This window comes from Balearica regulorum, chromosome 6 (assembly GCF_011004875.1).
Source record: "Balearica regulorum gibbericeps isolate bBalReg1 chromosome 6, bBalReg1.pri, whole genome shotgun sequence".
Lineage (NCBI taxonomy): Eukaryota > Metazoa > Chordata > Aves > Gruiformes > Gruidae > Balearica > Balearica regulorum.
The window spans coordinates 23,071,532-23,215,710 of NC_046189.1; the positions used below are offsets into that span (position 1 = coordinate 23,071,532).

At 37.7% G+C, this 144,179-nt stretch overlaps 1 protein-coding gene across 2 annotated transcripts; it reads left to right on the forward strand.

Annotated features, from left to right (window-relative positions):
* The first annotated feature begins 5,004 nt into the window (after positions 1 to 5,004).
* On the forward strand, positions 5,005 to 72,605 carry GRB14 (growth factor receptor bound protein 14). Of its 2 annotated transcripts, none has more exons than XM_075756807.1 (14): positions 5,005 to 5,624; positions 7,278 to 7,410; positions 43,638 to 43,794; positions 50,035 to 50,156; positions 52,702 to 52,776; positions 59,310 to 59,447; positions 60,511 to 60,621; positions 60,812 to 60,907; positions 61,497 to 61,577; positions 63,583 to 63,699; positions 63,795 to 63,852; positions 63,939 to 64,026; positions 67,756 to 67,849; positions 70,051 to 71,897. In XM_075756807.1, exons 1-14 carry the CDS (start codon positions 5,482 to 5,484, stop codon positions 70,132 to 70,134), a joined length of 1,497 nt encoding a protein of 498 aa, XP_075612922.1. In that variant the 5' UTR covers positions 5,005 to 5,481; the 3' UTR covers positions 70,135 to 71,897. The 2 variants fall into 2 exon arrangements, with proteins under 2 accessions (XP_075612922.1, XP_075612921.1); XM_075756806.1 differs by lacking the exon at positions 70,051 to 71,897 and adding an exon at positions 71,911 to 72,605 and having other exon boundaries at positions 5,011 to 5,624.
* Positions 72,606 to 144,179: the final 71,574 nt, after the last annotated feature.

The following is a 144,179-nucleotide window of genomic DNA, read 5'->3' on the forward strand; positions in this document are numbered from 1 at the left end:
GGGCTGTCATACGTGACATAGGATGAACAGGAAACCCATGACTTCTTAGGACATGGTAAAATAGTATCTAAATTGGTATTGGATACCTGCATTTAGGCAAACAAATTTCTATACATCAATTTTTCAAAATACAGAATTAATTTTGTCTTTAAATTTCATGTATCAGCCTTGTACTCTGATAACAAAAGTAGAATGCTGCCTGCCTTGAGTCTGACCAGGTATATTGTTTCTTTTTGCCCAAAATAACTCTACATCTCCCTTCCTCTTTGCAAATATACCTAGAGACTCTTATCAGTGTCCTTGGCAGCAGCTCAGAAAAGGCTGAGACTTATGAGTAGTGCGGCTGTTCGTAAAAAGTCATTTTAGCTCAACATTTCTTGTTGGTTTTGTTGTTGTTGTTGTTGTTGGGGTTTTTTTAAATGCTTATATTTTGTTTCCCACTCCACAAAATGACTAGTGTTAAAGGATTTTGAATCTGATTTCCCAACAACTCACATTACGGAAACTGAACTTCTATGTGCTGAATAAACACAAGGAGTACCAGATACCATAGTCACCTGCACCCTTCCCTCCATAACAATGGCAGTATTCTGAAGGTATATAAGGTCAGAAATTAAGTTCTTCGTGTAAAGTGGAGAAAAAGGTCCAGAAAAAGGGCTGTAAAAAGTATCAGCAGTACTCTGCTGTTGTGAAACATTGCCTGTTTGATTTATCTAAATATTTTATCACTTAAGTGATGTTTAAAGTTGTCCACTCTTCACAGTAGTTATTTCAGAGGAATTAATAAAGGATTATTTATCACATATTTACAAGGGATTAATAAGAACAGAGAAACGTATTACAAGAAAAATGTTTTTTCCATTACAATATTATCATTACAAATGCTTGGCACTGCTAAATCAGCTCCCTGAGACTTGCCAATTCACTTCCGCAAATAACTGCAGCAGTATATTATGCAGTTCATTCATCCATAACTACTCAGAAGATTACATCTAGTCCTGTAGATTTAGACCCATTAGATGAAGACCTGGCACTGTAATCCATACATATGTAATATTCAGCCTGGACTATCACAGTTCTCTCTAGGAAGCAACTTTATGCCTTATAGAAGTTCAAGCTTGGTCAGTGCAGAGCACATCACCTAATGCACAGTTTATTATAGACACTGCTGAATGATTGATTTCATGCAGCCTTAGTGCAAGGGAGCAGAAGCCAGTATGTCACGTTGTCTGACCTGTACCTCACAAGCCCTACATGCCACTCAGTCAACTGTATGCTGAACCTAATTATTTGGTTTTTGCTACAAAGACCTTTCAGAAATCATAAGCTCTTGATTTGATTTGATTGATTTGAAGGGTATCATTCCTATTCTCAAAACCCTGCACAGAATTTAATTCTGTTCTTGTGTAACAGTTCAAGGCAAAATTCCAGCACAGGGGGATATTCTGGGCTGAGGACAAAGCTGTTACAGGGAAGGTATTGAAATAGCAAACACTTGTCAAAGCTAGCAATAAAATCCATTCCTCTGCTCAGGTTGCTTATGAAACTTATTTTTCAATAAGTAAAAAATCCCAAGCCCAAACCAAACTACAACAGAAAACACAGTGCAAATCTGCCTCTTGATAGTAAGTGCAGAAAAGGAAAATTAAGTGAGGGGGAACACCAGAGTGTTACCATGCTGTGATTTGTGTAAGTGCACACAGGGAGTTTCGGATTAGGTTGAAAAGCAGCTTCTGGAAATGACTGAGACTGGCAGTACTGATTTAATCTCTTGGAACATTTTCCTTATCTGCAATAAAAGATACACATTTTAAGAGTAATTCTAAACTTAACATTCAATGTGAGCTATAATAACAGGCAAGGCTCCTCACAAAACATTCAGCCACAGATAATTTTCAGAGTTATGTACTACTGCCAAGAAGTCAGCTAGTGATATCTCTACTTGTGCTCATTGGATAAATTTGGCTCTCATGAAGTACTGCCCAAACAGATGGGCCAGTTTTCAAAGTTAAAAACGGGCTTTTGAAATGCTCAGTAAGGAGCAAGGATGCACAGCTCATTGTATCAGGACGGTAACATGCATTCACCATATTCCAACTACATTGAGTTAATAAACACACATAAATTACAAATTCAGGCTTGTCTCTTGATGCGTGCCTATTTTACTGGACAAATCACTTTTTTTTTTTTCCTTAAGGTGATCCTCTGTATCATTACATTGGATGCAATTTACTTTGGGATGCTTTTAGAGAAAACATTGTATTGGGAGACAAGACTTAGGCCTGGTTATAGCTTTGCACTGGAAAAACGAGCTACTTCTGTGGTTTCAATCTAGTACTTCAAAAGAGATAATTATTTTCTCTTATTGCGGCTATGACAGAAGATGGTGTAAAGGTATGGTACTAGTTCTCTTAGTGTAACCATCTTTATGGAATTATAATGAAGCTCTTTACGGTGAAGCCATTATACATATAAACCCACATTGAAAATATCTTGATAAAAGCAAGGAGGGGGTGTGTGGAAGGGTGAAATAAAATAATAATAAAAAAATCCAACAAAAGCCCTCTACAGTTTTCAGAGATAATCACAGATAGTTTGGATTTTTTAAACCTTCACTTTGTCAGTAATAATGGTGAAAGTTTACTCTAATTAAAGGCATAATTTTGTCACATTAATCAAGTGCCATGGTTCTAAATAGCACACAGGCTTTTGAGAACTGGAGAGCTTGATTTTCTGGAAGTGGGGTGCATACTGAATAGCTTGAATCCGTTGGGATTTTTCTCAATATATATTTTTAATTTTACTTGATAAACACCTGGACCTGATTAGTGCTATCAAAGATTAAATTAAAAGAGAAAACAAAACTACTGAGTTAAGGATTGAATAATGCCCAGAAATTTAGCTTTAGGGAAATGCAAGTCTTAGAACAAGGACAATTGTGCTGCAGAAGCACAGCAAGTATAAAAAAAAAGACTAGGCAGCTTAGGTATACTTATGACAAAAAGGAAGCCAAGTCACATAGCTCAACAAATATTTTGGTGTCAGGATTTAGCAGAAATCTGCTAGCCTTTTAATATCAACACTATTAATTGTCCAGAGATTACTGGGTTTCTACTTGTTCAAAGAAATAGTTAAAAAAGGTTACACTTGACCAGACTCCAGGTCAAATGCTCTCAGATATCTTTAGCCAAGCTCAGGCAATCTTTTTTATCCTTACAGTTGTTTGCAAGGAGTGACAGTAAGCCAGGAGAAACCTTAGTTTCACATTCTCACCTACGGAACGTTTCCAAAGCTACACCGGAACCATCATGTAGGCCTTTCTGTGCCTCAGTTTTCCAATTACTGTATTTTCCTCATACAGTGCTATTCCCATAGAAAGCAATGAAAGCAGGAAGCATCAGGACAGACTATGAGATGCAGAAAAAAAAATTTAAGTCAATTTGTTTCTTAAACTACTACATTCAAGTGAAATTATAATAGCATTAGATTTTTTTATTGATCTTTCCTACAAGTGGCATTTTTGCTGTTATGACTCATTAGAATCCTAGCAAAGGTATTTTGAAACACAGAAGTATTTAATTTATTTGCTAATATTCCCTCTAATTGTGTTTTTTATTTGCCTGCTATTTTAAAGCAATTACATGACTAAGCCAAAGGCACAAAACCGTACCATGTACGTCAGGCTGCAGCTACGTAACAAGCTGCACAGACTGTGTGAAAAGTCAAAACGTATTTTCTTTTCATGGCCGAACTTTTAAAACACTGATTAATATCCACATACAAATGCCACTGGAAGGTTTTTATTTCTTCCCAACTTCAGTTTTCCACCTAGAGCACCTATACCAGTTGTCCTTCCTTCTATAATTTTGAAGACAGTAAGGTTTAACACACCGCATTTATCCCAGTGAATCAATTAGGCAAAAAACAGTGGTCTGGTCTGTGCAACTGGGTAAAAAGATAGCTGTTCGCAAACAACGAGAAATCCAGTCAATCATCTGATGCCGTAAAATCCCAGATATGTTTGCCAGTCCCTCTATATAAGAATTGCTAATCAACTCGGACTTGCACTTCTGCTGTCAGCATAACAGAGAGTAAGCTGTTCAGAGGGCAAGGAATCCTTCATTTCATTGAAAATAAATGTCCTGCAAAGTCATCTGTGACTCAGCCAAAATGAAAACTGTATTGCCTCTATGTCAGAAAAATCTTTCTCCGGAATTGAAATTTTGGCTTGTGTGCAGTGATTTCTTCGGTGGCTTCAGGAAAACAGCAAATCATATGTCCAAAACCATTGTCACCAGTCTGACATCTCAGTTACTGCCCCTGAGCATGCCAGGTACCTTCAGGTTTCTACATACAGCTGTTTTTACCAGGGGCTGGGCTTTAATTACTTGACTTTCTATCAAACTGATTCACACAATTTTTCCCACTCTGCTTGGTGCCGTGACAGCAAGGGGATATTTTTATTTTGCAGTGGGATGAACGCTGATAAGGACGGCCACGGAACTGCCACACAGGACTTTGCGTACATAAAGCAGGGCAGAAGCCAGCTTCCTCAGTGGCTCAGGCTGCTGTGGCGGAGCCCAGGGCACGAAGAAAAACCTGTCCTCTGCCCGCTCTGGGAGGACCTGTGGCTGAACACTGGTCCTGGGCCCAGCTGGGAACCCAGCTTCCCCCCGAAGCGGCTTGTTTGGCGCAAAGATAATGTGTCTATCCCTCGGCCTTGTTCATTTCTTATTTCTCCAAGGCATAACCATAAATTCCCGAACTCACGGAGGGATGGGGCAGCTTAGTTAATGATTTTCAGGCGCTTAGACAAGCGCCAGGCCGTCCAGCGGTGCGCGGCCTGGCCCTGCTGCGCACCGCTGCGCGGAGGGCCTGCCCTGCCCGGGGGAGGAGGTTAGCTGCCAGGCCTGGGGCACGGCAGCTTTACCCCTCCGCTCAGGCCAAGGGCTGCAGCAAACAGCGGGCAGCGCGGGGGGCGCTCGGCGGGACGCCCGCCGCCGCCTCCTGACGAGACAAACAGCGGCGACCCCTCCCCTCAGCCGCCCCGACCGCCCTGTCAGGCCCGGCCCGACGCCCCGAGCGGGTCGGGTGACACCGCGGCCTCGGGTCCGGGGGCCGCGCACCTGCCGGGGACCGCCTCGCCCTGCCGCCGAGGAGTGAACAGGTCCCCCCGCCCCGGCGTGGCGGAGGCAGACGGGAGGGCACGGCCCGGCCCCCGCCCGCCCCGCGCTGCCTCCCCCTCGCAGCGCGGAGCCGGCGGCCGCCCGCCTCCGCCGCCGCCCGCGCACGTGTGCCGGGGAAGGCGCTCGGTGCCGCTCGCTGCCCGGGCGGCGCTTCCCCCCCCCCCCGCCGCCTACCCCCCTCCTCCGCAGCGGGAGCGGAGAGCAGCCTCCGCCCGACACGCCCGCCAGCGCCGGGGCCGCTCGCCGACGTGCCTCCCGCGCGGGCGGCCGCCCAGCTAGGACGTCGCCGCCGCCGATGGCCGCCCCGCTGCCCGGTGTGCCGCGCGGCGCAGGGCGGGCGGCGGAGCCCGCTGGCGGCACCCCCCGCGACGCACTGGGCTCCCCCTGCCCGCCTCCCCGGACCCTTGGGGGGGACCCGCCGCCCTCGCCCCCCGACAGGTAAGGCCGGAGCCCGGACGAGCGCCGCCAGCCCTGCCCGCTCCCTCGCGGGCCCGCCTGCTGCCGTCTAGGGGCTGGCCGGCGTCCTGCGGGCGGGAGCGCGGGGTCGGCGGGGCCTGAGGGTGCGACTGCCCTGCGGCTTGGTAGCGGCGGTTCGGGGAGGGGGCGAAGCCCAGGACGGGGACGGCCTGGCTCCTCCCTGGAACTCAAAAGTTGTTTCCCGGCCCTGCAGACACTTCCCTCAGCTGCGGATGCGTCTCCCCCGCCGCCTTTTTTTTTTTTTTTTTGGTGTGGTTTTTTTTTTTTTAAAAAAGAGGTTTCCCAGGCTGAGTTGAAGAGACGACGCTGCCGAGCCTGCCTTGTCAAACTGAACCGAGCCACTACTTTCTCATTGCAGTGTCTCTTACCATGTTCGTGAGATAAAGTGCTTCATCCTTAGCGATGCTGCTGTAATTGCTGTCAGTGATGTGCACCGTGTTTGTTACTGCCAGGCTGTTCTTAAAGGCATTGGTCTCTAGTCTTGGTAAAGGAAGCTGTGAGCTAGGTTTTTCATGAAGTGTCTGATCAGTTTTGGTATGCTGAAGTTTACAAAATCTTAAAATGCAGCATACAGGATTTTTCACTCTTTCTTAGTGCTAAATATCACTTTAAATAAATGTTCAGTGAGGATTTCCAGAAAGTAAAGCACCATTCTGCATCATTACCTTACTCTGATGGCTTTCCCCACTTTGTATCCATTAGTATGTGAAATCTAGAATGATAATAATGAAGATAATAAAGTTAAATATTAAGCTTGGGGCCATCAACTCACACGTGTAGAAAAATCTGATTATGTGTTGGCAGACTCAGATACTTGAGGTGCTTTGGGTGCCGCTCTTCGAATGAAATCAAGTAGACAAAATGCTGTTCAATATTTTATGTGAGAAAACCATGCACTCTAATGTACACAGCAGTCTAAACAGCCACATTATTAATGTGATACTTTAAACCAGTGCATGACTGAGCTCTTCAGCAAGTACAGTAGTGATTATCTTCACTACTCTTGCAAATGCTGCTTGGTGATACTTCCGACACAATCAGATTTGAGTAGCCAGCAACTACTGAGACATTTATTTTATGATGGAGCTATGGAAATTCAAATACAAAAGCAATTGAAAAGAGAAACAAGTGTACTGCTTTACACTGTTTTGTCTTGTCAGTCACTTTGACTCCTGATTCTGGTGAAAAAAAGTTTCCATTTGTTTCAAATACAGTTGTGATGTACTCAGGAAATATTACTGAGAAGTTACATGCATCCCCTGTTGTAATATGTGTACACAGGGAATGGCATGAACACAGGGACAACAAAATATTTACTAATGTCCTTAGGAGCCAATATAAATATATCTGTGCTCTTACTCTGCAAAGACACATATTCAAACAACTTTATATTCAGAGCTGAATACTTGGATTGCTTTCAAGTAGTTAAGCACTGTATGTTAATAGATTCAGCCTACTGATTAAAAAAAATAACTGCACAAAAAAGCTAATTGCTGCAACCAGGAAGTATCATGGTATTACTGCCTTTGTATATCATGCATTGTGGTTGGCTCGTGCAATTTTAATGGCAGTTGTTACAGTTATAGCTTGATATTATGTATTTTGTTGAAACAGGAGAAAAAAGAAAGATGACAATATTTTGGAGATCCCATCAATTCCAAATCCTTTTCCTGAGTTGTGTTGCTCTCCATTTGCATCAGTTTTGTCAGCCAGTCTGTTGCCCAAGGCAACTTCAAGAAAAAAACAGGTAAGATTTATAAATTATTATTTGACGAATTCTAAATTAGTTTCATGAAAGCTTGAGGAAAAGCACAGTTACCTATTAAGTTATTTTTCTAATCAAGGTGTTCCATATTTCTGTAATTTGGTGAAATTTTCTCTGTAGGTCATCGATGATTGTAGAAAATGAGGTTTTGGAATCTGTGACTTAAGACGTGACTGTTCTTTCACAGATTCTACATGTGACTGCACAATTTTTTTTGGGTAAAGTGGAACCGGGGGCAGGCAGTACTTCATGTCCTTAAATGAGAAGTTAATTTCTTGCTTCCTTTCCTCCCTACCTCCAGTTACTGTCATCAGTGCTATAGGATGGAGGGTTTTAACAGTCACTGAGTAGCTTCTTTATCTGAAGGTCTAATTTTGCTAGGATAATTGAATAAAACCAAAATTAATGGGGAAGGAGCAAATGTCGTGTGCATGGCTATATTTTATGTGCATGTGTGTTTAGCTGTGTATGGTCGATGTTACTATATTTTTATAAATACTTTAAACTGTAAACCAAGGGAGGTTCTGAGTGGGTAGACAGACCTGGCAGTGCTCTTAGTGCTGTTCATACACAGTGTATTAGTTATCCTGAGCAGAGGTAGAGGTTAAAGAGGAAGAGTTTCCAATTAATGGAGATTACTGATGTCGTAGATCTGTTTCACTCTTTGAAAGCTTACCTGTCTCATTTCTCTTTTCTTGAGACTGGAAAGAGTTCTGACAAGGAACACCTGTGGGATTAAGGGTGCTACCTCCTTCACATTCTCTTTTTTGGTGGTCTGTGAGATCCCGGTCTTAACAGTTTTAGGGGTGATATTGGAGGGGTAACAACTGCTGCTTATTCAGTTTTTAGATTTGCATTAAGAAATTGTTTGGAAGTTGAAGTTTCTTGTACTTGTATTAACTTTTCTGAAGCTGACCAGCCATGGCTGTTTCTGTGTACCTGCCAGAGAACTTCACTAGAACTTGGCTAACACCTTAAGGAAGAACTTTCTCTCCCCTTCTCCAGTGAAAAACATATATGTGTCTGGGAAACTGCATTGATTCTATCTTGCCATATTTTGCATGTTCTCTAAAAATAGCTATGCTGACTTTCTGGACTACTTCTATTGCTTTTAGTTCTTTCCTACAACAGCAATACTAATCTGAAGCATTTCTGGTCAGTGTGTATCTAAACGTTGCTAATGCAGTGTGGTAAAATGGTGTTAGTTTCATTCTTGGGCAAGGTGGAAGCATTGACTGTCTTTGCAGAGGCAGGAAAAACACTGAGTTAGTAACATTATCTTTCAAAACATAAGGACTAGAAGTCACATTTTTAAAAAATTAGCCTAAATTACTCATGTTGCTGGCTTAAATTGCACTCATTGTGGTAATCTTTGTGCTTGGAACTGGAAAGTAGATCTCCCAAGCATGATTTAACACACAAAGGTCAACTATCTGCTTTTGTGGCCTGTCATGTTTAAAATTACTGACTGGGTTGATCAGTTAAGCTGGCTAAATGTTAGCTTCTGTCTCTCAGAAGCTGAAGTTCATAGCTTCACTGATTTCACTTCTGTTAATTCATAAAGGCTCTTGTCATACCTTTTGTGACAATTTCTGCTCATAGTCCTTCCATTTCTCCTGGCTTTCCATTGAAGAATGTAGTGCTCTCTTTGGTAAAAGTAGGATCAAGAACAATTGGTTTACTGACAGAAGTGAGCTAAAATAATTATAGTGTCTATGGAGGGCCCGAGCCATTTTCCAGAGCCAGAAAAATTGAGAGGAGTCTTCCTGGTATTTTCTGGAGGCACTTTAACAAGACCATAGTTTCTGTCAAAAAGTCCGTCACCTAGGTATCTGTTTATGGCCACTGCTGGAGGAACGGTACTGGGCTAAGTAGACCGTCGGTCAGATTCAGCATGACCGTTCTTATGTTCTTCAACTAAAGTTGTTAAAGGTTAAGGCCAAATGGCAGCTGTTGAGTTAAACTGTTATCTTTGAAATTCAGTTTGAAGTCTTCTAATATGTTTATAAAATTACTTAGATTTAAAAAGTAGAGAGAGGGAATGCTAAGAGGGTGTGCAAAGAGGAGAAGCAAACTGGCTGTGACTTTGACTTCCCACAGTTGGCTGTGGAGGCTGCGCTTGGAAATGTGTGTTTCCACCCCATGTTCTTGCTTTGCCAACTTAGTAACAGCTCTGTCTGCAAATACCTAATCCATATACAAATATTTCATTGAATATAGCCCCCAAGGTAATGGATACTATTGCTACAGTTTGATAGTTTCCTAACTCTTACGAGAAACCACCTATAGATAAACATTTTTTATAGTGTTGACAGCTGCCAGAATTTTTTCTCTGATGATCTACATGTGTTTTCAATGATTCTTTTAGATTGTTTTCTTTCTGATTTAGTTTCTTTGTCTGCAGTGTTTTTAATTTCAAGCATAATAAAGAAAAATTAAAGATTGGATTTCTCCTTATGTCTAGTAAATAACTATTATGAAAATAGGTGTTTCTAAAAGAAAAAAAAGAAGTTATGCCTCTTCTGTCTTGTTTTTCTCTCCAGAAAAGATTTTCTACTTCCAGGGAAAAAAAAAAGTCAGAAATATCTACTCTCTTATTCATAGCACCTGTGACATCTGAAATCTTTCCTCTTCTGAATAGATTATTAACATTATTTTGAATTCTTGTTTTTCTAAGCTGAAGTTCTTACTGTCTTCTGATGATCTCTTATCATAAGCCTCTCAAAACATTGAACATGCTGCTTGAATAGCATGTCTTTTTCTGGGGTTGACTTACTGGAAATAAGTTTATAAAAGCAAATTGGTAAAAGCCATGTAGCAGAGTAGTGAGTTGCCTCTGTGCTTAGGAGGTCGAACAGCAGTGTGTCTGAACAGTATTCAGTCTGTCTCATCAACACAACTGGCCATCTCCTTCTCCCCCTGCAGTTTGAAGAGGTTTTGTGCTATATCCTCACAAACTCATAATCCTGACATGTTAACAGTAATTAGAACAAACTTTCTTTAAGAGGCACCCTTGACTATTTTTTTCTCTTTTCATTTAAAAAATGAAGGGAGAGGGAATGATGGGGAACAAAATAAGGAGTAAAAGTATAGTCAGTATAGTGACAAATTTTATTATCCTAGAGGGAGGACTAGGAGCTGGGAGAATGGAAAGAGCAGGTCTGCACTGAGCTGCTGAGAACATGCGGACTTGTGCCTCAGATGCCCTGTTCTCAGTGGAGCATGTCATGGAGGTGACCCTGTGGAGCTGGTGTTACCATATCACACCTGTGTTTGGGAAGGTGGAACTCTGAGACGTATCACAAGTGGGAGTGGGATTATGTATTTATTGTCCTCATCTTCAAGGGAATAATATGGAGATGAAATCAACAGTTGAACATATGGATGGCAAGACTACTTTGTGGATTGTGTAATCCATTCTGTAAGAAATTATTAAGTTCGATATCCTTGAAAGAAATGTAGGAGGGGGTTGGGTGCTTTTGGTATGAATAATGTTATATTTATATATGTTCAGGTAGACTAAATTTTATTCTTCAGGGTGGAAGACTTTTATCTGAAAAGGCCAAAAAACCCCAGCTTTCTGCTGGTGTCCAACACAGCACAGTCAGCTAGGTGCATGGTGGGGAATGTTGCCTTCCTCTGAGGAATCGATTATTTGCTGTTATTAGGTGGAGATTTGAACTTGTCTGGAAAATTAACTGTGTTTCAGAGTCTGTGTTATCTAAGAAGGGACAAGGAGCTGAAAATAGAAAACACTTCGTGCTTTTTTCTCTAATTATGATCAAAATGCATATTAGTAGGCAACAATGTTAACTGTAAGGCAAAATGTTCTGTTCTTTAATATACTTTTGATTTTCTTTGGTCAAATGAACTAAAAAGAGGTTACTATAGTTTTATGAAAGGTTAGTTTTTAAGTCTTTCTAAAAAAAAAACCCAAACTTGAATCATTTGCACTGGAGTGACAGTTCTTGCCCTGCTCAAGGATAAGCCAAAAAGTGTTTCATCACAAAAGTAGTTCAAGGTAATTAGTGCCTTGTTTCTTTAAATTAAATTAGAAGTGCAAAAATAAAACTCAAGTAAATCTCAAGGTGAAGAACACTCAAATCTTTGGAATTTTATCTTGCCTCTTTTGTCTTACTCGATGTTCTAAACAAGTAGATATTTTTATCATTTAGAATCCAAACATACTCCCACAATGTTCTTTCCAGGAAATCGATTGTATAAAGAGACCTCCAATACACATTTGGTTGTAGTGGAACGTCACTTCTCTTTTTGCATTAACAAAGATTTTAATGTAAAGCTCTTTGGCAAAGAAGAGCTGAGAGGAACTTTATGACAAAGAGCAGATGTTTCTTTAAATGTGTGCTATTCTAAGTTTATGAATAATATTGAGCATTGCCTGTTGTAATTGGAGTACCTTTTTTTTTTTTTTTTTTACAGCTATAGTTCAGGGTCTTCTAATGTACTTGCTTGAAAGCTCATTCTTCAAAATTTCACATGTAATTCTATTAGCAGACATAAATGGCTAAGTGGTACTTAGACTTTTTCATGACAGATTTTTTTGGCTGAAATACCTGTTTTCTCTTGACTTTTAAACAATGCAAAAATGAATGGATTTTTAATTGAAATGCAGTAATAATTCATGAATTTCCAAGCAATTTCCAAGGTCTGAAGAATCTTTTCCAACCAAAAGATGCATTAGTTAAATTTACTCTGTAATTTCGTTCTGTCTGTTTCTTGCTAGATTTCTTTCCAGGTTGGAGAGCATTACACATATCCTCCTTTATCAGTTCTTAATCTTTTTTCCTTCCAGCTCCTATACATATATCTGTTTTTCCCATGTCTTCCCCTTAAATTACACAAAAAAGACTTAGAGTTTGAACGGCAGAAGGGAAGGGAAAAAGGTTTTCCAACCAGTTTACAGATTAACAGAAAAAACATCCTGTATGGAACCAATTTAAAGAGCTCAAGTTTTTTACGTGAAGTCTCTAATATAAGACTTGATTCAGTTGGACTCCTTTTTGTCGCGTCTCATCTGGTGGTCTTCTGCTCATTTCTGTGCTCTGTACTTCATGTAAATGGCTGTACCCTTCCACCAAGGAAAGATTTATTGCTATTACAGTAGATTAAAATTATTTAGAGCCCTATTAAAACTTGCTATTTTAATGCATGTACCTTTGTGCTTTGACCAGTCAACTTAACACTGTCGCAGAAAGTCACAGGTCTGTGTAGGTAAAAATCAGGAAGCAGAGTTGAACCATTTCTCATTTTAGCAGTAAGGAATATTACCTGGTTTATATTGAGGTATATTATATTGAGCACAAGCTGTCTGATACATCAACCTGGGGAAACTTCAGAATAATCACCTGTTTGTGTCTTTTTCGTGTTGTACTTTACTTTATCTTCTTTACATTGGTTCATTCATTAGTGTGTATTTCTTATAGAGAAAAGTAAGTGCTGTCAGACTTCACACCAACCCTCAGTGTTATGACATACTAATCTTGTACTTTGTTACTGTCCAAAACAACACAAGCAAAGACTCTAAACATTCTAACTTCACAAAAATAGCATGTCTTTTTTTTTTTTTCTTTTTTTTCTTTATAATGAGCAAGAAAACAAGGTCACTCTTAACTTTTCTGGTTACTAAGATATTGCCTGTGCAAACTCAGTGTTTAGTTCACTTACACCAGGAAAATGTTAGGCTTAAATTTTTACTATTTGTAGCTATATAAAATAAAAAAAAAATCATCAGTACTATCAAAGATTCTGGTAGACATTTTGCCAGTGTTTGTCAAATTGGAATGATTTTAATCATTCTTTTGATTTTGATTGTTTTGGGCTTCATCAGCCTGAAAGTTGAAACTGAAGTTTCTTATCTTTCCTGTGAGGACTGTTTTCTCAATACAAGAAACTGCCTCTTCTGTGCCATTTGGGAAGTTATATTTGGAACAAGAAACCTCTGGTGCATTGCAGTAGATCTAATTTGTTGTGCAGAAAACCTTCTCTGTAAATTTGGCAACCTTGATTTCCCAAAAAGCAATTCTTTAATATTCGTCTCTTAGAATTCTGAGTTGACTACCTGCTATTTTGGTCCTGTCACACCTCTATAGTACTGTGCAACTACGAGGTGGCTAGAGCAGAGACTGATAAAGCCAGTCTCCATTTCTTTGAATATACAAGAGACTTGACAGTTAAAGCCAGCTGAAACTGCAGGGAACTTCCATTCTAATGTTGCTGAGTCACTTTTGATGACTCAGGTTTATTGAATTTGGCTTTAAAAGATTAAACTCTGATGAATGGAGCTTTAATCCTCATAATTTTCAGAAGGGAATGAGATGTGATAGATACTAACACTGTTCTTATTCATAGTTGTTCCCAAGGATGGGTGCATTTGTTTAGGGTTAGACTGGAGAACTGAGAAGTTCAGGTCATTTTGTAGCAGCTTCATGCCTGCTATAGACAGATCTGTGATTAAATAAATATTTTGTTGACAGACCTTTTTCCAGGTAGCTTCTCATTGGTGGCATTGTCAGTAAGTTATGCTGTGGTAAGTGGGGGATGTCCGTATTGTAACAACAGAACGCTATTGACATCTTCCCTGTATGGACCATTGTTTGAACTGTCTTCTGATCAAAACAGAAAAACATTCCCATCTGACTTCCAGGGACACACAGTCTAGGTTAATCAGAGTAGTGTTTACTAACATTGATAATTTGTATCATTTCTTCTAGATTAACATTATGATTCATATTGAAGAAATTACGTGGATTGCTTTTTAAAGGCATTATTAAACTAGAAGACCCGAATTCTGTTGCTTTTTGAAGCAATATGCTTCCCAGATTGAGAGCTTTTTTATTGCCCAAGGGATTTTTACAGTATGAAAAGACTTAAGTGGCACTGTTTTTAAGCATGTACATTTAGAATTAAAGTTCATGTCTGCATGTGTGTGAGAGCTGCATAGATCATTTTCTTTTTTGTTTCCACAGCAGTTTTCATTTTCAACCTAATAAAAATGAGACCGAGCCTTATGTATTTTTGTATTTCTTGTGGTTTTTTTTCTCCATTTTGTTTTTTCCTCAACTTTCTTTTCCAGTCTTATAAAACCTCTGTGGTCCTGTTCTGGTCTACTTTCGTCATCTCATTGACCACTATAGTAAACACCTGCTTTATTTTGTGTTCTGCTATTTTTATAATATAAACAATTGAATAGTTGTGTAGTATTGAATGAGAAGAGAGTAGTCAATGATGAATAGTTAAAATACCTGAAATGCTATGGGTTTGGTAAAGCTGGCAACTTAGATGTTTCTTATTGAAGGTTTATAACTTTGACCTCCTTTGAATTAAAAGCTGTGCAGTAGATTGAGAATACCAAGTAGTTTACCATACGTGTTATGGTACTTAAACTAACATAAGATGACCAGAAATGTTATGACTTTATCATAGTAAAACTTTGTTATCCTCATGTTGGGGCATTAACTGAAGAATGGAGCTCAAACTCAGATCAATTTCTGTTCGGGGTTTTGGCGCAGTTTTTACCATATCCTTGGATTGTTGCATTTCTGATGTTCTGAGAATTATTATCTATTCAAATAAGAACTCGAGAACTATAAAAACAAGCAGAGGAATATCCCCATCCTACTTCTGTGTGTAAATGTTGCCACAATAAGAATAATTTAGAGTTTAGATAAACAAAACATACCTCTGTATAAACATCAACATTAAACCTGGTTAGTTTTTATCAGGTGGAATTAACTTGATCATGCATATAGAATACTCTTAAATATTTGTGATTGGTAAAACAATTTTATATTTGTTATACATGCGTATCTTCTTGTAAGTTATTTACAATAGGCACCTGAGGACTTACTTGTTCTTTCACATGATAATTCCAGAGCCACTAATACAGTATTGTTTTGTTTTTCCCCAATTTTTGCTTCATGATCTTTTTAACTCTTTGCAATGGTAATATTTATGCTATGCCAATGTATTTAAGAGATCTAGCTTGAATTGTAAGGGAAATTAGACCAATTGGATATGGGACTATTAGGACAGTAATAGGACTCCTCATTTTTTAAGTTGCCTCCTTACATCTCTTCCATCCTTTACTTGCCTTTGCTTTCAGGACTAAGCTTCCCTTGTGTAAGAAAAAGTATAGAAGCTGACAATAAACCTGAGATCTCCTCACCCATCTCACCACCCTATTTCATAATAACAGACAACTGATATCTGTGTCTTGACATCTGCAGATTACTTAGATGAGTATCTTTAGGATAAGGTACTTGCATAGCAGGAATCACGATGGCTAGGCAGTGGAAGGGCATCAGAATCTCCTGTTACTGACAATTGATGTTGATCTTTTTTTTTTGGGGGGGGGGGGGAGGGCAGGGGGGGAGGTGTGTGCAAAGGCAAGAACTGATACAGTTTCCAGTTGAGTATTTCAGGGCTCAGGGATTCCAAACTTCTCTACCAGCTGATAATTTCTATTAACAAGACAGGATATATCTCTAGCAAGTGGTGAAATCCTGGAATGATAAGTGGGAGATGACAGTTGACCACTGGCCATATTCTCCTTGTTTGTCTTCAGTATGTTTAAAGTTGATACTTCTGAAGGAATTCATGCCTTTATGACTGCCTTTAATTTGGGAATGAAGATAAAGACAGTGTACTTAAGTGTGTCTCTCATGTTAGAGTCCTGATGGGAGTCATCTCAAATGGAAAGATTCAAAAAAATGCTAATCAGGCCAAAGAAAATTTTTCAGGAAGGGCAGTTGTGGGAGGAGGAATTAAGAGGGAGAAGAAATTAGACCTCTCGGCTCTAGTAACAGCATGAACTTTACTTCTGTTTCAGTCACAGAACATTCATTTGCAGCTAATCAGCTCATATTTTAGCCCAATAGTGTACATGATATTTAATACTTAAGTATTGAATAAGAGAGAAATGTATATCGGTTATCGTAGAGGTGTGCCTGTGCTTCTAATTGTGATACTGATGGATTGTTCCTGCCTATTTCTGGTACATATGCATATGCTGCATACCGGTATGTCTGTCTCTTTTTCCTTTTTAACTTGGTATTATATCCACAGGAAAACAAGATACAGTAATTGTCTTGTGATCAGAATTGGATTTTTCAGTGACTGCGTTCTTAAGCTATAAATAGCCTTTTTATATTAGTTATGTTATGATAACTCCTGTTGCTGATTACATTAAGGCTTGGAGTTTATGAACAGCTGCAAGCACTCGATAATGGCACAGGAATGGTATCAACTGTTGAGAAACAGACTGGAAGTTTGCAAGAATTTCTTCTCATAATCACTAGAATTTACTGCTATGTAGCGAGAGGTAAGCCCATGCAATATGAGGGTTTTCTTTGAACCCAAGTGACAGAACTTTGGTATCAGTGTGCTTCTCAATCAGGCTTGAATGTATTGATTGTGAAAATAGGCAGCTGAAAAGCTTTGCGAGGAGCGTGCATAACAAGGATTTAAGATCATTTGAGGGGAGATGAATTATCTGGTAAGACAAGATTTTTTCCAGACTGGTGTGATTTTCATTATTAGGCTTTTCCCTAACATCAGCCCCTCTTTGGTTAGTGCATGGCAGCATTAGGATACAGGAATAGTTTCTTCCATTTTGGTAAGCAGATGGGATCTGCCTAATTTCTGTGTAGTACAATAATTGCTCATTAAGAGTACAGGAAAAGTGTCCATATCCTGATTTTCATACTTTAACTTAGTTCCTATATCTGTACTTTTTGACTGGTTGCACTTAATATTTATATCTGATTGTTCTCATTAAGTTATATTTTAAACTTATTTTCTTTGAAATTTTCTCAAAGTGTGGGGTGTTTGCGTGTGACTCATTCAGGAGGTAACAGCTGTCTAATTTCAGATTGTCTAATTTGAGATGGAAAGCTATTTTACTTCTGCTGTAGTGTTGTGTTAAGATTTGTATTAAGATGCTAATTTTCTGGGTGCAATATGAATTGCGCAGTTAGGATAGACCTAGGAGAAATCAAGGTCGTTTAGACTTCTCAAATAGGGAAAAAGAAGTGATTTACAGAGTTGAAGATTAAGGGTCCTGCTTGTGATGCTGAAGACGACAATTTAAATCCTTTCCTCAATTTGAAGTGATCTGGATAGCAAGTCCTTGCTCTAAATTGAGCAAATCTGGCTCTTCCTAGTATTTTTACAACCAATAATTCTGAAAAAAAAAAAAAAGAAGAGCTATTTCACAGCTAAAAGTTTTAATTGGCAGTATTCTGGTAGGCTCTAGTCCATGATTAGTCACTTTTGTAATGGTAAATTACTTTGAGTTTATTGTATTCATGTAACTTCAGAACATGGGGCTTTCAAAGGAAGTTTGTGTGTTGTCTCCTCTGGACAACTCCCTGGGCAATGACATCCATTTTTACCCAAGTGTCCACATAACAACTCATTAGTATGATCTTAGAATAATGTCCTTCTCATTCATGGAAATGAGAAGCAACCGTGAAAAGGATATGCTGTGGATTTTGGTTCTCTTTTTTTTTTTTTTTTTTTTTCCCTTAATGTAAGATCAGAAGTGAGTTGAAAGGATTTTGGAAAAGGATTCCTCTTAAGTTACTTCTTAGAAAGTTTTGTACTTTGTCCTTTGTACTTCTGCCCATGAGACAATGACCTTATTAAATAACATTGAAGATTAAGCATTAACACATTTTTGAAGTTAAGTATCCGATACAAGTTTTGTAACTTTGTTCATTTTTAGCAGGCACTGGGCAAAGAGAAGACTCGTAGGTACGAAAGATGTCAGTCTTGTAATGTTCTTGTTAATGCTTTGGCAGTAGCTGGCAAAAGCTTATATAAGGAATAGACTTTATGGAAAATGGGAATATGTAACTGCTGTGTCAACCAAGCCATGTAGAAGACATAAGATATTCTAAAGTAAGGTCTTTGGTCAGCTAAATGATGAACTCATCATGGTTGAGTGTTATTTCTCTTCTGGGATGGAGACTTCCCCAATCCTGAATTAGTTTATAAACTGGAAACTGCTCGGCTTTTCAGTCCCAAAGGAGGGGCAGTTGTAGGATAACTGCAAATAAGCAGTGTCTAAGTTAGTGGAGAGGAAAGACTGAGTAGGTCTAGGCTTTTTCTATAGTGATATTGTGGAGAAGTGATGAAAAAATACTCCTTTGTATTCACGGTTTATACATTGGTATAAACCTTATATGAATCTCTTTTAATCTCTTCCTAAACTATTCCAGCAGCATTACGGTTTTGAAGTAGGGATTGTACTTACATAAGTACAAAAATCATGACCTGGGAAATCATTTGTATAGACTCGTCTAAATGAGATTTAAGAGAATATATACTGTTGTGACTCTGAGGAAAAAAATGCATCACTGATTCAGTCCAAGCAATCTCAGTGTACAGTAAGGAAAACACATGGTTTGTGGAGCTCTCGTACTTGCTTGACTGACTGCTGTTGTTGGTTGATTTCTGTGTAACAGAAATACTAACATGAGAAAGGCTTCTCTTTCTCAAAATGAAACCAGCTCCTTCAGAAGACAAACGTATGGAGACAGTAGAACCAAAGCCAGTGATTCAGCTGTGACACCAAGAAGCTGCCTTGGGTGTCTTTGTCCACCCACTTTCTTCCTGTGTTTCTCTTTGCTTTGGTTCTATATGTATTATTAAACATGTTTTCCTATGGAAAACTGACACTTGATAAAAAATTGGTTTCTAATACAACCAGCCTGTAATCTTGACTGTCAGAAAGTACAGTTGCTGAGAATTTTTATCCAATAATCTTGTTTTAAGTATGTTTAAGGGTCAGTTTGACCCAGTTATATCATAGCTATACCCAGGGGGAAGAAGAAAGTTGACACATGGGTTAGTAATTCAAGGATACCATTAAAAATAAGGAATTCAGAGTTTGTGTGGTACATGTTTCTTGGCCAGCAAAAGGACAGCAATCCACTGAGAACTAAGAAATGACATATTTAGAGATGGATTTTAGTGCAGGGTTTGGGATCTAGGGTTATCTTGCTTTGCCCTTAAACTGCTCCGGCATGATGTGTAGTTTGTAATGCCTGGCTTATCCATGGAAAAGCTAGAAAAGGAGGAGCTGAAATGGTAAATCGTGCTGGTTCTTCTTTGTGGTGCATTAGTCCCTTAAAATAGAAGCATTTGATAGGTGGATAGTTGTATGAAGAGATAGAAGAAGAGAAATCATGATGGCTCAAACGTCATTGTGACGTTCCTAGGTATGTTATAATTTGTGGGTTTCTTTACAAGTAATATAGTCTGTTTTAGTGCAACTGTTTCTGCATAGGAATCAATCATTATCAACCCACTAAGAGGGTTCTGTTTGAGGAGTAAGACCATGTTACATTTCTTTGTATAAGGGACTACAGGAGTAGAAAGACAATACTCACTCAATCGCTTTGAAAGCTTTCTTTTGTGAGGTGATTTGAAAGAAAATAGTTATGTGCCAAACCTATGCAAATGTACCTATGCAAAAAATACTCTGTATTCATTTCTGCAGTCACAGTGATGGTATTAACTGGCTCTTCTTCTAGTAAAGAGACAAAGTGACTGTCTGTGCCAAGCAGACAGGAGCACACTCTGAAGGAATTGCAGATAGTACCACAAACAGCTTACCTGACTTTATGTTGGTCTTGTGTAATAGTCTTCTGCCTTAGCTTAAAGAAAAAACAAGTACAATAATAGTATAAAAGTTGTTTATAAACCTTAACAAATTTATATTCTCCAGAATTTTTTTTTTATCTACAGAAGCAAAAGCTGAGTCTGATTTGCTCTTGTTACCTATAAATGCCCACATTCCTGCGTTACGCCTGGCAGAGCCAGGAATAGATCAGCTGTTGTGACTCCATATCCAATGCCTTAAGTACATCACCGACCTTCCTCTACTAGCAGGATATCTCTATTCCATATGTTGTTATGGAGCTACTAACTCTTAGTAAGAGCTTTTCAATTCTTGCCCACTCAATTTAGTCACGCTTTCTTTAGTGGCAAGAAGTAGAAGTGGTTTATATTTTGAAGTATCTAAAAAGTATCTGCACAATGTTTTCAGAATTGTATCTGGTATCTTAGTGACAAAAATAGGAGTGAAAAGCTGCATGAACATGCTCATTTTACAGAGCTCTCAAGCAAGTGAGCTGGATCTGATTTCCTTCCTGTCCAACAGCACCAGCAAAATTCTTTGCAAACCTGCCATGGACAAGTCAAATCTTTTACCTGTAGAAAAAAAGTGATTATATATGTTTCCCTGAAGGCATAATTGGCTTTCAAAGCTTTTCTGTATCTCACACTTATCAGCAGAACTCCCTGGCTCTCAGATGGTGAAGTGATTCTGCAAGGCTTGCACTTACAAGTTGAGATTTTATTTTATTTTATTTTATTTTATTTTATTTTATTTTATTTTATTTTATTTTATTGGTGTTTATGATATTTAAGAGATGGAGGTATTCCTCAGTGTCATTTTTAATACTCTAGGGTGCATCTAATGTGTACTTTCATTAGTAGAAGTAGATTACTGTAGTATTTTTGTTTAAATCAAATCAGATCTGAATATTGGATTTTTATGACAAAGTCAAACACAACACTTAAGTGCTTGCTTGCTTTCTAAATAGGTCTGGTCTGTATATCTGACTGGAGAAGATAAAATACAGATAGTCTCACCAAGGAAAATAATCCTCTGCTTCACCTTGCAGACAAATAGGTCAGTATTATTCATAGAACAAAAAGCTGCACGTGCTTTTCAAGAGCCAAGGACCTTCAGTACCCAGGGGTAAGGAAAAATGGCTTGGGTTATTTTTGTTTCTTTCCTAATAAAGCCGCTAATGTAATGCACCGAGATTTACAGTTACTGTTTCCCAAATCCAAGGAAAAAAGACTAGAGAGAGATTTTTGTTGTGGTGCTGCAAACGTATGCATGTCTAATATTCCTGGGAGTAAAATGCCTGCAGGATCAGGCTCTGGTACCACAAGTTGTTTTCTGAATCTTACAGCAAAATTTTAAAGCTATATTATAGAATTTTGAGAACATGCTCCCGCAGGAAATAAAAACTTTGTGCCTGAAAGGTAAAAACGTAATTACAAACACTTGACATTTATCATAGCTACCTCTAGTAGAAAAGGATGTTCATTCCAAGTGTTACAGAATTAACACTTTAAACGTGATCTCTAGAATAGTTTTTTATTCTTCTGATTTCTCAAAACATTCAAAAGGATTTTGGACTGGAGCTTAAGAGAGAAAAATAAAAGTAAAGAAGTATAATACCTTTAACCTAGAAGATGAGTTGCTATGCATCTGTTGCTGCTGTAGACTTGAGGTAAAATGAGTCAAAATTAAAACTGAACCTTTATTATTGAGCCAAGGAAATGGCTTATATCAACTGTATTTTAACTGGCATTATGACCTAATTAAAAGCTCTTGTTTTAGAGCTAACTGAGCAAGGATCAAATATCTGTCTCCAAACAAATTCTCTTTGTGGCTTGGCATCAGTTTCTTATCAGGTTTTTTCCACCCTGTATGTCTCAATCAAGGACAACAGGTTGTGAAAGCTGAGGAAAATATTTGTCTTTACTTCATATTCCTTGGCGTATTTTATTACTATTTGAGAGCTGCACGTAAAATGCCAGTGCGTTGCAGTATTTAGTTTTTGGGAGGGAGCTGTATTCTTTTTGTATTTATGAAGTTTGTTCTTTTTGTTCATCAACAGAACTTACGAAAGCCCTACTGATTTTAGGATTTCAGGAAAGTAATTTTAGCATGAAAATTAGATGCTTTGAATCCATGAAGCATCAATCTTACTTCCATCAATCTTACTGGTGCCAGTGACTTGTTATGTAGTTTTTGCCACTTACAAAACTCTCAAACCTGAAAACTACATGAAAGTACATTGCTTATGTTTAACTTGACAGTATATAGTTTTTTTAATGTCCTGGAGAAAATTTTTTTCTAGACATTTTGGGATTACTACAGAGTGTAGTAAAAAAACCTATCAATATGATTTTGTGAATTTTAGCATGGATTATTATATTTGCCAAGTCAGTTCTGAATGCTTTGAGGACATATACATCAGATGTGGGCTAAATAATATACTGCAGTAACTTTCTATGAAACTACAGTAGTCTACATATCTGATACATTATTGTTTGAGATGTTTTGAGTACTTAATACAAATAATTTTTGCTGAATGTCTGCAGTCTTCACCTATGGTGAGCAATGTTTCTGATGCGAACTGCTTCTTGAAGTTATAACAGAAATATCCAATATATATCACAGTTCTAACATCTCTTTAATAATTTAATTTAGAACAGGATTATTGCTTACTCATGCTGCATAAAAACAGAAAACTGTTTCTGCTATTAAGCACATTATGAGACCTTAAAAAAAGATTCTAGCTCGCCTTTTATCATATAGGCGATGTAAAATCTTACCCTTTTGACCAAGAAAGAAAGAAAAAACCCTGGCTTCCTTAGTAGAACCACATTAATGAAACCAGACTTGTTATGCAGATATTTGATACATTAAGTAAATATGTGAGTGGGGTGATCAACAACTTGAGTTCATAAAACAGTCTTAAATTGCACTCACTTGTAGCATTGTATGTGCCACATTTTCAGGCCTTTGTTGCATTGAAAAGGTAGAAATTGCATTACTTTAAGTAAAAGAGGGGTTTTGCTGCTGCTTTGAGTAAAGGTAGTTAAGAATCATAGAATTAAATTCCATTGTTGTGGTTTAACCCTGCAGACACCTAAAACAACCACACAGCCTTTTGCTTGCTCCCCCCGCAGTGGGATGGGAGAGAGAATCGGAAGAAAAGGGAAAACTTGTGGGTTGAGATAAAGACAGTTTAATATGACAGAAAAAGAAGATAACAATAACAGTAATAAAAGAATATACAAAACAAGTGATGCACAGCACAATTGCTCACCACCCGCAGACAACCGATGTCCGCCTAGTTCCTGAGTGGCGGTCCAGCCTCCAGCCGGCTTCCCCCACGTTATATACACAGCATGACGTCGTATGGTATGGAATATCCCTTTGGCCAGTTGGGGTCAGCTGTCCTGGCCGTGTCCCCTCCCAGCTTCTTGAGCAATCCCAGCCTGCTCGCAGGTGGGACGGCATGAGAAGCTGAAAGGTCCTTGACTTGGTGTAAACATTGCCTAGCAACAACCAAAACATCAGGGTGTTATCAACATTATTCTCATCCTAAATCCAAAGCACAGCACTATACCTGCTACTAGGAAGAAAACTAACTCTATCCCAGCCAGGACATCCACGGATTAAGTGCATCTGTTCATATGCTCAGTTACTTTCCTGAAACCCTAAACTCAGAAGCACTGAAGAATAGTTTGCTTGCTGAAAAAAGCCAGGAAAAGAACCAACATCACTATAACCACTCAGTATAAAGTGCTAGAATACAGTCTTTAATGATTTGGGGTTTGGTTTTGTTTTGACAGTGAAGGAGGGTTCTAAATGATAGGAATGCATGTTGTTCTGCTTATTTTTATAGCCAGAGATATCAGTGTGGGCCTTTCCAAGGACAGAAGACAAGTTTTCAAGCTCTTTGATTGGCTGATTTCTAGTTAGTCCTACCCCAATGTCTTCTGTAATTGGCTTTGAGTAGGACTGGATTCACATAAACAGAGTGACATTTACTACATCCTTAGTCTTTTCTTTGCACTGACTCTCCAATATTTGGATTATGAGAAGTTAGGCTTGAAGGAATATTGCTAACTGCTTTGTTCTGCTTCACGTTATCACCTGGGTGAAGGTTGGCGAGTTCTGTGAAAAGTAGACATGAGTTTGTCTTCAACAATAACAACATTGCCTGCAATTATGCCAATAACTCTGCAGAAAAGGGTATGTCGTTTAAATCAGTCCTGTAATTCTGACTTTAGTATGGGTTGGTAATACTTAGTGTAAATAAACAATGTTTTAAATAAACAGGACTATATTTAATTTTTCACTTAATTTTTTTTATTTATCTAGTGCGATAATTTTTATTTTTTGATAAATGTAGATTATTTCATTATGTGAAATACAAGTTTAGTAATATACACAAAGATATATGTGTACATAATTGAATATTTGTTACTGTGCTTTTTTCTGTTACTATAATTCTATACCTTGTGCAAGAAATTGATTTTGCTTACAGATTAATGTAGTTTTTAAATATAAAGTGTCATAATTGGATTTCAGAATTTTATCATATGCTTCTGTAGATGACTATGGTGCAGTTCCTAATGGAGGATTATTGGAGTCCACTTCCACAGGCTTTGGATCAGCCTTAAACACAACATACTTTTTCCTTGTGTGACTAACACCGTAATAGTGGATGGTCCATCATGTATTTTGTGAATCAGGATAACACACACTGTACAGTGTTTCTCCATAGCCACTGTAGCTTGCCTTTTTTTTGTTCTCTCGCTAAAAAGTGGAAGCAATGCAAAATCATTATGCCTATGGGCACTAGGATTGCCTGGTGTAACTCTGTGCATTGGGGGTATCTGTGAAGTTAAAAATATACATGGACATGAAGTATGGAAGTATGACTCTCTGCTATGCCAGATGTTTTAACGTCTAAGAAGTTAGTTCAAACAAACTGCAAGTAATTCAGTAGTTTGATATATTTTGTAAATGTGTAGATATTTTTCAAAAATTCATTGCTGCATAATGTGCCTGAATCACTGTTAATAGACTCTTCTGTTACTCAGGCTTTTACTATACCGGCAATGTGAAAAATGAAATTTCACTGAAATATTGCTACAATATTAAATGGTTCTTATGAGCAATTTACGCAGGACACATGGCATTCTTATGGCATAAGTCCAGTGGGTCTACAGTAGTATATGAACACATAGCTGTTATTGGTTTGGGATGTCTCGTATTCTTTCAGATTAATTCATTTGTTGGAGTTGGAGTATGTTTGCAGTTGGCCTGTGAACGTACAATTTTAGTGTGATTGATTGGTTCAGATTGGATTATACTGCTCTCTTTATAACATGATCATAAACTACTTTTCTGGTATAGTCACTTCCCTTTCTGATTTAGATGTGTGCAAGATGTGCTCTTACACAGTTTCATCCTAACAGTTTGGTATATCTCTGTTACACTCCTCAAAAATACTCTTTTAAAAATTGTGTTTTAAGTTTAACTCCTCAGCTCTCATCCTCTCAATCCTGTGGTTCCCTCCCCTTCCTCTCTCCCTCCCCCCAACACCCCACCTGGTCTCAAATCTTCAGTTGTCATTTTATTTTTGGCTGTTCTTTGGTTATTGGTACGTTAGGGGATGAAGGCCTTTGTTCTTGCAGCCTTTGGTTGTGTTGGCCTCCTCTAGTATGTACACAGCAGTACTTGGTGCGATGTGGGAGGGGAGAGATGTGTAACTTTGCTCAGTCTAGCATTCAGAAGGCTAGGAAACTCAAGTTTTAACTGTACTGTATATTTTAATGGATTGCTTTTCTTTTTTTGCTGTTGAGAGGTGAGCATCATTCTGTGAGGCAACTTAAGGGTTTTTCTCTTTTGACAAATGCACAGTGAGTAGTATCGTTTTCTGTGCTTTCTCTCCTATTTTAAAACACAGATATTTTCACACTACTATCAAATTAGCTGTCAGCAGTTAGTGGCTTTACTTCTCCCTATCTGTGCACTTTGTAAGACCAAAATAAAAATAATGGAAGTAGGAGGAGGCAGCAGCACAGGATGTTGCCGTAGGTAGGTAGGTAGGTACTGGCTTACACACAGTTGCAAAAATTCTCAAAGGTATGTGTTCTCACCGGGGGCTCACTGTATGCCAAATTTAATAGTTCTGTTTATGCTTGTGATGTTTCTATCTATGCATGTAGAATTTGCCCGGAAAGTATCTCTTCTCTCTATTCAAAAGGTGCTTTTGTTATTTCTGTGGTAACACCCTAATTTTTGGAACTGGAATACTGCAGGCAGGCAAGGCAGGAAGGCAGGCAAGAGCTAGCCTTGCTTCTAAGGGGTGACATTTGTGCATGCATGTGTAAATTTTTTTTTTTCTCCTGGACATTGGAACCTTCAGTATCACCTTTGACTTAAACTAGTGCAACTTCTGGTTTTTTGTAATGCAAGAAGGACCTGGAAATGTAAAATTGTTATGTTACTACTGCATGGTCAAGAGAAACTTAAGCATTAGTTCATAAAGTATTATTTTAGACTATCAATCATCCCCAATCGTTATTTCTTAAATTCATGGAATAGGTAATTGTGTAAGAAGTCTCTTTTAATTATACTACTGCAAAAATTGCAATTTTTTTTTATTTATTTTTTTTCCTCCCTCATAAAAGGTAAAATTTTGCATTACCAGTGTGCTAATCTGCCTGTTCTGCCAGATTCTAGAATACATGGGGTTTTCTCATTTTCATTCCAAATATCTAATATGCTTTGTCCAAAGTTATTTCATACTTCTTTCTGTTTTAAAATCTGATATGAAGTACTCACTTCAGTTGACGTGTTTTATTCTTAACTAATATGTTTTTAACTAAAGCTACAGGGCCTCGTTTAGATTCCAAGGGGTCTTTTAGCACAGGCAGAAAAATGACTTGCTTAATAAGCGTGAGGAGTTATGCATATTGAATACAATTAAAACCAGATTTATAGTGTGTGTATATAGACTAGACATATAATTAATTCAACACAGTTAGACTAAATGTCTTCCATATCTTTTGTATGAATAACTTTGTACTCCTCTAAAAATGTTTTTAAGAAATTAGATTTAAAAGGTCATAATGCATTCAAAACATTGTTTTACAGTCAGTTGAAGACCAGTCGTTTATTCAAGAGAAACAACCACAACTCTACTAGACTTGTTATGTGATAAGTAGAAGAGTACTTATGCACTTGATGTCGGATGTAAGGTGTATAAACAATGAGAGTTGTCGTTTTTTCCACAGCAGCTGGGAACTTCATAGCATACTAGGTCACACGATGTTAAAAAACCTTGTGTACATAGGCTGTATGTATTGCAGTTGAATAATTTCCAGCAATTCTTGAAGAGATTGCATACTGTCTTTTAAATGGAAGAAATACTGATTAGAAAATGAGGTTGTGATTTAGATTGCTCAAATCTAGGATTGGTGTAAGCATGCAAATTTCAAGATTCTCTTGCATCTTTATTCCATCTCATTTCTGGCCTGAAAATCACGCACTGCTTTAATCAACACTTGCCCCTCCTCCAAGGAAAAATGGCCACTTAAGCCAAATTGTACTGAGAATTAGTAATGTCTGTCTGCAAGGCTAAGAGCGTGAAAGTAATTTTTCAGTTTTGCGTTTGGATTCCCTGAGATGAAAGGCCAATGTGCTAATCCAGGAATTTTACATAAGGCACTTTAAGTGACATGATAATGGTGTCATTAAATGGATACCTTTTATAAAATAACTGGAGGCGGACAAAGCATTCTTGTATGAAACATCTCTTCGTAAGGACAGCTTGAAAAATAGTCATTTAAAGATGCATAAACAACACGCATGCCCTTTTTATCTTTTGTACAGTAATTAAAATAAAATAAATACAACAATAAATAATATAATGCAATAATAAAATAAAAGAAAGGGTAACATCCCACAAAGAATTGAAGACAGATGAGAGGTTTAAGCGGGAAGTGGACTTGAGTGTGCTTTAAAAACTTTAGAACAGTGGTCAGAAAAACCTGTGGTGGTTGAGGTGAAGTATTTGAATTACATATGGTCTTATTTTTAATGGAATGTTTTGTTTCATGACTTACTGGGAGGTCTGAGTGAAGGTAATGGGGATGACCACAGGTAAAGCAGTAAGGTGAGCCTCACTGGAAGTTCAATATAGAATTAGAGATAAATTACTAGGATGAAGCATCAGGATATGCTGCTACTGGATCTGCAGATTTTGATACAAATAGCAAAGATTTTGAGCCTGAACAAGAGTTGAAGAAGGTTGAGGAGGAGGAAATGTATATGGGTGGGAATGGGCAGAGCCCCAAACTGAATTCAGGAGACTGGTAGTGTGTTTTTTGAAAGTTTATGTTTCAAATTGCTAGAAGGCCAAGCTAGTATGTAGGCTCAAGGAAAGATCTTGCCACCTTTGTGTACCTGACATGTGCTAAGATAGCTGCATTGTGTTTGGGGAGATACAGAATTCTTGCTTCCTCTTGATAATACATAAAAACTTTGTGAAACTAGTTCTACAAGTATCTAACTCAGATACTTGTTTGAGGGAGCATACAACTTTCTTGTTAGCAATGAAAGGATTCATGAACTGCCTAGAATTCAGTCATCTGTGGTACTGTACTTGCAGATATTAAATTACCTGCTCATGACAGAGGCTGACATGATGCTAGAGATTCAATTTGTGGATGATAGGGAAGAAGAAGGGTGGCAGATGAGCATTTTCTGTCATGGAAGAGGTCTGGTTAGGTCCAGGAACTGTTTAAGAGAGAGCTACTGACAGGGCCTCCTTGGGGGAAGGTATTGCAGGACTTTCCACTCCCTGATGATGTTGGCCAAATAAGTCTAGATTTGATACTATAGTTGAGAAGGGTTCTAGGACAAATTTTTGCTTTGAATATATACTCTTTGCACTCAAGCAGGCACCTAAAAATGGATTCTGGTATAGTATTCATATACCAGTTGGCCAGTCATATTTCCTGCTTTGAATAACATGAAAACAGTAAAGCTTCCTACCTTTTTGTGTGTAAAAATGATCCCATGTGTATGAATGAAATCAGAATGGGACTAACTTCAGCAGTCCCTATGGTTCAGCTACTGGGGTGGAAAGGGAGGTTTTTTTCTATCCTGTGATATTTCAGTCTCTACAAGCAATCAAATTTTACAGAATGTTTTGTACACAAAATCATCAACTGTCTTAGAATTTAAAATGTATAGCACTATGCTGCATAGCTGCCATGAAAGGTAGATAGGGATATATGTGTGTGTGTGTGCGTGTGTGTATGAGAGGGTGAGTAATAAGTGCACGGAGCTTTTTAAAAAGTCTTATAAAATCTCAGTGGTTTAATACACTTGGTCATTACTCGTCGCTTGTGTGGTTTGACAAGGTTTAGTGGCACAATTAACGTTGCACTCTGTCTCCTCTCTGTCTTCAGTTCTTGAACAAATCTTTGATATGATTTTCAGTTTCTTCTTGCCTTCCTTGAACATCTAACATTCTTCGTACAGTAACCAAGGAAATTGGCAGTGTTTAGTGCCCTACTCTGCTCATAATCCTTTTCTGTTGGCAGAAATCCTTTGGAAAAAACCCAGCTTTTTCATCAATTGAAGAAAGTGCTTGGCCATTTTCTAGCTCTAGTACTTTAGTCTCCTCTTGAATAAATTAGGCTTCAAGAAGTCAGAACTTGACCTTCAGACTGTGTTATCTAGCCTTGAAGTAAATCAAGAGCTATTGCTGAATAGTTATTTCTACTGGTAGTAAACCCCATACTGATTATGCTGCGTTGCTGTATGTGAAGAGGGAAACTCAACACACTGCACACGAGGTGTTGGCGTCAGTCCTATGCAAAAAATCAAATCTCCCTTACTTATTTGTCTTCTGTGTGTTACTTTCAACATGCTACAATACATAAGCAAGTACATGAAAAATGAGAAGATTTTATTTACTTTTGATAAATTGAAGATATACTAATGAATACAAAGAACATTCATCACCTTGCACCAAGGAATTACTCATACTTAAGCTCATTTTCTTCCTCATTTTCATGCTGTCGCTATGGGTACCAGCCATTCCCCCTGCTCCCCCACTCCTCATTTTTCTGCTTGTGGGTCAGGAACAGAGGCAGGACCAACCCAACAAAACGCCAGGTGCCTTAAGGACCTAAAAAAAGAAGTTACAACTGTGTGATCAATACTTCTGAACCAATATAATTCCATTTTACCACTGCAAATTTAACTCTGGTTCCAGTCCATCTTAGTCTCTTACACTTGCTAGTGACTTCCTAAAGTTTCCATTTTGAAATTGTCCTTACTCAGTTGCTTTCAATCCTTTATTTATGTTTACACTATTTTGAGGCAACATGTTTTTCATAGTTTAAAGTACTTATATGAGAACAGATTTATTCTGGCACAGTGCAGCGCATAATGGGTGCCTTTGGAACAATACAAAGCAACGCAAGTCAAACTTCCCAAGTCACACTTTCCAAGAATACATAGCCAACTTCTTAAGCCAGAGTTGATAGGCTCTCTTCATATTTCTCATATTTCCTCATATTTCTCATAACATATTTCATCTCCTCTCTCCGGCAGATCCTAATGGCTGTCTTGGACTGCTGGTCGATATCTCTACAAATACACATGCTTGGGCATCAAAATGTTAACTTGGAGAGACATCTTTGGTTCCTTTCTTTCCCATGCCTTGCACATCCCTGAGGTTACAACTTCCTGCTGTTTCTGTCTTTGCTGATACCTTTTCTGTTTGGCACCGCTAAAATTCTTATGAAGGACTGAGACCTAAGAGGAAGTGTTCAGTTGATACACTTAATGCTTTTCCTTTATTTCCTACTAGAATCCTCTTTTTTTCTCTATTCCTCAGTGTACTCTGATTTCTTCACAGTATTTTTCATCACTGTTGTTGCATATTGTCTCATTTCCACCTCTGACCCTTGCCCTAACATAACATTGTGCTTTTTTCTTAGACCACTTAGACCGCTTTTCTGAACCAGTTAATTCCCTTCTCTAAGAGGTTAGCAGTTAAATGGTATTTAGACTGAATAGCAATTGGAGCCCTCTGCTTGTCTTCTATTAGCTTGACAGCCAGACTTAACTAGCTCATCAAATTATCCACCAGCTGCGTATGCAAGCCCTCAATGTTGTCATTTTTTCCTTTGGTCCTATTGATTGTAGCTTGTTGGACTGGTGTCTGTCACCATCCTTTTGAGTATCCTGTTTGACAAGACTTTTAGGATGATCATAATACACATAACATACATACATTTAGGATGATATGAACGTGGCTTGTGTGGGGGAAAGAGAAGCAGCAGCCAGATGACCCAGAAGACCTCTGAATGCAGGGTACTGCAGCGTGTGTAGAGATGAGAAATACACTACTTACTTCTTAGTTTTCCCGTATGACTGACTGAAGGCTGTTCAGTCTACTTATCTCATTTTCGTTTTAGAACGTTAGAGGTAAATGTTGTCAAAATACACTGAATTTTTGAAATGATTAGTCTCTCCTTATTACTACATCATCCACTGAACATTATCTTTCTGTTCCACTTTGTTCACTTGTTTTAGTGAGTGTCTCCTGCATTAGATGACTATTACTTTTTGCCAACAATTACAGGGCCTGATTTCCATGCCTGGCTGCTCCTGGTCTTTTTTTCCTGTTCCTGTAGTGGTTTGGACTTGTCGACAAAATTTGCTGACAAATCTGTAATAACGCAACAGTGTATAGTTGAAGGTTTTACATGGTTTGAGTAGACTTACTAGCTTTATTGCAGGATTTATTTGGATTTTATGCTGTGGCTGGAGGGAACAATGCTATGTGAATAAAATGAAAGACAAGTAGAAAAGTGCTGAGGGATAAAATGTTCTGTCAGTATAACTATTCTACAGCAGTTAAACCTTGCTGGTTTATACCACCAGTGAGTAGAAACAGATAACCAGAGACAGTACTGAGCTGGAAGATGTCGTAGCCTGACCCAGCAAAGTAGGTTTTTTGGTCTTATACCAAATGGCAAAGTGCTTCAGCATTCTAAAACAACTGTTTATTATAGTAGGTTAACCTACAGAGCTTTTGTCATAGCTGCTCTGGATGTTCCTTGTACCACTGCAGAAATTCTGAAAAAAATTCCAAACTGTATTTTCTCTAGCTGAAAGTCTAAACTTTGGTTAGTCTTACAGAGTCTACATTATTTTCTCCTCTGGTAACCTCCATGGGAATACATAGGTGATAAAGGTGATGACAAAGGCATTCTTCGCTTTGAAGCTGTGTTGTCATTCAAGCCAGAACTTCTGTATAAAATTGTAAAAGTGAAAGGATGTTTTAAGGAAAAAACATTTTCTTTTTTATTTAAAAAACTATTTTAGTACTGCTGCAAAGGCAATGAGAAACTAATTGGTCTCTTAATGGTGTTAATCAGACACGTGGTCTTTCTCAGCTTCAGCAAGAGATCTGCTCTACTGAGAAACCAGCAATATAGCATGAAAAACCTGGTAGAAACAATAGGTACTTCTTTTTATAGTTGGTATCTCTTCAGAAACATAGAGTGCAGCCAGAATGTGGCAGTAACAGATTTGCTTTCTCTTGTGCTGGAACACGGCATTCTATTTATCTCTGACAAGCGAAAGATATGTTGGACAAACTGCACCATTAAATACAGAAAGCTTCATTTAAATAATGTTAGCGCTTTGACATAAATAGGGACAAGCTATTCAAACATGAGTTTGATAACATTCTGCCCTCAACTTTGTTGTAGACAGAAAACAAAAACCAGAAGTGTATTTTAGTGGCTTTATATTTAAATTTCTTTCTCCCCCGATCTTCATACATGACTTTTCTGGAAAGTAGAGTAGCATGTGGATGATTTCTACCATATTTCTTATTTTGGGGGATAAAGAACACTGATGCACTGGGAAGTTTTTTCATTTTCTGTTCATCTTCTATTTCACAAGCTCTTTTTTTGAAAAATGAAATACTGAAGTTGCTGCTCCTTCAAATCAGATTCTTCGAATCCTCTAGTATGATTTTTCCATCCCTCCCTCTTTTTAAGTCCAGTTAGTCTAACTGGATATTTTTCCATCTGTATGTGGTAAAGCGCATTCTAAATGTTGCTATTGTGTATATGAAAAATGTAAAGCTGTGTATTACTATTAAGTATATAAAAGCTATGTAAAGTTAAGACTTAGCAGGCAGTGTGGAAGCAAAGGACAGAAGATACTGAATACCATAAGTTTACTAATAGGGCTAATAAGCTGTTCACCTCCACTAAATTAACTTTTCATGACAAAAAGTTCACATGAAAGTATACTCTTATTAACCTTAATGCAATAATCAAGTCCAGTCTGCATATTGTTATCTTTAAGTCAAACAATAATGTTTTTGAACTTTTGTCATAAAGGACTTGGTTTGGAGGCAATATATGAAACTCTTAGCCACTACCAAGGTGAGTTTTATACCTTGCTAGCAATTACCTGTGGATTTAAGGCGAAGTATTAAGGCAGCTCCAAGTGAAGAGACTGTGTCATAAAGCACGTACATTTAGCCTAAATAACTTGAGCTTTGTGCTGTGAGCTGTATTGGTTGAACAGACAACTATATGGAAGAGCGTGGTGATTCTGACAGTAAGAGGCTGTTGGTGCATGGCTAGAGGGGAGAAGAGCTTGCGCACAAATGTACTCGTTCGGAAGTTGTCTTATGTTCTCCACTGAATTTTACAATTACTTTCCCTTGGTTAAAGAATTTTACCCAAGTTTCACTGGGTTGTCATCATCATTTATTTATTTATTTATTTATACTGAATAGGAAGATCTGAAACTCTCTTGTCTTCCTAATTGAGATCTACGTGTCTATGCAGTGGGGTTAGATTAACCAGGGAGCTGTGCGTACTGTGCACTGAGGCTGAGAAGTGGCCTACGTTTGATTGGCTGGCTGTGAGTAAGTGGTGTATAGAAGACAGGAATAGAGAACCTTTTACTTTTCCCAGGGCCAAGAGGTTTTTCAGATAGCTTTGTGTCAGATGTTAATGTACACACTTAGCATTACTCAATAATGTAATGAAAAATATCTAAGACTTATTTTTCTCACGGCTTGTAAGGCATGGTTTCTCCACTCTGATTTAAAGGTTAGTATGAGTGAGAGTCTGAAATTACTTGACTATAGCCAGCTGTTCTAAAAATGAGATGTTCATTCCAAGTTTATCTTTATTTTGCAGTCTCTCACTCCGTAACTGTTTAGTCTTCATAATAGCTCTTCTTTTGAAGGACTTGGGTAAAGTTATTGATGCCCATCAATGTGAACTGTGTTATCCCACTGAGATTTTTCAGAAGTGTGATGATTACTCTAAACCTTTTGAGTAACTGCTATGAACAAGATGGGGAAAATTTTTCGTAAATTTGAGAGTGGATTTTCTTCTAGGAAGAGACAGATTCAAATAATGTTAGTAGATGCTTACCTATCTGCCTGGCAACAGCGGCTCACAAATCCACAGTGCAACACCCCAAAATGAATCTGCTGCAATAGCCCTTGGGCTCTTGCTCTTTCTCAGGACTAAACAGAAGTTTATACCCTAGGCACATGAGATGAAGTAATAGAGGGAACCTAAGCCTCCATTTCTATTGATACTAGGATAGATTGAGATTTGCGATTTAAGTTTCTTTAAATTTTAGACTGTATAACCTTCTGTTAACTATTTGTTTTTTGTCTTATTTCCAATATCCCCTCTATTTAAACTGGCAATTTTATTTCACCTGTAAAGAGTAGATCTGGGAACATGTTCTTCCATATCCGTTGTGAATAATTAATGCAAATAAATCATTTAGCTGCTCTGCAGTGTGTTTGTCTTGTATAAGTGATCCTTTAACTGCTTAATCATTTGGCAAACCTGCTAATTTTCTTTCATTTCTGCTATTCCATGGAATTATATTATTTAAAATTTTTACTAATGATGTTTAAATTTCCTCACAGCTTTCTAGTTATTCATACACATCTTACCCGTTGTACTTGAAATGCCTCTTTAGCTGCTTTTGTTTGGAATTTCCATAGTCTGAAAAGAATCTCTGGTAAGGCTGAATAATTTGAGACTCCCTGTTTAAATGAATTGTCCTATCCACCCCCACCTTACCTTATAAATAATGTGCATTCTTTTTAAGGAATTTATTGTGGTTTTTACTTCTGTAGATCCTTTTGCATTTCTTACTCCTGATTTGGTCCTTTGTTGTGGTAATGGCTGTTGGTGATGATAAATCTTTCACTTTCTATGTTTAATCTACATATTATTTATTCCTGCAGTTCTTACATAGAGTATGTTGAAGTTCACAATGTAGCTGTTGTTATTTCATTCTCCATAATAACTTTTTGAGCAAAGTATCATTATTATAGTTATATATAATATATATATAATTTCATTTTCTGCTCTAAAAGTAGTTGTACTATGAGTTAATTGTCCAAAGCATGGAAGTTGCTTTGTGTAGACCTTGCATTTTGTTCAGTTTTATACAGAGAAATGAAATCCTCTGTAACTATTTTATTACTGTTCAAAACTATATTTTGCTTCTGTTGACCAATATTGAAAAAGTGAATGTATCAAATTCAGGATTAAATAATAATATTTATATTTTGACTTTCCTGTTGTCCTTCAAACCTTGTTTCTCTTTAGTTTTACTGTCTTTGGGATGATTGCATGTCAACATTGTCCTCATTCTGCCATTTTTTTCTAATATCATAATGTGATTGTCATAACCTTTGTTTGAAAGAATTTTGCTGGTATATTTTTGCACATAGCTTATTATAATTTGGAGATATGCATAATTTAACCTCCCTTTTTGTAATACAACATATTTACACATCTAAAGCAGTAGTCATATGAGAATGTCTAAGTGCTTTACAAGTCTTAATGAGTTCAATCTGTTACCCTGCTGTACAGAAACAGACTTCAGTTCCCCTGCCCCATTTTACAAAAAGGATACTGAGGATTCTACTTGCCCAAAGTCAGATGGCAAACACATATTTTAAAACTAACAATTGGACCTTTTTCTTGCCTTTAGGTAATCTCAAATATTTTTTGTTACTTCTTTGCATAGCTATTTAGTTCCTTTATTTGTGTGTGATTTTTTTCATTCACGGGATGGTCAATCTTAGGCTGGATTAGGTAGGGCACAGAGTCTGTACTGAGAGTCTGGGGGAGGGCAGTGACTGTATGTGCTAAATAATACAGACAGTTGCCATAGTGCCATAGTAAACTATAAGAAGACTACTACAGAAAATAAAAAGAAATTGGTTTAGTTGATAATGTGTGCATCCTGTTACTGTGAAATTAAACATTTTTTGAATACCTTCTAACAGAATATTTAGATCTAAAATAATTCATTGAGTTTTGAGGCAATAAATTCATGAATTGCTAGAGAAATCAAGATTGTCAGTGGTTTTGTATTTGAATAAAGGCTGGAAATTGACATTACTTTAGCTCTTTGAAATGTCATTTTAAAAGTGGTTAGATTTTGGAAACAGTATGAGATTTTTCTAGGTTGTGGTAGGAAGGGTAGGTGTATGCAAAGTTCTCTTTTCATCACTTGGAACAACAGCTCCTCCTCCTTTGGGCAACTACTTTGTTCTTTGATGTTTGCTGTCCTTTTAATCAGTGACTTGGCTTACCTTCAGTTTCTTTAAATTGATCTCCCAAGTCTTCAATATGTCTTCACAAGCTGTACAAGGTGCTTAACTTTTCTTTAATGATCTTGATAGTCCTGTTTAAGAAGATGACAGTTTCATTTCATTTTGTGTCGCTTCTAAAGTGTCCAATCTGCCTATTTTGACTGTTTTTTATAAATTTTTAGTTTTGTACCTTGAGAAGAAAGCAATGTTTTCTAGAACATTGGGGATACAGAATAGAAAATGTTGCTGACAACAGGATCTTAAAATTTGTCTTCTTGAAATTCATAGCAATACAGGCAGTCTGTGCATGGCAGAGATTTTGTCTAATGGTCGCGACACCTAAGCTACTGTATATATATAACCTGTATATTTTTCTGCATGGGAGCAGTGTTCCTTCTGCCTCTTGAAGCTATATTGTGTTCCAAATAAGAAGTCAATATTCACTGGTTCCTGTATTTTACGTGAATGTCTTTTTTTGGATTACATGCTGGAACTAAGATTTGCCTTCTTACCCCATGGTACCAGGCTTCCAGGTAATTATCCCTAATCACTGGGTGACATTTCCTACCTGCCCAATTATATATGTTGACAAGTCTGTGCCTTGTGAACCTTCCTTCAGGAGAGAGGTTCACAGGCTTAATGACCATCATTTCGGTTTTGAGTGCCTAAGATATTAACGAATCCGAATCCTCTGTTGTTTTATGTCTATGCTTCAGTTCTCAGTGTTCATTCCTCGCAGGGACACAGACAGGACAAATTTTTGAAAGCTCCTGTTATGCCAATTGAGAAAATAGTTGCTTTACAATGAGCAGCTACAGTTTATCATTGTGCACAACTTTTTTTTTTTTTTTTTTTTCTTTTAATGACAGATGTAGATTTCTGCAAACTGTGAGAATCCTTTTGGCATGGAAATCTTCACTTTGGAGGAAATACTGGAAGCTGGCTTTTTAACTGTAGACTGGGTTATTTAAAGGGAAAGCCTTGCATTCACACCTGATAATGAAGACAGTACACTTTACTAACATGCTTTTTTTTTTTTTTTAACTAGCTGTGAGTTAACTTGCCCTTAAATATTTTTATGAATGCGGAATTTTGCTGATTCTCTCTAAAACCAAGACAGACTATTGCTAGAAGTCATAAAATAGTTCAAAATGCTAGAAATTTCCAAGTGCTTCCATTGTAGTTCAAATACACTCCAAATTCCCCTACCCTCTGCCAATATCAATAAGCAAAAAAACTTTGTCTAGCAGGGGGCAAGGTTGGAAGTTGGAGAACAAATGCTTCAGGCAAATAGCCCGTTAGTTAACACTAAAGACAGAGGTTAGGACGGTATCAGCCAGGATCTCGGGGGAAGTGTGGCACCCTGCAGTGTAAGACTTTTTAAGGCCTGGTTTTGCATACAATAACTGTGCATTTAACATAAATGTGACTGAAATTATAATGTAAGTACAAACTGTGTGATGTTTTATTCATAGGGGAAAAATAATTGTAGAAATGATAACTTAGGTGCTTGTATCTTTATAAATAAAAGTGGCCTGATTTTTTTTTTTAAAGGTGCTGACCATCCACTGTCTTAATGGCTATACAGACGCATTAAGAACCATGTAAATGTTAGGTTTACATTTGATGTAGACACCTAAATATGGACTCCATGTGCTGTGTGGTTCTTTTTCTGTTGGATCTACCTGGCTTTTTTCACACGTCAGGTCTTAGTTTGAAATTTGAAATTCCTCAGTGCATGGTATGGTCTTTCCATATGTTTGTGCTGTTTCTGCAGATTGGAACTTCCAAAACAGATGGCTTGAAGATTCTGAAGAATCAGACTTGGACACCCTCTCTTAAAAGTCTATGAAACACATTATTTAATTATTGTAGTGGAGATGATGGTTGAGTGTGGAAGAAGACTCGGGGGAGTAGAGTCCAGCCTTCTCACTTCTCCCTCCTCCCACAGTGATTACCTTATCTGCTCTTTTACTTATTCTTTAAAACAGTTTCTGGTTTTTTTGCTCCTGATTATTTTTTAGTATAAAAGCTAGGGTCTCCCTTTTCCTTTTCTGTGTTAAATACTAGGTTATATTCATCGACGTTGATTTTACGTTCTGAGTTCAGATCATTGGTGAAATACAAACAATAACATATTTTATTTTTAAGCAACATTTCATATAAAAATAATTTTTTGAGAGATAAAGATGCATTGCACATATTTCTGGGCTCTTGGCTGATTTTTAATATATCGAAAAATGGAAGGAGGATGCGGAGGAAAGCTGTACCTCCTTGCCTGCTCCCATTGGCAATGAAAATGATTAATACTTGTCATGCTCAGCTTGGTGCTTTCCTCTTATAAGAAGATCTTGGAGCCGCTAATTTCTTCCAGTAGCTTAAATGGAAGCTATTGAGATGTTTCTTTATCTGATGCTGGGAAGAACTAAAATCTCCTTGTATTTAAAAACTAGACAGGTAAAAAGAAGATTTGAGCACTGCTGTGGCAACTTTTTCTGTCTGCTAATAGGTATAGTCAAGGGAAGTTAAATAGCTTGCTTTAGAACAAAGCTTGAGAGTGTATGGTAATGAAAACTGTAACGACAGCTTGTTCTCAATTTGCAGCTCTTTTCTTATGTGCTACTTCTCAGACAAATTTTAAGGGGAAAAATGGAAGAGAGTGGGGATGCCTGGCCAGCCTCATGCGTGATGATAACTGCTAATAAAAATAAAGAAGTGGTCACTCAAACTTCCTCATCTCTATAGAAGATCAGCATAACTGCATCTTTAGCATAATCCTGCCACCCTTTAATTCTTGGAGCACCCACTACTTCTGGGAAGGGAAGTATTTATTGCAATGTATTTCCAGAGAAAAATGGGATTGTGAATTTATCCCTTTTCATGTGATCCACTCCCCTTAGAACAAATACATTCCCAGTAAATCCTACAAGAGACTTTGCTTCAAACACAGCAGAAAGCGCAGACTGAGCAACTTTTTTCTAATTAAAAGACCCCTCAAAGGTCACTCTAACTGATGAAATTTACACCATCACATTCAATTCATTAAACTAAAACTGTAACAGAAGTTCAGAAGGGTCTATTAGGTGACTGCCTGTCTGTTGTCTCCCGCTGCATTTGAACCCCTTGCAAGGAAGAGAAAAAGGGCACAGCATTTGTGTTTTATAAGGTAGCACATGTCAAAGCTGTGAGCTGGGGTGATGTGTTGTCCTAGACTTGTGTAGAATTTATTCCCCTATATTGAGAAAGCTGAGTGGGAATACTCACAGAGAATATAAACTCTGGGGGTTTTTTCCATTGGTTTGTTTTTGGTTGGGGTTTTTTTTTGTGTGTGTGTGTGTGTGTTGTTTTGTTTTGTTTTGTTTTAGCTGTGCTGTTCTAGTCCAAGGCCACCTCCAAGGCTTCCCACTCCCCGAGCTGAACGGCCGCAGGCAGCTCATTATCATGACTTGTGTTGCTGTCTTCAGCATTTTAAAAAGTCTTTTTCTATTTCTTCAGCAATAAGAGTGTAGTCATCTGCACTGTGACTCTTAACCCTTTTAAAAAGAATTTCTGTAAAAATCGTCCATCAAGGGCCTCAGCATGGGCTGTACGTGCTCTTGCTGTAAAACAAGCACACCACCTGACTTGATGAGTACCTGGAGAAAACTGTAGTTGCTGGTATGTGCTGGCAGGGTCCCTAGCCTGGCGTGGATTCTCACCCTGGCTTTATTCCGAGAATGCTGAGAAATAGAATAGAATGTTTCGGTTGGAAGGGACCTACAATGATCATCTAGTCCAATACTAGGAAAGTCGCTTTAATTCTCTCCCTTCCTTTCTCCTTCTATATTGTCCTTCTCCTTTCTGGCACTTCAACCTGACACAGACTTACTGGAGAGGCTAACAAAGCTGTCCCTGACCTTACATGCTGCCCAGAGTAGGACATGTTTCAAGGTGATGGGATGTTGTTTTGTCTACTCATTTATACAACCCGCCGTCCCATTCACAGCGCGCCCTGCCAGACACCTCTCTTAATTTCATCTTTGAATCCTTGTAAATACTGCAGGAATTTAAGTAATGCATGCTGGTTTATCCTGAACTGCAGAACGTAATTTTTATGTGACTGGAGTAGGAGTTTGAGTTAAGTTGTGTGTGTGGAACAAGACCCTACTGCAAGCAGGCTGCTTTGTTACCTGTCTCAGCAGTGCCAAAGCATAGACATCTTATAAAACCAACTGTAGCCATCAACCACGGCTGCTTTGGCAGTATCAGTCATTGAATTCAATATGGATGTGGTCTTTTTGCCTTTTGTATTAAATGTAAGTACTGGGCTGTAGCTTAGGGCCGTGGAAATTTTGGATCGACTTTCTGCAAGATCTGCCTGTTTTCCCTGGAAGACTCTGCTTTGAGGTGATTGATTCATAAGGAGAGATTTTCACCACTTGAGAAGTGTGATTTTAGTGTTTAGAGTATCCTGGAGATCGGTGTCATGGCAAGGGTAGCTGAACCTCGTGTAGAACTCTTGAGCTGTCATCATTTATTAGCTGAAATATTAAAGCAAATCATCATGGACTTCATGCTGATTTAATATGCTGGGCCAAAGTCTGAAACAGAATTGCTGTATATGTAGTTCCATAGAGTAAAGGAGTTTTTTGGAGAGGAGTAAGGTCATCAGTGTGCTTTAATCTCTATGTGAGTTTCAAATGGAGTCAGTTTTCCTTGTTCTGATGTTTGGAAAGCATGGGTGAGCTGACCTGATTTTTTTTAATTTTTGGATTTGTGCTCTTAGTGGGGGGGAAGCAGGTGACAGAAGATATGGCTGCAGCTCCTTGCTCACTTTCTACCAACTTTGGTACAAACTAGAGGAGCTGCTGTAATAAATTAGGGCAACAATACATTGCTGATTGTTCATTAGATGCTTGAAATGAGCATGTGTTTAGTAATGTAGCAATTAAGGACTGACTGACAATAACATGCTTGTTTGCCTTTAGAGTAAGAACTTGTATCTTGATGTTTAATGAAGGGTTTACAATGGTATTTAGGTTTTGTGCATAAAGTTCAGGTGAGGTGTGACCTGTATTCTGATGAATATGGATAAATTGAATAAACTGAGAGAAGGATGTTTGAGAGAAATTAAAAACGTCTTGGATGCCCTTTGTCTTGAGGATGTCTGTGCTTTGGCACAGACAAGGTAGGCAGGGTAGTTTAACCTGTGCCGAGTTCCTTGCTGTTGTGGCCAGACTGTCCTTAGCAAGTGAGCTGCTGGGTGTTTCCATTGGCACAGTATGGCCATGGGCATTGAGACTCTGCCTGTTTTGGTAGAGAGGGAATAATGTTGCTCAGTGTTACTTCACACTACTGGAAAATGTAAATATTGGGGAATAAATCCCATTCTTAAAGGTGAATTAATGTATTCACTTCCCATTCTCATGACATTGAGTGGCTTTTGGGTGAAAATGCTTGTTTGAAAATATAAAGAGTGAAAAAGATGTATTCCAGAGTGGATCGCTTAGTGTGTTTCCGAGTACCTGGAAGACTTTTATGATATGCATCAAATCTTCTATACCTACTGCTCATATTTACCTGCCCGTTTGTATTTATAATAAAATCTCAAACATCTGTTTTATTTTAAGAACTATGTTACCATTCCAACACATAGTACCACAGATAAGAGTTGATCCTTGTGCCAGGAGCCTCAATATTTTTCACTTGTTGTGTTTTGTCTAATTTAAAAAAAAATGAGAAATAGAGGAAACCTAACAGATTCTTGAGTTTCTTGACTGCTGTGAGGAATATGAAATTATTTTCTACTTTTATTAAAAAAAACCCACTTCTGTGTTGACTTTAATGGGATTAGTCGTTGTGCAGAGCTTATGAAAACAGGGCACTAGTGATTTGCATCAATTCCATCCAATTCACTGATTCATTTCATTCATTTCATTCATTCTCCTTCAGAGAAAGAAAATACAGAAAAAAAATACCTAAATGGTCATGCCTTCTCTCAAACAGTCAATATGCAGTAAGACTTCCTCAGCCTCTTCATTTGGAGCTAAGTGTAAGCAGGTTTAGCTTCACCTCTTCAAGAACTTAATGGACACCCATTCTTCAGGACTCTAAATCTGTACTAATGTTGAAAAAAAAATTTTTTTTTTTTCTGAAATTTAAAAGTGAAAATGGCAAGGATAAGTCATGAGAGTTTATATTACCTCCTCCTCTTGCCCCTGCAACATACTTAATAGAATAAAGAAATTGGAAAAAAAAAAAGAGATAAAAAATGGTAAAAATTTTCTACTTTGTGGTAAGTTTTTTGCGTGTACATCTTCTAGAACATTTTATTTACTTTCCTGGTCCTCATATGATGGTAATTCTCTTCCATGTATGACGTTTTTGATTTTGTATGTGTGTATATATGCCTTTTTTTACTCACAGTTCCAAGTTGTTACTTGTCAAAATTTGAAGCAGCTCTGTAGCATCTCCTTGCTTTTATTATCTATAGACTTGTGAGTATCTCAAATCTGATTGCTGTTCTCTGAACTAACTCTATCAAATCTTTCTACAGTTCTGCAGTCATAGAGTTCTTGTGTTTCACTGTTTATCATCTGTGGTTTCTTATTTAGCTTGTATAAGAATGTACCAGGTTTATTTACCTCTCCATTACGGGTTTTTTTTAAAGTGAATGCACTAATCTGTCCAGTGTCCTGTGGCAAGGGATGTTCAGTAGCCAAATTTAGAAGTGGGATATGCTTTGCTCAGCTGCTTTTTCCTCAATTACACTGGCTGTCTTCAGTATTGCATCCTATGTGTATAGGTTCTTGTCTCAGTCAGGAAGCTGAGAGGGGAACATAATTGGACTAACTGAATCAAAGGTTAAACTTACGGATATTTTAGCTTTTTTATTTATTGCAGGTAATTAAAGTGTATAGTGAAGATGATACTAGCAGAGCTTTGGAAGTTCCAAGTGATATAACAGCCAGGGATGTATGTCAGCTATTGATATTGAAGAACCACTATATTGATGACCACAGCTGGACTCTGTTTGAACAACTTACCCACATGGGTTTAGGTAAGACTGATACTATACAATGGTATGGCAGTAAATAAGGTGTTTGGTTTTCATTTTCACATAGAAGTACAAGTGTAATAGAAAGGCTTGGAAGCAAAATGACAGGAAGGGTTTGTGTGAATTTGTTCTTTTCAGGGTCTGTTGCTTCTGTTTCTCTTTTTTTGAAAGCATAGCTATCAAGTACATTTTGTCATAGTACATTTGCCTCACACTGCTTGATCTGCATCTGTAAGAGTGGTTTGGAAGACACTGACCCTTAAGGTTCTCACTGCATATTCTTCCTCGCTCTTCCTTGCTTTTCTTTGGTAGTTCTTCCTCTTCTACTGGTATTTCCTGCTTATCTCTAGCAAGACTTGGGTTATTTTCATTGCAAATAAAATCTTCGTTGTTTCCAACACACCTGAGTGAAATCTGACATCAAGGACAGAAAGCGGTTACGCAGTGCTATCCTATCTGGACAACAGGACTCAGTCTTCAGAAACAACATCAGAGTAGGCTGTCAGTGTTTTCCTTCAATACAATCAGTTTGGTTAGATTTATTGTGAACTCTGGGACATGACTACTTAAAAAGCAAAACAAAACCATTCTTCTAAACTTCCAGTTATGCACCAATGAACTCTGTTGACTTTATGCTTAGGATTTTAAGTTGCTGGAAATGAAACGGTCTGAACTCCTTCCACATCATCAGTGTTCCTCTAGTGTAGTAAAAAACCTCTTTTTTCTATTATACAGTTTAAAAGATATAATCTTGGTTTCAGATTACAACTATAATTTTAACTTCTGGTCTCTGTTCCTTTTTGTAGTGTGTAGATGTAATTTTGCAGTATAAAAACACATTAAGATAAAGTAAATATAGTAAGAAAGGGGATGTTTGCAGAAGTGTAAAAAAAGCAGAACACAGGAAAGACTTCACTCAGCAAAAGATGAGTTTAGAAGCCCACTGCTAGGTTGTAGTATTGAACTGATACTCTAATCAGACAATCTTACTTCCTTTTTACAGCACCATGTTTCAGTACTGTATTGTGTTTGGTTTTGATAGGGAATTATATCAGAAAAATCTACTAGAAGACAAGTGCCATAAAAAAATCTAGTTCTAATTTCATGTCACTCAGTTTCCATATTATTCTTGAACTTTGGCAGTGTACTAGAGTTACCAAAGATAGTACCTTTTCAAACTCAAGGGCAGTTCCAGCTCGAGAAAGTGGACGTTTTGGGGGCCTTCCTGCATTCTAAAATACATAGAAAACTCCTTGAAGTCCTTAATTCTCAGAAGAGACTGCACTGGTACTTGGTAAATCCAGTACTGTCAATTTAAAGGAAAAACACACATCACCAACAAAAAACCCCAAACACTCCCCCCACACAGACCATGGATATTAATATATGGCTAAAAGCTATTGTTAAATTCCCTTTCTATGCATGTATCCAGGGACACTGGACTTGTGCATTTGTGTAAAATAAACTTGACTGTGCATCTCCGACTGTATTATGTTTAACAGCTGTATTTTAAAGATGATCTACAAAAGCTAAAACTGTTTTCTGCCCTTTTCTGCTCCTTTATCCTATGAAGGCAGCCACAAACGTTTTTCAAACTTTTTTCTTGCTTTGTAACATTTCAAAGATATTTATAAGCTGTTGCACTGAATGTATCAGTTGTAAGATGCTTCCAGCTCAGAGAAAGGTCAGCGCTAAATCTGGGTCGAGGCTGTAAATGACTGACTGCTACAGAAGAGGAGGTATAAAAATGGCTTTAGACAACACTACTATATAAATAGTAGAAGTGTTTTCTGTATTTTATAGCGTGGCTGGTGTTTAAGTAGTGTAGTAACTATTGAAGAAGACATTTTTGACAAACCATGCCAGAACAATAGTGGCATTGTTTCTCCAGGTTTATTTATTTGCGCGATACACTTTTTTTCAAATACTGTGTTTGCGTCAATCTGAAGGATTTCTTGGAAGATTTCAATATCAAACCATTAGTGAAGTTGCTTTTCCTGAGATTCTGAAATTCTCAAAATCACTGGTGTGCAGGTCTGAAGACCGGCATTCTCCACACAGTCTTCTGATTGCTTCAGCTGCTTTTGGCGTAGTTTTAGAAAAAGGTGAATTATTCATTTTAAAAATAAAATTATTTCCTAGATGATGAGGATGGCAATTCAGCATTACTAGCCAAGGAAATGAACAACTTAAGATATTTTCTTTTCTTTTTTTTTTTAAATAATACTAAAGAATAATGGATTTATTTTTATGATATTGTTAAATATGGTTTGTTTGAAAGGTTTAACATATTGATCTTGACTTGCATTTAGTATATTCTGAAGCACTGTATGAGTAGTGTGAACAAACATTTTTGAAATTATGATTTAGTTATGGACTGTTTGCTATTTATTATTCTTTTGTATATTTTACCCATGGGAATTTGGACAGTTTTTCTGCTCCCGAGTTAAATGAGTGGATATAGAAAAGAGAGGTACTGTGAGTGAGTGTGTGTGTCTCTGTAAATTCCAGTATGATGGGGATTAATAATTCATTCATCAATTAGTGAACATTTTCTTTTATATCTAACAGCTGTCTGAATACTCATGAATTAGGTATGATTGCATGAATCTTAGTGAGCTGAGCAGAGTGTTCTCCTTTTAATCAAGACAGACATTAATTACATCGCTGGAGTGTGCCTTCATTGCTGTGTGGAGGTATCCACAAGTGAAGGTCAGGAAAGAAGAAAACCCAACCAAATCCCACCCAAAAGAAATCATCAAAGCACAGTCTGTATATTCCTGTTTTCACAACCCTAGATGCCCTTTAGTGTGGAACTCTACTGTTGCACATTAAACATGATCGTGTCCTCGCTGCATTGCATGGCAAGTGCTGACCAGGTGGTGTTGACTCGGGGTGAGCGGGCAGGTGAGATGGTTCCCCCACCCGTGCTGCTCACTGCCCCGAGGCACCAGCCGGTGCACCCCATCTACCCGCTGTGGGGCACCCACACTGCATGCAGCCCGCTGCCGCTGCCTCGCCACCCGGCACGCTCTGCCTTCCTTCCCACCTCCAAAGCTTTGCAGTAGCCTGGGCTCTGTTTCAAATATCTGAAGTACGACGATTATTACAGCACTATAAATTGCAATATATTTCAGAACTGTGTTGTTCTGGTATGTGTCCTTTTTGTCCCAAGCTATTGAATTAAAAAAAATTCTTGGATGTTTTCCACCTTGTCTAAGATTATTGAAGGCAGCTGAGGAATGCCTAGATTTGGATGATGCTATGTCATCCCTACCATCAGGTACCTTGGTATTGGAATCCCATTCTTCCACTGCAGTTCCCCCGTGTGGGCCTGCTGTGAAAACAGATCAGTTTTCCATAGCTGCTCCTTTTCAAGGAAAATACTGTCTTCATTCTGAAATTTTTCCTTTTCTAGCGAGAATTTTTTGTCTTGACTGTAAACAGTTTTCCATTTGCTTCTGCAGCTCAACAGACATGTGTTCTAGAGTTCCTCTTTGAGTAGGCGATAGTGCCTTGGCCAGGCACATCATCGTTGTGTTTCAGGCTCTCATTTTGATTTTGCTATCTGCATTCCTTTAGGTAGCCTGTGGGAAGGCTCACAAAGCACTATCTGTGCAATAGTACTGGGTAATGGCTTTTCTGGGTTTTATTTAGTTTAAAATTGTTTCCTTTGCTGCGCAGCTTGGGAGGAGGCTATTTGAAATGTGTTGCCATGCACTTCAACATTAAATCTTCTATGCACTTTAGTTACTTGCCATAGTTAAGGAGGCTTTGTTTTGGACTGCAGCAGGTGCTCATCATGTTAGAGATAGTAGTAATAAAGAGATGGTAGAGAAGAAGGTAGAAACTCTCCAGTCAATCTGGAAGAGAAAAAATGATCTAACTAAACCAAAGTGCAGCTTTTTCATGGCAACATTTAGGGATTTGATTGCAGGGCTGTGTTTTGGAGGGTACTAACTCAGTGTTTCAGTTCCTTCAAGAAAGTAAATTGGATCAATTGTACAGTATTCTGTGATGTGACACCTTAAAAATAAACCCCAACATCCATACCCATCCGTTGGGGTGATGCAGAATGTCTTATATTTGTACCAAGAAGTAAGTCTTGAGGAAATGGTATTTTTTTAAATGTCACAATGCCAAGCATTTAAGAGTTTTAAATGTCATCCCAGAGGAGCACTTTCTCTCTATAAAACTGAAAGGAAAAAAAAATGCTGGTTTAGAGTAAAAGCTTCAGTTCTTTAATGTCTCTTTACCCCTGCATCTGAAGAATGTGTTTTGGAGCAGCGCAGCCTGTACAAGATTTTTAAATGCTCACTTTTCTTTTAGTATTTTTGGAACATTTTTTGTTTTCTGAATTGCTTTATGTTTTTATTTGCTTCATTTGATCTGGTTACAAAATGAGTTTCATATAGCAGCCTTAATCTCTGTCTTTATGGGCTCAAGAATGAGTTAAATTCAGTGAAGAATGAGTTAATTCGGTGGAAGTTTAACTTTTCCCTACTTGATCTGTAGATCATGAGAGTGCTTTGTTTTCTGCTAGTCATGAGCTTGATATTTTCCTACTGAGGTGAAATGTGTATGTATGAGTATATTGTCTCTAAATTTCCTAGCTGGAAACTTCCTGAAGGAGCTTATAGATTTGCAGGCTACAGTAAGGCTGTTACCCACCAGATTGGACAGTGTGGAGGCACGAAGTGGTGACTGGCGAAAGATGTGGCAAGAGAAGATCAATAAAAAGATGCTGTAGTTCTAAAGAGGCTTTAATGATTTCAAATTTGAAGTTTGATTTTTATCTCTTAGAAAGTTGTGCATGCTACACTTCATGGCTCTTTGCTTAGCCAGGACCACTTGCAAAAATTTACTTTATATTAATTTAATGTTATGCCTAATTAAGTTTTAAAAAAAATCTATACTTTTTTTATCTGTTATGATTTTTTTAAAAAGTTTCTAACAACAGGCAGTTATATGAGAACATCAACATTCCTTTAAAGTATATCATGAGATCCCTTATGATAATGCAATGAAGTGTAGTAAACGTGATCAGAAGATTGAGTTACGTGGTTTTTATAATCTATTTTTAATTGCTTTTTCCCGCTGAAACCATGATCAGAATTGGATGTTAAAACCCCATAATTGGCAGGGAGACATAAGTTTAGATCTCAAACCTCTTCTTAATGTGTAACTCATTGTTAGAGCGTAATTTAAATTTGGAGGTGCCACTGATCATTTAAATAAAATCTACAACTTTGTTCAACTCTGTCTTGTTCTCATTAGTTTGTCCATAACAAAGAACAAGGGGCCACAAAAACTACGCTCAATTGGAAGCATGTTTGTCCTTTTATTTAGAACCTGATTTCATAAGCTGCTGAAATTTCTTTTAAAAAAATAAATAAATAACATAGTATAGAAATTATCCATAGTCTTTCAGGATTTTTGCTTAACTTCCTGTACTGTGAGTAGTCATTGCATTACTCAGAGAATGCAACATGTAAACATGCACAACACATCTACAGAAAAGTTCTTAAATTCTCTATCTTTCCTATAAGTACATTTCATATTGCTGTAAAATAAAAAAATTCACTCAGGAATCTGAGTGGCAGAAGCAGGCTAAAGCTGCGAGAATACCGATTCTGAACGCCAGTGCTGTGGTACAAATAATGGAATTCTTTGCCTTTTCTTCCCCTCGCCCCACTGCAAAGCTGAACTACACCTTAGAATTCACTTTGTAGGTTATTTTTTTGTTTCAGGAAATGATAGCGTCCTGGGGAGGAGCAGACAAATGAATTCTTTGTTATATTGCACACACCTTTCACTTTACAAATGATACATTAGAGAAAGGAGCGTTAGGAAGACATTGCTGACACCCCAGCCAGCCTGAGTGAATGGTTGAAGTGCTCTGCTGCCTGCAGCCCCATGTGTCGCACAGCAGGAACTGCCCAGCTTCTGCAGGGAGAACATGGGTTTGGCCAGGAAATGGAATAAAGCCCTCAGCTGCCCCTGAAAAAGAAAACAACAACAAAACACAACGCAAAAACCCCACCTGTGACCTACCTCTGAAGTTGAGACCTACTGAGGTGGAACAGTAGGAACCTGATTAATGGACTGTGTTCAGATTGCTTGTTTCATGTTTAGATTAGTTTAATAATATTTTTATTATCTGACCTTTGTGTTTTCACGTTCTACTCCCAGGCTTTTAGGTGGAGGTTGGGTTTTTTTAATTTGTTTGGGTTTTTTTTACAGGAAGAGCTATAGAGGACCATGAATTAGTGATGGAAGTCCAGTCAAATTGGGTAATGGAAGAGGAAAACAAACTGTATTTTAGAAAAAATTATGCCAAGTATGAGTTTTTTAAAAATCCACTGGTAAGTTCTAACATTCTGTCTGTGAAGAGGTGCAATTGCTGTTGCTGCAAACCAGTCTTTTCTGTTACACACAGATAGGCAGAGTGTAAAGCTGTTAGTGTAACACGGGTCAAAAGGGATAATTGAGAGGGCATACATAGGAATATATTGTAGTGTGTGTAACTGTTGGTCAGTCCCTTTGTTGCAATTGTAAAACATCCATGTTCATACTGGGGATTTTTTGGGTGAGGGGGGCAGACATGGGTTTAACTTTTTGAAATTTGCACACAGACCTATGACAAAATCAGATTCTTGGAATTGAGTGAAGTTTCCATCAAGTGACAACAAAATATAAAATGAAGCAGCATGGGGAGGGGCATCTGTAGCAAAGATGATTTTATTGTTAAAATGAAAATTGAATGTTATGGCCCAGTGCTGCCCAATGGCAGCTTCTCACAGCTGCAGCTAAATGATAACTGACAAAAAAGGCCATGAGCAGCCATGACCTATAGCCATCACTATTAGAGTAAGTGAAAGTGAAGCCAAAGTTAGTGTTTGTAAGGAATGGAAAGAGAGCAGAGACTACTTGTAACTCAAGGATGTTGCCAAAGGTTAATGCTGCTGATTCGGACCTTGGCTGATGGCAAAGGCCATGGAAGCAGTCCTGGCTCAGCAGAAGAAACTCACCATCTGGTTACTCAAATGCATTGGTATATTTGGATCATTCCTAATGCTGTCTCTTATAAAGCCAGCTTGTTTCAGATGTCAAAGGGAGAAATAGCAGAAATGTATGAGGACTTGAAAGGTGAAAAGTGGAAGGGAACTCAAATTATCTACCTGTGAAAAGGATGAAAAGGTAAATATTAAGATGCCAAAAGATGTAAGAGATCTGAGGGTTTTTTCTTGCTTCACTTGTGTTTCTCTGGGTAAATTGTGTAGTCCCCTGACATAGTGATATCACTGCACTAGTGAAAAATTCTAAGCTTGAGATGGTGTTGTGGTTTATCCCCAGCCAGAAACTAAGCACCACACAGCTGCTCGCTCACTCACTCACTCTTGGTGGGATGGGGGAGAGAATCGGAAGCGTGCAAGTAGGAAAGCTCATGGGTTGAGATAAAGACAGTTTAATAGGTAAAGCAAAAGCTGCACATGTAAGCAAAGCAAAACAAGGAATTCATTCACCAGTTCCCATCATCAGGCAGGTGTTCAACCATCTCCAGGAAAGCAGGGCTCCATCACACATGACCGTTACTTGGGAAGACAAACACCACTCCAAACATTTCCTTGTTCCCCCAGCTCTATATACTGAGCATGACATCATACGGTATGAGATATCCCTTTGGTCAGTTGGGGTCAGCTGTCCCAGCTGTGTCCCCTCACAGCTCCTTGTGCACCCCCAGCCTACTCACTGGTGGGGTGGTGTGAGAAGCAGAAGAGGCCTTGGCTCTGTGTAAGCACTGCTCAGCAGTAACTAAAACATCTCTGTGTTAGCAACACTGTTTTCAGCACAAATCCAAACCACAGCCCCATGCTAGCTGCTGTAAAGAATATTGTTCTACCCTGGTCAAAACCAGCACAAATAGTTCAGAGTTAGTAGGGAAGCTTTGACAGAATAAGTATGTTTGTGCGTTGGTTAACCAGTGAGTGGAACCAGCTGTGGAGCATGGCAGACATGCAGCTATGACTAGCATCAGCAGCTGTGGCTAATTGGAGTCCTTACTGTTCCTCTTCAGTCATTCTTCTGGGTACTGTGGTCCCAGGTGTAGCAGGAATGCTTTATCAGAAATTAGTTGATATGAATTACCTCTACCAGTAGTTCAGGTTTATTATAATGAAAGTCAGTGGACATTGGATGATCAAGGGAATATTAGCGTCAAACTCATCCAAGCCTTGAGAAAACTTTATTAGTAATGGTCAAACTCTTGGCTGGTTCATATCTGCATGACTGTATTGAACTCCTCAGCTGCAGGTCTGTCCCATAAACAACACCTTGAGCTTTCCTTGATAATGAGATTGGCACTTTTAATGTGGATTGTTTAACCACACCGTATTGATCTAGTCAGATTTTGATGTTAATTCATATTCATATCATACAAAATGGACAATTAAAAAAAAAACACTGAGAGGACTTGTTCTCTATTAATGGATGTTATTCCAAAATACTTTACTGGGTTTCTAGTGTAATGAAAACAATAGAAAACAATATATTTTTCAGCATGTTGGTGTATATCATCCATACTTTGTAGCATACCGAAGCCCCAACAATAGGAACTACTACTAGAAAAACAGCACTAAGGGCCAGGTAGTACAATATGACTTGCAGTGGTATATGAAACCCTCTTGCTTCCAGAGATCATTGATATTTATTTCAAAATTCTCAGTTTTTCAGAAAATAATATATATAGGATGTCACAAATTTAGGAATGATACTAAGGTAAGCTTAAATTATTGGATCAGAGAATCTGCAGTATCTTACAGTGCATTGAGAACTTTACTTTTACATCCAAAAGAGATAGGAAGTTTTATATTTATTTTTATGGAACTTTGATACAAATTATTGTTACAGGGCTTTTTTCCAGATCATATGATATGTTTTCCAAGTGAGACCAATGCAGCTGTAAGCCACTCTGGGATATTACAGGTACGTAATCTTTGAATGAAGATGAGCCAGCATAGCTCAGAATTTCCCATTGTCTGTGTTGTGTGAGCATAGCTCTTCATCACTGTTGGATCTGTTGCTTGATTTTGAATAACTGAAAATGTGGTTAATAACTTTTTTTCCTTATGAGTTATGATGTGGCCCAGTCCAGACACTTGGAAACTTGCATATTTGTTCAGAATCAAGGAGTGCCAAAACAGGCAAAATGCAGTAAAAATGGTTAGTGCCTTTATTGGATATTTCAGGTGAAAGACCCTGTTTCTTTAAATGGTGGAGTGCTGCCATACTCAGCACATACTTAACAGAAGGCCTTGGTAGAATACTGAGGAACTGGTAATGTGATACAAATGGATATAAAAAAGAGTTAAAAGGTCAAATTTAATGAGTAGAAAATTTAGACTGACTAGTATGATTTGTTAGCTTGAAGGCTACTGTAGCCTTCAAAAAAAAATATGGTAGGTCACTCAGTGTTAGTCATCCTTTAAGCGGACACACGATTTTAATTTACAGCGGGAATAATTTCACAGAATGACCATATCAGGGATCATCGTCTTACGTCTCAAAGAGAGGAAAAATGAGTAATAAAGGTGGAAACATACACATCACTCTTGTTTGCTTGTCACTAGAAAAATTAATTAATAGAAGAACTTTCACTGGTTTTAAGACAACAACGCTATGTGTGAGTTTTGGGGATAAAGAATGACTGGAAAGGCAACATGATAACACAAGATATTTAAGGTAGAACTAAAAGAAATACAGAAATTACAATTTTTTTAATCTATATAATAAATTCTACCATAGCATCCACCAGTAAATGTAAAATATTAAAGAACTAATTCTCCAAGCATTCTTCTGCATTGAATAGCTATATCCTTATAGAATCAGGTGTTAGTCAGGAAGTTAAGATTATCCCAAATCTAGTAAAAAATGTTTCAAATTAAATTTAATTGACACACACTAGGTTCTGTAAATAATTTTTACAAACCTAAATAAAAAAAATGTACTTTCAAAAGATGCTGCATAGCTAATGAAAATTGGTTCACTTTTGCAACCTAAATAAGAAATAGATTTTGCAGTCGAACATTTAATTTAGAAAATCTTGTCCCCTGTGTTAATAGAACTTAATATTTTTTGCTTGCAAATGTAATTTGGTAGTTTGAAAAAAATAATAAAGACTTTTATAATGGAACTTCTTGCCATATATTCTTGCACAGAACTTCCTTAAGCCCTAGAAGTAGAACACATTGTGATATGTATAACGTGTGCAAAGCTTATGGGTAAGATCAAGAATCATTCTGAATACATATAGTTACATCCCATTTTGATAGCTTGAAAAATTACGAACTTTCCTCTGTTCCTATTTTATGTTGTATTCTCTGTTTAATTGGATTTCGTCAAATAAAACTTAGTAGGCACAAAGTAGAGAATACCTTTGTGGATTGTGCAGCCGTCATGCACGTTTCAGCAGAAACTGTCGGGTAAATTGTTTAGAGTGTATTGCTATTTCCTTGGAAACTTTCATTAAGACAAGTTAATGAGCTCGCATTATTATTTGTGATATGCTTGGTCAATTATCAAGAGAGGTATTAGTTTAAACAACTCAATGCTTACAAGTGATTAAAAAAACCCACTTCTGATACTTTTGTAGCTGTTGATTGAGCTGTAAGCAAGTAAAATGTATGTTGTTATTGACTTTCATTGAAAGAGTGAGTATTTTGACTGATGACTTCAAACCAGAGCATCTAAATAGCCTCAAAAACACAAATACAAAAAAAGTTTCCCTGTCTCCTATCCATTTAGCATGTGCTAATTAAAATTACTACGTCTGACATATACCGAATGTCTATGTGTACCGAAGAGAGAGGTTTAATCTCTGCCATGAAGATCTGTAGCCTAAAAAAAGAAAAGTAGTATGTCACTATATTGATTAGAGTGTGGCTGTTCTGAGACACAACACTGTATGCACGTGTCTTGTAGGCAGCATGGATCATTTGGAACTTGCTTTAGGTTATTTTTGCAGATTGCATGCTTTAAAACATGTCAAAAATGAATGTAGTACGAAGATTTTAATCTGAGGCCTCTCCTATAGTAATGAAATACTCTATTCAGATTTTGGGGTGGGTTATTTGTTTGTTTTTTGAGAATTAGCAACTTTCCTAGGTGGGCAAAAAATGACATCACTAATTAGATGTGAAATTCTTGTTGAATGTAATCTTAAATGGGGCTTGTGACTTGTTTAAAACATTGTCTGCTTATTGGAGCAACTCTTGTTTTAGATGAATTCATGTACCTACTAGATCCTTTTGTATTCTTATTCATGACAGTATTTCCAATGAATAGACTGCACAGCATAGATACTGTTGACAGAATTGAGTCCTTCTGAGATAGTAGGTGAAATCCTAGCCTCACTGAAGGCAATATTATTTTTTTTAAATTACTTTGAAGGGGCATAATTTTATCCTTTGTTTCTTTCATTTTCTTTTTGTCTGTGAATAACATTTCTCCAATTTTGTGATTGTTTTTTAATCTTTAATTGTATTTGGTTTTTTTCACTATTCAGAATTTTTTTCATTATGCAGTATGACAATCACTGTTTTAAATTTAACAGTGCCATCTTCAAAATAGATGGTTGAAATTACTTGGGTAATTATGCTTTTTTCTGGTTTTAAGAATAGACATATTCCCCCCTGCTTCCTCAGTGTTTAATAGATGCAATTGATATTCAGGTTCTGTAGGTAGACTTGCAGTTCAGAGTTCAAGTCTTGTATTGACCAATTTGGCTGCTTCTTTCTAATAGCTTTTTACATATAATATGAATACATTAAAAAAAGCTATTGTAGATAGCACGTGTCCAAGCTGTTTTCCAGAGCAATCAAAAAAACCTTTCACCTGGTATAGAACATATTAAAGAAGGGACCATATGTCTTTCCTAAACAAATATAGAAAATAAATGTTATATATGCAGAAATTAAGTTAAATACAGAACAGGATTGCCAAGACAAACACCCATAATTTTGTGAAAGGTAGAATTACTGATACAGTCCTTCCCTTTTCCCCTTTTCCCATTTTCCCATTGCCATCTGTTGCCCGATGTTCTTAGTTGTTCCCATTCTACCTTCACAGGTTTAAGATTCAAACTCTAATTTCTTGACTCTGTCTGCCACTGCAAGTCCCTCTTTGCCTGACCAGCTTCTCATCTGACTCTGTTCCAGTCTTCAGGCTGAAGTAGCCGTGCACTGAATTTCAGTCTCCTAGACATGTTCTAGTCTGCCTTTACCCACCTCCCACACTGGGTTTTGCTGGCCTTTCTCCTCAGATTGACTGAAGTCTATAGGAGACAATAGTGAGAATCAGTATCAGTTCCTTGCTAGTACTACTTGATGCCCCCAAAATTTATCAGCAGGTTCAGGGGAAAATCCTTCTCATTCCCAGTTGCTTTGGGCTGGATCATGGCTCTCTCTCTTCACATCTTTGAAGAAATCAGTCATCACATTCAAACTTTATTCACAGAGTCTTAGGAAAATAATGGCTTCTCTAATTTCACTCTCCAAAATTGTGTGTAGTGCTCAAGAAGCCTCCACCACAGCAAACGTTATCTCCACAACAGCAAACGTTATCTCCACAACTGCAGCCATTCTTTCATTGAAAGCGGTGAAGGTGCAGACAAGTAAGTTGTAGAGTTAGGAGTGCAGCTTTCAATCTTTATTGCATCCAGTGACATCTAGTATTTCTGGTGATTTTTTCCTATCATATTAATCCAAACCAGTGCAATATTTTTCCTGTTCTGTTATTTTTTCACTTGTTGATTGATTCCCCCCCCCCCCAACAAAAGACACTTATTTGCTTTTTTTCATTCAGGTTGGTTTTAAATTGGCTGGTTTTACATCTAATCAAATCATAATCGAGTCCTTGATGCTGTCATGTATTAGTATCTGAAAGACATGGTAACATTTGACACCACCTTATATACCATGTTATATAGATCACCGCATGGGGGAGAGGGTGCAAGCTTATTTCTGCATATTGTGTGACCAGTAATCCTTGTCTGCAGCATACCATCATTTATCTCTCCCCACTTATTCTTCCTATATTAAGGACTTATCTTCTTTTTCTTATTATTGTTTTATTTTGATTACCTCTGATCTGCATAAACAGAAATCCATTCCCCCCCTATAATAAACTTGTATGTACTTCCTTTAAAAAGAGAACCACAAAACAACAACAAAAAAACAACCAAAACCAACACACAACAAAAAGACCTGAAGAAATTATTTTTTCTGCTGTCTTTAGTTTTAGGTATTTATTACAGATGTTCAGTTCTCAATCTGAGATATTTTTACTGCTCATTCATTGTGACAGTTAATGGTTTTGACTACAGCTTGTTCATGCTATATTTTCTCACACAGTCCTCAGCTGTCTTAGAAAGAAAAAGATGGATCTAGGATTGCCTTTTTCCTAGCATTATTGCTACTTTATTTTAATTGATAGCATGGGTACGACAGGGACTGTCAAAGCTGAGCTTTGTATTGCTCACCCACTTTGGTCTTCTGAGTAAGAAAAGCATTTTTCATGACAGCACTCTGGTTTGAAGCTCTTACGGCAGAAATCCTGGGGAAGATACTTGTGCAGGCTGGGAGCCAGCCACTCCTTTCATCTTCAGCAAAGATACTAAAGCCTAAAAAGATGCTCTTTTGGCTTTACATACATTGACTTAGATTATCCTAAACCTTCCATTTTACTTGTTCATGGAGTTAAAATACTTTTTCAATGCAGCCTTTACATTCGCCATCAGTGAACCTGTTAATATGTGGCAAATGGGAAGATTAACAGGCTGGACCACCTACCAGGACCTACTTGTCCACATCATAGTGGCTGAAATAGCTTAAACTGCATTTGTACACAGCTGTGTGCCAGCAGCACATGTAGAAAGATGTAGTTTAACTCTTCCGGCGAATAGCGGTGAAGGTATTTGTAATGCATTCCTGGTTGTGGGCTGGGGCACTGCCCTGCCAAAGGAAGCCTGCCCATCTACTGCATTCACATCAGCTGGGGACAGTCTACAGGTGGTACAGTCATGCTTCTGACTGCAAGGTAGGAAAACAATACAAGTGAAAGAAACCTTGTGTGTCTTGGTTGGACTGCGTTATTTAGTGACCAAAGAACTTGGTATACTTCCAAAGTCCCGTTCACATCATCATGTTGCTGCAATCTGCTACTGGCCTGGTCTGTCTTGTGCCTGGTTATCTGTTGCTTCGTGTCCTCAGATCAGATTTTCTGGAAGTGGCAGTGGACAGGAGGGAAATGCAGCAATGAAAGCTGCAGATATCAGCCAGAACATCCCTTGTTCCCTATGTCTGTACAAGCCTAGATGGTATTTAGGATTCTGCAGGCCAGTCTGGGGCAAGGTTCCTTGAAGAGCTTAGTAACAGCACAGATTCCTTTGCATATATGGAAATGGAAGAATTCTAGGTTAGATGTGAGTCATAGTTCTGAGTAGTTTCATTGGAAGAGTTATAAAAATAAATGCATTACATGGAATTAGAATAAATTTAACACGGTTTCCAGCTTTTAGTGGTTACTTCTGCAGACTGAGTAAAACTGTGTACTTTGTCTTAGCAAGATGACAGCTGTGTTGCACTCTGACGATGTCTGGCTGAAACAGCTGAAGAGAAGCCATTGAATACCTTGAGTAGAGGCAGCGCATCAGTTAGCTTCTCTCAGTGCGTTAGTTAACTTCTCTGTCTATCCACATCTTTCTGCCTTTTCTGTGGTGTGTGAGGGCGGCCACCTTTCTCTTGCTGTTGTGGAGGCAAAATGGTTGATCTACCAGACTTTTAAGTCCTCTTTCCTTCCTCCTGATGCAGCTTTTTTCAGTATTCTCTGCCACATGACCTTGAGCACAGACAGGAGCTGCCTTGGTGACTGGCCCAGCCTCCCCTGGTTTTGATTCAGCTAAAGCTCCTACTTAAGCACCACTTCAGGTCCTGAGACCTTTGTTCCGTCCTTTTGAAAATGGTAATATCTGCCTGACCTGCATGGTTTTGGGATTCAGATTTTGTGATTTGTTTGCTGAATTAATTTTAACTCAGATCAGTTCCCTTATCTGGTTTGTAACACAGGAGACAGGGGGAATGTCTGTTTGTTTGTTGTTTTTTTTTTCTTTTTCTTCTTTTGGTAGCATTGATTTGCAGTTTTATATAAATAGGGTCTGAGGCATGGGATCAGAACTTCTTACACTGGTTTTGTTGCTGAAGTCAACATATTGCGTAACTAATGCTCTCATTTCAAACCGTATGTTCCATATAAATATGTAACTTGCTTAGCATACCTTGGAGTTGTGTAACATTCTATGCACTTTAAATCAGAGGTACTCTTAATGGGATTAGATGCAATCATAACTGAATTACTGTGGTGTGATAGTGGATTTAGGGGTTTATTCCCCTTAGTCCTGTCTGAGTATGTTAATGAATCAGAAAGCTGGTTTCAGATGAAAAGAAAAATGCATGTTCTTTCAGATGTTTCTAAGCTCCAGCACGTATCCTGAGATTCATGGTTATTTGCATGCAAAGGAGCCGGGGAAAAAATCATGGAAAAAATTGTACTTTCTTTTGAGAAGATCTGGCCTTTATTTTTCCACTAAAGGTACATCTAAGGTAAGAGGCAAAAAAAGGAGAGAACTATGAAGTTAGAGCAAATGTGTATGTATTTATCGTTTGTTGTAATAATAGCCAAAATTTGAATTTTGACTTATAAAAAGGAAAAAAAAAATCTATTTATTATAGATAAAATATAGAGAGATATTGCGATATAAAATTGGGAAGATACTGTCTTAGGAACAGTAATTTCTTTTTGCCTGGTAACTTTGCTTCATTCTGGTTAATACTTTTCCAATCAGTTAACAGAGTACCATTTTAAAATGAATTTTCAGATAGTAGTTAAAATTCTGAAGTAGAAGTAGATGCTCTGAAAAGTGGCCATAATACTTCATTATCTAAAATAAACAAAAACCTGTGTATAAAAGGATTTTACCAGAAGATTTTGAGAGTTCTCAAATTTTGTCACTGGGCAGGTTTTCATTTTACTAGTTCAACTTTTTGATGGCAGTACTTTAAGCCTGATTATGTTAAACAGGATGCATGGGACTTGACACCTTTTACATAAACTACTTTAAAACAATGCTTTTTCTTGTTCTGAATTTTCTGTGTTAACTGCCACGGTATTCACTGAGCTATTTTTGTATCCTTCAGCAAATTTCTTTCATTTGCTTCCTTGACTTAATTAACCTTAGAGGATGGAGTTAATGGTTAGAAATAGAAATTACTGGGCAGTAATTATTACAGTATGTTTTTCAGATTATGAAAGTGTATTTTATTTTGATGTTTGAAATGCATACTGCTCTCAAAACTTGACTCCTACTCTAATATTATTGTGGCTTGAATTTAGTGGATGTTTTCCCAGAAATGATATCATTTGTACTTTGTTTTTTCTCCCTCTTTGGAAGAATGAACTCTTTGACTAGTTTGAGGTGGTTTTTTTTCTCTGCATTATAAAATTGATGTGGAGTTGTCTCTTTCTAGATTTCATGATGTCACAGTTAAAACTGCAGTATGTAGGACTATTTTGGAACAGGATAGGACTACTATACTCTTCTGAGTTTCTTATCTGGAGATGCTGGCTAAAAATAGTCTAACTGTATTACATTGCTCTTCTTTTTAGGAGCCAAGGCATCTGCAGTTTTTCTGTGAATTCAGCAATAGTGATATGTACATGTCTTTGACAGGCAAAAAGATTTCTGGAGCACCAACAAACTATGGATTCTGCTTTAAGGTACAAGCTTATTATTCTGATACATATTAAAGCAAGCCACAGTTTTTAGGTAAGCCTAAGTTTCTTTAAGGTTTTTGAAAACAATATTCAGCTGTCTGTTATAAAATAGGAGAATTAGTGGCTTTTATTTCAACAGGTATTATCTTCAAGATATGCATTAATGCTAAAAAAATGTGCTGTGGCCTTCTAGCCTAACAAATCAGGAGGAACCAGAGACCTGAAACAGCTCTGTGCAGATGATGAACAAAGTAGGACCTGTTGGATGACAGCAATTAGGTTGCTTAAGGTAATTTTTCTGTGTGGCGCTAACTTCTTGCTTAACTTTACTATGTGAAATTTTGATACCATGCAGTAGAGAAGTAATGTAATTCTAGGTTCCCATGCAATAGCAATATCAATTTTGTACTCTGAAAGCTTATTTTTCTTCATCCCAACAGAGAGAGACCAAATTACTGGAATCATTGTAGGGGATGGGATTATGTCTTGAAACTTAAGTCCTGCAGATATACATAAACTTAAACATTAAGCATATGCTTATATGTAACCATGTTGAATTCAGTGAGATTATTGAGTAATGTTCAGCAAAGCTACAAGAAAACACAAGAAGGGAACTTTAATTTGTTTTTAAAATGTGTCTGTTTGTGACAAAATAGGAACAGGTCAGTTGATGCATTAAATGGGTAGTATTTAATGCAGTGCGTACATTTATAAAGGCAGCGGCAACAATGATGATGTGCATTTCTTTATCCTTACAGCATTTGTCCCTGTTTTTTAATGGTAAAGAAAAGCATGTGTTATCTTTTACATCTGGAAAAAAAATGACTTGGCTTAGGTTTATAATTTAAAATGCTAACCATGTTATTTTCTGGTTTTAGTATGGGATGCAGCTGTATCAGAATTACATGCAACCATATCAAGGTAGAAGTGGCTGCAGCCCTTTGAATGTAACACCTATGGTATGTCCCACAGTAGCTCCATGAATACATACGTTGTTTCTGCCATCATGCTATTTTTAGGTAGCAGTTATACTACTGACCTGATCCTGCAAATCTTTGCATATGTGAATGCTTGCCGAAATCTTTAGAGCTGTCAGGTTTGGGTAGAGAGCTAATTAATTTACTTACCCAATACAAATCTGATAGTTCAGGCCAGTTAACAGGCTTTTTCCCTTTGCAAATCTCCAGTATCTTGGGAGTTCATTGGCTTATTATCACCGTCAAAAGAATGGAAAGAGGATTTTGAAAACAGACCGGCAGAACTATAAATGCATTAAAAAAGAAGCAAAGTGTTTAAGGTTGCACATGCTGTAAATGATGAACAAGAAAGCTATAACAAATCCTTTTCAGTAATAATTCCATTTTATTATTTTTTTAATATAAAATATTAAGTATTTGAGATTAATTTCAACTGGTGTAATATTGACTGGACTTCAAAGGAACACCATAATTTGGTAGAACTGGGTTTTGGAGGAACAACAGCTTATACTAGATGCTGTGTCCATCTCCTCAGTCAGATAGTTGGGATTGGATCAGGTTGCCCTTATGTTACTCCAGTTGTTCATGAGTCATTTGATTTCAGACTTTTTCATGGGTGATTTATATCACTGTTGTGGTTTTTGTTGGCTAAATTAGGTAAAATTACTTGTTGCCAGGACTTGTGGCAGGGATTTTATGGTGGATTTTGTTAGCTTTTATTGTAGTTCTTGCTGTTAAAATGCCTAAAGTATGCATTTGCTATTATAGGTATTCACAAAAATAGTTTTTAGTGATATTGCTAATAAGCATGGCTTCAGAATTGTGCTTAATACACTGACCGTGTCTTTACTTTCTGTTATGTGAAGCTGTTACAATATCCAGCTGCTGCTTTTATAATGGATCTGGGAGCCATTACTGATTCTCTCACTGCCGTGTGCATTTTAGCTCATGTAGCTTCTAACACAGGCAGAATCTATAACCAATATTAAGCGTGGCACTGTTTTTCTCTTTGTGTATAATTCATGAATGAAACTGCACATTAGATAGACTTGGGAATTAAGTGCACAAGCTAATGACCGTACTTCATAGGGGAACCACTTCCATGTTTCACGTTCACTCAAAAACTCACAACCATGTCAGCTACACAGAGTTCCCTCCACTGTCCTGGAGGCAAACATTTTCTCTTATTTTGCCCTTGTTTTTTTACTTTTGCTAAGTTCTTTACAGCTTACAGTTACTCAGCCCTTAGATTACACTCTCAAGAATTACAGTGAACTACAGAATTGCTGCATTAAAAATTTCTAGTTATATTCATGCTTGTAACCAAACAGGAACAAAACAGAGCTGCTTTGGTTTTGGACTGGGAAGCTTTGTTAACCCTACAGAAATCTGTGCCTTTGTGTTCCAGATGTTACTTTAACTTCTAGAATGCTAGAATGCTCTTTTAATTGTTTGATATTCCAGTGCCTGCCAACATTTGAGCCATTACAATCCATATTAAACTTGATTTTGCAAGCCTTGGTTTCTGAGAAGTAATTTGGTGAGTTTTAAGACTGTTTTGTCAAAATTCAGTGCTTTTTATTCTACTGTTACAAACTTGATCTTCACTGGGAGAAAAAAAATTTTGTATTTTATCTGTTTTTTTGGGGTTTTTTACTTGGACAACTTAACAGTTTCATGGCTTGCTTTGGCATGCAAAGGGCTAGTTATAGTTAAAAATATAAGTAGAGATTATGGTAAATGTATTTATCATCCACTGCAGTAATGCAAAAAGATGATCTATCCTGCTAGACTGTAAAATTGAGCTTTGCAGCAGCATACTGGAATTACAAATGCTCCCTAGGGTAAAATGAGTTTGGCTCTGATGGGAAACACTGCAGACACCTCAAACACCACTTACAAAACATACTGTTTTCTCAGAAGCTCACTTTTAAATGATGAATCTTTTAAAAAATGAATAAACTAAATTTATTTTTCTTTGTTGCAGAGAAGCATTTCAGAAAATTCTTTAGTAGCAATGGATTTCTCAGGACACAGAAGCAGAATTATAGAAAATCCAACAGAAGCCCTTTCAGTTGCAGTTGAAGAAGGATTAGCATGGCGGGTATAAACACCTTTGCTTTATCAGAATAGTATTTTCTGATTTTTTTTTTTTTTTAAAAGCAGCTTTGAAATCATGTTTTTACTTCTGTCATACAGAGAAGAGGGTGTCTACGACTCAACTCACATGGTAGTCCTATTGCTATGTCTAACATGGGTATGTGTGAGTTAATTCATTGCCAGAGAAATAGCTGGTTCTTTTGATAAAGGCAAAATGTATTTTAAAGATCTTTATTTCTACAGCTATACACAGATCTCAGTCATGGTTTCATCATAAAATCTCTAGAGAAGAGGCTCAGAGACTTATTTTGCAGCATGGACTTGTAGATGGGTAAGTTAATTCTTTACATAACTCTTCCGAGACATACATGTCTAGTCAACAACTGCTATTTTCATCTATTTCTTATTGGAGGGGAGATGGAGGAGGGAAGATTTTGCACTTACCTAATAGAAATAAAAATTCTTTTATATAGGGCTATCTGGGGATCAGTTGGTTTCTATTTTATATCTTTTGGAAGCAATAAAGCAGTGATCTAACACTTCGATTCTGTCACTGACAGATTACTTATGTCCGCTCAGAGCCGGGCACTTGAGCTCTGTATTTGCACAATATTCTCTGGGAACTGTCAACTTTGGCACCAGTGTCTTTTGTATCTATTAGTGATGAAAGAATAAAAGAAAGCCTGAAAACATTGACTAACCTTATTCTAAGATGAACTGTGCAGGGACAGCCATTGAAAATATATGCTTTTCATCATGAAATGACTAAAAATCTTATTATCCCTTAATGGTAAACTATAAACATTAGGATAAGAGTTTTATTTTTCTCTCATTTAAGTATTAATTTTTTAAAAAATGCAAAGCAGGTAGGTATTTTATGTTCAAATCCTCCTGTTTTTCATTTCCATATTTTTATCCTTACTCCTGTATTAAATGTGAACTTGGGCCTCCTTCATTCAACAAGTAATTCCATGAAACTCTAAGTTTCTCTAAGTCTGTTTTCATTTAGATACCTGTAACATCAGATTACTGGTTAAATTCCTTCAGGTTTAGGTTAAGTATGTCATAATACTGTTTTCTACATCTGCAGAAAAGGCTCTAGGGGAGAAAAAAAGCGATGGAAAGTAAAGGGAGACAAAAATAGTAATCGTCAGCAAGGATGGCTAATTGGACTTCCCCTTTTGTATTTTTTCTTCTTTTTTCATTTCAGGGATCCTGTTTTTAAGCCTGGCTAATCATCCCAAAACTGATTCTGTACTCTGTGTTCATTTTTACACTTGTTACATGAGAAGGATGGGACATGGGGATGAATCCAACCTGTATTTCTGAGCAGTATGTCAGTCTAGGGCTGATAATTTTCCAGCGTATTTCAGTGGGTACACACACATATGGTTAAATGAAACCCAGTAGATTTAGCAAGCAAAGAACAATAGTGTTTGAGATGAGAAGGTGAATACCTTGCTAAGATTAGTTTAGTACAGTGTTGTTTATATTATATTCTTGGATCTATTCGTAGATATGCATTGTGGTTTTGGTGAGGATGATACTCTTACATGGACTGTCTAGAATTGATTAGAACTTGGTAACATGAGCGCTCATACACTGTCAGATACATAGAATCATAGAGTGGTTTGGGTTGGAAGGGACCTTAAAGATCATCTAGTTCCAACTCACCTGCCATGGTCAAGGACACCCTCCACTAGACCAGGTTGCCCATATTCAGGAGTTACAATGAAGTCGTGACTACATTACAGCATGTGACAAATGCTGTGCTTTTTGACAGGCTAAAAGAATGTATATACCAACAAATAGGCTATTCATGATGGCTTATAGAAGATGAAGAAACTGTTATATAAAGGATCTATAGTAATCTCAGTATTTGAATAACCCAGTAACAGAATTGGGGACAGCAACAATCTTAAGGTGTGCTATGAAGGAATAAGGTTTTTGGATTTACTGTTCTGATGTAAAAGCAACTTTCTTAACGAAGTTTATGTAGCAATATTGTAGATTTCATATGTTACCCCCTAAAGGAAATTTGAAGATTTTTCAGTGCTAAGTAGTTGACAGGATTGCAAACTGATTGGCATCGGATTGATGAACGGCATAATAGCATTACCAAAAGGCTCATGACAAAATGCAACTGGTCATTCAGAAAATTCCTTGTAAGTGTATGAAGGAGCAGTTGTTTGGAGTCATCCAGCATGTCTAAAAAGCTCCCTTCCAACCAACATTTCTAAGATTCTATGAACTACAACCCTTTCTTCATAATAAAGTGATCTTTTTAAAGGTTCTTTGACAACTAAAGTAGGTCTATTGTGATAAGGTTAGAAAAGAGTAAAGATCTTTTTATGCAAAGGAGAACAAATGTTACTTATCTTTGCTGTTAAAACAAGGAAAAAAGTAAGAAAATGGACTTTAAAGAACTGATGAATGGAAACATAAATCCTAATCAACCTGCATTTTCTTTCCTGCCCAATGTGATTACTTTGTGTATTGTTTAATTTGAATCCCAGTATTTGGGTGTAGAGACCTCATTTTGTGTATCTGCAAAGTGGCAGATTCTTGTAGCGTCATTTTTCTATATAAAACAAAATGCCAAGTCCTTAATGACAAACACATAAAAGATTTGAGTTTATGCAAAGGGTCTATCTAACTGTGCTCTGGAAAATTTTGTTCACCCTGGAGAGGGTGAAGGGCCACTAGGTGGTGAGAGAGAGCTTGTTAGGAGAGCCTGAGTCTTCTATTGAGAAGTCTGATTTGTCCGTATACTTGCATGTGCTCTGGCAATCCGTATACTGAGGTGGCAATTATCCCTCTTTAATAATTGAATTAGTATCAGACCTCTGAATTAGACTGTATGGGGATTTTGATAGAGATGTTAATGATCATGCACTCCAAATTTCTTAATTCCAGGTATTTTCTTACTTTGTAAAAATAGAACTCTTAAAAACTTTGAGAATGAAACTAATAGCTTGTATCCATGCGGTTAGTGAAAATCCACTGTAAGCCTGTCTGCTTTCTTCTCCTGAAATTCTTTCTTTTCATATATAGTTGTGCTCTCATTCCTGGTATGTGGTTGGGCAAAAGTAGGTGGCCATTAGTGCTCACTTGGTTGATACCTGCAAGTCCATTTTGCCTGTTTCTTTTGCGCCCTGAAAGAGGAGCACGCTTGCCAATGGCTGTCTCTCCATTTCCCTTCTTTGGTACCTGGGTTAGCTATATCTGTGCCAGACCTGCACAGTACAAACGGTTCAGACTCTCTCCCCTACAAAGAATACCTGTGAATCGGGTACTTCCCTCTGTCCTCCAAGAGGTTCTTCTCTGCCGATATTCCAAACCCAGTGATTCAGTGAAAGTTGTCTCGTATTGATAATCATCTTTTGCCTGTACCAGATTAACCTACCAGGATTATGGCAAAATGACGTCGGTCCATAACCTGACTGGGATAAGTTATCCGTGAACTAGCTGCAATGCCACTGTTGGCCACTCAGAGTGTTGTGATTTGAATAATGATGCCATAAAGTGAGCAGAGTGTTCATCTGTCTCAGTGGGAATTTTGTCAATGTGCAGAACTGAGTTTGCATTTATGAATATTGTCCAGATGTGAAAATCATTCTGATACGTCTTTCATTACCTTTTCTGTAAGCTTCCTGTTCAACTACCTTTTGAATTTTCCCTATAACACTTGTGATTTCGGTAACTGTCAGAACCCAAAGAAAAATTCTGTTCAAAACACAAACTTAGAGGGTGCTTTTTTGTCTAAAGAGATGTGTTGTAATTCTGTGCAGTGTAAAAACTAATGTCTACAGCAGCATTCATTCTGAGAATGCATATTTTTCACATAATAGAAGAATTTACGAAGGTGAAGAAGAATTTAAGAAAAAGTATTTCCAGTGACACGTTTGCAAAGAAATACTGATTAAAAAACATAACTTACATAATACTATTTTTGCTTTTCACTAATTCTTACTGTAATGAATTTACAACAGTTTTAACTGGATATTTACAAAAGGCTTTCCAGAGTGATCTCACTGTGAAAATTTTCAATCTCTTTTAGGGTATTCCTTGTACGTGATAGCCAAAGTAACCCCAAAACATTTGTATTGTCATTGAGTCATGGATTAAAAATAAAGCATTTTCAAATTGTACCAGTAAGTAAATTTTTCAGTTTATATATACAGTTGTAAAACAAAACGTTTGAATAATTGTGGTAGAATAGTGATGGATTTTTTTTTTGTTTTGGTGTTACGTGGAAGATGTAAACATAATACCTGTATCACTAAAAAATAATTAGTATGCTTGAGTAGAGTTGAACATTTTTGAGCTTTGTTGTTTGATTTGTTATAAAGCTTGACTAGTATTATGAAATCCTAAAAGGTGCCTTGAAAAAATCGACAAATCTATTTGAACTTGAATAGAAGCAACCCTGGTGGTATGAAAATCATGTTTTAATAAACTTCATATTGCCTTTCTTTTTTCAATATGTGCACAATTTCTTCTTAGTCATCTTTTTAGGTGGACTGCCTGTGATGTGTGTATATATCTCACTGACTCATCTGTTCAGGAAAGTTTCTGTCAATATTTGCAGTCAAACATTTTTTGCTGACCTCTCTTCTTGATTCATGTTATTGTGGTATATTTATGTCCCTGTCTTCTTCAGGGGCACAATGTTAGCAAAAAATTATATCCTTATTTAGTCCAGCTACTTATAGTTAAGCTGAAATTTGTTAAATTGAAATCATATTTCCATCAGTTTTCATTGAAGATGCCATCCAATTCTCCTACCAGAATGGCCAGCTTTCCCCATCCCTTCCACTCCTGCAGAGGTGGTTTATACTGTTTTCTTTACAGGCTGCTTCCGTTGAGATGAGAAACACTTTAGCATTACGTGTTTTAGCCACAGATGCTTGACATAACTGAGCAGACCTATAGCTTTTTCTTCTCTCTTCATAAGAACCTTTCTTCCAGACCACATAATACTCTAGTCCCCATGCTTCTTCCTACTGAAGTTTCTAGGAGATTCTGCCATTTCTCAATAGAAATGAGTGTAGTGGCATTTATTTTTTGTTTCTAATCTGGTGATCATTCACCAAATTTCTGTATGCCTTACCTAGGACTTGTAGCTTATATCCTCCCCTAAAAAGGTGCTTGTAGAATAAAACTGAAGCATTATTTGGGAGGAGGAAAGGAGTGCATTAATGTTAGTTAGGTACAAACAATGGAGGAGTCCTTCATCCAAAAGTGATAGCTATGCCCTGGGTCTCATACGAGCATCAGTGTCTGCTCTGTGATCAGAATCCCAGGCATAAGATCTCTGTGCTTCTATTGACGATGGTCGCTTCTAGTATTTACTTTGGGATAGCTGTTGTGTGGTTTAGAAAATCTTCTGAACTCCATACAAACACTATATGATTCCACTTCATTGGGATGTCATTTAAGTCTCAAATTTAAGAGATCACTTTTTCTTTCCCTATCAGGAAACAGACCCTCTCTTCTGTAAGAGAGATGTGGCAGGAAGCTTGAGTTTCCTCTGAGCTGCATGATCCTCCTCTTCCCTTCAGAAAAAATTGTCCAGTCACTTCTAATGTTATTCTGCAGATGTAAGCAGTGCATTTGAGGAAGGGAACGTATACACACATACTAAAACCTTGCTCTCCTATTGTAGGATCTGTGGAGGAACTAGGAAGTGTTTGTTTTGACATAAATTGTCTACAGACTTCGGTAAATTTTTCCTGTTGATGGTCTAGAAGATCTGTACGACTTCAGTGTAAAACCTGTCTTACTTGAAGGAAAAAAAAATTATTGTTTTTGAAGTAAAGCAATTTATCCTATGCTAGTTACCAGAAAAAATAAGCCTGTAATGAGAACAACTTAATCCAGAGGGAGAATGTGAATATGGAAACTGTTAGTTCCCTAATCAAGTCCTTTCTGTTATTTAATTTCCAGTAGCATTCAGTACTCTTCATGCCATTCTCAGTACTTTGACGTACCACATGCTCTGGTTTTGCTAGAACAATACTCTTTAAGGAGTTCAGAGAAGTATTTTTTGAATGAGAGGGAAAGGGTTTGCTTCCAGTTGCTGCTGATCTTGTAAATGAAGTTATCATTTTCTAAGAAGCAAGGCATTTTGTGTTACTGCAGTAAGTTGGTAGCTTACTGGTTGGAGATCAAGGTTACCTTTTCGAATTTCAAATCCTACTGTTCTTCTAAATTCTTGCTTTTTTCCAGTCATTGGGAAGAGAAGATGAACTTTCCTACTAAATGTAAATAAATCAATGGCATCGAGAAGGTCTTCTTACAAGTTAAAAATAATTCAACTCTAAATGAATTATTTTTTTCTCTTATACCTTAGGTTGCTCTAGGTTATCCTGCATTTATAAATGTCTCCTTTCAGATAGGGCATGCAGCCTGCCAATTCAAGCTGCCCCCACATTAACAGATGCATCATGTTAACATTGGTAACGTACGACAGGTATGGCAGGTGGGTGGCAGGGAATTGATTGTAAAAAGTTGAAAAGAAAACCTTTGGGATACCTTTGGGATCCCATGCTGTGAAAACTGGAGAACTTGATAGCTTAAATGCATTTTTTGGCTTTACTACTCTGATAGAAGTTAACTTCAGTGTAGTCTATGCTGAAATTAGCTGTTCTGTAGTCCATGTGAAAGAAGAAGAATTGATATGCATTTCTGGGACTATCTTTTTCCAATCACTGTTCTCTCATAACAGCCGCCTTATCTTGCAGAACATGTTAGGTTCCTGGGCAACATAACTTTGATATGACTTTTTACTTTGCAAATATAAATTGCTTTAGAATTAGCAATCCGTCTGGTATTCACTTCAAGGTTTGGGATTAACTTGGAGAGGGAAAAATAAGCTAAAAATGAAATCCCAGTCAACAGAGATCTCAATTGTCAACTCTTCCTTGTCTTCAGTGTGTTGGCAGGAAAATTGCATGCATAAGGAAAGTTCGATGGATGATAATCCATTTTCAGATTCTTGGCTGGAGCACAAGGAGTTTACACAGGCACACATTGATAATTCCTTAACTAGCAGTGTTTGACCTGGGTTGACCAAAGTCTGAGAATAAAGAAATTACAAAGTACTTTTACACATGGTATAAAAGGGCTAGAATAACCAGGAGTTATAAGCAGTTCAACAGCTGCTTCAGATGAGAAATCTTATTTACAGATAAGAGAGTGAATTATATCTTCTCCGTTCCCCTGTACTCAAGTAGGGGGAGTTGCATCTTTCTCTAGTACACCATCTGCTACTCAATGCTAGTCCTACTTCAGGATCTTCTCTTCACTACTCTCTCAATCTTGTAAAGTATCTTTTTTCCCTTTTCTTTTTAAAAAAGGTTTAAATAGATTTTTTTTACCTTCTGTTTACATGAATACTAATTAGTCAGTATTGCACTGAAGCTTCTTGATACTAGTTGTAACAGCAGTAGAGGACATAAATTGAGAAAGTATATAGTCAGCAGTGCAATACAAATTGTGTGAGAGCTAATATTCGGTAACCTAGAATAGGGAAATACCGGTTGTAAATTTTTAAGCATCTAAAAGTCAAAAGTAATCTTTCAACGTATGTTTTCTTCTTTCTCTCCTGTATCTATGTTAATACATGCATTTGGAGCTGCAGCAGTTCTTTCTCCTACAACAAAGAAAGTATTACTACATCAAGCACGTTACTTTTGTGGTGGGCAGTTTCTTGTGTAGCAAACATCATCTAGTACACTGGTGCACTGCTGTGTAGCTACATTGCACATTACAAAATCAGCAACACAAAATGTAGCGGGTACACAGAACGTGAGTGGAGCAAAGGTTGAAATCCATGAGTAAGTTGAAGCTTGGTTGTTTCTTGTCACTCTGTAAAAAACCTCAGTGTTCGTATTAACTCTAGCTATCATTCCAAAGCAAAGGCATAAAGTAGTATTGTTAGTGCAGAAAGAATATTCCTATACTCACTTAACTGTTTTGTCCTTTTAGGCAAGTACCATTTAACTTAAAGGGGAAGTTAAAGAATGTATTATTTTTGTTGTTTATTTTTGATCCTGCTGTGAATGATCACTGTGTTTTTCCTTCTCTCAGTAGTCATAAGATTATGAATGTCTTGGTCTACAAGAAGACTTCTCAAATAAGTATTTCAATCGGGAACAAATACCATAGCAAAAGAGGATTTTTATTCTACCTTGTTTTTCTATTTTTACAGTTGGAAGATGATGGGAAGCTATTCTATACCCTTGATGATGGTCATACCAGATTCACTGATCTCATCCAGCTAGTGGAATTCTACCAAGTTAATAAAGGAGTACTGCCTTGCAAGTTAAAACACTATTGCACACGAAACGCTCTTTAACCAAAGCATCTGTAATTTGATCAGAGGGAAAGGAAGATACTAGAATACCTTTTCCTTTTAAGGCAATTTGTATAGAAAGATGGGAAAAAGCATTGCATTGTAAAGATTCTATGTTTAAGCTGCAAAAAAAAATTTATATTCTATATAGATAAGAACTTTGCTTTGTGATTGTCACAGCAAAATTAATGTTAAGGTTTTAAAAAAAAACATTCTTACCTATGTAATTCTTTAGTGTTGTCTTGGACTTTTTTTTTTAACTGAAAGCAATTTTTAAAAAAAATAATAATGTGTAACTTCTACAAAAATATAACTAAAGGGAAGATCTTTGTTCTTAGGTTTAAAAATAACTTTTTGTCTCTTCAAATGCTTCTCATGATTTCTATTCATCACATAGAAAAATAACATTTACTGTGGTGAGGATAAGAAGTTGAACTGCACATTTTATTTGTAAATAAAATGAATAAATATTTTTCACTATATTTTTGAATGCTACTTTGAGGATTATCATATACAAAAAGTGAAAAATCATTAAAACTACTTATAACTGATCAGCTGTATTGAGTTGTGCTATTACTGTTGTAATATTTTAAAGGATTTTTTTCTCTAATGACTAAATCTACATCTTTATACAGAGCTGGAGTATCACTCACTTGGCTGTGATATGTATAAACATGCATAAAGTATCAAGTAGTGCGTAAAGTGGTTTAATGTATACCTACAGTCCCTAACAGAGAGAGGGAGAGACCGAGCTGTTAGGTGCTATGGATTGTTGCAGAGTTGGGGAGGCAATCTACTTCAATTGACCTTAAAAAATAAAGGTAATGTTATCATATTTACAAATTTACAATGCTTCCAAATAAAGGTAAACCCACGGAACTTTAATCTCTGCCAAAAACCTGATGAGAGTGTATTTGCTGTTAGTTGCTAGCTTATTTTATTATTTATCACAGAGTAAAAATTTCAATATAGCTACCAGTCAACTAGTCTTTAGAGATTACCAAACATCTAACCTTCCAGCTAAAAAGAAGTTACGGTAGACCGAATCAAATCTTGGGTCATAGCATTAGAAATACTTTCGGTATCTGTGTTTTGAAAGAGAGATGATACTGCTGCATCCTTGACCAAAGACTGGAGTGGAACGGGGCTTGGATAGCAAGAGGCATCCCAGTCCTGATGCTTTGCTGTCCAATAGGTTTGATCTTGCTATGAGGGTTCAGGACCTGGCCCTGGGTATCTTTAGGTGGGGCAAAGGTTGGAGCGCAAGGTAATGCTTGGAGATGGGCCATCACACTGAATGTGGCACCTCCTTCCTGTGCTCGCTTGCATTCTCTGACTGGCATACCAGCTGTTCTGCTGTAGGAGCGGTGGGGAGAGAGGGTGAAGGAGGCCTGGGCAAGGCATGGAGTCAGATGGACCTGAGGCACTGCAGCGCCAGTGTACGTAAGCCGACAAGGTCATGTAGTTGGAAGCATTATAGTATGGTAGCTCTAGCCTATGGTTTTGTTACTGTGTGTCTGTGGAAGGCAATCATAATAACATAATACTGTGATACTTAATTTACTGACTTGATCCAGACATCACTGACCTTTTCCTCGGGTATGCAAATACAGTTTTTAAAGCTCATTAAAAAGCTTTAAACGTGTACCAAAGATGCAACATAGGTGGTGCTTAAGCTCATTACATTAGGAATGCCTTGTAAAACTTCACAGTCTAATAAATTTAACTCTTAAAACTTGAATGTAATTTCAAATTGTAATTACAAAAATATAGTTTTAATTAAAACTTCTTCAGATTTAATTTAATAATGTGATTACTTCTCAGGCCTAGTATTATTTCAGAGTTTGGTATACAATAAGGAGAAACATTCTCCTCTGCATCCCTGGTTTTTTGATCATCTTCTGCAAGCAAAATGAATTGTCTACTGTAGTCCATTTCTACTTGGACATGTGAAAGCTTTGCTGTAATTTACATTTGTATTTATGTATTTGCTAGTATGCTTGGTAGAGAAGCTAACTGCTCGGAGAGTGAGTACCTGTCACCTTTGGACCTACCAGAAAAGAAAAGAGAATGTGAGGTGGGGATTATGTCATGTGGTGGGGAAACATCAACCGTCAAGAATCTTTGCCTGCTTTTTCAGGGTTTTTTTCATGAGTGAAATTGAAAAAAGAAAACCAAACTGCAACATCAAAAATCCCCAAGTAAAACAAAGTATTGCTTAATGAGCGTGGGTTTTGGACATTTGAAAGTTTTTAACTGGCAAGTATTCAAAGCATTCTTTGTAAAGTGTTGCCTCCTGCATTTGACCAGCTCTCTTAATTACAATCTAAACTAAAATCTTGCTGAGAATACAAGATCTTTTTTTTTTTTTTTTTTTTACAAATGTGCATACCTTTCCTGAACTGTATGGTTGATTGTGACTATGCCATAAACACCAAACCAGTAAAACTAACAAAATCTAGTTTGGTGTTTAAATGACTTAACCGGCTATCTCCTTGTTTAAATATCACTGATGGAGTCATAATGTGGAAAACGAAACAAACAAACAAAACCCCAAACCAAACAAAACTCTCTGATATCCCAGGCTACTTTAAAACATGCTAAATGGTACAGGTGGTTGGTGCATGACTCACAAGATCCTTCTAGCAACCAGTATTTTCTTGTCAGAAAAATGCCAAGGTTTTTTATGGTACCACCCGGGATATGTCTGACCATAAAGTTCTTTGAGGGTGTAGGCAATGCTGTTTAAACAGAATTTCAGTCTGCTAACTGTGGCTTCTAATTAGGAATATTACACTTTGGTGCCCACCTTCACAAAGAAAATTGGCTAATCAGAAGATGTTAACGGCTCAGAGAAATCAGTGCTATTTTGGGCAAGTCAGTCTATCTGTCTCCAACAGTTTGCTTCTCTATGAAATGGGGACAGCTTTATACCTACCTCATAGAGCATTTAAGGACTGATTTTTTAAAATTTTTTTCTTAACTAATAATTGGAATTGGTATTGTTTGCAGAGGGCTTTTTTTTAATACATGATGGAGTGACACATTTTTACCTTTACTTTGGGGAGGTCAGAATCTACAGTCTTAAACTTCTTGGTGGAAAATCAGTGTCAAAAGCACTTAGGTTTGAAGCATGATATTTGAAAAGCACTTCATGCTTTCTTCAGATTTAAAATTTTATACTTCTGTGAGCCTATCTGCGTATTGCAGTGCCAGTGCCAGGAAGAGAGAAGGAGGCTTGCCACGCAGGGGTACCAGAGGCAGTGTGAGCGTACAAGCCCAGCTTCTGATCTGGGGTAATCAGCCCTACAGGGGTACGTGCCGCACGACGTGAGCCAGTTCAGAGATTGCTCTAAAGCTCAGCATTGTATTTGTGGGCATGCCCTTTGTGCCTAGGTTTCCAATCTTAAAATCTTCTTTGCTCAAAGGAGATTAAAAGTTAATTCACTGGTGTTTCATAATGCAGATACATACACAGCCAGAATTAAGGTTGCAAGGGCAGCATTAAATGACATTTTTAAACTTCTGAGTGTTTTTACTTAACAATCTTATTAAGTCACTTAATGAATTTTTTGAAATGTAGCAAGTCTTCAGTTCGTCAAACTAAATGTTTTGAAAGAGAGCTTTAACCCATTAAATAAAAGAGGATTACATATGTAACTAACTACAAGTGGGATCTTTTAAGGATAATTGAATTTCTGTCAAATGTTGTCTGTTACATCCTGGTTTAAGAATCATAGCAGTTTGTGTTTCCCTGGGGGTAGAATTATTCCGTAGTGTAAGGGGTTTCGGGGTGTCTCATGTTAAGACACAAATCAGCTTATTTCAAGGGAATAGCCTTTTTTTGTTCTTACATTGTTTAAAAGCTACTCGTCTTCATCTGAATAGAAGCTACTCAGCCATCAATTAGTTTTAACTGTTTAAACCTATTTAATAGATGTAGCTTGCAAATCAGTCTCGCCTGTCAGTAAGAAATCTTACACATAATCTCTCTTACCTTTAGTATTTTACTTTAAAAAAAATATAAAGTGACTTACAGCTTTCATCAGCATTTCTGTTTCGTTGGTAAAATAATTATTTTCATTACTGTTCTGATATTTCAAACTACTATTCCAACTTTGAAGCCGAAGCTTTCACTGAAATCATCGAAGATGGGACATACCCGTTACTTGAATATACTTGCAAGCTTTCAGAGGTTAAACACTTATGGTCTATGCATAATCAATGTGTATGGTAGTGCAATTAATGTTAACTTTAATGAAATGCATGAATATTTAAAACTTAATGAATCTGACTTTACAGCACGCTTTACAGCCTGGTTCACATGTGTGAACAGTATTGACTGTTGGCCTCTGGATGTCAGCAGCGTATCATGAAATTCCTGTAATCGGCCACTGTTTTCCTGCTTCCTCCCAGAAATATCTGTGACTTGTGGTCTCTGCACACCTCCAGAACACCCAGTGCTTTTTCCTCTTATAAATTATTCACTTACTCTGTACCAATTAGTTCTACCAGTTGCTAGGTTTGTTATCAAGTTAAGCTTCAAGACAAGAACCTGAACTCAATGAGTGATTAAAAATTTATTAGCAGAGATGATTAAATATGCAGATAGTCTGTGAAGCTTGTTCTTGAAACCATTATATTACCTTTTTAATACTAATGATTTGTATAATTAATTTTAAAAAAGCCTGAACGTCTTTTAAAAAAAATCAGAGCGGGACATAAAAGGGAAGAGATTAAATGCAGAGGAGGCAGTGAACTTGAGCATTAAACCAGCTCATTCACATGTATAGGCAATAAAGTGATTTTCTTACAGGAATAGTTTGTATTTTTTTCCCCTCTGCTAAGTTGATTATTTTATTAATCTTTTAAGCAATTTGGGAAAACTCTATCCACTAGTGAGTCATATTTTCAAAACAGAACTTTATGTGATTAACACTGATAATACAGACAATTCCCCTAAACTTTGCAGTTAAAACCTAAACTGTATCAAGATGAAACCGTTCTACAACATTTAAGTGTATGCTGGATTTGAGGCGTGCGAGTAGCCCCAGAGTTTCTGTGGGACCCGCTCAGGTACATTAATGCCACCAGGGAACTAACAGGCGGTGGCAAACGCTGAGCACAGTTTCCCAAAGGGGGCAGGCCCCCACACCAGTTTTTTGGGGTAGCGTGCGTGTATGTGAGGTGGGTGATGAGAAGAGCCCATGTCCTCACAGCTGTGCCCAGGGCAGATTTGGGGGTGGGGGCAGGTGGGACCCCCCCCGGGAGCCTGGGCTGTGGAGAAACAGCAAGGGGTGAGCGGGAGCAGTCTGGTGCTGTCAGCAGCTGCAGGGCTGGCTCTGGAGGAGACCGGCCTGCCCTCCCCTCACATGGGGAAAAGAAAATAAATTACTTTATTGCCCATTAAGGGAGTAGGTGGAGCAGAGAGACAGCCCTGGAGTCCTGGCTTTTTGCTTTCCACCTCCCCGAGAGAAGTGAACCTTCGTGGCAGCGTAGGAGTGGTCTGGAGAGCAAAGGCAGAGGGCACCAGCTGTGGCATGAAGGCAGCCCACCTGGCCCTAGCCTATGCTGGTGGTGTGGCGCAGCTTCCAGCATCTGTGTGGGCACCTGTGATGCATTAGGTGCTTTGTAACGCCTCTGCAAGAGGGTACAGGAGGTGACAAGACCTGGCCACGCACTGGGAGCTGGAATAGGCTGGGATGTGGTGGAGGCTTAGGGTGAGCTGCGTGCTGCCATCCCTCTGCGCCGGTGCCCAGCGGGGCCGGTAGGATATAGGTGGTAGGTAGCACCCCTCAGCACCGCACTCTGCGGTGAGGAGAGCCGAAGCTCACTTTTCTCTCCCTCTCCTTCCAGCTCTGCCTCCAGCTTGCCTGGTGCCAGCACTACCAAAGACCGTGGCCGATGGCCCCAGGCACCCCATGGGAGTGAGTTGCTGTGGACGAGGCTTGAAAGAAGGTGAGGGCCTGCCCTGGGGGCCCTGTGCAAAGGAGGGTACAGGCAGCCCAGGAGCTCCTGCTGTGCTCTTTGCCTCCTGGAGAGGGAGAGGTCACCCCTCAGGTGAGGCTGAGGAGCCTCACCAGCTGGAGACTGTCAGAGGTAATGAGTTGTCCTTAATAAATATGTGTGCTCGGGAGTGGCTACTAGGTGCGTGCTTGGAGGAGGCATGTTGTGTATCAAATTGAGGTAAGCATGACTAGTGGGTGAAACTGTTTCTTTTTTTTAAGATTGGAGGCTTGAGGTAGGGAGGGGAAAGCATGAGGCGAGGTTATCATGTACCTGTTGTGTTGTTTTGTGGGTTTTTTTCCTGTTTATAAATTAGAGTGCCTTTGTTTTCATAATGCTAAGTTGTATGTAGCAGTCTTTTGGCTTCAGTGAAGTGCAGTCTATGTTTTTTTGCCCTGGCCAGAGTAGAGAGCAGAACTGCAGCACAGCCTTTTCTACAGTGAGACCCAAGTGCCACTGACACTGAACTTGTGTGGCTAGGATCTCACTGTGGAGGATAAGCTTAAGCAAAAATGGTTGTTATTTATTCAAAATAGTAGGTGTGCTTCTCTTGATGCTGTGAAACTAGACTGTGACCTAGGAACTTCCTCAGCAGAGTACAGTCCATTTCTCTGGCTCTCTGGGAGATGCACTGACTCAGGTGTACAACTTCTTACTCTGAGCTAGGTTGAAACACCATGTTTTCACAAACATATTCCAGTTTCCCCTTCTATTATGCTAGCTACCTACTTGAGGAAAGAGAAGGAGCAGAGGAAAAAGCATTAATGAGGCTAACCAAGTTGGTAAAAAAAATTGAGAGGACATGGAATGAGGTGCTGCCTGCTTTCCTCCTTGTTGTTGCAGCAGAACAGAAGAATGAGGCCTTAGTCTTGTGTTCCTGAATATGGGGTAGGCTGATGTGCTCCCAAGTGGGACCACAAGTTTAGATTTTTTTGTTTTTAATGTCAGTGAAAACTTTCTAATGTGAAGAAAAATCCTTAAACTGAGGGAAAAGAAATATATCCCTTCAAATCATTTTACAATGCAAGAGGATGCAAGTGGGAGAAAAAAAATGCATGAGACTTTCACAGGTTGGAGTTTTTTGTTTGGTTGTTATTGTACTTTTTTAACCAAGAAAATCTTATTCTGTTAAATTCTGTGAAACTCTGCAATTGCCAAATCTATGCTAAATTGCCTATGCTAAATGCTTAAGTTCTGGGAAATAACTCATGGAAAAAGATCTTCTGGTGATGGATGTGAGGTCAGCTATTCAAACTAAAATACTTTCTCCCCTGTTAGATGGTATAGGGCTGTGGTGCTCAGACCATATGCATAGTTAGTTATTTATAGGCATTTAAGGAGAATGTAAAGGAGGTGATATGTGTAGGAGGTTGGAAGGGTAAGGAAAGAATTTTAAAAGAGATACTAACACTTGGAACAACAATAAATATACTGCTGGAGTGACTTTTCCTAACCTGTACACGTCACATCTGAAGGGGTTTGCTTCTGTATTGAACAATTAATGAAGTCTTCATTTCTGAAATGAAGCATGTGCTTATTTGTGTGCTGTGCATAATGCTATGGATTTCAGTATGCTTAAGATAATGTGTGTAAGTGTTGGCAGGATCAGAGTCAAAGATGTCAAAAATAACTTGGAGGGCTTGTGGAAATTCACGAAGTGTAATAAGGTGATACTTCAATTGATGCTGAAGTGGAAATTGTAGCAGGTATTATATTTAATGATGGACTGTGGTCACTGGGTTCACTGTGACTGAACAATATCCATCTCTATTTTTGAGGTAAATGAAGAGCAGTATATGAAGTTGAACTAAAAATTAGGAATGTTTTTCTTCTTTAGTACTTGTACATTGATAATGCTATTTGCACTTATTATCTTGTACTGTGTATTTAAGAAAAAACACACAAAAAACCCAACCAAAAAAAAACCCCACAGCCTTCTTTGCAAGAAAGGATTTGTGGTAGAAATCTATATTTGAAGTGGCCTTGGCCTTGTGAAAGTGTAAGATGTATGATACTTTTGAAGAAAAAGTTCCTCATTCCTTAGCACTGTAGAGTTAAGAACTAAAAAGCATTATGGGAATGATCTAACTGTTTCTATTTCTTTGCTAGAAATAAAACTAACACACTAATTCAATGAGTATTAGCAGTACAGGTGGACCTTAAAAGGGCCTCTCCACTGCAAAGTAGTACACCTGAATTATATTACCCTTTTGCTTAAGATAATGAGGGTTTGCAACAAATGAGTTCTAGGTTGTTCTGTGATGAAGTTAAATGCTTCTTTGCAGGAATGTGTGTTTCACTTCTGCTTCTACTTCCACTTGAAATAAGGCCATATCACTCAGTGTGAATTTAGAGACATAGGGAAGAATGAACATGCTTTTGCCATCATGTTGATCCAAGAAGCTGCAAGACTGTTAACTATTGATGTTCTTCTAGGCTTTCAACTCTTATTTCCCTCTGTATATAACTCTTTCTAGATAATCTTTTTATTACTTGCAAAAATTCATCTCTCTCTCTTTGAAATATTTTTTTGGTTATTTATGTTCTTAGAATTGATTTTTATAGAAAAGAGGAAAATACCCTCTTTGCTATATGAAGAGCATTGTTGGTTTGTGGTTCTTTCAACCAGCTTTTGATGTAATCTGGAAGCAGGTTGGTTCTATATCTACAGCTGATGAATCTAGAGTTGAAAGCACAATAGATGAATGCACATGTACTGCTCGGGATGCTTTCAAAAGTCAGAACAGTAGAAGAGAAATGCATTTGTTATACAGACTCCTCACAAAGAAACATGGTGGTGGAGGAATTCTGCTATATATGCTCTAGGTTGTACAGATAAAGCAATCAGGCTTGATGTAACTGAATATTTTTATAGTGGAATGGTTTGCCTTTATAGTGTGTCAGACTGGCTGTGGGTAGCTCAAGAGGAGAAAAATGTAACAAATGGAGAGCTCCTGAAGAAGAGAACTGTGATGAAGAGGTTGGAGGAAATGAGCTCCACGTAAAAGCCAGAGAACTATGGCAGTTTAGCCAAGTAGACTGTGGCAGTTTCAACCCTGAAAAACACTAAAAAGTGGAGAAGTGAATGAGAAGATGAAATGGAAAGGAAGCTAGAGAAGAACACCTACTTCAGCTGCTTGGGTTGGGGGAGGATTCTTAATCTGTTTCTTCCATGATTATGAAGCTTTCTTGTAGGGATGTTTATGAATTTGAAAATAGTAATCTGTGGAGTCTCATGGAGCAATTTGGAGCTAGTGAAACACCAATATTTTTACTGAATAATTCTGAACTCATTGCTCAGTAGCCTGTTGGAGGGGAAATTTTCTTCTGAGGAGTGTGTGTGTTTTCTGAATCTAATCTTCTCAGGCTCTGCCTAACAGAAACAACAGCATGAACTGGAGACAGGTGGAGAGATGGTGAGACAGAAAGAAGTGAGGTAGATGCATGGTATATGCCACAACTCTGAGGCTTGATCAAAGACGGAGAGGTTAGTAAGAAGTCTTATTTCTATTTAGTAATGTGGCACCATTTGCTGATGGCATGCAGTTGTAGCTAAAATGCAATTGTCTTGCAACTTTTTTTCTGGCTTAGCTTTCTTATGCTGAAGATATGGATATATACTTGTTAAGGGTTGGCTATAACAATTGTTACTTGAGATTTTTCTTCGAAGCTGCTTAACTTTGAAGTGTTGAAGTAGTTGAATGCACTGTAAAGTTTTAAACTTTGCTGTGATCTCTCTGCTAAAGAGTAGTATAGATAGTAAAAAAAAAAAAAGGCAGAAAGGTGGAAACCAGATATGTAAGCATGTTAACTTTTTATTAAAAGAAATCATTCCAGGAGACCTCATTAAGCCAGGACGATATTCTAAAAGTGAGTATGCATGTTGACAGCTACACCCATAAATTTGAAAACTGCAAACATGTTCAGCATAAAAGCCATTTTTGAAAAAAGCTGTTGCTCTGCCCTTGTACTAATTTAAGAATTGTTCTTTCATTCTGACTTTTATAGTTTCTTTTCACATATATAACTGGGACAGTTTAAAAAGTACTTTAAAGAATCTTTCATGATTTCACAAACTTCATAATGTAGATGATTAATTTAAAAAATGCACACGTTATATAATGACTCAGTGTCAAATAAGCGCAATAATGCCATTCTCTTCCTTTTTAAAGAAAGAAAATGACCTGTTCATAGACTGTACCTCTGTACACTATTCTTGCAAAGAACTTCTGTTTCCTGGGAGTAGTGATATGAGTTTAAATCTCTTGGCTCCAACACTAGTCTTGGTGAAGAGGTTCTCTTGTTCTATTCATGCTGTATCTGGACATATAAGAAAGTCTTCACAGTGAGCACAAGATCTTGGACAATTTCTTCTTTTAGTACCTGTCTGCCAGAGTATATTCAGGCATATTTAAGTTGGTTTCAGTAAAGTAAGGACTTTAATATTAAACCCAGTTTAGAGAAGTGTAATTGGTATATAGAGACTTGAGTATTCTGCCTGTGGATGCAGACTCTGAGGAGCAAGAAACAACCAGTCGTGACCTCAGGTTTGTTTTCTTGTTGGTGTGGGAGGAAGGAGGAAGAACGATTCACTTCATCTGCTCTGTGTGGGTGGAGATAAGATGGTATTCAGAAGCTAGAATAATTTTAAATGAAGATCAGTAATGAGAAACCCTACTGTAAAGAGATGGGAAGATGGCAAAAAGTTAGCAGGTCACTGAGAGGAGCTGAGCAAGGGACAAAGATCTTGGGTTTGAACGGTTCTTGGGCATTAAGAAACATCAAGTGTGATTGTTTTCTGTTTGTCTGGTTTCTTTGGGCGGGGGGGAGTTGTCCCTTTTTTTTGAGTAAGTAGGAATTTTTGTGGCTACTGTTCATATCCAAAATGTGTGTGTACAATCTGATTACTTGTATTTTACCATATTTGATGAATAGCTTCTAGGTTTTACATGATGATGCTTTATCTTTGCTTGGGAAGGGATTGCATTTCATGCTTAAATGTGTATGTTACCTTAGGTCTTCTGACAAATGGCCCATGCTGTGTTGTTTTCCCTACTACTTGAATTAAAATATTTTTCATAGAAAATATATTCCTCTGACTTCCTGTCTGAGTGGTGATGTAATAAGGAACAGAAGAGACAAAGAACTGTTGCTGAAAATCATTTGAGGAACTTTGACACTTGAGGTAAATCAGTGCCTTGCCAATAGAAACAGTATTTACCATAAAGATTTTGATACGTGGACTGAACTCTGTCATCGTATAGTGGTTCAAAACTTTGGATAGGTAGATAGTATGTTTACTTTGATAATAAACTGAAGACTGAGATAGAACTATGAGGTGAATCCTCAAGGATTCACAGTAATACGTGCATGTTCAAATATTGATAAGACTCCATTTGAGACTTTGTCTTAACAGCCAAAAAATACAGTTGTGCTACAGAAATGTTGTCAGGTCTGTTGCACTGCAGAAGTGAAATCTGTACAGAGTAAAGGAAGCTGTAAAAGCTACAGAGTTCCCAGACAGAACTGACACAAAATCTTTTTATTGAAATTAATTCCTGACATAGTTGTGCTGTTTCTGGCCTCTTCCAATCTCACTGAACATAAGCTCCTCAAACAGGCTTTTTATTAGTGAATATTAGTGGAAACCATCTGGTAAGGGAGAATCTGTTTGTGCAAAGTACTTCGTTATTTCTAATTAGTGGTCTCAAACAGATTTTCATCTCTCTGATAATATATGTGCATGTTACTTGTGGGAAGAGGAGTAAATTTCTTATCTAAATAAAGTGTGTCAGCAGCAGCTCTCTGTTGGTCCCAAGGTGTTACTACTTCCATGTGTATTGAGTTAGACCCCTGCCTCAGTTTTATATTTTGTAATCCATTCTGGTATCCTTGGCATAAGCAGGGGCAGGGAAACAACCCCCAATATGAGTGTAGAAAAATCTATTCTAGGTGAAGAATAATATTTAAAAAAACACCATATGCATCCAAAACAAGGATTCATATATGCATAGGAGAGGCTTTACATAGCAGAAACCCAAGAAAGTGAGGCTTGAAGTAGTGGCTTTGGAACATTCTCTACAGCTGATGCTTCCAAAATCATATAATGATTACATTATGGACTTCCAATAGAAAATCTTGCCTGTAACTTTTCAAGGGTTTTGAATTTGTAACAGAGCCAATAACAGACCCAGACAAGGACAACTAGCAGTTTAGGAAAAACAGTTGTGGCAGAGAAAGGACTAGAGTGATGCTGTATGAGGATAAACAATAAACAACACTGGCACTGAAGAAGAGAAAGAAAACAACAGAGACCGCAGCCACTAACACACTAGTCTGAAATAAACCCTTCTGTATTCCCAGGTGCTTGTGCTGGAAAAAACATCTTTAGAAGGATGAATGATAAAGGCTCATTATATCAAGATGCTGAATGTGGAATAAATATAGTGACTAAAATTCTTACTTGTGTAAGATTTTTCGGTTTTCTTCTGCTGGTCGAATGAGATTGGAGTTTTCTGCAGAGGTAATAGAGAGCAGGAGTACATGAAATTGTGGAAGAGAGTACCAAAGAACTAGGTGCTTGACACTGAAAGTGTCTTCCACTTTGTAATTGAGATCTGCCAATTTACTAAGTGTTGATCCTGGCAATAGAAAGAAAAGAATCGTGCTGATGTAATACACTGGGATCAGATAAGGAGGTGTGTCTTTGGTTGTTTGCTTTTTATCAAACGCTAACTAAACTGGTTTTAAGATATCAGACTGAAAATACTTGCTTAGAACTTGTTCAAGTGTTTTATTACTGGTACCCAGCAGGAAATATTCTTAAGTATAACCTATATACTGTGTACATACTAACAGTGAATAGCAGTGTACCAAATATATCAATGTTCTATTAGTACACTTAATGGCATTCAGCTGTGACTGTTACTGCATACAGTCTTTTAAAATTTTTCTTGTAATGCAAAACATATTATGTCTTTTGTGTAGGCATTCACATTGTGGTTTTAAACCAGGTAAAGGAGTTATCAGTCAAGTAAGTAAATGATGATATTTATATCTGGACTAACAGCTTTTTAAATGATGCATTATACCTAGAAGAATACCTTTTCATTTAATATGTGGTTGTGGTTTTTTTGTTGTTTGCAACACAAGCTGCTCTTGTATTGGAGAAGAAAATAGATGGAGCTGGGCAACTGAGCAAATATGACCATATGGCAGCATATCCTTCCAGATTTTGCTGTGGCAGCAATAGCAGTAAGGCTCCCATGTTATAAAATAGCTCCTATATACAAGCCTTTTTCTTAAGCACAGTTTAACAAAACATAAACCTTGTAGTGTTAATTTTGTAGTCTAGTCAAAACTACCTACATGTGCACACTTTCTTGTTAAACCTCCTTTTCCAGTCAGCTTACTTGCATTCTTCAATTCCTGAATACTTTGGCTTGTAACTGGAGGTATGGGCCCATGCAGATTAGTTGAAGGCTGTAATTTCCTTTGGGTGGAGGAATAATTTTGATGTATCCTCTCTCCTGTGAAACCTTCTGCCCCAAATTCCTGCACCTGGAAAACTGCTAATGACTGCCAGTGGTGGAAATGCAGGCTGACTGGTTCTGCGTGAGAGATGGAGAGAGCAAAATGGAGCATTGAAGAAACAAGATTAAACAATTTGAAAAGACAAGTACCCTTTGCCTCTAGGAACAGCTACTTTGAGAGTAAAGATTTTGCTTCCCCTAATCCCAAATGCTGGGCAAGGTGGGGAAGTGCTCATGATTTTTGGTAATGTCTCCAAATTAAGTCAAATGGACTCAATATTCTCTTCTTACCAGTGGTTGCTTGTAAATGCTGGTAAAGAGAATAGGAAACTGGAGCTATATGGAGGGACCCTCCCTGTTGCGCATCCTTCTGCAACCTGTCATTAGAGACCCTCATTACAGTAGGCTGTATCTTGTCTGTTCTTAATTAGTCATTACTGGACCATGAATTATTTTCAGCTCCGTTTGGTCCCATTTATACTCTTGACTTTCACTACTTCTCAGGCAAAGACTTGCACTTCTCATTATGTGGCAGAAGTTCTTTGTGGGTTTTTAGAAATGCTGTTTACCAGATGTTTAGAAGTGACAAATAGTGAGCAGGTGACTCATCATCACCTTTACCTCTCTGTTACTTTATAGACAAGGTGTAACTTTCCTTTGCTGGGAAACAGACTAGTTGAAGAGTTGAACTATCTTCCTTTTGGACGTTTTCTATATTCCTGATGATTCTTCTTGTGCTTTTCTGAACTCTCTGCTTTCCTTTAATGAGGTTATCACAGCTGCACTTAGAGTGAAGGATCTGTGTGTATTTGGTTTTATGAAGTCACATAATGTTTAGAGACTTTTGGTTTTGTTCTCATTTTCCTCCTTTACAGTTTTTAATACTCTTTATTTTTCTGACCTCTGCTGAGCATTGAACTGACTTTTTGGAGGGTCAGTATCTAACTTGTGGCCAATCGTTGCATGTGCATGTTTCAGGCTATTCTTTCCCATTATGTTGAATTTAATGATACTTTTTAATTTTTCTATTTTTTAAAAAAAGTAAAAATGAGTTACTGTGAAAATAACATGTGGGTATATGTGAGAGAGATGATGTTGTCCTGCCTGGTGTGTTGTTGGATGTTGTCCTTGGTGTTGTGTGACATAACCTGAATATTTTAGAAGAAAAGACATAAAATTTGGGACTTCAGTGTTCTGAAAAAGTCCAGTGAGGCAGCAAAGATAAGAGATTGCTGGACAACAAAGAAAAGGGAAATTAAAGAGGATTTCTTGGAGACAGTTGGCTGGGCTGGCTTTCACAGTGAAAGAAAGGTACTGATCCTGAAAAGAAGGGCTGACAAGTCTAGGATTCTAATGAAGAAAGCAAGAGTGGCATGAATGGAATGGTATGATATTTGGCTGGCAAGAAAGCAGAGCAAGAGATAGCTTGGTTACAGAGAACTTTGAAAGTAGAAACTTTTTAAATTTGGTTCATAGACTCATTTGTGTACACTTTTACAAATGACCAGTAAATTAAACTTCTGAAAATTGCCATTTGTAACTATTCCAAACTGCCAGTTTGAATGGACTGCGAAGATATCTTTCCATCCACTCCACTTCCCCTGCCACTTTCAGTTAAGATTGGATCCTGATGGATAGCATCATTTTGTCACATTGTGGCACTTTATAAATAACATAATGCAGTGATGTACAGTGCACTGACAGTTGCAGTTTTAGTAGCTATTGGGAAAGCTAAAAATGAACATTTCCCATAATCTAGATCATTTACACGGGCTGTTGGGCTTTCTGCACATCTCCAGTATGTATTCCCATAAGATATTAAAAAAGATGTATATGTTTTTATTATATTGTGTATACACTTTGGTAGGTGTAAAATAAGTTTACATTTTAAATGCATTTGTGCTGTTATCAGAGAAAAGCAAAACAAAATAAATTGATGCCAGGGGAAATGTCAGGCATGCAACACAGATTTGTTAAATAAACATTACTGTGTGGCATTAGCTAATGTTATTACTTTGTTTCCCTAGTGGCTCTTTTTTTGATTATCTGCATTTCTAAAGACTGCACATTTCATACACACTAAGAACAGAGCACAAGGATTCTGCTTATGTGAAGGGCCTTGCAAAAATACAGAATATGATGATGACATCTTTTATTTACAGCTCTGCTAAAAACATGCTTACATTTTTATTGTGGAAGAGATAATGTGAAGAAATATAGCTATTGAACTTTTTTGAAACAGTATGAGATCTATATGTAGAAAAACCTAAAAAGTAAAATAGAATCTCAGGGATTTAAATAAGGGTCAAAAGTATATCATGCTTTTCCTGAATATCTTCCAGAATGGAAACTAAAATAAAAGTCTAATTTAGAATTTCTTTAAAGCACTGGACAAAGGATGGCATAGATATGGTCATAACTGTGGAAGGTGATTTCATAACTTCCCTTCAGCCTTTTACATATAAATGCTTCTTATTCATAGAACAGGGCTGTTGAAGCCAATATGTACTGTAGGTAATGTTCATACATAGTGTAAGTTTGGGAAATCTTATGAAGAATCCTGTGAGTGGGAAATCCCTCCCTCTGTGGCCAATTCATATCCAAGAGCAGAGTCTGGAGTACCTGCAGTGCCACTGCATGACTTGTTTAAACAAGCTGGATTTATTAGCAAGGATTCATAGCTATACCATTTAAGGGTTAGTCTGTTTATATATTTGCTGCTACAGTATTAGATTGGATAATGTATGTATATTTACTTGAAGAGTATAAAGCTCACTTTCAGGGTTTGCATAATCAACATATTTTAAGCAAGTCTGATGCAGAAAAGAGACTGGGGCAAAAAAGAATAACAAAGCTGAATGTTACCATGCGTTCAATTTATTTCATATATTGTGTTGCTGGTCTTGGTCCAAGTGCAAACAAACTTGTATCCATACTACAGCTGGCATCAGCTGGCCTGCCTTTTAGCTGTTGGTGGAGGAGAGGGAAGGCCAAGGCAAGAGAACTGACCTTGAGCATGGCTGAGACATTGACTAGAGTATTTAGAGGGGAAAGCTTGCACTGACATTACCTTTTTCAGGAAGACAACTTCATCTGAACTCAAAGTAGGTTGGACACGTGTAATTGTCAGTGCTTGTTTAATGTACTGTTTACTCCCTGTTGAATGTTGACTTTGCAACCTAAATGTTATTTCAGTATAAGTAGTTGGTTTTGCTCATCAAGTAGGGAACAAGAGAAACACTGACTTCTTTCTTGGCCAATCCATCTAATATATCCTACAGTATGAATCGTTACTCCACCTCACTTAATGGAGCAACTTGAAGTGGTAAAAAGAGGGATCTTAAAAGAATACCATTAATATCTGTTGATATACAAGAATGTAGAACCTGGAATTTGGGGTTTTCTTTTGATTCATATTTTTGATGTGTGTGATATATTCATGGTCTGACTTTCTGTCCCTTCAACTTCCCGCTATCAGATTGTCTTCTGGCTGCTGTTGCTTTCTTATGGAAAGAGGGCTGACAAGGCATTAGTCTCTCCTCTTACTGACTCTTGTTTCTGACTTTCTGATCATTATGCTGTTCCCCTCCCTAATATAATGAAATCTTGTATAGGTAAAAACCTGGTTTCTTGTGCCTGCCACACCTTAGGGATTTTCTGCTGTCAAGAAAACAGTGTGGCTTGGGTCTGACTGCCCTAGATCCTGGTATGTTCAGAGCAAACACACTTTCTGAGGACTTTGCCAAAACATGGCAATGATCATTTTAGTATTTGCAAACTAAATATAATCAAACACCTTGTATCTTTGCCAGAACAGGTGGAATTTCTATGTAAATCAGGGCAACTCACTTCCCCAAATTTCATATTTCTTGTGAGAAAACACATTCTCCAAGATTGAAATTGGTTGGTTTTTTCCCTTCCCCCCCCCCCCCCGCCATGAGTTAAGAGGTATTCAATGAAGAAATCATCACTCTGGGAAAAATGTAATTTCATGAAAGTTATGATCTAGTGAGGATTTTATGATGGAGGAGACATGTTTAACTACAAATAGTTTCTGTCTTTATTAACTGTGTTAATAATGTGTATATATGCTGTAGAACTGCTGAAGAGAAACCCTCTTTTCTTGGGGAATGTGGCATGCCTAGATGGACAGCTGTGTTGGAGGTTCATTGTACATCATACTGAACCTGTATTAGGTTATTTTAAAATGAAAACTGAAATGCTCCTGAGCCTCATCCAGCTGAAGATGATAGTTGGTATACCACTCATTAATTTAGGAGCTGAATCAAGCTCCTAAATTATTCTTTCTTTGTTGCATAAAATTGAAAAAAGAAATTCAATGAGTTTTGCTGTAGGTATAAAACTAATTGCCACAACTCTAATTTCTAGGCTGGTTTTCAGCTCTCTTTTAAAAAATGAACTATAAAAATAACCCTTCTTTTTTTGTTGTTGTTAACCCTATTAATGGATCCTATCACCTAGTGGTAGCACTTTAATCCCAGCACCCACCTTTTCCCATAATTTTCCTGAAATCTATCATTTGCAGCATGTGGCAATGGAGACTCAAATAGCGACATATATTTATTCTTAAGAAGCAGGTTTTGCTGGTGTTCATGCTCGAGTCCATTTTTCTTATCTTTCTCAAATGGCCAAAGTTAACTGATTTGAAAAGGCCTCATTTTAAATTACATTCATTCAGTGAAAACAGAAATTAACACTTAGAGACATCTATATGCTAATGATTGTAGCTCAGGGAATACCCTTCTAACCTTTTCAAAAGGAGTTGGTAAAAAGCCATTTCACTTGAAAGCAACTTAGTAAAAATGGTAGATTAATTAAATACAATAAAATTTCCCTAAAATCTTTATCCTATTTATCACTTATCAGTATTTTTCCTTTTCACATATGGTACCTTAGCTCCAAACAGAATGTTCCAGGGTGCATTTATTGAAATTATTTTTCTGGTGACATCTATTAGATGCTGAAAAACAGAGGTTAATAATGTCATGAGTTTTAGGGATGGCATGCAAACAGAGGTGAAAAAGCAGCTTCATCTATCACAGCACATAAGATACTAAGTGTATGAATTTTGGCAAAAGGTTCAAAAATGGGTAGGGGAAAGATTTCCTATAGCCTTTCCAGATGCTAAGCAATGCACTGAACAAGAAGTTCTCAGGCTTTCAGACCTTTTAAGTGCTGTGTATCTGCATCCATTAGAGAGTTTACTGTAAATACAAAATATGACTATTGCTGCTTATGGGTATAGTTATTATAGGTGTGGTCTGTGTTTGTTCTTGACTCTGTAGGAGGTCAGAATTCCTGAAGAGGATAAACTAAGTATTGCATGTGTTAAGCTGTTTGTGCACGCTGGTATTGTACTTCGTAGTACCTGTGTTACTGCCTTACGTGTAACCTTTCTTAGATAAGGTCACTGTTGTATATAGAGGACTTGCAGGTCCTCAAATCTTGCATTCCTGTTTGGAGAAAAAAGGAAAAGCTTGTGGAGACAGTTGCTCTGTTGTTCTTGTGCTGACTACTATTAGTGTTGTGGCTGTTCATAGAGGAACAATTTCTAAGGAAAAGGCATAAAAAATTCTAATGCCTGAAGCTTCTTTGAAGCTACCCAACTGATTAGTCTTGTAGATCCTGATATAAAGTCAAACTAGGGTCAAATAAAGTATTAAGCCCTGGAGTAAGATGTGTCTGCCCTAGGCTAGAAGCAATTTGCAACTCATACTTGGTTTAAATTTAATAGCAGTAAAAATCCTATTGAAACAAAATGTGGCAATTATTGCACTTGAAATTCCAGTGCAGGAGAGGCTGGAGGAAGGTCACAGATCTGTACTTGGTTTACTGATGAAAATCTGTAAAAGTGATGTGAAGATCCAAAAGGATCATAAGCTTTAGTAATACTTACTTAAGCAGGTGTTATGGAACAGCTTCCTTTCTACCAAGCAGAAGAGACAGCTAGAAACCTTTCCAGTTGGCAGAGCAGTGCATCTGCAAGCCCTAAGGAGGCAGGTGTAAGAGGCTGCTCAGCTTTACCTTGAGAGAGAGAGAATCAAATATGCTGGGCAACCAGACAAGAGAAGATAGGTGGTGACAGTCCCTGAGCAGAGGGGGACACTTGTGACTTGAGGATTGGAGGGTGAGATTTTTTCTGCAGGAATCGAGGGAGAAAGCTAAAAGACTGGGTGATAGCTACCTCCTACACAGCAAAGGAAGAGAGGCTGGGAATCTTTTGACGAAGAGCTGCTAACAGGTAATATATGATTAAAAAGGAATAACTGTGCCTTGAAGACACACCAGAAGAGTATGTGGGGTGTGAGAAAATGGCTTTTGCAGGCTTTATTAGCAGCTCAACTGTACCCTAGGTTTTTTAGCGTTATCAGAAAAGTAATGATCTACACTGCTGTGTTTTTGTCCCCTGGACTGCAGAAAGACAGGGTTTTTTTAAGCAGCTGTTGCCTAATGCCACAGAAAAGCTAACAGGACCTGGGATCAGAGGAGTTATGAACAACAGGATCTTTGTTTTCAGCTGTTCTGAGCAGGAGCTGTTCCCTCTGCTCTTATGACTTCCCCTGGCTTTTAATCAAAATGGTGTCTCTCTCAAAATCCTTCAGAAACAGGAAAACATCCCGTTTGAGCTGGCAGCTTTTAGCATGTGTGTGTAATAAGACAGGTATTTACAATGCTTTTAAAATATCTCTCCGTGTGTTTCTCCTCCTGCCCCAAAAGACAACTGTTAAAACTGCAAATCTTTACCTAATCAATTTTGAAACCAGCACATTTCTTCCTGGCAGCCACTGAATTTTTTTCTCCAATACTTTGGCCTCAGATAAAACATAATAGTTCAATTTGTTTTCTTAGTTAATGTGAGATGATGGCCTTGTTTTGGACAGTTGGTACTCCACGTTCTAGGTTTGTCTAGCTAAATAAAAGCCCTGCTGTCTTGGCTGTTATATGGGGCACTCCAGAACTGTTAGAGCTGGAGAGGCAAAGCTTTGTCCTTGTTCTCTTTCACTTCTCACATCAGTGTGTTGAGCCCAGCAGGGAACTGTAACATACTCTACTGCTGGTCTGCAGTCTGAGACTGGCTACGAGCTTTCAGCACTCTTCTTGTAAAGGCAGGACTGAGAAACCAAACATCTGTAACCTAAACTATTTGGTATGTGGTAAAGCAACAACAAAATGCTTGTAGCGTTCATGACTGACCAATAGGCACAAGTTCAGAGATGAGCATACTTCAGTTAGTGCACTGATTGTTGTAGTGATGGTTAATATTCTCAGTATTCTGTGTATAGTTACGATTTGTCATGGTCCTTAAATTGCAAGCTTTGAGTGCTAAACTGTAAACAACAGTTTGGATGTTGCAATCACAGTACCTGTGCAAATGTGGAATGGAAAAAATGTAAATTGTATAAGCAGCAGAAAATAAATTTTTTTCATATACTGTGTTTAATTAATGTAACTGTAGTTTAACTGCTCTTTTCTGTGTCTCTAAATGGAGGCTACCATGCAGTTTTTCTGTTGGCCCAAGAACATTTTGTAATGAAGGGTATTTGGCTCTCAAGGTGGTGAGTCTCTGTGTGTGTGACCACTCTAAATGAAGAAAAACAAAAACAAAAACAAAAAAACCCACCAAAACCCTCAAAACAAAAAAGCCTTCCCAAAACACCACAAACAAAACACATTAATTGATTCTATGCAAAAAGGAATAGTGAACAAGTTCATAAAATATTGCAGAGAGGGGAAAAAATATCTTCAGAGCGTGCAAATGAAAATCGTGGCTTTCACCGTGTTTCCCATGGAACGATACCTGATACCTACACAATGTTGGTCACGTTGTGCACATCTGTGCACCCATCATCTTGCTTCCCATGGAGGCAAATGCTAAGCTTTGGACATGCTATCAAACTGGAACTTGGTCCCCAATTTGCACACTTTTTGATAATATCTATAGCTCTTCATGGAAATCATGCAACATTTTATATGTGCACATACATCAGGTTTTCTGTTTGGTTTAGGGGAAAAACTTGTTTAAATTTTATGTTCTAGATGCTACAGCTAATTACAGTTGGTGGATTTATTGCATAATTAGCAAAGCATTGATATGAGTGTACTTGGTCATCTTTGTTTCTGGACTTACCTGTGTGCATTTAACTTTATTATTGTTATTAACTTATTTCCACCTCTTTCTTCTGCTAAACCAACCAAACAAAAATTGTCTTTTTGGAGGCACCTTACTGAAGTGATGCTTGGTACCTTCACAAAATCCAAGCATTGCTAGTAGCTTATGTTTCTTCCTCATGAACAACTTAATTAAATGGGAGATGAGTGTCATCTGAGGATCATTGACTCTCTCCTGCTAGGAAAGGAGGACAAAAGCAGAGGAATGACAGCATGTAGGATAGAGAACTTCATGGTACTTTGACCTAAGACCCAAGAGACTCCTTTCTGCAGCTCAGTAATGATTTGGAGAGGGACCTGATATCCTTGACAGATGTCTTTGCACAAGGAGCTCAGCTCAACCCCACCAGTGGTAGTGGGAAGACAGGGAGCTGCCAGAGCTGCTTTTATGGGTTCAGAGGCTTGACTTGTCCACTGCCCCAGGGCATGTGGGACTGGTGTGGGCCTTTGAGTTCCCTGGAGGTGGTGGGGATGGGTGACTGACTGTAGCTCCATGTACCCTGAGAAGGTTCCCCATGTCTGTCAGTAAATCTGCCCACTTCTGATTCATGGTCATTGGTGTGCCGATTGGGTTGCTTTCTCAGAGGTGTCAAACATTGCTTGTCTTCAGTTTATAAGCAAAACCACATATAAATCCCTCTGGCACTGTAATAGAACTGGATTTGCAGGAGTTTAGCAAGCTAAAGCAGATCTTGCAAGTTGAGTAGGTATAGATTTAAAGCAATGGAAAAACCCAACTGAAGGAATTTCATAAATCCTGTTTGCTGAATGTATCAGTAAACCAATTGTTTGGTTTGCTATGGCATGAAAATTTAGTTAGCTGAGATAGTTATCAATCTTTTGAAGGTTGTACTCCCTGCAGCAAGATGAAAACTGACTGAAGCTGATACTATTTATATTAATGAAGAATTTAAAGTGGATAGCTATATTATAGTTAGCAATTGTCATGGTTACAATAGCAGAAAGAAAAAGCCTATCAGAAGTTTTTGGGTGAAGATAATAGTGTAAAATTTCAATCACTTAATAGTTTATTATAAAACTAAAGTAAACTTCTCTTAATGAAGTCTTCAGTTGGTGATGCTCTGCTTTATTGTACTTGCACAGGTTGTGGCATAGACTTCTAAATCTAGAGCACACATAGACTATAGCTTGATGGGGAGAAAAAAGTTGTGGTAGCTTGTTATAATTATCAGCTGAACTTATTAAGTTGATAATTTTGTTAAAACTAATTGGAATGTTATTTTTTCAGGCTTATTTGAAAGATGTCAGCAGAATAAGGTTGTATCATATCTGTCTGTGTCACTGATGCTGTCTGGAAAAAAAGTCTCCAAGGTATTCCACCTTTCCCCTTTATCTCTTTGGAACAGTATTCTAGCCTGTACTTCAGTTGTAATGTTGGGGATTTGATATGTCTTGGTAGTTAAGCTACTGAAAAACATACTAATGTCTTAAATAGCCCCTTCTCTTTTGTAAATAAAGTGCTAATCACCATGTGAAAGAGTCTTTCATTACCTAAGTTAATGTAGATATGAATGAAAAATTATAATGGTAATGTTTAACAGTATATAGTAATAGTACAAGTGTCACTAGCATGAGATTTCATCTGTATTCAAAAGAAACAAAAAAAGATGATGTATGGGTTTTTTTGGTGTGGTGGGTTTTTTCGGGTAATCTCTCAGATCTGAGATTCTAATCAGAGTTGAAAGTAAATTCCTTACTTTTATAAATACTTTTTCCTCTGAAACTTAATGTAGACTTTTCCACTGTAAATGCATCTATTGTTTTTTTTAAAGGTTTCTTTAAAATATAAAACCAGGTTTTTGTAGTTTAAGTAGACTTCTGATACTGCTTCTAAGCAAGTTTAAAAATCAAACTTTTTCTCTGCATCTTGATTAAAACAACATCCATGTTAAATTACACATAATTTCAGGTGATTCACTTGAAAAGGAAAACAATTCGTTCTCTTTGCTGTCTTGTATGTAAAATTCTAAATTTCAAAAGTTGCTTACTATAAGCTAGTCATTTAGAATATTAGCAGAATGGAAATCAGCTTGGGCAGGGTGATGTGTGTTGCACCCAAGACTGAGCATGCAGTTACCAAAACAAGGAGAGGAAAAATGGTTTCCTGCATGCATAAGCAATGCATGTATATTACATACTCTAAGTGTGGGAAGAGGAGTTTAACGTTAATGGACTTCTGGAAAAAATATATTGCCTGATTAGTTAATTTCTACTCTGTCTTTGCTGATAGAGATTTATTTGTCTTTGCACTAGGTTTTAGGTATTCTGTTGCTATAATAAGAGCACAGCAGAGCCATGTAAGGACAAGGAGAAACCCTCTCAGGAGGAAAGAAGGACACAAGGCCAGCTTTGAAGGTTTGGGTCTCCCATGCTGTAACCAGGCACAGAGCCAAACATCCAACTGATATCCAGTGTATCACGTGTAGGGGTGACAATGGGTTTGTAATCCAGCCACAACAACATTAGTTAATGACATACTGAATTAGAGCAATCTGTAATTTTAATAAGTGTCTTATGGAAATAGATCCTTGGTAAAGTTCAAGGGATTTAGTGTTTTCATACAGGAGAATATGATGACTGACTTAAGAAAAGCAAAGCAACAAGCATGCACGGGGTTTTGACTTTTACATGTGCTGTATGTAGTTGTATGATTGTATGGATATTTGCACTAGCTTTGTGTGACTGTATAGCATGAATAGTTGGGTCTTGAGGCTCCTTTGCTAAGGTCTATCTGTACCTATTTGGAGTGTACCCCACCCCCCCATCCTCATTAAATCTTCTCCCAAAACAAACCTTAGGGTTACAATCTTTATATCTAGACATCTGAAAAGATGCTTTGTGCTGGCACTGCTTGTGGTAGAGCTTGCTTACCAGAAATTCAGTGCCCTTAAAGGAAAGGGCAGATTACAGCAAATCTAAACTGCCTTTTCATCCTCTATCTTATTTGACTCAGCTTTTAGGCTCTGTTGACCATACTGGGATTGCTATTTATATAAGCTTTTGAAACTTGCTTCCACCTGGCCCTTTCCTGCTTCCCTCCACTCTCTACTCCCCAAAGTACTTATCTCCAAATAGTCCCGCAACTACCAAAGGTAGTCCATTCAACACTCATCCCTCCAAACCTTCATAACTGAACATTACAGGACCAAAAGGAAGCATAATCTATTGGATGTCTACAAAATACTTCCTGCTATCCATGAAATCTAATTTTTTTCACATCCTTCTGTTTAACATTAATCTGTTGTAATAGAAGCCTAACAGGTAATCTGGTGATATTTTGAGTATGCAAAAGTAGCTGTATCTCTTAAGACCTTGCTGATGTCTGCCAGTATTCTGCTTGCTCTGTGCCTCACAGGTTGAGACTGAACACAGAGCTACTCAGGATTTTTTTTTAATGTTCCCAACTCCATCCATGTTTTTAGCATTAGGATACCTCTGTGACATGAATTTGCCTGTGATCGAAGGAGGTGAAAGCTGGTCCACATCCTTGCACTGCTAAGGCATTAAATACCTGTTGCAAAGTGCAGGTGCAATGAAGTAAAATGGACAGCAGGGTGGTTAACGTTGTGGAATATTACAGGTATGTGCAAACAACTTTCACATGATTTTTGAAACCACAGGAAGAACTTGATTTTTATAATTAAAGATACAGTTATTCTGGTTCTATCCCTGTAAATAATCCTATTGGCATCTCAGTTTGTAATTCCCTGGTCCTTAACCCTACAGTACTCACTCTCAGAAATAATTTAACTTTGGAATTTTTTTAGTCTCAAGGTATCTAGTGATTAAATAAAGGATGCATAAAAATGCAAAATTATTCAAGCAGGAAAGTTTTTGGGATAGCAAACTCTTCCTTAATTTAAATCCATTTTAATTTGTTCTATGATTCTGTCATTTCTGATGGAAATACTTTTGCAGTTTGGAGGACGAAGAGAATCTCAGATCTGTGTAAAATGTAGGTAACTTTCAGAGCTATATGTGTAACAGGAACCACACATAACCATAACCCATCACACTTTATACTCCAGCTTGTCTATGTTTGAAAAAAAACCATAGGTTTTTTGAATGGCTATATACATCTCACATCCTGTTAGATAGGAAAACCATACTAATTTTTCCTTTCAAATAGTAAAAGTTTTTTTGTCTCATCAGGGTAATGTAAATAGAAGATAGATCCTTAAAGCATACTTCTCTTGTCCTACAGACATGGGATCAGAAAAGGGGATCTCTGTCACCAGATATTGACAGCTCTGTATTTTGTATTTTACTAATACACTTTAGCTAATCTCTATTAGCTGAATTTAGATCCCTTTGTTTATTTGGTCCCACTCTGTGATTCAAACTATAGTTTAACGCTCCTCTTGCATAATTCTTGTTGCATTAGACTAGGTATGTGGTATAATACACCTCTAAGCACTAATGCAAAGGCACTAATAGTGCTTAGAAAGACTTCTGGGTAAGCCACTCAGGATACTGTATGAAAAATTAACATTACTGTATTACTTCCCAGTGTTAAAGTTTATATTTTACAGTTAATATACTTACTGTTCTCTATTTGCTAGTAACTATATGGAGGAAAACTGGCACTACTTTATACATTATGTATTGGAGCATAGGCTGCTAAATATCTGGGATTTCCCTCTATGGCATATTTTGAAAGTATTATTGACACTATGTCCTGGGGCGTTACTGGTGAACGAGGTGTCAATGCCTGCCGTTAATTATCCTTAATCTGCCAATGCATTGTGCTGAGAGGTGCAACCTATGCTGGCATAGACGTTGCAGTAAGTCGCATTTCTACCCTTTGAGAGGAGGTGAAAAGAACTGTCTTGGGCAAGAACTGAGTAGGAGAAAACAGAACCTGGAATAGCCAGACAAATGTGTCTTATAAGTAGTGTGGGGCTTGTGGACTGTGCTCCTGACACAGTTCACAGAGATTTGACACTGATACTACCATTTGGTGAGAAAGATCACACAATATGATGATAAAAAAGGCATATTTCCTACTCTAATTACAATGGGAAAGTTGTTTTTCAGTATCTTTGCAATGTATTTTGGACAATTCTTTGAGCTTTTCAGGATAAGTGATGTAGGTGGTAATTTTCTCATCTCATTGAAGCAACTGGAAAAAATATACTGATAGCTTCATGCAAGCAATGTCTTTGGCAAAGAAACTGCTACAAAATATATAAGATTTTTCAGGTTGTTTGAAGCTCCACTACTGTGTAACAGTCTTGAACTTTTGATGGTTCTGTATAGTTTTGCAAAATGTGGGAACTGACAGCATTACACAGGCAGTTCCAGAAAGGTGGTATGCTTTTTAACTTTGTATTAAGTATTTTTCTTTTGTGTTCTGCCTATGGTATTAAAAATTAGGACCTAAAGTGTTGCTGGTAGTCTCAACAGAAAGGCCGAAGAATTCATTTTCTTGCACAAACTCTCAGCCCTTTGTATTACAATTAAGAGATTATCTTAAAATTTGTTTTCCTTCCTTACGATCTAGGATGACTGAAGGTACCATGTCCATCTACTTCCTTTCATTCAGCTGAAAGCCTTTCTTAAGGGGGAAGGTGCTAGTCTTCAGACTCATCCCAGACATGTTTCTGTGTTACTGCAGCTAGGATATCCAGCACTGAATCCCAAAAGGTGAAAATAGCCCTACATCTAGGAAAAAAAAAATTCCAATATACCACATAATATATATTTGTAACACAAATTATATTGAAATTCGTTGGAAAATACTCTATGCATTCTGCCTATGATAGTTTGGACTGAAAACTTTAATTAGTTTGTAGGGCTTTTTATTATTATTTTATCTTTGTTCATTATTTTCTGCTCAGTCTCTGTGGATGCTCTGTATTTTCATCATCAAATAACTTGCTGGCTATTTTTGTCAAACAAGAACCCTGAAACCATCATACTAGAGTGCTGAGCCTGTCTGCCCATTCTGTCAACAGGATGAAAGTGAATCTCAAGCTTTTTTAATTACAAGGATAACATGTTCACTCATCTAATAATGAAGATGGTTAGCAATTTTAAATTTTAATAATCAATTACTGAAAGTAATTCTCCATTAAACCACAAGAGAGCCATTAAATCTCAAAAGATGGAACATGCTGTATATAACAGTAGCAAAATTTCTATTTTTAAATATCATTAGGGAATATCTGATTTTCATTTCTCTGCTTTTCTTTTACCTTTTTCCTCATGCAGACCATCTCATTTTCAGCAGGAAGACAGCACATGATCTTATAAATAATAAAAGAAAACCCTTGCAAGACTTGATCCAATGTGTGAAATATGTGCTAAAAATCTAATTTGTTTCAATCCAGCATATTTTGACTGAATAATAAGGAGAGTGACTAATTAATATCTTAATACGCTGAGGGCTAGGTAGCATGGTGGGCTTGATACGCTCTCCTTTCACCTCAGGAGACCTGAGTTCAGATATTATTGATATTGCAGGTGCTGAACAGAGTTTGGTGGTTTCTTTCTTGCTGCTGGTATAGCTGCCATCAAAACCCATAAAATTCAGTACTATTGGCAGCTTCAATTACAAACATGTTGAGTGCTGGAAAGCAAGGGATACTACAGCTTTTGGACAGCTTGGTGTGCTTATGTGAGGGTGCCTATTCAGTGACAAGTAAGTTGGCAAACATAGATTGATAGCTGCTTTCAGCAGAAATAAAATAACCCCAAGGTATTGAGGAGGGAGGGAAGCAATAATTAGTCTTGCCTCAGTTTGAAAGAAAAGAAAATAAAGCTTCAAAATGAAAAGCTGTTACAATGATTAACTTAAAAAACATTGAAGACTAAGTATCATTTTGATTACCAAGGAGTCACTGATAATACAAAGCACGTGTATCTTTCCAGCAGATAGTAATGCATTAGTACTTGCGAAGATCAGCTTGATTCTTTGGACCCCACCACTGAATTGTCCTGTCCCGGTGTGCCTGATGGCCCACCATTGGAACAATATGTAGTTGAGTCCCTACTCAACATTAGTTGGCATCAGTTTCCTATACTCTGAAGGGAAGGTCTGTGCCTCTGATGGCTTAAAGCATTGTGTGATGACATCAACAGAAATTTTATCAATCTTTTCAAAGGAGCTGAGATATCTTAAGAGCCCAAGTTTTGTTGGAAATAAGGTGGAAGAAGGTTTAAGACTCTCTTTTTTAAAAGCCATAGCTGTGTACCACTGACACTTGGAAAATTCTGTGTTTTGCTTGGCATAAAGCCTGCTGCTGCAGCCATCATAAGCTTGGTTTAGAGACTGAGAGGAAGAGAATTGTCTTAACATGGGACTCTGCATCAGACTTAGGGCTATTATCATTGCATTAGATACATCTTGTTCTTAGCTTGTGTTTTTGTTGATCTAGAAAAAATAACTAAAGAAAACCATGTGGTGCTAAGTTACAGATGTAAATTGACTCTTTAGGAAAAGTTTCCATGTATCTGAAGGCTTAAGTAAGGTAATAATGGTATGTTTTTCAGCTTTTTGGTTAGTTTGAACTAATTTTATTCCCTATCTCAAGCTCTCTGATAAGAAAACAACTGATATAACTGCAGGGTTGGAGGGGGAGGGTCAAATAAGCTTTTGAAGACAAAGCCATTCTTAATGTCTGAAATAAAAGCAAAAAAGCCTCAAAATTAAATATAGGTTGAGAACAATTGCTCTGAGCTTAACTTGATTATGTTCATCAATTAGGCAATTTGAAAGAAAAGGTGATTGGATCTGCAGAGCAGAGGGGAAGTATTAACAAGGAGAGAGGTGACGAGGTCACTAACCTCTGTGGCACAGAGAAAGAGACAGATAATTATCATTTATGAAACATTAAGGCAATATTTGGGGTAAAAGGTAGGTGAATAAACTGCAATATGCCAAAAAAAACCATTGTCACTTTGTTTTGTCACTACAGTTGTCACTGTAGAGCTATGAATGTTAGTTCTGGTCTTGTATCAGACTTATTTCTTCACTCTTCCTCAATTCAGGGCTGAGAAGTTAGATATGGAATGGTTCTTTTATGAAAAATATTCTGCAGTAATTATTGGTATTTCTGTCCCTTTTATCAGTTCTCTAGTCACATTCAGGTTCACAGTGGTTGTTAGGAATTAGTTAGCTGAAACCATTGTTAGCTTTGTAAGAGGCATAAACAATTTTAGTATGGTGAAGTTATGGCAATTAATGGGCATCTTCTGTCTTGACTGCTCAGTGATTGTGGGATATCTGATTCTAGTGATGGGCTTCCTGTAGACATATGGGTTTGAAGACCAAAAGCAGAATCTTTCACTGTGAGTGAATTTCTTCTGAGGTGTTGTCATCTCCTAGTATAAGTTGTAATGGCTTAATGAGGTTTCAAGGAAGGCTGGTGGATGACAATCAAGGGTATAGATGTATTGGGCACACCTTTATATTGAGTATGGACATAGTACATCTTTGAAGGAGCCACGTGTCTCCTAGAGGAGTTAAGAAAGTCCGAAGAGTCTTGAATAAAGGGGTGCCTGCAAGGTGTCCTTGGGTTGCTCAAGGTTTTCTGAGAGCAAGTGAGGTAGTGTTTGAGAGCCTGTTGCTGTCCTCTGGCAATTTTTGATGTGTTTAGAAGCCTGGGGCTTTTGTGAAGTAGGTCTGCAAGTTTTTACATTTTTGCAGCTTGGGTAGACTATGCTTTTAATGCTGCTGTTTCAGAAACTGTTATTAAAGAGAAACTGTTAAAGGAATTGGATCTCCTTTTCCAAATTAATCAAATGAAACTTAGTGATAGCTCTCAACTTAGAAACAAGTAAAAACACCTAAAGAAGGCCTTCTGTGCTTGGAAACTTGCCTGTCGTCTCACCATTGTTTAAAAATCCTATTTTATGTAGTCTGATTAAAGGTAACTTTCCAAGGAAGGATCATCTCTTCTACTTCTAACTGTAGAACATCATGACTATAACAGCACCTTTGTAAGTGAACAGAGGTGCATAAGTATATTTGGAGACTCAGATCTTCTCCCGAGCGTTTAGTCTTGTGCATGAGCTCAGGGAAATTTTGCTTCTGGACTTCCTGACTGTAACCAGTAATACTGTGATACCGTCAGTGTGCCTGGAGAAATGCTGCGTGCTGTTCTTTGTTTCTTTGTTCATTGCAACCTTCATTGTTTAATTCTTCCTATTTTCTTCTAAAGTACTTGTCCCTCCTCTCTGGTATATTTGGGTTTTTTAGTTTCGCTCAAACTGTACTATTTCTGTCTGAATTTGAATTTTTATAGCTCTCTTCAAAATTTGAAATTCATTACATCTAATGTCCTCTATACTCTGTGCAGCTTCCCTGCTGGCTCTGCTAACCTGGCCTGGTGACACAACTGTTGCTCCTTTGATGTCCCCAACCCTGTCCTGCTGTGCTTTCAGTGCTTTCAGCTGTTTCCTGCTCATTGTAGAGTGAACATAATTTTTCAGAGTACAGGGAGAAGCTTTTAAGTGTAGGCGTACATGTTGCAATGGCAGGAACCCTAGAAATGCTTAGATATCACACAGATAAGCAGAAACACCACAAAGTTTAGCACAGTTTAACATCAATAAGTGTTGTTCAACCCTTGGCAGTAGGATCACATCTCCCCAGAGTTATTGGTTGTGCAAGCTGCCTTCTGAAAGGCTGCGGGAGGGAACGATTAAATGTTTGTTTAATGATGTCTGAATGGAGATGTAACTATTGGCCAAGCAAATCAGCTACTGTCTAGCACTGCACATGAACTGTGGTGTTGAGAGGTTGTCTCGTGCCATAGGTAAGCAGTGCAAATTCAATTTAATTGCAGCTATATGCAGTAGTGTGTAAATATAGGAGGAAAACCCCCCAAATCTACAGATGCAACAGCATAGCCTGTTTGTATTGGTTAAACAGCAACAATTATTTTTTTGTTTGTGTGTGACTGGAAAGTATCCCATTATGAAGAAATAAATGTTCTTTGTCTGATTTCTTTCTACTGTGTTCAGAGAGATGGGATTACGTTCTATGTAATAAGCCTGACAGCTGCTAAGAAAAAAAACATGACCAGAAGTCCTCAGAGAAGTAAAGTTATCTTCAAGAACCTAGGAACTATCTAATTACTCCTAGTCACTTACAGTAACAAACAAAGAGAAGTTTGGATAAAGAAAAAAAAGTCTTGTTGCGCATATGTGTGTGGGAGGAACTGACTTTTGAAGATGAGTTTAAAAACAAATCTATTGTAGTCACATATAGTTTGGCTATGCAAATGAAATATTAGATGTGGCAAGGGCTTAAGAGCAAGAGGGAAAGGAAGTCTTCACTATTAGCAAAAGGCTGAAATTAGGCAAATGGAGGATTGTAGCAAGTGTTTCTGAAAGCATTCCACAATAAAGCTGAAGAGGTATGTATATTTAATTGTACACAATTTTTAAGTTCTGCTGAAGACTGCTGCTACTAGATGTTCATCTGACATAAGTTTTTGGTATAAACAATTTAAATAACTCTGGTGATAGTAGGGGATAGGTTTTGAGGAAGAGTGGAGGAGAAGGGCTGGCTTTGAGGTCCTGAGATGGATACAGTTGTTGGGCGAACAGGTGGTTTCTTCCATCCTCCCAGGATATCTGAATCCACTTCCTCAGAATGTGTATTAATGATTTTTCCACAGGGCACCTGTTTACCTCCACTCCTACATTCTCTTTGTAAGCATAAGCTCTGGCATCTTCCTGCGCTGCTGAGAAGTGGACAGTGCTGTCTCTTATTACAGGGAGAGGAAGGGCTGATCCCCAACAGAGCTGTGAGGCAGAAAACTTTCTTGTCCCTACTGCTGCCAGAGGCAGGAATTGCTTTGGTGTGTGACAGCTGCCTTTTGAGGTGAAGACTCCAGATATGTTCAGTCCCCTCTCTCTTGGTAAGAACGAGAGGCGATGACTGTCATAGTGACCTGGAACTGCTGACTGTTGTCATCTTCAGCATAAATAAGATGAGAATGGCTCATGGTGACAAACTACTTATAGCTCTAATGCTTTCAGGGACTTCAGGTGTGACAGATACCTTGCTAAAGTCTGAATGCTAGTTACTGATTTAATGACTGTTTTGGGCTCAGGACTCTAGTGTACCAGAAAATCATGAATTTCAGTAAATACATCTTCCAGGTGAGGCAGGAAAAAAAAGGCCAAGGATCAGTCTTGCTCTTGTTTCAAAATATGTTTTCAAGAGTTTGAGTCCCTTCTAACCCTGAGGCAAGTGCCCATTGGTCAGCAGGCTGGATTGGTTTATCATTTAGAGGTTGACTGGGCATTGCAATGATGAGTCATGCTCAGTTACACCTTGTGATTTGTTGAATAAAGCAACTGAAAAATCCTGCAGCTTCTCCCTCCCCCTGCCTCCAGGTGAATGGCTCTGAATATACAAATAAATTACCAGTAAGATCAACTGCCTTCATCTTTGGCCCTCATAGTATATGCTCAAGTGTTGCGGTGTTTTCTATCTAGCTCCGTGTTTTCTGGATTTAATAAATTGCTGGTGCTCTTGCTTCATTCAAATGAAGGTCCAATCTGCAGTGAAGGAATGTAAAATTTCTGGGACAGAAAATTAAAACACCTAAAACTTGTTTTTGTTTATTCCTTTTAGTGACTTGATGAAAAGTACTCACTGAGTTTAGAGGTTCAGGGATCAGATTGTGTTAGATTTCAAGTCTTTCTTGACACTTAAATTTAACTAGAAGAGTTACCCTTCTGACAGCTCAAGACTTTTTTTCCATGCATACTTGCATAACATGCTTCAGATATTTCAGACAAGATGCAAATTCAAGGTCCTGACCACCTGTGGTCATTAAAGACTTCATGGCACTCCTTTTCACAAGAGGAGGAAAGTTAATGCCAATGACCTGGCCAAATTCCAGCTTCAGTAATTACATTCTGTCTTGCTAAAAATATCTTTGCTGTTTTCAAATGGAAAATCTACTCTTCGTTTTCTTCCCAAAAATGCTGCCTAGTGATACTGAATGCTATAAAGACCTTCAGTGTGGACCAGACAAGTTTAAGCATAGACTTGTGCAGTCACCATTTGCTTAGCTCTCTATAGAGCTGTGAACCTTGTGCTAAACACTTGCATGCACACAAATAGCTAAAAGGAGTTCTGTGTAATTCATAGTTGAAGTTTGAATCTTAGCATGTAATAGCCTCTTTCATGATGAAAGCATTTCATACCTCAGAGGATTTTTACTATTTGTCTCATGTTTCTTTATGAAGAGTTCAAAGTACTTTACAGAGAAGAGTAGCAAACATTCCTAAAAGTTTAGGGGTTTTTAGGGTTTTTTAGGTTTTTTTTTCTTCCTCTAATGGCCAGAAAAGGAAGAAAAGAATATCTAGGAAATTAATACTGCTACTTGGTCTGTTTCCTCCAGTTCTTGGTCATGTAAACAACCACCAAAATATAATCATGAAGCACCAAATGCTATTCTTATATGGTCCTTGTATTCACCAATGCTAACGTAAAAATTGTTGTTCTTCAATGTTTCTCACCAGTGTACTGCCTTCCACCAGCCTGTTGCTATTTGGTGTACATGCGTTTTGATGAGGCTTATTTTTGTAGGTAGGGAAAGAATAAGAGTGGAATGGAGGTGACAAAATTGCTTCATTCATTTCAGCTTTGTATTTAAAGGCAGGCCTAAGTTAAAGAGCAGAAAGGTATCTTAATTTAAATTAATTCATATATTGAATATCTCTTGCACTATGTAGCTAATGATTAGGCACTGAAACACTTGCACAAGAGTATAGCTCTGTTGCTCTCCAAGAGCAGAGTTGGGGAGAAGTCCACATGGTGTGCTGCGATGTGCCAAAGGGAGTACAGTTCATCTGAAGAACTTGATAAATGTTTTAGAACTTCTCTAACCCAGTTGGTCTAGTTTGTTTTGCCGTTTTGCTAATGAATTCCCTGTACACTGTAGCCTTATAAATAAAACCAACTTCACCATGAGCTGAAACTAGCTCTTGCCTTAAAACCACATAGTACAATAAAAATTGAAAGTAACATACCAGGAATAATCTCAAAGTTTGTACTTCATGTGTGTAATCAGTGGAACCTACTGAAATGTTTGAAGATTGCATTTGTTTCACTGTATTAAAAAAAAAATCAATCTAAAAATAAGAAAAAGCAAATAATCAAATTCTGCAGTGCTGGTATAATGATTACTGGAAATATGAATGCAAAAATACACATGCCATTTCTCTGCACGAAGACGTAATTTCCTACTGCCATGACTGCAGTTTTGTGAAATAAAACTTGCAAAACACAACACCACAAACTTTAAAAATGCAGTTTTAGCATTGTTCTGTGTTCAATAATTAAATACAAAATGCAAGAAGTTGCCTTCTTGACTTTCAGATAAACTTTTGCCACATTCAAAATGAAACACAACTGCAGGGTACTAATAAAAGTAGGCATGGCTAGGCAAGGTAATTTCCTCCTGCATTAATCTTAAATTCTTCAAGAGTCATCAGAGTTTTATTTCACTGGTTCCGGTTTAAATGACCAAGTTTAACAACACATTAAAACTTGCACTAGGGAGATCAGTTTCAAACAAATGCTCCCTTTGCAGTTGTGCCTGTATGAAGAAAACCAATCTTCTTTTGATGAGAAATTCAGTGTATTTAAATGGTATTTGAAGGAGCCAAGTCACTCTTGTGTATGTTTTAATAGGGCTGGATGCTTGATGTCTGCTCATTTTGTTAAGAACAGTTTAATTTTAACAGCAAGCATTCAGAACAGTGTTTCCTTCTGCTCTGAGACTCACTGAGCACAGAATGGATGAGTAGCTGTCAGGGAGCAGGTTGCAAGTAACCACAACCAAAGTCCTGCTGTGCAGTAGATCACTCATAAACAATTTTTTTTCTTCTAAGTGACAGTGTCTAGCTCAGATCCCTAAGAAATCAAACACACTTTTAATCTGGTTTGCAAATTTATCATTCTTCCCTTCTGGGCTCCCTTTTTGAGGCCCTTTCTATTCCACCATTCTCCAGCAATTTAATTTCCTGAATTAAGGAAAACTCTTAACTGGGCTCTTGTCCATGCCTAGTCTCTGTGTTACAGAGGAGATGATCTCATTTATGCTACAGTTGTTAAAAATAAATAAAGGTAAGATCGTGTCATGCAATCGTTGTTCATTTCTGTAATCCTAATACAGATAAACATGTATCCTGGTCAAGGGAATGGAGGACAAGACAACCCTGTTGTATGACTGTGGGCATCATCTTATGCTTTGGCGTTTTAAGATTTGGGTAGTGAAAGCAACAGGTAACAATAAATTATTATAATGGCAATCACTTTTCCATTTAAATAGTCCTAGTGAAATATTTGCAACTATTTATATGGGGTAAATGTAATCACAATCTAAACTTCCTGGTTTCTAAATTGTGTTATCTAATATCTGGAAGCAATATTTGAACCAAGCAGCCAAACATAGTTAAACCTGACTTTTGTTCCTTAGTAGCATGTATATAATTTCACACTTATGTTTAGTTTTCAGTGATTTTTAGCTGACATCAATGCATAAGTACTGAAGTATTTTTGGAGGAGACTAAAATAGCTCTTGTTGAGTTTTATGTTACCTTTTGTCCTTGACCAAGCTAATTTGGTGACTGGTGGTGCTTATGTGGCAGATACCTCTGACAATGATGTAGATATGCCATCATCAGGGCTGTTTCCTATCAACAGGCATAAGATAAAATTTATATAGCTCTCATCTTTGGGAGGAGCTTGCAGTCTGGTATGGGAGGCTATTTTTCTTTTTTTTCTTTTCTTTCCTTCTTTAGGCTTGTAGTTCTTGGATTAGTCTCTGCTCCAGGGCTTCCAAGTGCTGTATGTTTTGTCAATCACAGGCATTCTTGCTCACCTGGTGCTCAGCTGGCTATGGGCAAAGTTCATTTATTTTGACTAGTTTCTTGTAGGTTAGTAAAGGGTCAATTTTGTGAGCAACAATCAGATGGCCTTATTTCTCTTCTGGATTCCCCACTGTTAGACATACTTGGGTTTTTTTTCTTTCTACCTTGGATGTAGCAGAATTATTAGAATAAAAAAGAGGAGAAAAGTTCTCCAGGGTCTACCAGATACTATTCCTAGCATTAGAACTATTCACCCACTATCTGCACCAGATACCTTAACAATAATCCTACCTTAGTTAACTCAAATGTGGCTACGTTCCCACCAGCTTCTCCTTTTGATCTGCCAGCAAGCAAGCATTGCCTCTGACAGCCTCTAGTGTCCTTAGCAGCTGGAGCTCCTAATTTTTCAATAACTACAATAAGTCATCAGTGATTATTTTCAGACAACTTTCAAATATGCATATTAGGTATTTAAATTTGCAATAAGTGTCACTCTGTTATGCTAGTGTTAAACATGCAACCATTTCCTTGTCCTTCTGTATTAAGCCTTTTCTAAACTCACGTGTCAATAACTAATTTTTTCCAGCTGTTCTAGATCAACAGTTATTTTCTGCGCTGTGATGTAAAAAAAAAAAAAAAAATAATGCACTCACCTCATACTCCATACAAATGAAACGTAGCACCTTCAGAAGTTGCTTTATTGTATTCAGGTGTCATAGTCTAGCTTCTAAAATTACTTTTCTCCTTTAGTACCATATAACACTTAGAGTTATAAGATACATGCTTGTATTGTGTCTATTTTGGGCTTTTTGAATCTGTCAAGGTGCAAGACCACCAAACCTTTAACATAGAAAAGAGTCTTAGATTGTTAAGAGACTATCTTGTACCCAGAAAAACTACTAATTGCAAGTAATAAAGTTTCAAAAATATAGAAATCTTCCCTTTTAACTGTCACTTCTTTTCTTTCTCTTCAAATGGTTTCCTAAGAAGGAAATTGTTCTTATTGGGGTTGGGGTGGATCAGAGCTCAATCCTTTCAAAAGGCTGTTTCTAAGGTGTTTTGCTCTTTAGATTTCCTGGTACAGGACTCTGAGGTTTTTCTTACTTAATTCTCAGGTCTTATCTCCCAAATGTGATACTCTGGTTCTCTGCCTGGACAACTGTTAGACTATTCATATATCACCATTTGTAGTGGTGGACTTGGGTGGTGTTAGGTTAACAGTTGGACTCAACAATCTCAACCTAAATGATTCTATGATTTACCAGACTTCTTGCAAGTTGCCCTGCCTGCTTCTGTAACTCGCCCTTAAGTTGCATAGTAGAAGCAGTAATGCAACATTATTAAAAAATATGTTCCTTCAGTCTTTCTTACTACAGAATTTTATGGAATAGATTAAAAAAAGTCACCATAATCAGAACTGAAGAAGCCTTCCTTGATGAGAAAGAGAAGGTGGGGAGTAACTTCCAGGTACTAGGGAGTCAAGCTGGATCCCTGCCTAAATAATCTTCAGAGTTTTCTGTGTAGTGTGCATTCTTCTCATCCCAAGAAAGGAAAGAAAAATAATAATAGTTCTCACTGTTAACTATGACTATTTGTGAAAAGCAAACTTAATCTGTTTTTCCTTTGCCCCAAAGTTCCTAAAATAGTGTCTACTAACACATGCTTGCTAAAACCTGGGATGATCCTAGCAACATATTTTCAGCAGTGGTACGCCCTAGAGATATAAGTCTTTCTCCCCTGGGGCAAGCTTATGGACTTAAGTAACAACCATGGCATACAAATTTCTTTTCAGCTGTCAGTGAGGACTCCCTTAAGTGCAACAAAAAAGGTGGGAGCAGGTAACTAGGCATTTGGTAGAATGAAGGCATAAAACAGTTGTTTGCACTTGGTTTGCTATATTCTAGAATGATATTCCTTGTTGTATGTGTACCTTGTGGATGTTCTATAAGACCTTCTCTGCCTGGAATATGTAACGTAGGATGCTACATGTGTTTGCCTATAGAAAGTATTGTGACTGAAAAAGGAAGTGACCGTATATTTCAAGACTGTGTTGTAATACATAAGCATCAGGGAGCAGAGTTAATGTAGTGTGTGCAATCTCGAAGCCTTGTCGCTCCCTGATTGCGAATTCTTCCCAGTGCAGCCTTAATGGGAAGTTCTGCATCCCTGCCAGATTTCAACTTGCTCACCCAAATGGGCTCAGACTTCTTTCTTGTGGCCCTCTTGATGTAATCATGCATAACGTGATCCCTATGTTTGAAATAAAACAACTTTGAAATAAATATTACGACAGAGCCAATTTCTTTCAACAAATCAACAAACGTGACTTGAGGAGTGAAATGTCTGCTGTCAAATGATTAAGTCACACTTTTGGTAGTTTACAACACAAGTTGTGACCACACTTAAATTGGAACAATGACAAGGTGATTACATGCAGTCTTGATGTCTTTCTCAGGATGGGAAATAGAACATAATGGATTTTTGTGCAGAAATGTGCTGAATGTCCTAGTTTTTCCATGTTAATATAATTTAAAACTAGGTATGTGCAGAGAACTGTCCCAAAGGAAGAATTCTTTATGAAGATAGTTTGCTTTGTTGTATGTGTTTAGTACGCAGAGGAAAAAATTCCCTTTCCTCTCTTCTTCACCTACCAGCTAAAATACAACAATACAAAACTTGAGTGACTTTTTTAAAATACTGCTGTTATTAGATTTACCCAACCTTACAAGATGAGCTTACAAAGAAAGCATAGTTACCAGTTCCAAAGAACTTTATTGATTATATATAAAAAAAAAAACCCAACCAAACCACCAACCAAACAAACCCCCTGAACTTTTACTTGTTGCTGTATCTGGTTTTGGGATTGCCTTGCTTTGAAGTGTTACAGAAATTCCCATGATGACATAAGCCCTCATTTCCAAAGGTTTCCAAAGGAAGCCCTGTGACAGAACAGAATTAACATGAAGTTAGTCAGCCGCAAGAGATTCAAGGTGAGAGTTTAAAGTGCTTCAAAGTTCTCTGTATAGTCTACACAGTTAGTTGTGTGTTCGGACATGCCCTTAAAGGGTCACAGTACAGCTGTTATGACACTGGATGTAGCAATACCTGGCATTTAGGGGCCTCATTTGTGATATGAAACCTCTACTTTGGCTTCTCTGATGGATAGAAATTTACTGATAGCATAAACGATCAGATTTACTGATGTCTTTTATGCAAAGACACTTATAAGGTGACCATCTAAATTAGTCAATAAGAAATCATGATTACAAGCAGTATTGAAGCACTGCATTAATTTTTCAGAGCTTGAACATCTATCTCTATGTGATATTTATAACCTTAAGTTATCTCTTGGTGTTTGATCCTTGGAGCTGTTTCTTTACAAAAAGCAAAACAGGATATTCCTTTTCTGAAAGGAATTTCTATGCACTGGTATGAGGTGTTCAGCAGAAGGAGCATTGGTCAGATTGGTGGAGACTTGAACCTATATGAGGTTCAAACCTGTATCTCTTTTTTTTTTTTTTTTTTTTTTTTCCCCCCAGTGAGAGGCCTCGCTGTCTTATACTATATCTAGGTTGCTCTTCCTCTCCTCCTTTGCAGAAAAGATGTGTTGGCCTGAAGGGAAAAAGCAGGACTCCTGGCTGGGGCACTCTGCTAGGAATGGGAAATCTGTGCTCTGCTTCTTGTTCCAGTGACTATTTGTGTTTTACCCATTAACAGTTTCATACAAAGTGCATGAAATCTTGTTCATAAAAGCAACTTCCCAGTGGTCTATATGAATACATGGTTGTTCAGTGCTCAAGAATAAGATGCTTCTGGGCGTATTTAGAGGCAGAACAAGAGAGTAAGTCTCCATAGTCCAATGCATGTTGTGAAGAGATACCCAAACCACAGGCTAGAAAAATGAGATTCTATTAGCCATGGCTACCCTGGCTGTGCTAATCATCACATCTCAAGAAAGCTAATATGGTTAAACTGCTTCTGGTATCCGAGATGCCCTGGGAACCTTATGGGCTATTGCCAGCTTAAATGTAGGCTGTGTCAAAATGTAGTTACTTTGTGCTGTTTCAGACAGTTTTGGAGCATTCAATATTATCTGCCCATGGCCAGAAGATGTATTATGGGAAATCTGCATGTTTCTTGTGTGGCAGCTGGAGACCAGACAAAAAATTCTAAGATTCTTACAAAAGTACTTGTAATGGAATGCAACTGAATCCCATTCTTGGGCGCAGCTTTGGACATCTATGGAATTAGGCAAGCATCTAGAGCCTGGTACTGTTGGCTTTCTGAATATGAATCTGCCCAGCCCCACACTAGGCCATGAAGTATGTGTGCATGATTCCACTAAAGTAGAAGGGAAAGCATAGGCTGGGGTTACTGGCAGATGGCTGAGCTGCCTCCTGGGGAGGTAGAAGGTATGGATTTGAACGTTGTCAGACACCAGAGGAAGTTGATACCTTACCACACTTTAATAACACACTTGAGCGTCTGCTCAAAAGTGCCTATTGGGAATGTCTGTGTTGCAGAACAGATGCTCTCCATGGTGCAACTTGCAGTCTTACTCCCTGATTGTCTAAACTGAATCTTCTGGACTGACTGTGAACTTAAGGTTCTCTCTGAGGGGATCTCTCCAAGGGGACCCTGCTAAAAGCCTCACTCCAACCTACAGTCTGAATGCAGCCATGGATGTGTCTGGGTGCCAGGGGAGTGTTGTCTTGCAGTGTATGTGCAGCTAAAATGCTTCAATTTTGACACCTGTGGAGTCCTGCTGTGCTGTATCCTGATATTTGCTTGTCTGTCAATGTGTACACCTGGGTGGTTTATAGGCAGTCTGTGCTCAATTTATATTGCAATTTCTTTGTGAACAGAGCATGCAGATCCTCCTCCTTCAATACTTTAGCATAACAGAATCATAATATAGTTTGAAGTTCAGTTCATAGAGCAAAAAAAGTTATTTTCAATGTGATGATGTTGTGTGTTTTGTTCTAAACTACTCAGCTCTTTAGAGCACAGTCAAATCTTTACGTGTACGGAAAGGACTGGACGAAGACTCCTGTATCCCTGGCATTTGGGTCCTATTTTGAAATAGGAAGTGACAATACTGTAGTTACAGTTTTCCAGCAAGAATGGGAGGGAATAATAAAGCTGCATTGTAGATTTATGGTAAAATTAACCATACAGATTTAAGAAATGAAAACTTTGTATTATGCTTTTGTACTGCAGTGACATGTACAAATACAGTTTTCTGAAGCTGAAATCATATCATTTGTATATATTCTCAGGTTGACCCCTTTTCTTATTCTTTGTTAAATCAAAGGAGGAAATTATGAAGAAGTAAGCTTCAAATGTCTTATTTGGTTTTTTGGCTCCCTGTTGCTGTATGAACCACTCATTCAGGCAATAGCTATAAATACATAGTGGCAGACAAACTGTACAAATGAACTCAGAGCTATATATATATATATGAGAAAGAAAGAGGTTTTTTTGCACTAGTTAAAGTGGAAAAAGGAACATTTTCCTGCGATATCAAAACACAGCTTGATTGAAGATATGCACAGGCGTACAACCACACACAATTACTGCTTGAGCTTATGAAAATGTAGCTCTTAATATCTGTTCTAACCTCCATTAGGAATATTATAAGAGCTGCAGTCTGCATCTATATTGGTTATTTAACAGTGATAGTGCATATTGTAATTGATCTAGATAAAGATGTTAGCATAAAGTATGGCAGATGTGCTTAAACCTTATGTCCCTATGTAGTCATATTGGCCAATGATGGCTTAATTTTTCTTTGAGATAAAATGTGCAGCTCCATGTTGTAGCTTGGTGGTGCTTTTAAAAGTAAAATTCCTGTGCATCATTATTTAAGGTGACAGAGTTTTTATCAAAAAATACAGATAATTAAGTGCTGAAACCAAAAACCATCTCAGAGTGAAGAATTCTGCTGATTTTTGTGTGTGTGATTGTTTACAGATTTCATTCTCCATTTGCTCCCAAAGAATACACTTAAACACTCAATCAATGAATAACCTACAGCAGTTTGTTGTAGATTCAATAATGGGGAATGGTGCATTGTACCAGGATAGTCAGATATACCCATAGGGAGTGTCAGTGGTCAAAATGCTTCCATTGCCAGAAGGTAGTTTGAAAATGGTCTAGAAATTCAATACAGGATTGACCCTACATCGTATACATGATCTGCAGTCAGTTTCTCAAGCTTACTTGAAGTTTAAAACCCAGTCATTTTAATTCTAGGATTCAAAAAAAATAATAAAATATATATTCTGGATTAAAAAACTATTTCTTTCTCTAAAGTTGTAAGTTTGAGGTGGGTTTTAGGTTTGTTTTTTTTTTTTTTCCCTTGTTCTATATAGGTGCTGCCTTGTTTTGTTTTAGCATAAACAGACTTTATGACAGTGAGGTTTCTGAAAATACAGTCTTAGAAAATTTATACACAGCTTCCCCCTCCCTTCCCCTTGTCAGATATCTCTACCTGGTCTCTGACACCAAATGTTTTTGAAATTCATAGTGATACCAAATTACAAATATGTATGTTGCCAGACTCACTGAAAAGCTTTCACTCTTGTTGATATGAGAAGCTGTCTTGAGTTATGAAATTCACAATTCTGTCTGTTAATGTAGAAGTTTGTTGAAATATTTCAGATTGAAAAAAAATAATGAATGATACTTTTATTATAAATTGAAGATTATATTTCTTAATTGGTTTACCACAGCACACAGAATTATAAATGTTTTTTATTGTATAAAAGAAAACTAAACCCATTTCTATCTGTGCATATTTTTATTCTCTGTGTTTGCTTTTAATTTTTTTTTTTTTTTTTTTCAGAGTGGGAATAATAAGTTTCTGAGTAATCCTACCTGGTACCCTGCTTACTCCCATCGCCCAAATGGATCCTATGTTGTGACTTCTTGGATGGAATAAAAACTTCCTGCTAATTGATGCAGCTCCGCCTTGCTCTAGTCTATCGACCGTTCTAGGTAAGTCAGACACTTTTATTCTGCAGTGTCTTTCTTATTTTCTAAATTGCCAGTGAAGGTCTTGCTAACTAAAGCAAAAGTGTGTGCTGCATTGCCCTGTGCTTCAGACTGATGCATATTAAAATGAGCGTTGCTACTAAATACTTAGAAAAACAGTCATTAGACTAAGTGCCTTGAGTTATGCATATGACAATAAAGTGAGATTACACCACTTGCAATTTTAAATGTCGGGATTCATACAGTGTCACAGGCTCTTTTTCAGAAAAGAATGCACAACTCTAGTGTTTGCTTCCCAAATAGAAGTCTAATTGTTCTATTAAAACAGCAGCCATCAACTTTTTTGTTTAATTCAAATTTTAAAAAAGACCTTTCTCCCTTGAGATTGTTTGCCATGATGAAATATTTCAACTGTATCTTATTTAACAAATGCAAATGTTTCATAAAAGCAAGAGAGCAAAATAACCTTTCAGCTTTTTCTGAAGCCTAGAAGTGTTTTGTTTTGCCAGCTGTCTATGAAAGTTCAGTGCATAAAAGGTTAGGAGCCTGACTTTTTTCTGTCTTGTATATCTTTGAAAAATTGGTTTATGGCAAGTCATACATCATGTAGCTAAGACATATGGGAATAGTTAAAGATTAAGGTAAATAGACAAATTGAACTGCTTTAAATCATTTTTCCCTGTTTCACTTTTATGAAAGAGCTTATGAACAAAAGTTGACGTTAAGCAATCACAATGGGCTATTCTATATATTTTAGACAGTGGTAAAGACTTTAGTGTCAGAAAGTGTTGCATCACTGATGCTTATATCAATTTGATTGGTGTCCAAGTTTTAAAAATGTTACTTTGTCAAGTCATAACCTTTTCTGAGTCTTTCATTTGTCATTGTTTTGATTATTATATATTTAAAAAAAAAAGGAGGGGGGGAATGTTCTGTGCATCAGGAATCATATCAGAGTTATAAGACTTTTCTTATCAATTTTTTGGATAAAATTAGTGCTTTTGTCATTCTTATGTAACATGATTGCTTAGATGCCTTGGTGTAAATGTTTCATTTTAAACACAAAGGTTAGCAATTTCTTTCAAGAAAAGTATGTTAGAAATGCGTTTTCATGAAATGTCAGAATGTAGTTTTGCTTGTAAAGTCATAAATGAGAAGATTTTAGTCACACACAGTTACCATGCTCTGGCTGTCATTGATAATAGTACTACCATGAGCTGGGAACTTCCAGACCAAAAGGAAAAGTGTCAGCTGACAAAGCAAGGTGATTCAGAATATGAACTTGATACAAGCAGACAAGTATTTTTGTTCTTGTTTTAACTGGTCCAACAAAATACAGCTATTCTGTAGACACCTAATAACTAAGAGGGAATGGATCTGTTTTGCCTTTTTGAGTTCTTTGAGTCTTCGGCAGGAACTTAAGAAATGAGGAACAATAGGAGTTTGCACTAAAAATGCTATCCATGATTTAAGGTGTTTCCTTTACTTTGAGATTTTTAGAGCAATTATTTGTGTTGTCATTCTGAAGCACTGGGAGCTGGGGTGGGTGGTCAAGAGGCTGTTAAAACAAATTGTCCATGTCTAAATATTTCTCTGTACTATAGGAAGCTTTAGGGGGAAAACAACCAAGGTACCAGTAGGAATTTTATTCAGATCCTTGGGGGCAGCTTAGTCAAGCAATCTTAAACTAAAACACCAGCTTCTTCCAAAATGGAGGCTAAATATAATGATTGCTGTCATGCTTTTACAACTGCTGTGTACAATGTGATTACATAGCTACATGAAGTTTTACTCCTTTACAACATTTGCTTGTAGGGAGATCATTGTTACATGTAATTTGTAGGCCTTATATTTTTATTTGTCTAGTACTAGTTCTGTAACTAATAGCTAATTGGTTTTATTTTTGCTGTATGCAGTAATACTAAATACCCTAGCACTTTATCTGATCACCTTAGAAATTGGTGATTTATATCAATCTGCCTGTATATAAATCAAAAAAGTTCTGAATATCTATTCTTTTACAAAAGGTAATTTTATTTCCAGTACAGATGAGGGATAAAAACATAGAAATAAAATAAGATTTTAATGCTAGGAATGCTCTTCTCTATAGCAGGATAATAATATTGCTTTGTAGCTATTTTTAATGGGTCACTTACTGCTTTGAATTAGAGGATGTATTTGGACTGTTTCTGTGCACTAGGTAAAAACTAGGCACTGATTGTTTTCAGCACCACGGGTATCAGTGCAGCTTTTAGCCCCTGTGGTAGGAAAGTGCTTGGTTCTGGAAATCTATTGCTATCTTCCCTGTCTATTATATCAGCTAAACATAAGGTGACTGAACAAAACCCTACAATACTTAAATAATTCTTAAGCAAGTTGCATTCCTTAAATTAATGGAGAAATGACACTTCTTTCTTTTCTAGATTAAGTTTGGATATTAACCTTGATTATTGGATTACACTGCGATGTTTTACATTAAAAAGATATATTAGCATGATTTTCTGGTAAGGTAACTTTTCTCTCCCTCTTTTTCTTAATATTGGCTATGGTAAGAGCGCTAGTAATCGTAGCATGACGCCCGAATGTAGCTGAGTTTAGGCAAGGGAGCTTTGACATTTCAATCACAAGAGGGAGCTGTTGGAGTTAAAACTGCTAGAAACGCGCACTTAAGCGTTTTACCGTTTTAATCAATACTGCTCAGTTCTAAATATTTAATGAAATACATTAACAATTATTAGTTTCCCCCATCACACCCTATGACTACTACTGACATGCATTTTCTAAGGGAAGTATGAAAACAATAATTAAAGTGAATAAACCTATACATTGGTAGTAATATATTTGTCGTGTGTGTGGGAACAACAGCCAATCTCTCTCCCTATGTTGGTGACAAGCTTAAATCTGCTTCAAAGCAAACAGTCTTGTCAAGCAGTGAAATGTTACTTTCGTTATAGAAACCTTTGTTACTCATTTGTGTTGTTGTGTATCAAAAGTCTGTGGGTCCGACTTTTCTAGTGGCTCTGGTAGGAAATTGAGTGTACACATGAATGTCATATGGTGAAGAATGTCAGTTTATATGAAAATTGAAGAATTATCTGTTTTCCCCCTGCAGTTATGCACAAAGGCATCATTGTCAGTTGCCTGCCTTAGACCTTCCCTGCAGGCATGATCAGACTCAAGCAGGCAGCTATTTTCCTTTAATTTTCCACAGCAAGCCAGTAATGCTTATGATTATTGTGAAGTCAGGAAAAGTTTAGTTTCATCAAGTGACATGTAGTGTTGCAATTAGTTACTTAAGCACTTCTTATAAAATTTTCTACTATAGTATCTAGCTTGTCAGATGCAGCTAAATATTAGCATCTTGTATTAAACAGGAGGGTAAAAACTAGCAGAAAGCACAGCTGACAGCTCTCAACATGAGCTGAATGATCACTCACAATTGTAATCGATTCTGTAAGTACTGAACACAAACCCCCAGGCAATTGAGGAAAATAGGATGATGAAGGACTGCAAACTAATACGTTACACATCTTCATTGATTAGTCATTGATTAACCATTATTTTTCTGAATGACAAACAGCTAGTGGTAAAGTAACTGAAGCTGATGATTTATTTACATGTTAGGCAGAAGATGACTTCTTTATTCAGCTGATCGTGAGCTAATGCAAAATCAGAAGACAGCAACAGTTTAAGAATAAAGGCAGGTTTGTAATCTCTTTTGACAGTGTTACTAGATTCAAAATGGTTTTTTTCTGGAAAAAATTTAACTAGGCTTTCATGCAACACATGAAATTCAAATGTGGATGATCTATGTGGTACCTGTAGTATAACTACATTTAAAGAGAAGATCATTTTATAGACTTGGTATTTACAAGAATATTGATCAGTGTTTATTGAACTTTTAATTTAATTCTCTGTTTTGTTCAGTGCCTTATTGGCAATTAAACACAGCTGCAGAAATGGCAGAATAATGGTTTGCAATATACCTATCATCTTTATCATTCTGAAAATACCTCCAAACCCTAGCTTTGAACACCCCATGGAATTAAGAAACACATAATTAGGAAGCAGTCTATGCATTTGGAGATCAGTTTTTTCTTTAATACATATCAAACATCTAATTATAATCAGCTCCTACCAATACAGTATGAAGTACAACTGATTGCAGTGGAAGGGGGTGGTGGTTGGAGTGAGGTTTCTGCCAGTCCAGCAGTCTAGTAGACTTGTGTTGAGAGTCCAGTTGACCTTTTCCCCTTCTGTTTTCTTTTGTACCCTCTTTTTATTTTTTTTTCTTTCCCCTGAAGGGGGAACAACTCTATTCCTAGTGAACATAGTGCTTAAATCAGTTTAAGGAAAGAGGCCTATGATACTGCCTGAGAGATTCCCCGATACAGTGTATTTCAGCTATGAAACTATTGTGGACAATGCCTGTTATTTTTTAGTGATGAATCATTAGAATCCTTCCATTTTCTTTTTTGTAGTATTAATTGTGATGAGCTTTTTGTAAGCACGTGGATATGTTTCTTCATAGGAATTATGTTCTAAATTAACAGTAATTAATGTGAGCTTAATATAGAGTGCTAGTGATCTGTGATGTGTATTAACTAGTTATCAGAGAGCATTTCAGTGAAAGATGTGTGCTTTCAGGAAATGTGAATGTAGAATAACTACTTAAGGGAAATTCATCACCATTGCTAGATTTAAAGGTTAATTATTGTATCATATAAATTAAGAAAAATGGCAGTATACCATAGAACTGCAGTTGAAGTGCACATGTGCTTGATACTACCTGTAATAACTATTCCACTGTTACACATACAATTGTGCAATTGTGTTGTTTTCTGGTCTTAAAAGTTCTCTAATTAAGTAACTTAATACGTTAAAATATCAGTACACTTGACCACCTCTTCATACATCAAATTCCTTCCCACTAATTTTATTGTGAAAACCTATCGCATACCTTTTATCTTCTGTATGTGTTGGTGGCTTTTGTTTTTTGTTTTTTTTTTTTTTTTTTTTTTTTTCTTGAGAGGCTTACAAGTGGATAGCAAAAGAGATCCAGCTGGTATCTTCTGTACCTATTTAGTATGAACCTCTGCTAAAGTGTTAGCTTTACCATTGAAATATTTGTCAGCTGGCACTAAGCACGATCTTATTCAGGGTTTGAGCTTTTTTATATTAAAACAATAAACCCCCATGCTCTTTACTTTCAAATTTGTAACTTGCAAAAGAGTTCTGGGACAGTGGTAAACATATTATTATTTTGCCTTTCTGCCAACAGAGTAAAGTTGAACCACTTTGCCCCTTGGGACATCCAGTTGTCCGTTAGTTTCAGAACTGGGTTGGACTGGGCAGCAGAAGCATTTTACCAGGCACCAAGTTGCCGCTTGCCAGGCAGTTCCACATTATGAGCCCTGAAATGATGGTACATATCTGTTTGACACGTCTTAATTATAAATCTCTACCTCCTCACGGCTAATCAGCCCTGTGTGTTTCTGAGGAACCTGCAGCACTCCTGCCCTCCCAGGTGCTGCCTCATGCTGCACGCCAAGCATTCGCAACTGGACAGTGCTGATTGCTTTAACAAGTCTGAAAAATAACAAAAGAAAAATTGCTTTTGCAGTAAAACCACAAGGAAAAGCCTCTAGGACGAGGCATGAAAATACACGGTTCCGTTCCTGCTACACCTGCAATTTCAATACCTATTTCTGGTTCCCTGTGTAAAAGTGTATAAGAAATCCAGTGAATCCTTATATAATTTTGTGTGTCATAGTCTGTTTGTGTTACCCATTTAAATTGCCAATTAAGGGGACTGTTCGCATGAGCAAGAGTGTGATGTGGCCTACTATGTAATGATGGTACGTACTTCATAATTGAAGAAAAGCATTTTGGATTTTCCTTCTCATTCTTTTGAGTTCAGATACGTTATCACAATTACACATGGGGTAGAATATGCTTCAGTGTCTTGAAGCATATTTAATATCTTTAAATTTTTAAATGAAAATGTAGCTGTCAATTTAAAACTAATTTGGATGGACAGCAATAAAATGCAAACCTCACTTCAAATTAGAAATCCTCACTGAAAATTCTAATGGAAAGTAATTGCTGACAATAGGAAATGACAAATTACTAATTACTTAGTTCAATTAGACTTTTGTGCCTTTGGTCCTAAGTGGCAAGCATACAGCAAATCTTGCACTTTTATAACAATTAATGACACTAAAACTATTTAAACTGCCAACAGATGTGAGTAAGACGACATGAATTGAAACTTACTTAATTTACATACTATCCCAATTTTGTATCAAGTAAATGGTGTTTAATTTTTATGTTACAATTAAATATCACTGGCATAGTGTAATTTCTGCAGAACTTTTCAGAATAAAATAGTTTTGCTGAAATGCCAGTGCTAATGCTTTTTTTTTCCTCTTATCACAGCACTATTTATCTTAAAGTGACTCTAAAATATATAGGGGCAGTGAATGGAATATAATTTTTTTAGAGCTTGTGCTAACAGTTTTCCTAAAGTGGTATGAAGAATTGCATCAACTGCACTACTGCGATGTAAGATTTTGGATTCTGCTTCTAATTTATGGGTAAATACACTGGATGAAGTTCTGTATAGCATTCAGAAACAGTCAAACACCCTATATATTTGCCTCTCAATTGAGCAGAATTTGTAAGATACTATTGCTTCATTAAGGCTGTGCTAGTTTATACCGGTATTTACTAAAGACTGGACTCTTCATTCTTATATCTTGCAGTTTAGCTCTCTTGAATTACTTTCAAGTATGTTTCTACTGAATGTGAAGAGTGGCAGACCATAAATTGACTGTAATGGTTTCTGTGCAGTCATTAATATATTTATGCAGAGGTATGTTTGCTCTGTAAAGTTTACCATGATTTCTACACCTCAAAACTTCTAATATTATATGGCTGCAATTTGATGCCCAAATAAACCTTTTATGCCTTAGGAACTGCTAGCCTTTTTTCGATGTATTCCATGTGATCATTAAGATTTCTTTAGGTGTTTAGTAGTTCTGAGAACTGGCTACTTTTGTTTGGATATTTGAATACCTAGCTTTGGAAATATTGCCTAGTAATATATTTTTAGTCAAGAAAAGAAGGAAAAGATAATTGTGAAGCTATTAATCCAACAAAACTCTATTTGACTTTACAGATTATTTCTACAAAGGTCTATTTCTGACTTCTTCCCTTAGGCAAAACAAAAAGAAAGCTAAAAGCAACATTTAAAAGAATCCATTAATCTAACAGCAATTTATGATTACTTAATTTTCCAGAAGAATCTCCCCGTCCTTTTGTTTTGCAGCAAGATATAAGGCAGTAGAGGGTATTGTAGCAATGGGTGTTCCTGCTGAAAAGATGTATAGAGAGAAGATAATGTTCTCAATATGGGAGTAGAAGTAGGAACGTGTTTTTATAAAATATAAATGAGAAGGCTGCAAGAAAGTTAAAATGTATGACCCAAATCAGTAAAGGTTTATAAAAGTACCTACATTTAGTTTCAAGAGTTGTCTTGGAAAAGAGGGTGTTTTGTAAGGAGCATTGTGCAGGTGTGTAATTTTGGTTTACAAAAGAATATAAGTAGTGATAATGTTACAACAGCCTTAATGCAGTGTACTTCAGGACAGACTAAGTATGAGAGTGAATCTACTATTACAGCATTTCTTCCACAGAGTGCCTTTATCTAAGGTCTTTGCAAATGACTGCCAATTGATCATCGCTCTCCTCCGTCATCTTACACTTTATGTAGTACTGCAAACAAAATAATATAATAAAATTCACTTTGATTTGAAATATTAGGTGTCAAAAAGCTGAACTGAATAGATGTAGAAAGTGTGTATTACGCATGAGGGTTATAACCATACAACTACATACTTTAAGAACTAGCTCTTCACCTGGATTATGTTAGTGCAGTTTTGTTGTTAGAAGAGATGTTTCAATCTACATCATGTAAGTCTAGCAATTTCTGTTGAACTTTACTGTATTATAATCCTCTAAAAAGCAACCACACAGCATAGGCAGGCAGTCTGTGAAAATCCTGGCAAAAGGATTTCTTTAAGTGAATTTCCCCAAGAGATTTGTCATCGTGTTGTGGTTTTGGGTTTTTTAGTGTTTTTATTGTATTTAATTTCTGAATTTCCAGTAATTAAGGCAATTATACTATTACTTGAGAACAAACAAAGCTGATAACTGGATTGAATTGCCAGCAGTAGTTTTGGGCAAACCTATGTTGTTTCACCACAGCTGTAGCTTTCTCTTCCCAAAAGCTCAGTGAACTTTAGAGCTAGAAATATAAGAGACCATACCTCATAATAGAGGAGAAAGGAAAAGCTTAGGCAGGGGGTAGGAAGCCTGGGCAGGGACAGAGGAAAGAAAGACTTTCACAAATCAGAAAGGGAAAAAAATGTGGCATTGGTATTGTGCTTAGAAAGAGATAATGTGGAAAAGAGGTGAGAGCAGGGACAGAAGTATACCTGGAGCAAAAAGGACAGAAAAAAAAGAAGTGGCCTAATTAGAAGAAAAAAGAGAGAGACAGATGATGGGGGAAAGCAAAAGAAGGGTCAAAGATACCAGGCAAAAAAAATAATGAAGCTAAGGAAAATTAGCAGGACAGATATAAGGCTAAGAATATGGTGTCTTCATTCATGCCACAATGAATCATGAGAGTAGAATGTTTAGGCTGATTTAATCATCCGTGGAGTGTATCATTTCCTTTATAGCTCCATCATAATTATTGAGGCACTGGCAACAGATGAAATGTGCAATTCTCGATTGTTTGGACTACTGAGGAAAATGAGGATGAAAAGGACAAAAGGCAAGAATACACATGTACTTATGTTTAGTTGTAGTTTGAATGAAATGTATGGATATAAATGTACATACAACTTATATGAAGAGACACCTGTCTCCCTAGTGATATGTTAATGTGGAAGCTAGATTTCTAATGACAGTGTTGAGTCAACTAAAAAGATCTGAGAGAATAATGACTTACTTCAGTGGCAATAGATTGTGTTAGTAATAAAATATACTGGGTAAAGTTAAGTTTCTAAAATGGACTAATACTATTATTGTTGTAAACATTTCATTAAGCAAAATATTATTTTTTTCATGATAAAAAGGTATTTTTATAGGAATTGGGAAATAAACAGCAACAATATTTTAGGATTTAATAAGAAAATAAAGATAGTTGAAAATTGCCACACTTTTTCATACATCTGTCATTATAGAAACCCTTAGTTGTCTGATGTGATGATTCTGATGTACTTTTCTTCTCCAATGTAAAAAACAAAATGAATGAATTTGTGCCATGGTCTTCACAGATAATTTTCTGTTATAGCAGTGAAAACTAACAGTACAGGATGGTGCTGTAAATATTTTCTAGCATATGGAAGTAACTATGCTGCTAATCCTAATCACTGGCTTATTCTTCATCATCATGAAAATTATGCATTTCCATTTTATTTTTTTTAAGACTAATGACTTCTAACTCTGGAAATTTCTGATAAAAGCAGATCTCCCCCCCCCCCCCCCCCCTTTTTTTTTTTAATTCACTGACAGAGGTTCTACTATTCTAGTGTTTCTGAAAAGGTAAACAAACTACCTCCTTCCCTCCTTTTTTTTTTTTTTAAGAGACAAAATCTGAAATGTGAAAAGAAAAATTGGTATCATTTAGAACTAAGACTTTGATTCAGCAAAAACCAGCTTGACTCATGCAGTGGACAAGGCCACTGAAGTCCTGAACAATTGTTTTTCATAGCTGCAAGTGCAATGGAAGACAGATGGCTGTTTTGGTAAAAGAGGTTCAGTCATCTTGAATATGCTTAAATAAAATGTTTGTTTAGAATTTTTCTGCTGTGTAATAGCATTAAATAATGGTTCATAATTAGCAACAGATTTTTTTGCAGAGTGACAGTTGTCTTGTACCTATATTATATGTAATATATGTCAATTGCATTTGTTAATGAATTAAAACCTGGATAGAAGGTAGAAGGGCTTGGATAGGCTAGAAGAGTGGCTAACAAGAACGTTATGAAGTTCAACAAGGACAAGTGTAAGGTCTTGCACTGTGAAAACATAATCAGAGAGTGTGGCACAGACTGGGATCCACCTGGCTGGAGAGCAGCCCTGTGGAAAGGCACCTGTGGGTCCTGGTGGACAATAAGCTCAATAGGAGTGAACAATGTGCTACTGTGGCAAAGAAAGCCAATAGGATGCTGGGTTGCATCACCAGCAGAGATACAGAAGTCATCTTGCTCTACTCGGCACTTGTCAAGCCACACCTAGAATACTGTCTTTTGTCCTCACTATATATAAAAAAAGATGTGTACAGGCTGGAGAGTGTCCAGAGGGAGGGGCATGAAGATGATCAAAGGACTGGGAAGACTGCCATATGAGGAAAGGCTGTGAGAGGGTTGGGTTTGTTTAGCCTTGAGAAAAGAAGGCTTAGGGGATACCTCATCACCATGTTCTAGTACTAAAAGGGTGGCTACAAAGAAGATGGAGACTCCCTTTTTACAAGGAGTCATATGGAAAAGACAAGGGGTGATGGGTGCAAGTTACTCCTGGGGACATTCCAATTGGACATAAAAGGAAAACTAGAATAATCGGCTGTTGGAATACTCTCCCCAGGGAAGGGGTGGATTCTCCAACATTGGACACTTAATATTTGACTGGACAGGGTGTTGGGCCATCTTATCTAGATAGTGCTTTTTCTGAGAAAGGTTGGACCAGATGATCCTTGATGTCCCTTCCAACTTGGTATTCTATGATTAAAACTTTGTTAGAGTTCATGCATTTGTTTAAAAAATTGCTATGAAGGATGACACTTTTCAGAAAAAAAGAGCAGCTACAAAATGAAAATGTGAAAATAGGGCAAAATGTGATATATTTTACAACTGTATTAGGAATAAAGCACTGCCATAAGTAAAAGACAAAAATCCATATTAAAATCAGGAGAACGCAACTACTCCTTTTAAAGTATAATTGTATAGGAGAAAAGTGGAATAAAGAGAAAAACAGTCTATTGGATCAAACATGGTAAGGAGGAGATGCTTTTAGAATCAATAGTTAGATTTTAGAGGGGGAAAAAACCCCCTTTATTTCTTTTCTAACTAAGGTAGAGGAAGATAAAGAAACTAGTAAGCTCAGTTATTGCTAATGGCTGGAAGCTGGTGTACCAATACAATTCAGAGAAAATGTAGATTACAGGTATGGATTTTGTTGTTTCTTTGTAGTGGATCTGCTGCTGTTGTGGACATAAAAGGCCAAATACCTTTTTTAAAAGAAAAACAAAACAGAGTATAGAGTATATTAGTGTGTGCAAAAGATTATGGATACTTTAATGTCTTTGTACATGTATTGACTGACCAGATTGTAGGCAAGAACTAAACTAAGGATTCCTGATTTTTGGCCTATCGCACAGCACAGACCCTTGGAAATAAAGTACCTATGTGCTATTGGCAGATGTCTAGAGTGGTTGTGACCAAAAAATTTTACCTCATTACTATACTGGAGAAATAAGCTAATGACTATTGAGAAGACAACTAAGCAAATGTGTTTTGAAGTCAGCCATCCACAAAAGTTATGGTCAAGTTCCTGCTTAACAATGACTGTTTTGGCAAAATAAAGCAAAACAAACTCATATACCTTCTTCTTCCTAAACTCTTTCCATTAATTATGGGGGAATATGCAGATATGAACAGAAAATTATCTACCTCCTGTTAGATTTTTCAAATATCTGTTATTGCTAAAGCAGTCAAACATCAGTTATTTTCAAAATCATGAACTTGTCTAATCTCATGACTCTTGTGACGATAATTTTGTGGTAGTGTGGTTTTATTTAACTTTAATTTGCTAAGCTTATATTACCCAGTCTTAGTCTTTTTTCTCACTTTTTTTGTAAGCAAAAATGGAGTTTAGAGGCAGGATTTTTTTTAAAAAAAAAACAACAACTCAGTCCATTTCTAGAGCTTAATGCTAGGAGCACTGGACATGGCAACACTGAAAGTCTTTGCCTCTTGATGTGGCACATACTGCAACTCATCATGAGGCGGTAAGAGTGAGTAAAGCTTCTTAAGTCTCGGCTGTGCTTTTCTAAAGATCATTGCCTACTGACATCCTGGAGAGGTGGAATCAGCTGTCAGGCTGCCTCAGAGCCTTCTGGCCCTACCAGAAAAATGGATTTGTGTGGCATTAAGTTGTTCTGGCCCCCATTAGGTTGCATCACTACTGCAGCCAAAACCTGCTTTTAAACTTCTCTTGTGTTTGATCCCCTGATTTACATCCTCAGTGTTGTAAATTGCTGCTTTGGCGGAACGAGAGGGGTTGGCCATGTCTGCATCGTAGCTGTTAGCAGCAGGTGTGTTCCACTTTCTTCAGTGGTGATTTTGTTATTTTTTTTCTTAAAAAGAAGTCTTGTACAGTATCTTTTTTGTTTTGTTGCAGAGAAATACCAATTAGTAGGTTTAGAAATGGCTGATCGTTTGCATTGCATAGAATGGGTGAGCTTCTGTTTTTAACTTGCAAAAATCTAATCTAACATCATCAGCTGATAGATGTGTTGGGAATTAGTTCATCTGACTGTATTTGCTACAACTCAATGTCAGGTTCTGCTCCTTGTTATGCTAGAGTGTCTGATGCAAGTCTTCTGACATCCATCGTCCCTGGGGATTTACCATGGGAACAACAAGGCAGAGCTGAGGAAAAATTAAGCCCTTGCCCTGAGGTAGTCCCTGCAGGGTATCTGGCTCTGTGTCCTGGTGCTTGCCAAAACCTGATAGGGTTAGAAAGAAGCAGCATCCGGCTCCTCGGTTTCCACCTCTTCCTTCTCTTTCCTTTGTTGTCCCCCCTTCCAAAAATCCCCACACTCTTTCAGTACAAAAAAAATCATAATTTAAAGATAATTCTTCATTGCTTTTCATCACATATGTTCCCTGGATGTATCAAACGGTTTTGTTTTGCTGGGAAGGCTTGGCTCATGAAGGGGTTTTTCCAACCTAAATGATTCTGTGGAAAGATGAAAGTGGAGAGACAACAAGGCCTTGTATCAGGCTGTAAAGAGAAGGATCTGTTACATTCCCACACTGAGAAGTATAAGTTTGTAAAATATTTTTTCCTCTCAAAGCAGAGATAGCTGTAGGATCCACAGTTTGTCACTGAAATCTACCTTTTGTACTGGAGCAGTGTGACTGCTGGTACACCCCACGCCTGAGGGAGAGCAGCTCTGTAACTTGTTGTGGTACAAGTCATCTTTTCAGTTTTTCTAGATTCTTGCTTAGTCATGAAAGGTAATTTAACTCTGACTTTAGTACGATCCACAGGGTTTTGGCAGTAGTCTATTGATTTTTGTGTCTTATTTTTTATTTACCTCTCCGAATTCCACATGGCTTTCGATTTAGTTGTAGTGGAAAAGGACAGAGAAAAATCCCACTTTGGCATGTCAAAAACTACGCTTTGACTCAATAGGGAATGATAAGGGGTGAAAGACATTTTTCTACGGGCTTGCAAAATGCTGTAGCTGTTTCAATAATTCACAAAACCACCAGTGTTTATAAACTGTTGTCTTATACCACGACGTGGAGTGTATACAACTGTAAGGAAAGGACAGATCCTTCCCATATAAACTCACCGTCTCCTCATTTATTTCTTATAGTTAGAGAGTTCCTTAACTTTCATTTATTAATTGGATTGTTCATTCTAGCTTATATTAATGTTAACACTGAAAAAGACTTTTTTTTTCCCCCTGAGCAGGCTCATTTTCTTTCAGGACTTGTTGTCCTTCCTCTGATACTGAAACAGCTTTCAGTTTCCAGGCTACCTAGCTGAAAGACTGTTTGTGGCTATAAAAGAGCCAAACCGGGGCTCAGTACATGGATCTGAGGAGGATTACTAAGGATTCTAGGGCATTTTGCTTCTGTCCAAAATTACTTTAAGGCATTGGTGTCAGATAGCTTGGCTGTGTCTGATGGATCAAGGGGAGGACGGAGTGAGAGTGAGAAAGAGAGGTGAAAGGGATAAGGAACGGATTGAGGACAAAAGGAAGATCAGAAAGCAGTCTGGGTAGTGAAGGGAAAGACAGGAACAATATCTTACTTGTGAACTTCTATTTCTAACTCTTTGAATACCAAAGGCAATCGAGAGCATTGCTTCAGACGTATTGACACAAGCTGGAGACAGGTGGCTGGCTTTAAAATTCATCACTGATTGTGAATCATCTACATAATTTTAAAATTACTTTGACAGACTTTAAAAGTAGGAAGGTGTATATTCTTATTTTGAGTCATAAATAAAAATGAATCAAATGTTTTTCACTGTGGATCTATTTTCTCTCAATTTCATTCATTTTGACAATTCTGGCAGTAGCTGTTAGAGAAGCATTCAAAACCACATTAAGCAGAGTTGGAGGTCAGGACTGCAGTGCTTTTGTAGAGCTGTGTGTGAAGAGGAGTGTCCTGACCATGCTGTGTGTGGCCATGGGCGCTGAACAGGCTGGCTGCTGTGGAGCCCCAGTGCCTGGCGCGCTCTCTGCCTGGCACTGGGCACTTGGCTTAAAGTTATCTGGGAACCTACTACCAGGGCATCTGCACTGTAATGCTGACTTTTCTGGATCTGGTGTCCTAGCTTTGATTACCAATATCTAGTACTGTGGCCTTCAGGACATGGCGCACAATTCTCTGGGTTGGCTGCAGTAGTAGGACTCGAGTAATTTTGCAAAAGCACAAGCAGGAGCCACAGGGTTGTGAAGTCTCCCCCAGCCCCTCCTTTTTTGAGTAAACCCAAGATGGTCTTGTTCTAGTATAAGTGTGTCTGCACTGGTTTATAGCCAAATGACCTAACGTGTGAAGTGTGACTGGTTTCACTATCTCACTGCCTATCTATGGATATACAGCCAGAAGAGAAGGTAAGTTTTTTTTCCTCTGAGCACAAGAATGCCCTCCTTTGCATCTACAGGTGCTACTTAATCTCTGGTTCATCTGGGACAGAGAATGATGGTGATAGTCATGAGGGTGGCAATGGAAAAGCCATAGTTAAATATAACTATTTTTAGTGCTTAGATACCAGGGTGACTTAGAAATACCTAAAAGGTGCAGATAGAGTGAGTCAACGAGAACCAGTCTCCTAGATATGAGTGTTTACAGCACACTGGGGAGAAGAATGTGAACTTTGATATGGTGGGCCAAATTTTGTCCTCATGTCTTTTGGATTTGGTCTATTTACTATTCTTTGTGTATTTTGCTAACTGAACTCAGACACGTATATCTTTTTCCTTCTGTCAGCCTATAAACTTATCCCTTTCCTAATCTTCTTCTAATCTAAAAAGCATGGCGGAGAAATTGTTATGGTAGTTTTACTGCATCCTGCAACTTCCAGTGTTTTGTATGAAATGAATGAAGTTATTGTGCAATCCAGAATTTTAGCTTGTAGAAGAAGGTTATAAAACATAGCTCTTCTTCAAAACTTCTGATTTCATTTCTAGCAGAGAAAATAACACTGGAGGAAACAGCAACCCATACAAAACAGCAGACTGGAATTATGTTATCTGCCTTTATAAGAATGTATGGATTAAAGTGATAAAGAAGTCCTGGTGGAAAAATAGATACCAGTAAACCATACTTTCAGAAGTAAATGGTCTTTTCCAGTGAAAGCTGGTATGATCCAAACTTGGTCACATTTGGCTCATAGCTACAGAAAATGCATGTGAATTTATATCAGAATTAGACTTTGGGGGAGGGGAAAAAAAAACCCCCCATCAGTCTCTGAAATCTGGTAAAACTCTACTGAGATATATGTGCATGTGTAATATAAACATATCTCTAATTATATTTTCTTGTGTTTGGTTCATTTACTAGCAAAGAATTGGGATTAAAGGGACATAATGAAGAAAGCTGTGAATAGTTTTTTTAAATTTGTTTTTTGTTCAATCCCTTATATTTGGTCAAACTGCAGTTTCATTGCTGGATAATATGGTAAAAAGATTCATTGTAAGGGTTACCTAACAGCATTGGTGGTGTTGATGAATAGTTGCAATTAATACATTCCCTTAATTAGTCTGATACCCAGAAGATGCACCTGGCAGGTCATTTTAATACTACAATTGATTTATTGCTGCTAGAAATGATTTTACCAGCTATCTTCAGAGAGCACAATTAGAGAGGATTTCATTTTTTTATGCATTTTCACTGAGGAATAAACATAAAAGGTCTATGTAATTCAGAACAAAGCAGCTATAATGTACTAATGGTTTATGGATTTTATTAATATTCAGCTAACATTAGAGGCAATTTTAGAGAATGGCAACCTATTTTCTATATGAAGTATTCCATTTTTAGTATCAGAGTGCTTTATTTAAAAACAAAATCAAACCGTGATATTTTAAATTAGTTGTTATTATCAGGTATGGGAAATCTTATAAATGTAAGAATATATTGATAGGTGTGTGTTTGTCTGTTTTGTACTCTGATATATGTGTCAGATGAACTGAGATTTGGGGAAAAAATATAAATTATGTACTATTTTTGAATCATGATGAAGTGCCTCTAAACAAAGAAATGTTTTTCTGAGGTTACTGTAACAATGAAACTAAATCAGTGTCAGCTTAGCCCATCATAAAAGTATCAACTTCTATTTTTGTATTTTTAAATCTGTTTTTGAAATTGATCTTGAAATGAGCTTGCTCTGCTTTTTTCTCCTTCACCTTACTGTGTTTTGCTCCATTTCTAGTGCTGCAGCAGACAGCATGGCTGCCTTTTGTTAGCTTCTCTGTGCACTAATATCACTGACACTATTGTGGAAACATCCAGCAGGCTCCCTTTCTATATCTTAGAACAAAAGATTGTTTCTTCAGTAGCAGCCTATTAATTCCTAGGTGCTTAAAAATTACTTTTAAAATCTATTTTCCAAGTGACAAAATGTTTTTCCTTGATTGGGGGGGAAGGGGGGGAAACTGTTCAGGGTTTGGGCAAGAAACCTAGCTGTATATTGCTTGCATGCTCGAAGTTTTAAATAAAATCATGGGGAATCTGTTCATGCAGCAAATGCAAGACTACCCTTTATGTTTTAGGCTAATCTGGATTCACCTAAGCTTTTCCTGTCCTCCGAACACCTTTTGGCTCTCCCTGGAAACTGAAGGGCCAAACCTGATTTGTAGAGTGCATCTCCGTGATCCTTAATGCAAGGGTATGATGTGCGGACACAAGCTGTTGTCTCAGCCTTGGTATCTTGAATTGAGAGATCTGGATTTGGAAGTGAAGTTCTGTGTGGTTTTGGTTTTTTGGTTTTTTTTGTTTGGTTGGTTTTTTTTCAAATTAGCGCACTAGTAGAATAACTTTTGACCTTGCAATAAATGCGTGAGAAAACAATTATAGTTCAGTATTTATTGGTGGTGTTTAGTCTCATGTGTTATTTTACATTGCTCCAGAGTGCATACAAGGCACTACGTAGAACAAATAAGAAAATGTTCCCCTTCACCATTGAATCTTCTGATCTATTTTCAATATGAGCCAAAAAAATGGCTTAAAGCTCTAAAGTAAAGTAGGAAATTGCTGCTAAATAAGGGCATGATTTATAGCACAGTTCAGACCTGGCTTAAGTCTCCCTGAAATCAAAGCCCTGGTCTGGGATCTCTACTCTGAGATGTAGCTCAGCATGGTGGAATTTCTCTCTTATTATGACTAAAATGTTCTGAGCACATACGTGTGTTTGTTTTTTCACTAGAGTTACCGGTGAAGAGTGCTTGACTGAGAATCTGTTAGTGGCTTTGCAGGCAACCAGTCTGAGGGCCAGGTGAATACAGTGGGTGAAATGGGGAGACTTCTTGGTAGCAATGTGGGTTTGAACAGCTCAAAAGTGAAGTAAGAGGGCAGTGCGGGGATGACAATAAACATACCACAGCAAGAGGTTGTCTACAAGGCATGATGCAGGTAATGTCAAGACTTCCAAGTGCTGTGTCTTGGGATGGGGGACCTGGTGGAAACATTCAAAGTTGCACCTGTATCACAACTGGATCACTAGGACTGTCCATAGTCTGTGTTTTTCTTGAGACTCAGGAGGAGGGAAATGCTCTGTACACATCAGGGAATCCAGAATAGATCAAGATGCAGTGATCAGTGATTACAAGAGACTTCAGGGAGTTTCTGCTAAACAGAAATCACTTCCTTTCTGTTTAGATGACAAGGAAGGTGATGGATATTAGAAATACTCTGGAATAATAAGGTCAGGATATGGATGTTGCACATAGGAGGCATAGGTTAAAGTTGAAAGAGAATTAAAAAATGAGTTAGGTTTTAAGCTAAAGTATCAAGGAGATAATACCTCTGGATGATTTTTTTTTCCAGCAAAATTTTCTATTGGGGTCTTTGTTTTTATTTTCTTTTTCTTTTTTTTTTTCCCCAGCTCAAATTCTCATTAGATTTGATACCTAAGGTGTAACACAAAGCCCTTGGATGCCATACAGTCTAGAGGCTGTTGAAAACTGTCTCAACAAGCATTTCTGTTGTTAAAATACTGTCTAAACCTTTAACCTTTGTGGAGGACCCAGAGAGTTTTCTATAATTAGGACCTAAACCAATTGATTAGAAATATTGTATAACAGAGTGTAAATATAATTTACCTTCAGTTTTTTGAGGCCTAAAATTATTTAAAGAATGCACTGAGTATAAAAGAGTATAAACCAATAACGAATGATTAAACATAAAATAATTCAGAATATTTAATATAGAATGAAAAGAACACAAACATTTCCAGTTGCAGAGTTAATGTCAACACATGTGTATGTGTTTTGTTTTTGTGATTTTAGTGAAGATTTACAATTATCATAGGACTCGGTGCAGTTTGTTTGCTCCTCACAAAAGCAGAGATGATTTTTATTGACCAATCTTTGATCCAAGAGATTAAAGAAAGTACTGCAAGAGCAGTGAAAAGGATAACACCATGGGGGTCAATAGGCTTACTGCTACTTGGAAATGAAAGTGAAGCATTCCATTGGGAGAGGGGGTAATTTAGCATTCTTACTGGGAACTTGAGAGTTTTCCCTATCCTTTTTTTTCTTTTTTTTTTTTAAAGGAAAAAAAAAATATTCATCTTTCTTACAGGTTTCTCCATGACTTAATACCATGGCCATAATATGAGGTCATTTAGAGGGCACTAGATTCGCCAACATAATTCTGCACAATGCTTTTTAGCCCAAATGGCTTGGCTGTCACATACTCACACTCTTGATTGAAATGTTTCTGGTAGACTTTTGGAATGCAGTCTGAGGGCTTAGTGATTCAATATTTTCAACATGAATACATTTCCTATCTCATAGAAAGTTTCTATGAACTACTGCAGAGTTAATGTGTCTTTCTGTTGTTTCTTGAAACGCTGTGAACTTTACACAAATCTGGTAAAATTGCATGAGTCAAAAGGAAATGAAAGTCCTAGCTTGATACAGTTTTATTTTTTTATGGCACCATCATCATCATCATGGCCCTTCTTTATGAGGGTGTCAAAATGCCTGCTGAAAAGCAAATTTTTCTTTCCTGAAATAGCCATTAATATCCCTTTTCCCTGATGTGTGTTGTTTTGCCTGTTTTTTTTCCTTGTCTAGGCAGTGTGGGGTTTTTTTTCCCTCTCCTTTTACTGCAGAGAATAAGTGCAAGAAGAACAACAGCTGGTATGACTTTGGGGATGCACTGAAGTGCTTTTGTTTACAGAATATTCACAGAGACACATGAGGCCTGGCAGAGTACTCATGTCACGCTTCTTCCTATCTTTGAAAAATTGCCAAAGAAATCTGATTGAAATTGGTCAGTTGTATTTATTTTGCTGTTTGCCAGAGACTGGTTTGGAGGCTTAGAGTATTTTAACATTTTATTTAGCTTTCTACAGTTAAATAGTAGATTATTATTACCTAATTTTAAGAGGGAAGGGGGCTCAAAAAGTTCTCAGAAAGCTTCTTGTGTCCTATGAATCTATGCAAGATATTACTTAAAGAGCACATCCAATCACTTTACCCAGGAGACTGATTTGATTTGACACAAGGAATATTCATAGTTGATTTACCTGGTCACAGCTTGTGAAACTTGGCTTTTCTGCAGTGTAATGAGAGGCAAACATTCCTTTACTCCAAAATTGGAAAACGCCTGTCTCTGCTTCTAAGAGTCTCTCAAAACACAAAGGAAAAGGTAATTCTATAAAGAACAATGCCAAAATGCCCATGGACTTAATAGAAATTGTGATGCTTTTTTTTTTTTTCTTAAGAATTTACTGAAGACTAGAGACTTTGAGTACTTTGGTTCTCATATGACAATTAAAGAATCATAGAATGATTTGGGTTGGAAGGGACCTTAAAGATCATCTAGTTCCAACCCCCCTGCTGTGGGCAGAGACACATGCTACTAGACCAGGTTGCCCAAAGCCCCATTCAACCTGGCCTTGAACACTGCCAAGGAGGGGGCATCCACAGCTTCTCTGGGCAGGTTGTTCCAGTGCCTCACCACCCTCATAGTGAAAAATTTCTTCCTAGTATCTAATCTAAATTTCCCCTCCTTCAGTTTAAAGCTTTTTCCTCTTGTCCTATCACTACATGCCCTTGTAAACAGTCCCTCTCCAGCTTTCTTGTAGGCCCCCTTCAGGTACTGGAAGGCTGCCCTAAGGTCTACCTGGAGCCTCCTTTTCTCCAGGCTGAACAACCCCAACTCTCTCAGCCTATATTAATAGCAGAGGTGCTCTTCTGATCATCATCTCCTCTGGACTTGCTTCAACAGGTCTGTGCCCTTCTTAAGTTGGGGGCCCCAAAGCTGAACATAGTATTCCAAGTGGAATCTCATGAGAGCGGAGCAGAGAGGGACAATCACCTCCCTTGACCTGCTGGTCACGCTTCTTTTGATGCAGCCCAGGACACAGTTGGTTTTCTGGGCTGCAAGTGCACATTGCTGGGTCATGTTGAGCTTCTCATCAACCAACACCCTCAAGCCCTTCTCAGGGCTGCGCCTAATCCATTTTCCACCCAGCCTGTAGCTGTACTTGGGATTGCCCCAACCTATGTGCAGGACCTTGCACTTGGCCGTGTTGAACTTCAGGCAGTTTGAACTAGCCCACCTCTCAAGCCTGTCAAGGTCCCTCTGGATACCATCCCTTCCCTCCAGTGTGTCAACCACACCACACAGATTGGTGTTGGCAAACTGAGAGTGCACTCAATACCTCTGTCCGTGTTGCTGACAAAGATGTTAAACAGTGTCAGTCCCAATATTGACCCCTGAGGAATGCCCCTCGTCTCCATGTGAACATTGAGCTGTTGACCATAGCTCTTTGAGTGTGACTGTCCAGCCAATTCCTTATCCACTGAGTGGTCCATCTGTCAAAAACATGTCTCTCCAGTTTAAGACAAGGATGATGTGCAGGATAGTGTCAAATGCCTTGCACAAGTCCAGGTACATGATGTCAGTGTTGCTCTTCCCTTATCCACCAATGCTGTAACCCCATTATATAAGACCACCAAATTTGTTAGGCATGATTTGAAGCCATGTTGGCTGTCATCGATCACCTCCTTATTTTCCATGTGCCTGAGCATAGTCTCCAGGAGAGTCTGATCCATGATCTTGCCAGGCACAGAGGTGAGACTGGTCTATAGTTCCCTGGGTCTTCCTTTTTTTCCCTTTTTAAAAATGGGGGTTATGCTTCTCTCTTTCCAGTCAGTGGGAGCTTCACTGGACTGCTAGGGCTTTTCAAACGTAATGGATAGTGGCATAGCTGCTTAATCCACAAGTTCCCTCAGGACCTGTGGATGCATCTCATCAGGTCCCATGGACTTGTGCACCTTCAGGTTCCTTAGATGGTATCGAAACTGATCTTCTACAGTGGACAAATCTTCATTCTCCCAGTACCTGCCTTTGCCTTCTGTGACCATAAGGCTGTGGGTAGAGCACTTGCCGGTGAAGACTGAGGCAAAAAAGTCATTGAGTACCTCAGCCTTCTCTATATCCCAGATAACCGGGTCTCCTGTTTCCTTCTGGAGAGGACCCACGTTTTCCCCAGTCTTCCTTTTATCACTGACGTACCTATAGAAGCTTTTCTTGTTGCCCTTGATGTCCCTGGCCAGATTTAATTCTATCAGGGCTTTTGCTTTCCTAACCTGATCCCTGGCAGCTTGGACAGTTTCTCTGTATTCCTCCCATGCTACCTGCCCTTCCTTCCAGCCTCTGTAAGCTTCATTTTAGTGTTTGAGTTTGTCCAGGAGCTTCTTGTTCATCCGTGCAGGCCTGCTGGCATTTTTGCCCGACTTCCTCTTTGTTGGGATGTATCACTCCTGAGCTTGTAGGAGGTGATCCTTGAATACTAACCAGCTTTCTTGGGCCCCCTTCCCTCCTGGGCTTTGTCCCATGGTATTCTACCAAGCAGATGCCTGAAGAGGCTAAAGTCTGTTCTCCTGAAGTCTAGGCTAGCGAGCTTGCTGTGTGCTATCCTCGCTGCCCCGAGGATCTTAAACTCCACCATTTCATGGTGACTGCAGCCAAGGCTGCCCTTGAGCTTCGTGTTCCCCACCAGCCCTTCCTTGTTGATGAGAACAAGGTCCGGCATGGCACCTCTCCTCGTTGGCTCACTTGGAGAGGAAAGTTATCATCAATGCATTCCAGGAAACTTCTGGATCGCTTATACCATGCTGTGTTGATATCAGGGTGGTTGAAATCCCCCATGAAGACCAGGCCTTGTGAACATGAGGCTGCTTTTATCTGTCTACAGAGGGCCTCATCTGTTCAGTCTTCCTGGTTGGGTGGCCTGTAGTAGACCCCCACTATAGCATCCCCTGTCCCTGCCCTCCCTTTAATCTTGACCCATAAGCTCTCGATGGGTTTCTCGCCCATCCCTAGGTAGATCTCCGTGCACTCCAGCTGGTCATTGACATAGAGGGTGACATCCCCTCCTCACCTTCTGTGCCTGTCCTTCCTAAAGAGCCTGTATCCTTCCATTCCAACACTCCAGTCAGAGGAGCAATCCCACCATGTCTCCATGATGCCAATAAGACCACAGCCCTGCAGGCATGTGCATGTCTCCAATTCCTCTTGTTTATTCCCCATGCTTTGTGTGTTTGCATAGAGACATTCAAGTTGGACCCTGATGAAGGTGACTTACCGATTGGAGTGGCTGTAATTCCTTTGTGCTGCACTTCAGGTGCTCTCCTGCTGACCTGTGATCCCTCTCCTGGCTCTGCGCATCTATTGCTGGCACTGGCATCAAACTGGTAGGAGTAGGGGGGATTTAGGTTCCTCATTCCCCAGCAACTTTAGTTTAAAGCCCTCTTCACCAGCTTGGCAAGCTTATGACTGAAGATGTTTTCCCCTTTTCTGACAGATAGACTCCATCAGGCCCCACTAGACCAGTTTTTTCAAAGTGAGTCCCATGGTCTAAGTAGCCGAACCCCTGTCTGTGGTACCAGTAACCATATGTTGATTTGCAGGATTGAACTGGTGATCAGATTTCCTCTGATGATCTGTTTCACAGATCTCACAATATTTAAGGGTTTTCAGTGGGTTTTATTGGGGTTTTTTTTGAGGGGACGACATGACAGAGGAAGGCAGAGGAGGATTTTTTTTTTTTTCTTTCTGAAAGCCTCAACTTCTATAGGAATGGGATTATATGTGAACAATCAGCTTTCTTTTTTTATTTTTTAATGGTAGGAGAGTAAAACCTAAAAATGTAGACTTGACTGAACTCTAAAGCTTCAGAAACTAGAAGACAAATAGAATGAATCCCAAATGTGCTATGGAAAAACAAAGCCCTTTTGATATGGAAGGACCTACCTTTTCAGTGCAGCTCTCCTGGGATGATGTTCAGTGAATCTAGCACCATTGCACGGTGGTGTATTCAGGAGCAGGATATAAGGAAAGGCCCCTAGTGCAGCAACAAAGATTAAGGGTTTTACTGGTAATGACTTAAAAATGAAATAACTTCTGTACTCAATGCTGCTTTTGGGTATAGTGGACAAGAAGTGGTATTAACTTTTGTGTGCCCTGAAACCGTAATATTTTCTCTAAAAGCTAAGGGATTTTTTAGAAAGGTGGTTTGTTTTTTTTTTAATCAGAGACAAACTGTGTATGAAAACTTTTAAAAATCTATGCAAAATTTCTGCTGTGTTCACAAGTGGCATGATTTAATAATCATTTGTTACTTTCAGTGGTTATTGTCAACATTATGCATGTTCCTGAAATTCTAGTGTGATCTACAGACATTTGAAAAATAAGAAAAAAAAAAAAAGTAACACAGACTTTTCTGAGTAATATTACTGAGTTTTAATTTTGCAGATCTGTTTTGTCATAGAGTAACTTCATTGCTAATCTCAGACTTGTGCAAAAATAAACAAGCTTCTTTCTGCTGCATTTTGGAATTAAGACACATAGCTCTTTCTTGCCAGCAATGTGTAGGGTTTTGGCTACAATGTACTGAAAGACAGACCCAGTGTTAGCAAAATCTTCCCTTCTTGGTTTTCTGATTCAAAACCAAATGACTTATTTTAGCAGTAGAGAAGAGTGAGAAAAATGTTAAATTGAGCTAACTGAACATTGTCAGAAATTGTGAAAGACGTAGAAAGTAGGTTAAGGACATCACTGAAAACAAACAAGAAAAAGATGGCAAATATTGTATACTGGATTCTTTCTTCTGTGTTGTTATTCCAGTGAAACTTTTGGGTACCTAAGGATTGCTAGTTGTAAGTGTCAACAGCAGCTGACTTAAACTCTGTCCTGGGAATTTGTAGTCTAGTCGGTTTTGGTCCTTGTCTTTAGACTTGCATCTTTATGCTTGGGGATAAGAGTTTGGTTGCCATAATTCATTCCATCGTAGTTGTTTTATATTTAATCATTAGATTGTCACCAAAAGTAGATTCTCAAGGGAATGAGGGATACTATAAAAAGGTCAAACCAAAGTGATTAGGATGTAGCTTAGAAATGTATACTGATTATTCTGTTGATATGAAACTTCACAGGCTAAAGTGGGGGGTTTGGGTGAGTTTTTTTTCCCCAGCAAAAAAGGTTTGGATTTCTTATTTTCAGAGATATTTCTCTTAAAAGCAGGCCTTACTGTTAAGTTTTCTGAAGCTATTTGGTAGGTATGGGAGCCATGTGTGTTTGGCAATTTGGTATTCACTTCAGTATTCTGGGTTCTCTACAAGGTGGTGAAGAATAAAAGAAATATCCTTGAATGACCTGTAGAGTTATGATCTGTTAAATTCTGTCAAATTAAATATATAATATAGCAAACATTATTGTAGCAAATATATCTTAGAGTTACCTCAGTGGAGTAGGCATGGGGTAGGGGAGAGAAGAGTGTTGCTGCTCAGAAACTGAGTCCCTTAGGGTGTCAACTTCAACCAAATTAAAAAATGTGTGCCAGCCTCAAGTTGGCATGCTTGAGTTCACTTCACTCCAGTCAATGAGGCACCTTAGCGCAGTAAGCACAATAGAGACAAAGAGATGCCTTGCAACTGACAGAGAGAGAAAAGAGTCCTTTGAGATGAAATGTTAACATAAGAAGTGAAAATGGTTTGTGGAAGTCTCAAGCTGGCTCTTTTGGGTTCACTTTCCTATAGTTACTGAACTACAGTTCTGTACCTTAACAGAGGAGTCTCAATAAAATTAGAAAGATATCCTAAAAAGGACAGAAGACGAGAGAGAGAGAGAGAGAAGGAGAGTTCTTTTGATAAGAAGCTTAACAAAAGTGGAAAAAATGGTTTATGTGAATGTTAGTTTTCATGGCAGTCTCAAGCTGACACTTGGGCTCCCTTTATTACAGTCAGTAAGCTACTTTAGCAAACAAAGGAGAACGGAGAGAAGGATGGCTGGAAACAACCGAGAAAGGGAGAGAAAAAGAGACCTCTTTGACAGCATCTAACACAACATGAAATCTCTGCCTCTGTGTTTCCATTTTTGAAACATTTTCTGTAATGCAGAGAAACATAAATGGTTGAATCTTTGTGAAGATACTTCATAGATAATTAAACAGATTAAATGCTGAGATTTTAAATTTGCTTAAGCAACATAGTAGCTTGATGGGGCGAGGGCTGTGAATTGCCTTCTTAAAAGAATTTTTTTCAGCATGCTGTTTTCAGATATTAATAAATAGCATCCAAACCAGGAAATTCTGCTGTAGTGTTGAATCCATTTTAAATCCTCCTCATGTATGAAAATATGTGGGGAACAAAAGTTGCCAAAATTAGAGAAGAGTGTTTGTTTGTTTGTTTTAATGCAGTACCCAGTAGTGCTGAAAACTGAATGCAGGCTTATACTTGCATCATGTGACTGATGAGTGAGTCTGCCTTTCTAAACAGGTGAAAGAAAAATTGCAAACCCATATTTTCTCTGCATTCAAACCAGTCCTTTAGGTTTTAGATATTCAATTCAGTCTAGTATTTCAAGTTTTAGGTATTGAAATTCTGCTTCTGACCTCTAGTTCTCAGTCTCATTGGAAAGGAAATATGTTTGATTAGCTTCCACAAATTTAAGCTTTGCAAGGTGAATGTGAGAGTAAAAAAGACTTCAGGCCTTTTGTACCTGTTAAGTAAATATATGAGGTAAACGAAACCATACACATCAAAGCTGTAACTAAAAGACCCATGAAAATTGGCAGATTTCGAACATCATCTATTCACTGCAAAATGGGCTATTAGATATCTGGCTGACAAATGTTTTCATTCTGAACCTAATGTGCACTGATCATACGTCATCTGCAAATTCTGTAGAGGCACACTTTGGAAAGGAAGAGAAGTCACAGTCACAAATTATTCTTGCCCTCCATTAGGCAAATTGTCAACTTTATAGAATCAATAGAAGATTCTTTATATTATACAAATTGGTATGCATCCATGAGCAAAAGCAATCGGACAACCAAGGATGAAGCGTAATTAGAGCAGAACTTGCTCTTAACAATATCAAATATAATGAAGATGCACTTCTAAGCAAACAACTTTGAGGCTTCCAACTTCGTTTCATAATGTAAAATCCATGGCACTCCATCTCTAATTGTCTTTTAATAAAATTTCCATATGGAGGGGAAAAATTGCTTTACATGGTTAATAGATTAACATTTAACTAAGATGATTAAGTTTGTAGAAGAATAATAAAAGTATTCCAAAAGTATGCAATAAATTAACAGAGTATTTGCAGGTGGACTGGAGAGTAGGAAGAAAGTGACTTATGTGAACAAATTTCAGTCTGTGCTTTCCTGTAAATTGTCTACATCAGCCTTATGCTCTTTTTCATCTTGCATGTTCATTGAAGTCATGTGATACCTGTTCTGCTCTGTAATGGGCTAATTTGAAATGTTTGAACATCAGTACAACAAATAAGTAGAAAATTACATTATTTAATGGAATAAAATTTAATTCATTATGACAGTCATGAAACTTCTGCAATTCAAAGTTTTTTTCATTAATATCCTTCAGTCACTCAAATATTCAAGAACAACCCATAAGATACTAGAAAAATCTACTGATATTGCTAATTTTTATTGGGAAAGTATTTACTTTTTTCAATAATATTCTATGAAAACCTGTTTGGATTTGGTCCCTCAGAACTAAATTTTAGTTATTTTGTTCTGATTGCTCTTTGAAAGTCTTTGTTAAATGCTGGAGACAGCTGAGGATTGAGTTTGACATATTAGGTCATAGTTAAAGAATTATGAATCAGTTCCTTTATATTTGGATTCTGCAGAAAATGATGTTGTCTGTGTCTGCAGCTTGGCCAATATTAGTCAGAAGAACATGGCGAGCAGATGGGAAAAAAAAATAGGTGAAGATGACAGCATTTCTTTCAGCAGTGAAAATGTGTTCTTGTGGTTCAGATTAATAATGGCTCTTTGGGTTTTAAAGCTGATGATGTTCACAAGGGGCTACCGCATATCCACAGGGCTTGGCAGCAACACTCGTGACCAGTCTTCTCTTGTTTGCTTGTTGCTAGTCCCTTAAATTGTGGCAACACCCTGAACCGATTTTGTATCGGCTCATTTAGTGCTGAAAATGGAACCATTTAACTTGTGCTGGATGAAGAAACAGGAGTAGGAACTATGAAGTGAGAACACACAACTACTCACAAAATAAGTGAATAGAACCAAAAAAGGAGAAAATTGGAGAAAAGTGAAACAAAAGAACAGGACATGAGAAGAGGTTGGAGAAGGAAAGCAAAAAGCTGGCTATCGTAAGACAAAGAGGATTTTTTCAGTCAAGCATAGCAGTACTGGTCCTGCATTTTGGAGTCCTCTGAATTGCTCCACATTTTATTGGTCCTCATTTTGTCTTGAGGAATACCTTAGTCCCCATGTTTAGATGATTTGAGAGAGTAGATACAAAGCAACCTAATCATTAACTACCTGTGATGTGAAAACAATCAATTTTAATTGGTAACGGTAAAAACAGGTGGCAAGAGTAAACTTGCAGCACTAAATTAAAATACTCTTTTTTTTCTGCCTTGCTAATGTGGGGGTGTGTGAGAGAGACAGACTGACATCCATCTGCTTGGACTACAGAGAGTAATGTGAACAAACATG

Coding starts and splice junctions, on each gene's coding strand:
- GRB14 (XM_075756806.1), top strand. CDS start 5,482: ATGGCCGCCCCGCTGCCCGGTGTGCCGCGCGGCGCAGGGCGGGCGGCG. Junction 50,157..52,701: donor AGTTTTTTAAAAATCCACTG/GTAAGTTCTAAC, acceptor TTATTGTTACAG/GGCTTTTTTCCAGATCATAT. Junction 61,578..63,582: donor CTTTGAATGTAACACCTATG/GTATGTCCCACA, acceptor TCTTTGTTGCAG/AGAAGCATTTCAGAAAATTC.